The sequence below is a fragment of the Maniola hyperantus genome, chromosome 27 (assembly GCF_902806685.2).
Source record: "Maniola hyperantus chromosome 27, iAphHyp1.2, whole genome shotgun sequence".
In the NCBI taxonomy this organism is placed as follows: Eukaryota; Metazoa; Arthropoda; class Insecta; order Lepidoptera; family Nymphalidae; genus Maniola; species Maniola hyperantus.
Genome location: NC_048562.1, coordinates 2,105,143 through 2,207,590, shown reverse-complemented (window position 1 = coordinate 2,207,590; position 102,448 = coordinate 2,105,143). Strand labels below are relative to the sequence as shown.

General features: G+C 38.1%; 14 protein-coding genes and 6 long non-coding RNA genes across 22 annotated transcripts in view; 12 read left to right on the top strand and 8 right to left on the bottom strand.

The window, feature by feature from the left end:
- The first annotated feature begins 11,078 nt into the window (after positions 1–11,078).
- Positions 11,079–13,102, top strand: LOC138404286 (uncharacterized). Its single transcript, XM_069507975.1, has 2 exons — positions 11,079–11,161; positions 11,743–13,102. The coding sequence occupies exons 1-2, from the start codon at positions 11,111–11,113 to the stop codon at positions 12,982–12,984; spliced, it is 1,293 nt and encodes a 430-aa protein (XP_069364076.1). The 5' UTR covers positions 11,079–11,110; the 3' UTR covers positions 12,985–13,102.
- Positions 13,103–14,345: 1,243 nt separating this feature from the next.
- Positions 14,346–16,694, top strand: LOC117994579 (uncharacterized). The gene is made up of 2 exons (XM_069507984.1): positions 14,346–14,480; positions 15,505–16,694. Exons 1-2 carry the CDS (start codon positions 14,430–14,432, stop codon positions 16,585–16,587), a joined length of 1,134 nt encoding a protein of 377 aa, XP_069364085.1. The 5' UTR covers positions 14,346–14,429; the 3' UTR covers positions 16,588–16,694.
- A 1,145-nt stretch (positions 16,695–17,839) lies between these two features.
- LOC138404309 (uncharacterized) lies at positions 17,840–19,074 on the bottom strand. Its single transcript, XR_011238310.1, has 2 exons — positions 18,936–19,074; positions 17,840–17,885 (listed from the first exon to the last, which is right to left on the bottom strand). It is a non-coding gene; the product is annotated as an uncharacterized lncRNA (long non-coding RNA).
- Positions 19,075–19,932: 858 nt separating this feature from the next.
- LOC117994740 (protein FAM136A) lies at positions 19,933–27,676 on the top strand. Its single transcript, XM_034982693.2, has 4 exons — positions 19,933–20,118; positions 24,082–24,201; positions 25,266–25,364; positions 26,761–27,676. Exons 1-4 carry the CDS (start codon positions 20,032–20,034, stop codon positions 26,893–26,895), a joined length of 441 nt encoding a protein of 146 aa, XP_034838584.1. The 5' UTR covers positions 19,933–20,031; the 3' UTR covers positions 26,896–27,676.
- Positions 27,677–32,922: 5,246 nt separating this feature from the next.
- LOC117994734 (uncharacterized) lies at positions 32,923–35,187 on the top strand. Its single transcript, XR_011238344.1, has 2 exons — positions 32,923–33,124; positions 34,436–35,187. It is a non-coding gene; the product is annotated as an uncharacterized lncRNA (long non-coding RNA).
- Positions 35,188–37,002: 1,815 nt separating this feature from the next.
- Positions 37,003–41,747, top strand: LOC138404359 (uncharacterized). Its single transcript, XR_011238343.1, has 3 exons — positions 37,003–37,103; positions 37,844–40,408; positions 41,256–41,747. It is a non-coding gene; the product is annotated as an uncharacterized lncRNA (long non-coding RNA).
- Positions 41,748–45,044: 3,297 nt separating this feature from the next.
- Positions 45,045–46,803, top strand: LOC138404364 (uncharacterized). The gene is made up of 2 exons (XR_011238348.1): positions 45,045–45,121; positions 45,610–46,803. It is a non-coding gene; the product is annotated as an uncharacterized lncRNA (long non-coding RNA).
- Positions 46,804–47,581: 778 nt separating this feature from the next.
- Positions 47,582–50,585, top strand: LOC138404298 (ribonuclease E-like). Of its 3 annotated transcripts, XM_069508001.1 has the most exons (4): positions 47,582–47,740; positions 48,832–48,996; positions 49,845–49,968; positions 50,110–50,585. In XM_069508001.1, the coding sequence occupies exons 1-4, from the start codon at positions 47,696–47,698 to the stop codon at positions 50,316–50,318; spliced, it is 543 nt and encodes a 180-aa protein (XP_069364102.1). In that variant the 5' UTR covers positions 47,582–47,695; the 3' UTR covers positions 50,319–50,585. The 3 variants fall into 3 exon arrangements, with proteins under 3 accessions (XP_069364102.1, XP_069364101.1, XP_069364103.1); XM_069508000.1 differs by having other exon boundaries at positions 49,845–50,585; XM_069508002.1 differs by lacking the exons at positions 47,582–47,740; positions 48,832–48,996 and adding an exon at positions 49,492–49,496 and having other exon boundaries at positions 49,845–50,585.
- An 8,123-nt stretch (positions 50,586–58,708) lies between these two features.
- Positions 58,709–59,326, bottom strand: LOC138404358 (uncharacterized). The gene is made up of 2 exons (XR_011238342.1): positions 59,076–59,326; positions 58,709–58,835 (listed from the first exon to the last, which is right to left on the bottom strand). It is a non-coding gene; the product is annotated as an uncharacterized lncRNA (long non-coding RNA).
- A 3,763-nt stretch (positions 59,327–63,089) lies between these two features.
- LOC117994657 (uncharacterized) lies at positions 63,090–63,993 on the bottom strand. The gene is made up of 2 exons (XR_011238341.1): positions 63,711–63,993; positions 63,090–63,190 (listed from the first exon to the last, which is right to left on the bottom strand). It is a non-coding gene; the product is annotated as an uncharacterized lncRNA (long non-coding RNA).
- A 2,300-nt stretch (positions 63,994–66,293) lies between these two features.
- On the bottom strand, positions 66,294–68,459 carry LOC117994654 (chorion class B protein PC10-like). The gene is made up of 2 exons (XM_034982609.2): positions 68,312–68,459; positions 66,294–66,888 (listed from the first exon to the last, which is right to left on the bottom strand). Exons 1-2 carry the CDS (start codon positions 68,360–68,362, stop codon positions 66,364–66,366), a joined length of 576 nt encoding a protein of 191 aa, XP_034838500.1. The 5' UTR covers positions 68,363–68,459; the 3' UTR covers positions 66,294–66,363.
- A 232-nt stretch (positions 68,460–68,691) lies between these two features.
- On the top strand, positions 68,692–70,490 carry LOC117994661 (chorion class CA protein ERA.1-like). Its single transcript, XM_034982616.2, has 2 exons — positions 68,692–68,852; positions 69,973–70,490. The coding sequence occupies exons 1-2, from the start codon at positions 68,802–68,804 to the stop codon at positions 70,348–70,350; spliced, it is 429 nt and encodes a 142-aa protein (XP_034838507.1). The 5' UTR covers positions 68,692–68,801; the 3' UTR covers positions 70,351–70,490.
- Positions 70,491–72,870: 2,380 nt separating this feature from the next.
- LOC117994662 (chorion class B protein Ld34-like) lies at positions 72,871–74,938 on the bottom strand. The gene is made up of 2 exons (XM_069508007.1): positions 74,797–74,938; positions 72,871–74,133 (listed from the first exon to the last, which is right to left on the bottom strand). Exons 1-2 carry the CDS (start codon positions 74,845–74,847, stop codon positions 73,591–73,593), a joined length of 594 nt encoding a protein of 197 aa, XP_069364108.1. The 5' UTR covers positions 74,848–74,938; the 3' UTR covers positions 72,871–73,590.
- Positions 74,939–75,062: 124 nt separating this feature from the next.
- On the top strand, positions 75,063–76,068 carry LOC117994577 (chorion class CA protein ERA.1-like). The gene is made up of 2 exons (XM_069508010.1): positions 75,063–75,199; positions 75,586–76,068. Exons 1-2 carry the CDS (start codon positions 75,107–75,109, stop codon positions 76,009–76,011), a joined length of 519 nt encoding a protein of 172 aa, XP_069364111.1. The 5' UTR covers positions 75,063–75,106; the 3' UTR covers positions 76,012–76,068.
- A 2,089-nt stretch (positions 76,069–78,157) lies between these two features.
- Positions 78,158–79,371, bottom strand: LOC117994660 (chorion class CA protein ERA.1-like). Its single transcript, XM_034982615.2, has 2 exons — positions 79,213–79,371; positions 78,158–78,590 (listed from the first exon to the last, which is right to left on the bottom strand). The coding sequence occupies exons 1-2, from the start codon at positions 79,261–79,263 to the stop codon at positions 78,213–78,215; spliced, it is 429 nt and encodes a 142-aa protein (XP_034838506.1). The 5' UTR covers positions 79,264–79,371; the 3' UTR covers positions 78,158–78,212.
- A 143-nt stretch (positions 79,372–79,514) lies between these two features.
- On the top strand, positions 79,515–80,879 carry LOC117994575 (chorion class B protein PC10-like). The gene is made up of 2 exons (XM_034982509.2): positions 79,515–79,657; positions 80,260–80,879. The coding sequence occupies exons 1-2, from the start codon at positions 79,607–79,609 to the stop codon at positions 80,782–80,784; spliced, it is 576 nt and encodes a 191-aa protein (XP_034838400.1). The 5' UTR covers positions 79,515–79,606; the 3' UTR covers positions 80,785–80,879.
- Positions 80,880–82,556: 1,677 nt separating this feature from the next.
- Positions 82,557–83,731, bottom strand: LOC117994658 (chorion class CA protein ERA.1-like). The gene is made up of 2 exons (XM_034982612.2): positions 83,572–83,731; positions 82,557–83,058 (listed from the first exon to the last, which is right to left on the bottom strand). The coding sequence occupies exons 1-2, from the start codon at positions 83,662–83,664 to the stop codon at positions 82,669–82,671; spliced, it is 483 nt and encodes a 160-aa protein (XP_034838503.1). The 5' UTR covers positions 83,665–83,731; the 3' UTR covers positions 82,557–82,668.
- A 330-nt stretch (positions 83,732–84,061) lies between these two features.
- LOC117994656 (chorion class B protein PC10-like) lies at positions 84,062–85,765 on the top strand. Its single transcript, XM_034982610.2, has 2 exons — positions 84,062–84,222; positions 85,167–85,765. Exons 1-2 carry the CDS (start codon positions 84,172–84,174, stop codon positions 85,689–85,691), a joined length of 576 nt encoding a protein of 191 aa, XP_034838501.1. The 5' UTR covers positions 84,062–84,171; the 3' UTR covers positions 85,692–85,765.
- Positions 85,766–89,236: 3,471 nt separating this feature from the next.
- On the bottom strand, positions 89,237–93,591 carry LOC117994574 (chorion class B protein PC10-like). The gene is made up of 2 exons (XM_034982508.2): positions 93,488–93,591; positions 89,237–93,114 (listed from the first exon to the last, which is right to left on the bottom strand). The coding sequence occupies exons 1-2, from the start codon at positions 93,530–93,532 to the stop codon at positions 92,599–92,601; spliced, it is 561 nt and encodes a 186-aa protein (XP_034838399.1). The 5' UTR covers positions 93,533–93,591; the 3' UTR covers positions 89,237–92,598.
- Positions 93,592–95,624: 2,033 nt separating this feature from the next.
- Positions 95,625–102,448, top strand: part of LOC117994573 (uncharacterized) — a 6,840-nt gene continuing 16 nt past the window's right edge. Inside the window, exons 1-5 of the mRNA XM_069508039.1 lie at positions 95,625–95,696; positions 97,135–97,512; positions 98,949–99,091; positions 100,673–100,835; positions 101,894–102,448. The exon at positions 101,894–102,448 is cut by the window's right edge and continues 16 nt beyond it. Coding sequence (XP_069364140.1) covers positions 95,646–95,696; positions 97,135–97,512; positions 98,949–99,091; positions 100,673–100,835; positions 101,894–102,418 — 1,260 coding nt within the window. The 5' untranslated portion in view covers positions 95,625–95,645 and the 3' untranslated portion in view covers positions 102,419–102,448. The remainder of the gene's footprint in view (positions 95,697–97,134; positions 97,513–98,948; positions 99,092–100,672; positions 100,836–101,893) is intronic.

Sequence of the window (102,448 nt, the reverse complement as noted above, 5' to 3'; positions counted from 1 at the left end):
GGCGAACAGTTTGGCTAATGCCTTACAGTTGCTAGTAGTTAGTAACTTGTTGTGTTCTACCCTCCCGCCCCTCCCGTGCGAGATGCCTGTTTACCCGTACGAGATTATGGGCATGCCTGCATATAACTATATCTACTAAAAATGCCTTTTGTTAGTGACTTGTGATATTTATTGACAAAATATTGTTGTTTTTTACTTTGTTTACTGTTTGTTATCGTTTATAATTTATAAATTTTAATTTACAATCGAAAGTAGTTGTTTTAACTTACTTCCACCTTTTACACACTTAACTCAAGGACAGAGACATTTTGGAACTGAAAAACATATTTCGCTTTTTATTGACGATTCAAAAGTAGGCCTCCTACTTGTAAAAGTTTATTTAGTAAGTAAATACCTAAAGAAAGCTAATCACACAGGATGACGACTAAAAATCCTTACAATTTCACCAATATCCTTTATCAAAATAATTATACACATACATACATAAATAATAACAACTTGGACATGACGTAGCGTAGTGAGAGTAAATTTACGAATCCGGGAATCCGTTAACATATTTAGCCAATCGCGTGCACTCGCGCCGACTGATGAACCAATCACGTGCACCCGCCATTCGCCGGCCAACCACGTAAATGCAGTTGTTTGCCGGGCACTGTACCCAACGGTTATCCCAGACAGTATAGTGTGGCTAATAGTTTAGTTTTAGCGTATATCTTATAGTTGCGACTTGTCCTTGGCCCGTGCGAAATGCCTGTTCACCCGTACGAGGTTATGGGAATGCCTGCTTAAATAACAATATCTACTCCTAAAATTAGAGTGACAAACACTGGGGCCGATTCTCTTGTACACAATCTCTAGTCTAAACTAAATTAACAGGTCTAAATCTAGTGCTATCCTTTTCCGCAAGCAACATTATAAAAGGGATAGCAATAGATTTAGATGTGTTATTTTAGTTTAGTTTAGAGATTGTGTACAACGGAATTAGGCACACTGATTCTGAGCACAACCTAATTTTAGAGTATTCGCATGCTCTTCTTACTAATGTTATATGAACAGGACAAACACAGTTTGACAGTTCTAAATTTAATTTTTAGATGGTAAAACCCGTGATTTTAGCGCGCAGTCGCGAACCTACTGTTTAAATTTCTATTGTACACTAAAATTTAGTCTTTAAATGTGAAGGTCATATTCCGTTCCTTTTTTAGCATTAGTAAAAAGAAAAGGATACAGATACTCTAAATTTAGTTTAGAGAGAGACTAGAGAATCGGGGCCAATTGGCTTAATAAAAAAAATTACATCACTACGAAAATCGCTAGTTGATAATTAAAATAATAATTGTAAAACGAGCAATGATTTATTTTACCCACCCCACCTTCTTTTTACCCTTAACCTTTAGGAAAATCAAATATATGTATCTACCTACGTGTTTTATTCAACTTCATGTTGAAACTCAATTATTATTCCCAGTTCAAAACTATGATCAAGTTGGTTCAGAAAATTATTATTTCAAGATATCTAACTTCCAAGTTAAATATTGTTTTAATCAAAATTTCTTAGAAGTAAGAAATGATATTAAACTAGTCTAGAACATTGATATTCGAAAAACTAAGATTTCGTGTGACGCCTACGCTACGTAAGATTGAGAAAAGACGAAAAAATATTTATACTAGGTATCCATATTGTGTACCTAGGTAGGTACTTACTAATTACAAGCTAATGCCCGCGGCTTCCTCCGTGTGGGTTAAGGTTTTTGAAAATCCCGTGGGTTTTGATTTTCCAGGACAAAAAGTAGGTAGCCTATAATAAATTTAATCACACTATCACACTTATCTACACTAATATTATAAAGAGGAAAACTTTGTTTGTTTGTTTGTTTGTTTGTTTGTTTGTTTGTTTGTTTGTTTGTACTGAATAGGCTCAAAAACTACTGGACCGATTTTAAAAATTCTTTCACCATTCGAAAGCTACATTATCCACGAGTAACATAGGCTATATTTAATTTTGGAAAAATATAGGGTTCCGTAAGATATTTGGGTTTTTCGGACACAAGGTGTAAAAAATCAACCAGAAAAGTTACTTATTTTGCGTACGCTGCCTAAACTATAAAAGATGGAACCATAAAATGTTCTAATTAATTGTAGATCTTATAAATATCTACAAAAAAGTCCGCGACACACTATACCCATCTCTACACTAATATTATAAAGAGGAAAACTTTGTTTGTTTGTTTGTTTGTTTGTTTGTTTGTTTGTTTGTACTGAATAGGCTCAAAAACTACTGGACCGATTTTAAAAATTCTTTCACCATTCGAAAGCTACATTATCCACGAGTAACATAGGCTATATTTAATTTTGGAAAAATATAGGGTTCCGTAAGATATTTGGGTTTTTCGGACACAAGGTGTAAAAAATCAACCAGAAAAGTTACTTATTTTGCGTACGCTGCCTAAACTATAAAAGATGGAACCATAAAATGTTCTAATTAATTGTAGATCTTATAAATATCTACAAAAAAGTCCGCGACACACTATACCCATCTATGTCGAGTGACGCACAGCAACCATTTTTTTATTTAAAAATCTTGAATTTTTTTTGGACTACATTTAAACGCGTTTATTTTACTCATGCTATTAATTCTTATCATAATAAATGATTTCATCACTAAGAACAGTTTATGGAGATAATATTTGGTCTTTGAATGATTAAAATTGGACGTTTGGTTTTGAAGTTATGGCGAAATTAAAATATTACGATTTCTGCTGCACGGCCCGTTGTATTATCTACACTATATAATATAATATAATAATATTATAAAGAGGAAAACTTTGTTTGTTTGTTTGTTTGTTTGTTTGTTTGTTTGTTTGTTTGTACTGAATAGGCTCAAAAACTACTGGACCGATTTTAAAAATTCTTTCACCATTCGAAAGCTACATTATCCACGAGTAACATAGGCTATATTTTATTTTGGAAAAAAATAGGGTTCCGTAAGATATTTGGGTTTTTCGGACACAAGGTGTAAAAAATCAACCAGAAAAGTTACTTATTTTGCGTACGCTGCCTAAACTATAAAAGATAGAACCATAAAATGTTCTAATTAATTGTAGATCTTATAAATATCTACAAAAAAGTCCGCGACACACTATACCCATCTATGTCGAGTGAGGCACAGCAACCATTTTTTTATTTAAAAATCTTGAATTTTTTTTGGACTACATTTAAACGCGTTTATTTTACTCATGCTATTAATCCTTATCAAAATAAATGATTTTTCATCACTAAGAACAGTTTATGGAGATAATATTTGGTCTTTGAATGATTAAAATTGGACGTTTGGTTTTGAAGTTATGGCGAAATTAAAATATTACGATTTCTGCTGCACGGCCCGTTGTCTACACTAATCTACACTAATATTATAAAGAGGAAAACTTTGTTTGTTTGTTTGTTTGTTTGTTTGTTTGTTTGTTTGTTTGTACTGAATAGGCTCAAAAACTACTGGACCGATTTTAAAAATTCTTTCACCATTCGAAAGCTACATTATCCACGAGTAACATAGGCTATATTTTATTTTGGAAAAAAATAGGGTTCCGTAAGATATTTGGGTTTTTCGGACACAAGGTGTAAAAAATCAACCAGAAAAGTTACTTATTTTGCGTACGCTGCCTAAACTATAAAAGATGGAACCATAAAATGTTCTAATTAATTGTAGATCTTATAAATATCTACAAAAAAGTCCGCGACACACTATACCCATCTATGTCGAGTGAGGCACAGCAACCATTTTTTATTTAAAAATCTTGAATTTTTTTTGGACTACATTTAAACGCGTTTATTTTACTCATGCTATTAATCCTTATCAAAATAAATGATTTTTCATCACTAAGAACAGTTTATGGAGATAATATTTGGTCTTTGAATGATTAAAATTGGACGTTTGGTTTTGAAGTTATGGCGAAATTAAAATATTACGATTTCTGCTGCACGGCCCGTTGTCTACACTAATATTATAAAGAGGAAAACTTTGTTTGTTTGTTTGTACTGAATAGGCTCAAAAACTACTGGACCGATTTTAAAAATTCTTTCACCATTCGAAAGCTACATTATCCACGAGTAACATAGGCTATATTTTATTTTGGAAAAAAATAGGGTTCCGTAAGATATTTGGGTTTTTCGGACACAAGGTGTAAAAAATCAACCAGAAAAGTTACTTATTTTGCGTACGCTGCCTAAACTATAAAAGATGGAACCATAAAATGTTCTAATTAATTGTAGATCTTATAAATATCTACAAAAAAGTCCGCGACACACTATACCCATCTATGTCGAGTGAGGCACAGCAACCATTTTTTTATTTAAAAATCTTGAATTTTTTTTGGACTACATTTAAACGCGTTTATTTTACTCATGCTATTAATTCTTATCAAAATAAATGATTTCATCACTAAGAACAGTTTATGGAGATAATATTTGGTCTTTGAATGATTAAAATTGGACGTTTGGTTTTGAAGTTATGGCGAAATTAAAATATTACGATTTCTGCTGCACGGCCCGTTGTATTATCTACACTATATAATATAATATAATCTACACTAATATTATAAAGAGGAAAACTTTGTTTGTTTGTTTGTTTGTTTGTTTGTTTGTTTGTTTGTACTGAATAGGCTCACAAACTACTGGACCGATTTTAAAAATTCTTTCACCATTCGAAAGCTACATTATCCACGAGTAACATAGGCTATATTTTATTTTGGAAAAAATAGGGTTCCGTAAGATATTTGGGTTTTTCGGACACAAGGTGTAAAAAATCAACCAGAAAAGTTACTTATTTTGCGTACGCTGCCTAAACTATAAAAGATAGAACCATAAAATGTTCTAATTAATTGTAGATCTTATAAATATCTACAAAAAAGTCCGCGACACACTATACCCATCTATGTCGAGTGAGGCACAGCAACCATTTTTTTATTTAAAAATCTTGAATTTTTTTTGGACTACATTTAAACGCGTTTATTTTACTCATGCTATTAATCCTTATCAAAATAAATGATTTCATCACTAAGAACAGTTTATGGAGATAAGATTTGGTCTTTGAATGATTAAAATTGGACGTTTGGTTTTGAAGTTATGGCGAAATTAAAATATTACGATTTCTGCTGCACGGCCCGTTGTCTACACTAATATTATAAAGAGGAAAACTTTGTTTGTTTGTTTGTACTGAATAGGCTCAAAAACTACTGGACCGATTTTAAAAATTCTTTCACCATTCGAAAGCTACATTATCCACGAGTAACATAGGCTATATTTTATTTTGGAAAAAAATAGGGTTCCGTAAGATATTTGGGTTTTTCGGACACAAGGTGTAAAAAATCAACCAGAAAAGTTACTTATTTTGCGTACGCTGCCTAAACTATAAAAGATAGAACCATCTACACTAATATTATAAAGAGGAAAACTTTGTTTGTTTGTTTGTACTGAATAGGCTCAAAAACTACTGGACCGATTTTAAAAATTCTTTCACCATTCGAAAGCTACATTATCCACGAGTAACATAGGCTATATTTTATTTTGGAAAAAAATAGGGTTCCGTAAGATATTTGGGTTTTTCGGACACAAGGTGTAAAAAATCAACCAGAAAAGTTACTTATTTTGCGTACGCTGCCTAAACTATAAAAGATAGAACCATAAAATGTTCTAATTAATTGTAGATCTTATAAATATCTACAAAAAAGTCCGCGACACACTATACCCATCTATGTCGAGTGAGGCACAGCAACCATTTTTTTATTTAAAAATCTTGAATTTTTTTTGGACTACATTTAAACGCGTTTATTTTACTCATGCTATTAATCCTTATCAAAATAAATGATTTCATCACTAAGAACAGTTTATGGAGATAATATTTGGTCTTTGAATGATTAAAATTGGACGTTTGGTTTTGAAGTTATGGCGAAATTAAAATATTACGATTTCTGCTGCACGGCCCGTTTAATCTACACTTATATTATAAATAGGAAAACTTTGTTTGTTTGTTTGTTTGTTTGTTTGTTTGTTTGTTTGTTTGTTTGTTTGTACTGAATAGGCTCAAAAACTACTGGACCGATTTTAAAAATTCTTTCACCATTCGAAAGCTACATTATCCACGAGTAACATAGGCTATATTTTATTTTGGAAAAAAATAGGGTTCCGTAAGATATTTGGGTTTTTCGGACACAAGGTGTAAAAAATCAACCAGAAAAGTTACTTATTTTGCGTACGCTGCCTAAACTATAAAAGATGGAACCATAAAATGTTCTAATTAATTGTAGATCTTATAAATATCTACAAAAAAGTCCGCGACACACTATACCCATCTATGTCGAGTGAGGCACAGCAACCATTTTTTTATTTAAAAATCTTGAATTTTTTTTGGACTACATTTAAACGCGTTTATTTTACTCATGCTATTAATCCTTATCAAAATAAATGATTTTTCATCACTAAGAACAGTTTATGGAGATAATATTTGGTCTTTGAATGATTAAAATTGGACGTTTGGTTTTGAAGTTATGGCGAAATTAAAATATTACGATTTCTGCTGCACGGCCCGTTGTCTACACTAATCTACACTAATATTATAAAGAGGAAAACTTTGTTTGTTTGTTTGTTTGTTTGTTTGTTTGTTTGTTTGTTTGTTTGTTTGTACTGAATAGGCTCAAAAACTACTGGACCGATTTTAAAAATTCTTTCACCATTCGAAAGCTACATTATCCACGAGTAACATAGGCTATATTTTATTTTGGAAAAAAATAGGGTTCCGTAAGATATTTGGGTTTTTCGGACACAAGGTGTAAAAAATCAACCAGAAAAGTTACTTATTTTGCGTACGCTGCCTAAACTATAAAAGATAGAACCATAAAATGTTCTAATTAATTGTAGATCTTATAAATATCTACAAAAAAGTCCGCGACACACTATACCCATCTATGTCGAGTGAGGCACAGCAACCATTTTTTTATTTAAAAATCTTGAATTTTTTTTGGACTACATTTAAACGCGTTTATTTTACTCATGCTATTAATCCTTATCAAAATAAATGATTTCATCACTAAGAACAGTTTATGGAGATAATATTTGGTCTTTGAATGATTAAAATTGGACGTTTGGTTTTGAAGTTATGGCGAAATTAAAATATTACGATTTCTGCTGCACGGCCCGTTTAATAATATTATATAAAGAGATAATGTCGTTAAGTTTGTTTGTAGGGGGTAATCTTTAGAACTACTGAACCGATTTTAAAAATTCTTTCACCAGTAGAAAGCTACATTATTCCTGAGTGACATAGGCTATACGGGATCTTTAAAAACCTAAATCTACGCGGGCGAAGCCGCGGGGATCAGCTATAATATTATAAAGGCGAAAGTTTGTATGTGTATGTGTGTACGTTTGTTACTCTTTCACACAAAAACTACTGCACGGATTTGGCTGAAATTTGGAATGGAGATAGATTATACCCTGGATTAATATATATGCTACTTTTTATCCCGGAAAACCAAAGAGTTCCCGCGGGATTTTGAAAAATGTAAATCCACGCGGACGAAGTCGCGGGCATCAGCTAGTAAACTAATAAATAAAATTGAAGTGTCTGTCTGTAATATCGAAATAACTACCTCATATTAAGCTCATAATATAATATTATGGTTATTTGAACTGTACCATAACTGAATCACACGTTTATCGTTAAATTTGAGGGCCCAACTCCTCAACCCTGATGCTGTATGGAATTGCATTCCTAAATCGTGGTGATTTAGAAACTGGCCTACTAAGTCAGTTAGAAAATGGATCGACTAAACTGACGCGATGCCGCTTGCTTAAAACCTGCTAACATTCCTTTAATAATATCACAAATATAATATAAATTGATGTATTTATTGTTATAATATTGGATTGACATGACAATTTCAAAAACGTTCTATTTTTATTAAGTATGTCGAATTTAATAAAAATAGAACATTTTTGAAATTGTCATGTCAATCCAATATTATAACAATAAATACATCAATTTATATTATATTAGATTCATACCGATCTCAAATCCCAATGCAAATAGGAATTGTAGTAAAACCTCTAACTTCGTTATTAGTCTAAATTCGACATACTTTCCATCCAATAATAATAACACAAATATAATATAAATTCATGTATTTATTGTTATAATATTGGATTGACATGACAATTTCAAAAACGTTCTATTTTTATTAAGTATGTCGAATTTAGACTAATAACGAAGTTAGAGGTTTTACTACAATTCCTATTTGCATTGGGATTTGAGATCGGTATGAATCTAACTTGCCAGCGGGACCGGAGTGGAGAAGGCGAGTAGAGAGGCGCGAGGGGTGCAACAGATCAACGTGATTTTTGCATGAATATTATCAAATACCTGGAGAGTGAGATAAGCTACTTTTATCCCGGAAAGTCAAAGAGTGCCGACGGGATTTTTAACAACCGAAGTTGCGGGTATCAGCTAGTCTTTTTATAATATAACTAGCGATCCGCCCCGGCTTCGCAGGGGTCCAATGTAGACTAATGTGGTGTCAGTGAGGAGTGATTCTTCCGACATTTTGTTCAAATATCGTCATATTTCAACAAATTAACCCTTACTAATATTAAACTATACCTATAAACCTCCCTCTTGAATCACTCTATCTATTGGTGAAAACCGCATTAAAATCCGTTGCGTAGTTTAAAAGATCTACGCGTTCATACACACAGATAGCGGGAAGCGACTTTATTTTATACTAAGTAGAGAAGCCTGCATTGGATATACGGATAGAGGCTACTTTTTATGCTGGAATACCCGTTAATAGTTGGGATTTTTTAAAACCTAAGTCTACGCGAACCATCTCATTAAATGTCTTGCCCATTGCCACTTCAGCGTCGCAACCCTTTGAGCTATGTCGGTTACTCTAGTTCTCCTACGGATCCCAACATTTCTGATTCGATCACGTAGAGAAACTCCAAGTATAGCTCATTACATTAGGTACGTGAAATGGCTGAAAATAAATATAAATGGAAAATTGTCGTTTCAGTTTCCACATCACGTCCATCCTGCGAGATGGAGTTTCGCGTTAGGTAGGTTACATTATGATCCGTACCTACTGATGTGTTCCCATTTCGTATTGTAATAAATATTTGATTATTTGGTACTAGAATCCTAAAGGGCTTATTCCACCTTTCTAAATCCTACGTCATAAATGGTACCTATAGTTACCGTCAAACTAGCCAATTTTGCCATTCAATGATATTTTGTCCGAAAAGCAATAATTTATAAGCAAATTCGCTACGTAATCTATATGTATAAAAGGAAAAGGTGACTGACTGACTGACTGATCTATCAACGCACAGCTCAAACCACTGGACGGATCGAGCTGAAATTTGGCATGCAGATAGCCATTATGACGTAGGCATCCGCTAAGAAAGGATTTTTGAAAATTCAACCCCTAAGGGGGTGAAATAGGGGTTTGAAATTTGTGTAGTCCACGCGGACGAAGTTGCGAGCATAAGCTAGTCTATATATATAAAGGAAAAGGTGACTGACTGACTGATCTATCAACGCACAGCTCAAACTATTGGACGGATCGCGCTTAAATTCGTCATGCAGATAACGTTGGCGTCCGCTAAGAAAGGATTCTTCAAAATGCAACCCCTGAAGGGGTAAAATAGGGGTTTGAAGTTTGTATGAAAGTCTATCTAGTTTTGAAGTGTCTATAAATATTTTGCAATTAGCAGTACCTATGACATATTTTATTAAGCTCATCAATCATCAATACTTATAATAAAACTGTAACAGGTCAAATTCTGTACATTGAAGATATTTTGAAAATTTTTTTTCGAGGGCACTCTATAATCGATACTGAACCCAAAACTGTAATTTTTTCATTTTTGTCTGTCTGTCTGTCTATCTGTCTGTCTGTCTGTCTGTCTGTCTGTCTGTCTGTATCACGGCCGCGCATCACGCTGAAACTACTGAATGGATTCCAATGAAACTTGGTACGATTTGAGGTCATTCTATGAGGAAGAATATAGGATACTTTTTATTCCGAAATTCAGCATGGTTCCCGTAGGAGAGGGGATGAAAGTTAAAATGTTTACTGAGTTGTAATTCATTAACGCGTAGTCCGATTTCATTCATTCTTTTTTGTTAGAAAGGGGATATTTTAAAGATTGTTCCGTAAATATTTCAAGGTCATCGGTTTTTAACCGACTGCCAAAAAGGAGGTGGTTCTTTTTTCTACATCGATTTTTTCGAGGTTTCTGGACCGATTTGCAAATTTTTTTTAAAATCAACAAAAAAAGTTTTCGTGGTGGTCACATAAAAAATTCTGGATTCAACTCCTTAATCCTGATGCTGCAGGGTTACTGCCCGCCTGAGTTATCAAGATTCAGGAAGTGTTCATAGTGAATTCATATTGTAGGTACCAAGCAAGGACTTTATTCTCAGACTTCAAGTCCCAACTCCTCAACCTTGATGATGTAGGGTACAGCACTCCTAAACTATAATGTTTCAGGAACTGCGGATGATGCAAAATTAATTTAGGTACCAAGCATAGGCTACATCATTGAACTTCGGATCCTAACTCCTCAATCCTGATGCTGCAAAGTACTGAAGTCCAAAATCGTGGGGATTTTAGAATTTCTGATAGTGAATTGATATTTAAAATAAAAAAAATTTGAATCGACTGTTAGGCGGAACGAAGTTCGCCGGGTCAGCTAGTGTATGTTAAAATCTCATAGTTAAAGATCAACCCTAAGGATGTAAAATAGGGGTTTAAAATTTGTGTAGTCCACGCGGATGAAGTCCCGGGCATAAGCTAGTTTTTTTGATAAATTAATATTTAAACCAAAATTTGTTCGATTTTGATGGCGGGCAAAGCAATCCGGACTTGTAGCCACTTGATTTTAGTCCAAAAATTACGTAATAACAATTCATTAATTACCTAATCAATTTGCTCTTTCAACTGATAACAATAACAGTTTACCTAAGACGTGCTCGATAAAAGATGATAGATAACACGAGAATGTATATGAACTAAAGTGTAGATAAAAACAACAGTTAGTTTGCTCCCCCTGGACCAATATGGCTCGGAGATTACTTTTAGTTATTCTCACGGAATTTCTAATTTTAAAGGTAAAGATAAAGATAAGTGCTATTGTGTTCTTGACAAAGGAACTTCCTTCTGAAAAAGACTGAACGGATTTTAATCTTGAAATTTTGAAACTGCAATGTTAACCGAATTCAAAAAACCGGCCAAGTGCCAGTCAGGCTCGCGCAACGAGTGTTCCGTACTACAGTCGTATTTTTAGACATTTTGCATGATAATTATTCAAAAACTATGATGCATAAAAACAAATAAAAATCCGTTTTAGAATGCACAGTTGAAGACCTTTCATATGATACCCCGATTGATATAGTTATCTTACTTCGAAAATTGAAATTACTAGATAATTATTAGCTCAAGACCATAATTTTTTTTTGTGTGATGTTACCACAAATTCACGGTTTTCAGATTTTTCCCCGAATGTCTGCTATGATATCTACCTACCTGCCAAATTTCGTGATTCTAGATCAACGGGAAGTACCCTATAGGTTTCTTGACAGACAGACAGACAACAAAGTGATCCCATTAGCGTTCCGTTTTTACTTTTGAGGTACGGAAGCCTAAAAATATGTGTAGATATAATATGTAATTACTAATTATATATTTTCAGATAACATCGTCTTATATGCAGCGCTATTCACCAAGTCCTTACGCCATTCGAGATCCAAGGTCCTCAAATCCTTATCAACCTTACTACGCGAGATATGCCCCCAAAGCAGCTCAACCAGCATATCAGAAGCCTCCTGAAGCCTTGACACAAGCACCGAGACCTGTAAAATATCGACAACCAAATTATCCAAAAACCCAAGCGTCTTTACCACCACAAAAAATAGAATTCCGGCCACCTTATCCAGTACAAATAGCTACACCAACTATTCAATCAACTATGGAATATCAATCTCCAAGTTATCAGAAAACAGCTCTTCAAAGCCAAAGGCCTGTAGAATACCGAATATCTCCGTACCAGAAACCTGGAGGACATATCACTCCAGCAATTCAAACTATGGAATACATACAACCATACCAGCAAAAGGCTGAATATCTCACTCCACCAATCCAACCAATGGAATTCCCCTACCAAAAAGCAACAGAATTATTCACACCAATAATTCAGTCAGCTATTGAATTTCAATCCCCAACGTATCAAAAAACACCAGAGCTAATATCACCGACAATTCAGATACCTTTAGATTATGAGCCAGCCTACCAGAAAATTGTAGAATTCATAGCGAATCAGAAACCTGTAGAAACCCAAAAATCCACATGCCGTACATCTGATTTGACTTCTGAGTTACAACCATCAGAGATTCCTACATTAACTTCACCACTAGAATCTTTACAAGCATTAGCTCTATCTAAATCTGATTGTTTAACACCAAAGGCTAGTTCAAGAGCATTAGACACGGATGTACTTAATAATTTAGCTATAGCGTTACAATTATTGATAGTTAATAACATTATTAATCATCCTAGATCAGAATCGATTGATCCTAACTTATCGGATTCTATTCTTGAATTAGTTTATCCTACAGAATTAACAGTATCTAATCCTTATAATGCTCAAAGTCCTAGTGAAATGTATAATGCTAAATTCTTAGGCAGTTCAAATTTCGGTGATGATAGTATCTCTAAATGTATGTTAGGACTGGGATCATATGGCTCAGTATTACCTTTATCAAGACCTGGTTTCAATTTAATGTCTCCATATGACGCTATTGCAGTTTCTTCACCACCTTCTGAATCTTCACCATCTTTGTTCACGTTGAAGAATAATTTTCAAAGTCCATACCAGTCTATTATGGCAGCTGATAATAATAATAATGATTGGTTTTCAATGTCTGATTTATTTTAATGTGTTGATCTGGTATGATTAAATTGTACTCTAGTCGTGATATTAATAGTTTTTATTAATATTATTTGTACATATTTTGTTAGTAAGGAAACGTAAAATAAATATTATGTAAATCTTATTTTTGTATTTGACTAATTAAACACCACATTTAACGGTTCCGAGGGACATTATTTTCGCAGGTATTTTCTACGAGTGAACTGATCATTCATAACCATGGTCTTCTTGCGATAATCGCTTCTCTAGATTATAGCGTTTCTTTTTAAATTTATCAAATACTAAGTAGCTTAGCGACTTTGGCCTACACAAATTTAAAACCCCTATTTTACCTTCTTAGGGGATGAATTTTCAAACATCCTTTCTTGGTTATCTATCTACATGCCAAATTTCAGCCCGGTCCGTCCAGTAGTTTGAGCTGTGCGTTGATAGATCAATCAGTCAGCTTTTCCTTTTATAAATATAGACTAGTTACCCGCCACGGCTTCCCACGGGTAGTTATTACAAATTTTCGTAAGATCTCTAATATTTTCGAAAATAACTCTAATAGCCTATGGAATAATGTAGCTTCCTTACTGGTGAAAGAATTTTCAAAATCGGTTCAGTAGTTCCAGAGTTTACTCCCCACAAGCATACTTACAAACTTTACTTATATTTAATATTAAGTTTCGATATGTTATATGCAAATTGCTATGATATAATATTATTTATTATTACTTCATAAATTACAACATTTAAAATTGTGTAATAAAAAAATATTATAGGTACAATTGGAATTTTAGTGCCATAATCGTTCGTGCTTTATCAATTTATATCTCTATTAAGTAGGTACCTAAGTTTAGATTTTTAAAAACAACTAAGTAATCTTCATCATCATCATGATGAAGATTACTAAGTTCAAATGAGCACGGGTCTCCTCTCAGTATGAGCAGGGTACGGTCATAGTCCTGATTTTCCGGGATAAAAAGTAGCCTGTGTCACTCTCCAGGTCTTAAACTATACCCATGCAAAAAATCACGTCGATCCGTTGCCCCGTTGCGACGTGATTGAAGGACAAACCAACAAACCAACGAACAAACACACTTTCGCATTTATAATAGGGGTAGTGACAATACATTGGACCAGTTGTACCACGCCAAGTTGGCATGCAAATACATTTCGCCGTAAACATAACACAAAATATATTCTAATATCTAGTTATCTACATTAATAATAATTATCTACTGTATTTAAAAGTAAAGATTAAAAAAATTATAAGTAAAATTTTCGGTTGAAAAAAATTCTTACAATTCTATGAATTAGTTGACAAATGAAACGCAACGATATTTTATCATATTTCTTTTTAAATAATTACTAGTTCTTGCAACGCAATAAGTGTACAATATGATAGGTTATTATTATGTAAGTAACCTATATAAAAGCTTACTATGTCACTACAGTGACTTCATTTCATGATGGAGTATAGGGTTATAATATTTGCATTCGCAGCCTTGTTTTGTCAGGTATGTAAAATTTTATGTGATTTTTACTGACTAAAAGTGTTAAGCATCCGTCTATAATTTGAGTTATATATAATAACTTAGCACCTTTGAAAAATGCATTTTTTTGCATGATTTTGTTGGTGGTTCAATCTTCTCTAGAACCGGAAGTGCGAATCAGACTCGCGCACTGAGGGTTCCGTACTACAATCGTATTTTAGCGACATTTTGCACGATAAATCAAAAACTACTTACTAGATCTCGTTCAAACTAATTTTCGGTCGAAGTTTGCATGGTAATGTACATCATAATTGTTTTTTTTTAGTTTTATCATTCTGTTATTTTTGATTTTACGGGGGGGGGGGGGGGGGGGGCACATTATACATCTTTGGAAGTGTCTCTTGCGCAAACTATTCAGTTTAGAAAAAATTATGTAAGAAACCTCAATATCATTTATGAAGACCTAAGAGTTTGATGAAAAAAAATTTTAGTTTCAGTTCTAAGTATGAAGAACACCAAAATTTATTGTTTTTTTTTTCTATTTTTGTGTAAAAATCTTGCGGTTCACAGAATACATCTACTTACCAAGTTTCAACAGTATAGCTCTTATAGTTTCGGAAAAAAGTGGCTGTGACATACGGACGGACAGACAGACAGACATGACGAATCTATAAGGGTTCCGTTTTTTGCCATTCGGCTACGGAACCCTAATAATAGTGTCAGTAAAGTTCTAACAGTGCGTAAATAAAAAAGTCTACTTCGAGAGTAATAAAACTGTATAAAATATTCGTTAGGTTGAAATCAGTTGAAATAATGTTATACCTTAGACGAAATAAAATACTGATTTTGAAAGATTTTGCTACGTGACGTCTGTCAAAGTCACGATGATCCAAATTTCGTAGTCGCTAATCGTTCCTCCCTGTTGTCCCTGTGTTGGGGACAATGCGCGTAGAAACTGTCAGCTTTTATAAAATATCGAAGGTCTGGCCCTCGCGGGAAATCTATAAATCATGTTCTAAAATCTAACGCTATTTTTTATTGTTTCCAGGTCCAATCGCGATGCTTCGCTCCAGATGTAGAAGTTATTACCTGCCCACCAATAGTCCCAACTACACCTATAGTAGTAGACAACTCAGTTTCAATCGCTCTAGCTAACGCCTTACAACTACTTATAGTTAAAGACATTATTGAATCGAATTTAGGCGCGTCTTGCCTACCAAATTTACTTCCTATAGAAACTCTATGTGGATGCACAGAAATTTGCTATCCAAATATTGGATGTGCTCCTAACTGTTATCCGTATGGAGCAGAAATTCTTCCTACGTGTGGATGTAGTCCTGTAGTCACAATACCACCTTATAACAATGGTTGTTATAAATGTTGTAACGATTTAGTTACTCCAATTCCTTACAATTCGAATTTATGTGCACCTTGCTTACCAAATTTGCTTCCTATAGACACGTGTGGATGCACAGAAATTTGTTATCCAAATTGTTACCCTATTTTTAACCAATGCCTTCCTACTTGTGGGTGTCCAGTTACAATACCACCTTGTAACAATGGCTGTTATAGAGGTTACAATGAGTTAGTTACCCCAATTCCTTACAATTCCTGCGGGGATATCTGGCCGTGTAATACCTGTGGGACACCAGAAACCATTTGTGTATGCGGACAGTATTGTACAGGTCCTGAAATTATAACACCGAATTGTAATTGCGGCTGTTATGCCAATCCTTGTAACACTTATAGTGTCACAGAGTTCATCCCACCATGCTATCCAGGTTGCGGAGTACCAGAGGTTATCCAGCCTTGTTTACCATACTATAATGGGTGTCCTGAAGTAATATCACCTATTTATAAGCCAGGGTGTGTTGAGCCTGTACCTTGGGGCTGGCCAGGTTGTCGTGATATTGTTCCACCTTGCAACCCATGGTGTTCAGGATGTGATTTTTGTGGGCCATCACCTGGTTGCATACCAAACTGCTGCGATACTCCTGTAGCAGCAGAGGTACTCATCCCACCATGCATTCCTGCGCAACTGAACTGCAATTTTGGTTGTACGCCAACCTTAGGTCCTTGTATTAATTTTAATGTAGAACCTCTACCATGCGGATGCGGTTACTGTTATTAGATGTCATCCAAAATATTGATCTAGTACGTAATACTTATTAGATGTCATCGAAATTAATAGTAAACGATAGTAGGTACGTAATAAATAAAGTTTTTTTTCAATAATCACTTGTCTGTTTTATTTATAATTTTGCTTTTTAAAATTTATAATTTTAACAATTTTTGTAAGTATATTTATGTTAGTTTGTACTCGTAGTTTAATTAGTGTAATTGGCTTTATGGCCGTTCTAATTAAATAATAAATAAATAATAATAATAATAATAATTTATGATTGTGACCATTTACAGCTATCTCTTTTTTGTGTGTAACAATAAAAAATACGGGGATAGTCCAATGGTTACGTGCAGTCAGCCTTCTGTTCGGAAGGTCCCTAGGTTCGATTCCGGGCACGCACTTCTAACTTTTCAAGATCATGCGTATTTTAAGCAACTAATAGTATCACTAGCTTTAACAGTGAATGAAAACGTCTTGAGGAAACCTGCATGCCTGACAGTTCCCCCATAATGTTCTCAATGCGTGAAGTCTGCCAATCAACAATGGGTCAGCGTAGCAGACTACGGCCTTCTCATTTTGAGGGGAGACCCGTGCTTGCGATGGGTTAATCATGATCATGACGAATCACAACCACAATAAAAGTAACAAATTAAGAAATAGGTAATTACACGTAATTTTATTTCATCAATATTTAATTGTTACAAGAATAAATTACTTAATAAAACTAAAAATTGTACAATTCTTTAGTTACCTAGCATACTAAGTAAATTACCAACTATAGCATTCGTGTTCACATTAGAAGCACCTCTAGTAGACGAAACAGGTAAACTAGAAATAACATTAGGGGGACCAACGAAATTGGGATACAAAGACGCAATAGGGGAAATAAAATTAGGCGAAACTGAATTTGAACAAGCAGAAATAAGACTGGGATTTAACGGAGAAATAGGTCTAGTTAAAAATGAATTTGATTGTAATAACATTAGTTCTTTCAAAAATGGTTCAGCTAATTGCAATGCGACATCTGAACCAGCTTTTTTGTCTTTTATTAAATTAGCTACAGACATAAGTTGTATAATATCTATTAATGTTTTGCATACAGTTGGAGTGCAATCTGATATTATAGTTGTAGGGTTACGAAACGGTTGGATTTCTCTTAACTGTGAAGTTGGTAATGATTGAACTTCTCTGATTGGTGGATATATTGGTGCGAACTGTTGAGGGTAGATTAATGGTGTGTCTACCATTTGTTCTGGTATGTTGTAGATAAGGTTGGGTTGTCGCGGACATTGTGATGTGGCGACCTGCAACAATGACTTACATTAAGGGCTAAAGGAAAATAACAGAATCAAAAAAGTTCAGATAGCTAAAAGCTACTTTTTAAAACCGCTTTTTTAGAGTTCCGTACCCGAAGGGTGCAAACGTGACCTTATTACTAAGCCTCCACTGTCCGTCCGTCCGTCCGTCAGCGTGCTGTATCTCGTACACTGTAATAGGTAGGTAGAGAGTTGAAATTTTCACAGAATGTGTATATTTTTATTGCCGTTAGGTATAGGTATAACAACAAAATATAATATAAAGTTCAAAATGGCCGCCATGAAATGAAAAAAACATTAAAAACTGTTATCTTCTTTTTTATACATAAAATTCAAAGTCTTGACAGACTGACTTATATATCAACGCACAGCCTAAGCCGCTGGTCCTAGAGACATGTGGGAGGGTGTGTTTGTTGTATAGAGTAGGTATCCACTAGGAAAGCATTTTTCTAAATTCCACCCCTAAGTGGGTTAAATGTGAGTTGCAAAGTATGAAAGTCAGTCATTTTTAGGGTTCCGTACCTCAAAAGGAAAAACGGAACCCTTATAGGATCACTTTGTTGTCTGTCTGTCTGTCAAGAAACCTACAGGGTACTTCCCGTTGACCTAGAATCATGAAATTTGGCAGGTAGGTAGATCTTATAGCTGACATTTGGGGAAAAATCTGAAAACCGTGAATTTGTGGTTACATCACACAAAAAAAATTAAATTGTGGTCATGAAATTTACGTGATCAATAAAAAAAAAAATGAAAGTGAAGTATCATATGAAAGGTCTTCACCTGTGCATTCTAAAACAGATTTTTATTTATTTTTATGTATCACAGTTTTTGAATTATCCTGCAAAATGTCGAAAAAATACGACTGTAGTACGGAACCCTCATTGCGCGAGCCGGACTCGCACTTGGCCGGCTTTTCAAGTTATTTCCATGAAAATTGCTATTTGGGTTTTCGATCACAAAACGAAGAAAATATACGCGTTTCAGGATTTTTGGAAATTCAATCCCCACGTTGATTTACCATTAAAAAAATACACTTACTTGAATGCCAATACAAGTGAAACAAACTACAGTTATAATTTGTTTCATTTTGGTACAACTTGATACCTTCTCCGCTAATACTTCGATTTTTATAATTAAGAAAATTCGAAACCATTTCATATTTATTGATATTTTATCTGTGGATCGTGTCTTATCGTAGATTTTTTGTTGAGAAGAAACAATTTTAAAAGAGATAACGGAAGTATTATTACGTAAAAAATTATATAATAAGTATAGCTAGGTATACTAAAAATATCGATAGGTATTTATAAAAGCTTATGAAAAAATCTTTTACCTACTTACTAATAAAATTTAATGATGAAAAATTATATGTTTGGTACGTACGCCACCTACGCATTCTCCATAATGTTCTCGAAAGTGTGAAATCTACCAATCCGCACTTGGCCAGCGTGGCGTACTATGGCCTTAAGCCCCTCTCATTCTGAGAGGAGACCAGCTGTGTATACAGACCTCCTTGTCTGGAAGTAGTGAATTAAAGAGAGAGGATAAATAAGGTAGAAGGTATATAGAGAACTGCGCTTAAAGAGCGCGCCACCCGTGCTATCTCGCATCGGGTTAGCGCGGGGGCTGTGCAGGTGTGCAGGGCGTTCCCTCCCCGATTGCCATCTCGACCTGTCGTGAACTAAACCTACCTACATCGTCGGGTAAACGCAAACGGGCTGATCGATTGATACCCTATATCTGTATTTCATTTCAATAGGCATTATATACTGATTCAGGGTTCCTTAATTCCTTCATTATTGCTACAACGAAAAGTCGTTTTTCAGATCTAGGCTTCCGACTAGGCTTTATAGATAACCCATAACCATTGCCTCGTTATGCAAAATTAAAAAAAAATTGCCGCCATTCAAATGCTACACAGCATCTGTGCAGCATCTTCACAGCAAACTCTTTGGTGCTAGGTTCAAAATGTCAATGCGAGTTGTCAAACTTCTGCCAATGTCAATTTCACGTGATATTTGACACTGACAGTTGACAGTAGTTGCTGAACTTGCTTGCTGCGCTGCAATCTGCAATTTCGTCAAAAAAATACGTACCTAATTTTTAATAAACAGTGCAAATATAGTTTACAAAAATGGTGGAAGCGCAAAAGTATAGGATCGAGCAAGAGATGACTAACCTAGTCAATGAGCTAGACAGGAGTTATTTGAGAAAAATGCAGGTCAGTTTGATTTTGAAGGTTAGGCCTTCGTCTTATCGGCATAGCTAAAGCTTACGCAACTTTTATAATAAAATCCCACAAACAATTTTGACTTGCCTTTACACAAGTTTAAAAAATCTATTAAAAGTATGCTCTTAAAAAAAGCATATTAGATTATGTAAATAAGAAAGCTTGGATTTGACTCGCTCCAGCAATGCACGGGGCTGCAATTGCTTGTGCAGTATGGTATAATAATAATATATTTGTATTTATTTGTATTTGTAAATTGATGACTTGAAAAGAGCAACCGCCGAGTTTCTTGCTGGGTCTTCTCGGTAGGAACGGCATTCCGAACCAGTGGTAAATTAAACTAGTTAACGATTCAAAAGTGTTGAACTGTATTATGGCAACTCAGAATTTCTAAGTCAGTCGTTGTCTGTGGTCTGCACTAAGTGCAACCATGCTTTTGTCGTGTATCCTAATTATTAATAGAAATAGAAATTAAAGTGTCTTTAATATAGAAGGCTGAAGTTTTACTGGCTACAAGAATCCTCCAAGTACACCTATCATGGTTATGGACCCAGGTCACGCCAGAAGAAATTAAAAAAAGAAAAGAAAAGAACGCCACGCCGCGAAATGGAGGAACACGACAAAAAGAACAAGTATGGCGTCACGCCATTTGCCGGCTCAAATTATAGTAACTGGTTGTTTAGAATAAAGATTGTATTGCAAGCGCAAAATCTATACAGTTACGTATTTTCGTCAGAATCAGAAGAAAAGCCGGATTCTACGAAGGAAGGAAAATGCATGGACATTCTGGTCCAATGCATTAGTGATACTCATTTGGAAATAATCAAGGAGCACAGAAATGGAAAGTTTGATGTGAAATCAAAGAAGTATTACATGGTTGGCTACTGTGATAATGGATATAGACTCTGGGATTCCGCGCTGAAGAAAATTATTAGAAGTAGAGATGTAATATTTAATGAAAAACCAAGAAGTAACATGGAAACTTTTACATACATAGAAGAAGATGACTTACCATCAAACTTGCCATTGCCTTGTAGAGAAAAGAGCCAGCAAGATCAATCAATAAGTAGTACTGAGGAAAAAAGTACAGGAAAGACATCTACCGAACCTTATCAAGAAATAAATGATACAGAAAGGGAACAGAGACAAAGAAAAAGACCAGTATGGTTAGAAGACTATGAGACATTCCATGCTGCATACATTTCTCAAGAATTTATAAATGATGAACCAAGGACATTACAAGAAGCAGTGGAAAGCGTAGAAAGTGACAGATGGAAAGAAGCAATGGATAGCGAATTGCAGTCACATGAGAAACATCAAACATGGACTATGGTAGAAAGACCAAAGGATAAGGAAGTCATAGAAAGTCGATGGGTATTTCGAAAGAAATCAGATAATAACTACAAAGCCAGGTTAGTGGCAAAAGGTTTCCAGACTTCACAATATGAAGAAACATATGCTCCTGTTGGAAGACTCACAACGTTAAGGTCATTGCTTGTAATTGCAAATCATGACAATCTAAAGATAGAACAGTTGGATGTGAAAACTGCTTTTCTCCATGGCATACTTAAGGAGGAGATATACATGAGTCTACCAGGTCAGCATAATAGTGAAAAAGTGTGCAAACTTAACAAGTCAATTTATGGCTTGAAGCAAAGCCCAAGGTGTTGGAATAAAGTATTCCACGAGTTTATGTGTGCAAACAACTTCAAGTGCTCAGATTATGATAGTTGTTTATACTTATTACAAAACGAAAATGGTGAGATAAGTGTGTATGTGTTTCTGTACGTGGATGACATTTTAATTATGAGTGCATGTGAAGAGAAAATTAAAGACCTTAAGTTTAAACTAGAAAAACAATTTGAAATGGTTAGTTTGGGTCAAGTTCATAAGTTTTTAGGGATAGAAATAGAAAGAGAGTTTTCTAAAGGTATGATTAAAATTCATCAGAAAAGTTATATAGAAAAAGTTCTTACAAAGTTTAACATGAAGGACTGTAAAAGTGTAGCTACTCCTTGTGAAGTTGGACTGAAACTAGAAAAACCAGAAAGTTATACTTGTACCCAGCCTTACCGTGAGTTAATTGGGTGTTTGATATATTTAGTTATTTGTACTAGGCCTGATTTGTCTTTTGCGGTGAGCTATTTTAGTAGGTATCAGAACAATGCATCCGATAAACATTTTACCTACCTGAAAAGAGTTCTGAGATACTTAAAGCAGACGGCAAATTATGGATTAGTGTATAAGAATAAACCATGTAAGAATGTAGCCGAGGGATATTGTGATTCTGACTGGGCAGCTGATGTTGATAGAAAATCAGTGTCAGGTTACTGTTTACTGTTATATGGAAATATTGTACAATGGTCTACTCAAAAACAGAAAACGGTCTCTCTTTCAACTGCCGAATCAGAATATATGGCTCTAAGTATGATAGCACGGGAATCAGTGTGGTTTAAAGGACTTTTGAATAATCTTGAAATTCAATGTGAAAGTATAATTATTTTTGAAGATAACCAGTCTTGTATCCACATAGCTAAAAATAGAGAAAATAGCAAAAGAGTAAAACACATTGATATAAAGCATCATTTTATTAGAAACTTAATAGAACAGAATGTTATTGTATTGGTGTATATTAACACTTCAGAACAAGTTGCAGATGTGTTGACTAAACCGCTGCACAAAAATCTTTTTAATTATTTTAGAACCTGTATGGGAATAGAAGAGTGTTAGTAAATATTAATAGTTATTAGTATTACTCAATTTAAAGAATAAATATCGTTTTATTTGTTTACATTATTGGTTGTTTTTTAGATTAAATTGTCAAAACTTAATTGTCAAAGAATATTTTTGTCAAAGATTAAAAAGTATAGAATAACAGAAGGATATAAAAAGTCAGAATATGAAAGTTGTAAAAGTAAAGTTAGGTAAAAATGTCAGAAAACTAAGATAGTGTGTAGAAGTAAGAGATTGAAGAAATTCAGGGTTGAGGAGGAGTGTTGAACTGTATTATGGCAACTCAGAATTTCTAAGTCAGTCGTTGTCTGTGGTCTGCACTAAGTGCAACCATGCTTTTGTCGTGTATCCTAATTATTAATAGAAATAGAAATTAAAGTGTCTTTAATATAGAAGGCTGAAGTTTTACTGGCTACAAGAATCCTCCAAGTACACCTATCAAAAAGCACTTGTAATAAGTCTACTTGAATAAAATAAATTCTATTCTATTCTATTTTATTGAAATTTGTATCCTAGAGGACAGGCTACCACACGGACAAAGTCATTAGGGTCCGCTAGCTAGCTATTTTGAAAAAATTTGAGAAGAAAACTAAGTTTTTGTTTATTAAACCTAAAAAAGACGCTCGATAGCGGCGTGGTGGACAAACAAGCACACTTGCATTTATAACACGGTTGTGATTTTGGATTGTCATATATTAAGTACTAGATGATGCCCGTGACTCGCGTGGGTTTTGATTTTCAAAAATTCCTTAGGAACTCTTTGATTTTGTGGGATAAAAAGTAGCCTATGTCCTTCCCTGAGCTGCAAGCTATCTCTTTACCAAATTTCGTCAAAATCGGTTGAACAGATGGGCGGTGAAAAGCTAGCAAAGACAAACAGACACACATTCACATATTTATAATATTAGTATGGGTATCAGTCAGTTTCTTCTTTTATTAGTGTAGTTAAAGGGATGAGTTTCCACCCCTATGTTGTCTGCATTCCTTCTAGATGCATGAAATGCTTTACATCATGATTCCTTACACCCACGCATGGCTAGATTTTGGAATACTCTTCTGAAATCAGTGTTTCCTACCAATTGTTATAATCTGGGTATCTTTAAAACAAGAGTGAATAGGCACCTTCTAGGCAAACACATCCCATCTTAGGCCACATCATCACTTCCCATCAGATGCTATTGTTGTCTATAGTGAATAGAAAAAAAATATCATTTGTTTCAGGGTGACATGCACAGATGTGCAGCTAAATGCTGTGACGACCAGCAGTCCTCGTTGGAAAGGGTTCACGGATGTATAGAGAACTGCACCACATCTTTAAACCATGCTAATAACTATGTACAAGTAAGTTTTCCCTTTTTAGGGTTCCGAACCTCAAAAGGAAAAACGGAACCCTTATAGGATCACTTTGTTGTCTGTCTGTCTGTCAAGAAACCTACAGGGTACTTCCCGTTGACCTAGAATCATGAAATTTGGCAGGTAGGTACGTCTTATAGGTCATAAGGGGAAAAATCTGAAAACCGGGAATTTGTGGTTACATCACACACAAAAAATTAAAAATTAAATTGTGGTCATGAACTAAGTATTTTCAATTTTCAAAGTAAGATAACTATATCAAGTGGGGTATCATATGAAAAGTCTTCACCTGTGCATTCTAAAACAGATTTTTATTTATTTTTATGCATCATAGTTTATGATTTATCAAGCAAAATGTCGATAAAATATGATTGTAGTACGTAACCCTCAGTGCGCGACTCGCATTTGGCCGGTTTTTTTTAAAGGATATAATTTTTTTCAAAATATATAAGCTATTGAGCATTTAAATAATCTGGAACGTAAAGTACTTATTAAAGTGTATTTTTTAGCATTTGAATTTGAACATTATGGAGTAAAAATTTTCTTTGATTAATAAAAATGTCACTGTTTCTGTCTGTGTGGTGTTAAACCACCACCTCTTATTGTGGCCCAGGATTAACCCCCGAAGGGTTTGTTCCTGGGCATGCACCTCCAACAATTTTGATGTTATGTGCGTTTTAAGCAATTATAATTTAATATCACTGGGTGATATTAAATTATAATTCGCAAAATTTCGTGAGGAAACCTGCATGCCTGAGAGTTCTCCATAATGTTCTCAAAGATGTGTGAAGTGTTTAGTGTGGCAGCCAGCATGGTACATTATGATCTAAATTTTTCTCATGCTGAGAGGAGACCCATGCTCAATAGTGGGCCGGCAATGAGTTGATGAATCCCACATCTGACACCATGTTTTATATCGTTTATTGCAAGAGAGAGCACATAGACAATAGACAATACATATGACATTTAACTTAAGCGACTTCACACAACAATAATGATGACTTTATACAACAATGATGAGACATTAAATTATGGAAAATATTGTTTTACAGAAAGAAATGAATCACCTACAGAACAGACTGCAGCGTTGTGTTATGGACTGTAATGATTCGGCTAGAGACAGGTTAGGGCCAGACCCTAGTCAAGAAAATGTGAGTATTTTTTTATTTTTTTTCTAGGCCATCTGCAATCATTTATTGGTATGGACTATAATCAAGCTGTGATAACCTAGTGGCTAGGACGTCCGCCTCCTAATCAGAGGTCGGGGGTTCGATCCCGGGCATGCACCTCTAATTTTTCGGAGTTATGTGCGTTTTAAGTAATTTAATATCACTTGCTTTAATGGGGAAGGAAAATATCGTGAGGAAACCTGCATGCCTGACAGTTCTCCATAATGTTCTCAAAGGTGTGTGAAGTCTACCAATCCGCACATGGCCAGCGTGGTAGACTATGGCCAAAACCCTTCCCACTCTGAGAAGAGACCCGTACTCTGCAGTGAGCCGGCGATGGGTTGATCATGATGATGATGATGACTGACACCATATTAGTATCTATAGTCGGCGACAGGTCGGGGCGGGAACTCCCCGCACAGCCCCTGCGCTAACCCGGTGCGGGCAACTGTGGGTGGCAATCTCTTGCCTCATACCCTGATTTCCATCTCAACCCGTCGCGTACTAGACATTGCACCCGTGTGAAGCCGGAGCAGGTCGCTAGTCCATACTAATATTATAAATGCGAAAGTGTGTCTGTCTGTCTGCTAGCTTTTCACGGCCCAACAGTTTAACCGATTTTGATGAAATTTAGTACAAAGTTAGCAACATCCCGGTAAAGGACATAGGCTACTTTTTATCCCTAAATATCAATGAATTCTACGGGATTTTTAAAAAACCTAAATCCACGCGGACGAAGTTGCGGGCATCTTCTAGCAGGTAATAAACAGACAGACAGGCAATTAAAAAGACAGTTAACTTTTAGGGTTCCGAATGGCTAAAAACGGAACCCTTATAGATTCGTCATGTCTGTCTGTCTGTCTGGATGTATGTCACAGTCACTTTTTTCGAAACTATAAGGGCTATACTGTTGAAACTTGGTAAGTAGATGCATCCTGTGAACCGCATTAAGATTTTTACACAAAAATAGAAAAAAAAAAACAATAAATTTTGGGGTTCCCCATTCTTAGAACTGAAACTCAAAAAATTTTTTTTCATCAAACCCATACGTGTGGGGTATCATTTTTTTCTAAACTGAATAGATTGCGCGAGAACAAAAATAGTAAAATGTGTGTGTGTGTGTGTTTGTGTGTGTGTGTGTGTGTCCCTTGTAACTTCTAAAATAAGAGAATGATAATGAATGAAAAAATATATGACATACATTACCATGCAAACTTCCACCGAAAATTGGTTTGAACGAGATCTAGTCAGTAATTTTTGGTTTATCGTGCAAAATGTCGATAAAATACGATTGTACTACGGAACCCTCAGTGCGCGAGTCTGATTCGCACTTGGCCGGTTTTTATAAATATGTATAGCTTTTCTTCTTCTTTCACAGATCGACAAATGTACGATAGAATTTGAGAAATGTGCCATCAAATGTGTGGACAAACACATAGCCTTGATACCCAGCATGATGAAGTCTATGAAGCTGGTGCTGGCCAGTGGGAAACCTCCTCCAATGAGCGAATGATAGAACAAAGCTAGGTCCAAGATCCCAGTGCCGCCAGACGTTCCTTATTTTCTCAGAAACAAAACGTATGGGACAGAGTACTGCTAGCTTGTGCCGTGGGCCAACTTATAAGGAAGGTCTGGTGGCAGTGGGATCTTGCTCTATTATTCTAAGGGTGAAATCTATAGAGCACACTCTAACTTTGCTTAGACTTAAGACATAGTTAAAACGAGACAGAGCTATATCTCTCCCACAAGTCTGTCTCGTTTTAACTCAATCTTACGTCTGAGCAAAGTCAAAGTGCGCTCTATAGATTTTCAGCCTTAGATACTTTAAAACACTTATAAGTCCCGCAAATTGCTATTGCGCTGGAACCATGTCTCATTATAAAAATAGACCATCAGCTCGAAACTTCAGTCTAGTGCTGACGTCACTGAAATGGCGGCCACGCGCATTAGCAATTTGCGGGACATTTAACACTAATAATCATGGTGATAGGTGGCCTGCCCACATAAATCAGAACTCTACAAATAACCGGACAAGTACGAGTCAAACTCTCCCATCGAGAGACAGATGCCCCGCACACCCGCACTCTCCCGCAACGGGCTAGGGCGGGGGCTGTGCGGGGAACTCCCTGATTGCCATTTCGACCTGTCGCGTACCATAAATGTACTTTGTTGTAAAGTTTCTGATGCATTTATAAAGGTACTATTTTATGTGTATAATGTAAACTATAGTATAATAATATTATATTGTTAAGAAAAAGTAAATTGTAGTTTCGAATAAAATATTTGTTGATTAATGTATTTTTTATTTTCTTAACATCTGCCTTAGCAGAGCTTGCTTAAGACCAAAGAATCAATACATTTGTATACATTGAATCAATACATTTGTATACATTGAATCAATACACCGTGCGGGTGATTACGTATCTCGCGATCATTGCTGTCAAACGTCATACGTAACAGCGGCTAGAGAGAGACAGCAATAGTCACAAAGCAAAATAAGAAGAAGAGAGACAGCAAATGAACTGTCGCATTCCTACTGCTGTCGCGTTGCTGTCGCTACTGCAACGTTTTACGTAATCACCTCACCAGTCTCCAAAAGCTGTGATATGAGAATCAGGGTATGGAGCGGACGGACGCCCCGCACTTGCCGGGGCGTTCCCTCTCAGATTGCCATTTCGGCCTGTCGCATTCCTACTGCTGTCGCGTTGCTGTCGCTACTGCAACGTTTTACGTAATCACCTCACCAGTCTCCAAAAGCTGTGATATGACAATCAGGATATGGAGCGGACGGACGCCCCGCACTTGCCCGCAACGGGTTTGTGCGGGGCGTTGCCTCCCAGATTGCCATTTCGGCCTGTCGCATTCCTACTGCTGTCGCGTTGCTGTCGCTACTGCAACGTTTTACGTAATCACCTCACCAGTCTCCAAAAGCTGTGATATGAGAATCAGGGTATGGAGCGGACGGACGCCCCGCACTTGCCGGGGCGTTCCCTCTCAGATTGCCATTTCGGCCTGTCGCATTCCTACTGCTGTCGCGTTGCTGTCGCTACTGCAACGTTTTACGTAATCACCTCACCAGTCTCCAAAAGCTGTGATATGACAATCAGGGTATGGAGCGGACGGACGCCCCGCACTTGCCGGGGCGTTCCCTCCCAGATTGCCATTTCGGCCTGTCGCATTCCTACTGCTGTCGCGTTGCTGTCGCTACTGCAACGTTTTACGTAATCACCTCACCAGTCTCCAAAAGCTGTGATATGACAATCAGGGTATGGAGCGGACGGACGCCCCGCACTTGCCGGGGCGTTCCCTCCCAGATTGCCATTTCGGCCTGTCGCATTCCTACTGCTGTCGCGTTGCTGTCGCTACTGCAACGTTTTACGTAATCACCTCACCAGTCTCCAAAAGCTGTGATATGACAATCAGGGTATGGAGCGGACGGACGCCCCGCACTTGCCGGGGCGTTCCCTCCCAGATTGCCATTTCGGCCTGTCGCATTCCTACTGCTGTCGCTACTGCAACGTTTTACGTAATCACCTCACCAGTCTCCAAAAGCTGTGATATGACAATCAGGGTATGGAGCGGACGGACGCCCCGCACTTGCCCGCAACGGGTTTGTGCGGGGCGTTCCCTCCCAGATTGCCATTTCGGCCTGTCGCATTCCTACTGCTGTCGCTACTGCAACGTTTTACGTAATCACCTCACCAGTCTCCAAAAGCTGTGATATGACAATCAGGGTATGGAGCGGACGGACGCCCCGCACTTGCCCGCAACGGGTTTGTGCGGGGCGTTCCCTCCCAGATTGCCATTTCGGCCTGTCGCATTCCTACTGCTGTCGCTACTGCAACGTTTTACGTAATCACCTCACCAGTCTCCAAAAGCTGTGATATGACAATCAGGGTATGGAGCGGACGGACGCCCCGCACTTGCCCGCAATGGGTTTGTGCGGGGCGTTCCCTCCCAGATTGCCATTTCGGCCTGTCGCATTCCTACTGCTGTCGCGTTGCTGTCGCTACTGCAACGTTTTACGTAATCACCTCACCAGTCTCCAAAAGATGTGATATGACAATCAGGATATGGAGCGGACGGACGCCCCGCACTTGCCCGCAACGGGTTTGTGCGGGGCGTTGCCTCCCAGATTGCCATTTCGGCCTGTCGCATTCCTACTGCTGTCGCGTTGCTGTCGCTACTGCAACGTTTTACGTAATCACCTCACCAGTCTCCAAAAGCTGTGATATGAGAATCAGGGTATGGAGCGGACGGACGCCCCGCACTTGCCGCGGGGCGTTCCCTCCCAGATTGCCATTTCGGCCTGTCGCATTCCTACTGCTGTCGCGTTGCTGTCGCTACTGCAACGTTTTACGTAATCACCTCACCAGTCTCTAAAAGCTGTGATATGACAATCAGGGTATGGAGCGGACGGACGCCCCGCACTTGCCCGCAACGGGTTTGTGCGGGGCGTTCCCTCCCAGATTGCCATTTCGGCCTGTCGCATTCCTACTGCTGTCGCTACTGCAACGTTTTACGTAATCACCTCACCAGTCTCCAAAAGCTGTGATATGACAATCAGGGTATGGAGCGGACGGACGCCCCGCACTTGCCCGCAACGGGTTTGTGGGGGGCGTTCCCTCCCAGATTGCCATTTCGGCCTGTCGCATACTGTAGGTAGGTATGTGGTAAGGATTCATATAGGTACTTATCTAAGTAGACCTATACATATATACCAGCTATAAGACCTACCTACCTGCCAAATTTCATGATTCTAGGTCAACGGGAAGTACCCTGTAGGTTTCTTGACTGACAGACAGACAACAAAGTGATCCTATAAGGGTTCCGTTTTTCCTTTTGAGGTACGGAACCCTTAAAATGGTTGATGTGATTGGCTGAATTTATGGTATTCTAGTTGCAACAATGAATTGTAGCCAATAGTGAGCGAGCGTCAACCATCAGAGGTGATTGCGATCATGACATTGTAGTTGTCATTCTACCGCAATCGAGGGGTTATTCCCGTTGAGTCACGCCCCCGTGTGTAACACTGTTACTCAACGAGAATTTTTAAAAATTGTTGTCCCGTTGAGTCACACTGTTACACAATGGGACGCTCGTCGTGTGCTACTACTCCGCTGTGATATTTAATAATGAACGTTTTTTACCTACCTACATTATATAAATGATTGTGTTTTTTTGTTTTTTTTATGTACCGTAGTGGCACCAATAATCGACAAGGACCAATAATCGACAATTTTTTCTTTAACCGTCGAAAATAAGGACAGACAACGAGTTTTTTAATTTGGCAACACTGTATCATAGGCAAAGTACTTCCTACTGTCATCCAGTAAAATGTCACGGAAATCCGCCATTTTATTTAAAAATGTCGAATTAAAAACTAAGTGGAGACCGCTCGTCTGTAAAAAATCAAGATTTGTTAAAGAAATGGTTAAGAGGGTGAGTCCAAACTTTTGACAATTGTTTTAATACTATGAAAGTTATTTGAATGAAACTTTATTTTATGGATTTCTATAAATATCCTTTTAATGATTGTGTAGATAAACTATTTGAGGTCATAATAATTTTGTCAAAACAGCCGGTGTCGAACACTAGTTCCTGTAAACTACCTTTCTCCAATAATCGACATATGTCGATAATAATTATTTTTGACGTTTATTTAATTGTTAATGCAATCTAGCTCTTTTTTCTTTCCTTGTTGATTTAATATTTGAAAGCAATTGATCAGTGTTTAACTACCAGTAATCGACAAAGTGTCGATGACTGGATATAAATGTGTCGATAGTTGGTTTCACAGATGGTCCCGAGAAAAGATTACACCTGCTGATAGAATTTCGAATTGAGAAGAAGCAATTGAGGCCGTAAAAAAGGAAGAAAAGCTGCAGTTAAAAAAGTGGGCTCGAATTATGCTACACGATAAAGTCAGAGGGAATACTCCAATTTGTTGCACAGTGGAACCGAGCACAGACCTATCAAAAACAGAAGAGGATATATTAATGAGATGGCTATTAGCATTATCTGAAAGACATTCCAATGACAAAAGACAATTAATTGGACAGTGTGCAGAAAGCAAAGCGTGGAAACAATATTATGAAAAAAAAGAGAAAGAATGGATAAAAGTAAATCCAGGAAGAAAAAAAGAGAGATCTAAGCAGAGAATAGCTAAATAGGAAAATATAAGACTAAATTATTGAAGATAAAAGAAACAAGTCTAAATTTAAATCCCAAGGAAAAAAAGAACTCGAGAAGAATTGACGTCTGAACTCTGAAGACACTAATTTGGCAGATGATGAAGGACCAGAAATAGAGAATGTAACAAAAGAAATACGTCTAGAGAAATCCAGCTACAAACCACAATTACCGCTATTCGACTATAAAACGGATAATTTACCTAAAAACAAACTGTTTTCTTTGCAAGCCAGGAGATTGAAGAAAAGTAAGAATTTACTTCCAGGAAAGATCGTAATAGTAAAGTACGAAGGTGAATATTTTCCAAGGAAAGTGGAAGATGTGCAAAAAGATAAATATGAAATAAGTACAATAATTCCGACAAAAGGAAATACATTTCGATGGCCTAATTAACACCCCAAATAAAATATTGTACAGTCGTGAAGAGATCATTGAAATATTAAGCCTGTATGTCTCAACAAAAGAGGTTTTTACAGAATATTGAAAATGGATAAATATTTGCCCGATATGTATACTTAATACGATCTTTAAAATATTATAATAAATAAATACACTTACCCAAATATATTTTAATTTTTTATTTGTTTGTCAAGATAACTTCGGGATACGTAAAATTATAAAATAAATAAATTAAAAAGTAAGTAGTTAATCGAAGTACCTAACATTAATCCAATGATCCGATAGAAGAAGCCGATGTCGATTATTAGGTGTCTTTTACTGGTGACTGTCGATTACTGGGTGTCGACTACTGGAACTTCGATGTCGATAACTGGAGATTTTTAATATTTTTGATTATTTGGCTTTTTCTTTTAATCTATAGCTTTTCAGTTAATAAAAAGCTAATATATATTTTCTTAAAGATATATTTTATTATTTGCACTCCTAGTTATTGCTCTAAGTGTTAAACATTTATTTTTAAATTGTGATGAAAATACACAACCTCCTTAAAGTGTCGATTATTGGTGCCACTACGGTATATTAAGTTTAAAATAACCCACATTTAGCTCAATGTTGTTAGTTTATATTATTAAGTAATTGTTAGTTAGCTGTTAAGTATTAAGTATACCAATAAATTAATGTGTTACGTGTAGGTACCTATCAACTGTCGACGGTACTGGTGTACGGAAAAACTTATTTAAAGTTTATGAATGCACCAAACTTATTGTAAACTGTAATTATTCTTCTTTAATAAAATAAATAAATACAAAATACAACTATTTTTAAAAATTCCCGTTGAGTCACACCTACGTATTGCGTGTGTAACACTGCAGAGGTGATGTCGCAATCAAGTGAAACCTGTCGTCGATAAAAAATCTTCATCTAAAACTATAAATATTGCACGTAACTCTATGTCAATTACTGATAACAATCTAATTAATGATAACAGTTACATAACATCGATCTTAATAATGTTTTTACAATAATTTAAGATAATAATTAATATTGCGTTATTCCTTTTTATAAAAGGTTAATTGGTTTAGGAAGTGATCATTAGTGATCGTTGATTGGTTAAGGGGAGTCCAAATAATTGTTTACTTCTTCTAAAATAGGTAAGACTGTAGAAACTTCCAGAGTAAAAATTGTTTAATTTAATTTAATTTAAAACAACTGTATTGTTACTAAAATTACAGAGAGTAAGAATACAGGATACACTTAAAAGTCCGAATTGAATTGTTATAGGTATAAGTCCCGCAAATTGCTATTGAGCTGGAACCATGTCTCATTAACATCGAAATGACGTCATTTTGACGTCAGCCGAAATAAACGGCATTCCGAACCAGTGGTAAATTAAAACTACCCGACGATTCGAAAGCGCTTGTAAAAAAGTCTACTTGAATAAAAACATATTCTATTTTATTCTATTCTAAAAAATACTATCAGCTTGAAACTTCAGTCTAGTGCTGACGTCACTAAAATGGCGGCCACGCGCGATAGAAATTTGCGGGACTTATATCATCATCATGATCAACCCATCGCCGGCTTACTACAGAGCACGGGTCTCCTCTCAGAGTGAGAATGGTTTTGGCCATAGTCTACCACGCTGGCCACGTGCGGATTAGTAGACTTTACACTCCTTTCAGAACATTATGGAGAACTCTCGTGCATGAAGGTTTCCGCACGATGTTTTCCTTCACCGTTAAAGCAAGTGATATTTAATTATTTAAAACGCACATAACTCTGAAAAGTAAGAGGTGCGTGCCCGGGATCGAACCCCCGACCTCCGATTAGACGTCCGAAATGAATTACCCATTCAGTTATAATATGTACTGACTGACTGTTACACTAGTTAACTACTTAGTTACTGACTATTAAGTATAACACTGACGCCACATCTTCCATAGTAAATATTATAGAACTAGCGACCCGCCCCGGCTTCGCATGGGTAGCTTATTACAATTTTAGTAGGGATCTCTAATTTTTAAAAATAAAATATATAGCCTACTAGATAATGCCCGTGGATTTTGATTTTTAAAAATCCCGTTAGAACTCTTTGACTTTCCGATGGGGAAACTCGTGCAGAGGACTAAATCCCTTTTAGTTATTAAGTACTAACATAGTGATTAAGTATTTTGTTTCTAACTCCTTAGTGTTTAAGTATTAACATAGTTATTAAGTATTTATTGTTACTAACACATAATGGATCAATTGTTGTCCGATTTAATAAATAAATTGAAATTGAAATTGAAAAGTTTTGTAGAGTGCTGTCTCTGTCGTTGAGACCGGAAAAACGTCACATTTCTCAGCGTTGTCTCTGTCATTCATAACTATGAATGACAGAGACAACGCTCTACAAAGCCGAAATCTCATTCTAATTGTTGATATTTCTTGCCGGCTAGTATACCTTCTTAATTTTTTTTCAGTTAAGATGAGATATCAACTGTTAGTTTTGCTGACAGCTCTAATCTCCCAAACAGCATTTGCAAGATGTCGACGCATGAGCCGACGGAACCCTGTAATGGCAGCATTGGAAAACATCTTAACATCTGGCCATAGCATGCCAGCACAAATGCGAAACCGAAGATTACCAGTAGAAACAGGCATGCCAGTCAATATACCTTTGCCGTACATGAGAAACGTACAACAGAAATGCCCGTGCCAATGGGAGCAGCCATGCCAGACAGTATTACCAGAAATGAGAGTGCCAGATATATTGACAATTCAGGAAATAAGGAGGCAAGAAGACGCGAGGATTCCGGAAATGAGAATGCCAACAATGATTACCGAAATGCCAAAGCAATATATTCCGGATATGCCAGTGGCTTCTGTTATGATATCACCTACTAGGTTGCTGTCTGAAGTTATTGATATGCCATTGGTTATACGCAATAATCCTGAAATTACTAATATGCCAGTAATACAAGAAAGGTATGAATGTCCATGCCTTTCCCCTAAAGCTTTAGTGAGCCCGTTCTTACCCGCGGCTTCACCTGTCTCTGCATATGCACCGCCAACATCTAATTTATTACCACCTGCGACCCCGAATCTAGGGAGGAATCAGTTTTTAAGAAAAATTCCTATTCCGCCACCTACATTGTAATAATTTTAATTTTGATATAGTAAAGTATTTAAATTGTTTATTTATTATGTTGAAGTAATAAAAATCTGATGGTAATGATGTGTTTCAGTAAACTTTTTAAGAACCTTTTTTTTCGCGGGTTCAAACCCCACCCGTTGCACTATTATTGTCATACCTACTCCTAGCACAAGCTTTACGCTTAATTGAAGGTGAAAGGGGAATTTTAGTCAGCATGAAATCATCATCAGCCTGTGGAAGTCCACTGTTGGACATAGGCCTTCCCTAAAGAGCGATATTGTAATGTTTTCCGGGTGCATGTATGTGAGTTTCGTTATTCCACTATAACTTCTAAATTCCTGAACAGACTTGGATAGGATTATAAGAGTATCGTTACAATCATGCCGAACTATTAACGCCACGCTGTACGGAAGGCGATCAATGACGTTACAAGGCGATAAACGACAAATATTTTTCATTTTTTAGGTTTCCGTAGCTTAATGGCAAAAACCGCAATGGATTCGTCATGTCTGTCCGTCCATATGTCAGCCACTTTTTCCGAAACTATAAGAGCTATACTGTTGAAACTTAGTAAGCAGAATATGTATTCTGTGAACCGCATTAAGATTTTCACACAAAAATAGAAAAAAAACAATAAATTTTGGGGGTTCTCCATACTTAGAACAGAGTGAAACTCAAAAATATTTTTTTCTCAAACCCATACGTGTGGGGGTATCTATGTCTTCAAAAATGATATTGAGGTTTCTAGAATATCATTTTTTTCTAAACGGAATAGTTTGCGCGAGAGACACTTCCAAAGTGGTAAAATGTGTGTCCCTCCGTGTAACTTCTAAAATAAGAGAATGATATAAACTAAAAAAAATATATGATGTACCATTACCATGTAAACTTCCACCGAAAATTGGTTTGAACGAGATCTAGTAAGTAGTTTGAAAATGTTGATAAAATACGATTGTAGTACGGAAACCTCAGTGCGCGAGTCGGATTCGCACTTGGCCAGTTTTTTTAATACAAAAAAAGAGAAATTCCTGTGGGAAAATTTTAGCAGCATTTTAGGTATGTAAAACAATAGGCTTGAGATACTTTTCATAAAACAGTCCGAGACCCTATACTTCTCTCTTAAGAAACCGGATGCTATACCTAGTATCAATGCAATCCCAAAATTACTTTGTTGAACTATGCCAGAGAGTCAACAAATGAACCGATATAAAAAAGATGGTTACCTAAGTTTACGAATTGATATTATATATCACCCGGCTGTACTCACGTTTTTAGTCGACGTTAGCCCGACTAGTTTCGAACCCATCCGGGGTCCTTTTTCAAGGAGTCAGTTCGCGCACGCGTCACGGTTGTTGACTAAACACGTGAGTATAGCCGGGTGTAAGATATGTATAATATGTAAATCACTCACGATAGTTTAAACGCTAAAATATCCATATTATTTCAAAATACTATAGATTATTTAAAAATGTGGGATTGTATTGAATAAACTTAAATCTAAATTAAAAGTACTTAAAAAATATTGAATTAAAACATACAAACTTAAATAAACCTTACCAACTTAAAATTAAACTTCGTCAAAAAGTCCGCCCCTGGTTGCCCCTTTTTTTTTAACGCATGCATTTACGCATCCCCCCCTCCTGGAAGCCAGCCAGCTAATGGTTGCCCCTGAGCTAAAGGTGCCCTTTAAGCTGGCACCATTGCCACGCTGAATTAATATTTTTTTTTAAATATTAAACAAACATTTGTGATGTCACAAAGGATGATATCAATTTTGTAACAGCGAATGTAATATTATTTGGTTATTATTTGAAATATTCATTAATCCATTTCTATGGAAATAGTAATAATATATTGTGAAAAATTTGATAAAATTCGTGCTATAGATAAAAATGTAGTACATAAAGGCTGTCACGATATTTGAATTGTTATTTGCCACGTAATTGAAAAAAATGTTAGTTTTAATTTTAACTTTAGCTGCATCTAATATTGGCGTGAGTATAACTTTCTTAATAATTACCATTTAGATTTAAATATGGTGAGAAACTTTGATGATTTTCAACATATAATATATACTACGTTTTTTTGTATACAACAAAATTGCATCCTTAATTACTAAAATTACTCAGTTTTATGTAAGTAATAAAATCGAAATTCAATTATAAATTTAGGTTTTACGTTAACAGAAATTTATGAATGGCCTATCTAGTAGTAAGCAATTTTATTTTTTTCCAAAAAAGTAGCCACGCATATAACCTGTATTAATCAATTGCTGGCATCAATACAAACTAACCAAAGTGACACGTTTCCGAGATATAAGCTATCAAAGTTGGACTGGTGTAGTCATCAGTACGAAAGTCTAGCCACCAGTACAACTTTGATAGTTTATATCTCGGAAACCAAATTTTCCGAAATAGTGGCCACGCATAAAACTTGTAGTAATCAATAGCTGGCATCAATACTTAACGAACCAAAGTGTTACGTTTCCGAGATATAAGCTATCAAAGGTGTACTGGTGGAGTCATCAGTACAATAGTATAGCAACTTTGATAGTTTATATCTCGGAAACGTGACACTTTGGAAGATTTTGTCTCATACAATACTTGTTTGTATTGACGCTAGCTGTTGATTAATGTAGATTTTATGCGTGGCCACTATTAAAAAAAAAGAAAATCGTTGTAGGTAGGCCAGACTCGATACTAAAATATTCAAACTCCTTTTCATTTTTTTATAGGTCTATTCTCTTCGATGTATAACGACAAACCAACCTTGTTCCGGATCATACAATCAAATTGTTTGCTGCAAAGATCCATATGAATCACCACCAATTCTACCCTGTGAAACAATTTACTTACCACAAAAAGCCATGCCAAAGCCAGTAGCTGTCATACCAGAGCCAACCATGTATTTACAACAAACAATGCCAGTGATGCAATTTATTACCGAATTGCCAAACTGTCCTGACTTAACGCCAAACCAACCTTGTTCCGGATCATACAATCAAATGATTTGCTGCAGAGATCCATATGAATCACCACCAATTCTACCCTGTCCACAAAAAACCATGCCAGTAGATGTCATACCAGAAACAACCGTGTGCTTACAGCAAACAACCATGCCAGTGATGCCTTTTATTACCGAATTGCCAAACTGTCCGGATTTATGTTTTAATGATATATTAATGTCACCATTGGGTTGTTTGGATCCTATATTATCTATTTATGGTACTAAGAACGTGTGTCCCTTGCCAGAGTTGCCAGTAGGCCCTCTTTTGTCGCCTGGTTCTTCACTGGCAGCGTCATTTTCGAAGCTTTTGCCACCTGTGTGTGATTGCGAATGTTACACCCGCCCTATACCTCCGCCATTTATATAATTTAAAGCATAGGTAGGTACTAAATCAGTGCCAAGTGTGTCTATTTATTGGTTTGTTGGTTTGTTGGTTTTTCCTTCAATCACGTCGCAACGGTGTAACGGATTGACGTGATTTTTTGCATGGGTATAGATAAAGACCTGGAGAGTGACATAGGCTACTTTTTATCCCGGAAAATCAAAGAGTTCCCACGGGATTTAAAAAAACCTAATTCCACGCGGACGAAGTCGTGGGCATCAGCTAGTAGATTATAAATAAAATATTGATTCGATTTTAGAGTTTTATTTTCCTTAAATGCCATGTTTTTAAAGGTATGTGAAACTGCTATTCCGTACTGGGCCAGTGTGGCAGACTAAACCCTTCTCAATTTTAGAGAGATACGTATTTCGTACTCAGTAGTATAGTGGGCTGAAGATGGATTGATCATGATGATGATGATGATGATGATGAATATAATCTAAACTCTTACTATGTATAGTACGTGACAGGTCGAGATGGCAATAGGGGTGGGGACGCCCCGCACAACCACACAGCCCCCGCGCTAGCCCGGACGGGATGCTGGTGTGCCCCATACCCCGATTACCATGTCGGTCTCGGTCGTTGAGACCGACAAAGCATCATATGGGTATGAGTGACAGAGACAACGCTCTACAAACATGAAATTTCATTCTAAATTTGTTCTAAATACTGGAGGGAGGTACTCTACCCATTGTTCGCTGCATACAAAATGACTGGTTTCGGTAAAGTTCGACCGAATCTCACTTTATTATAATACTAGCTTATGCTCGCGACTTCGTCTGCGTGGACTACACAAATTTCCCCCCTTAGGGATTGAATTTTCAAAAATCCTTTCTTAGCGGATGCCTACGTCATAATAGCTATCTGCATGCCAAATTTCAGCCGGATCCGTCCAGTAGTTTGAGCTGTGCGTTGATAGATCAGTCAGTCAGTCAGTCATTTAGTCACCCTTTCCTTTTAGATATTTAGATTATGTTAAAAACGTATTACTGTCTCTTTCTTACTTATGAAAATTTAGCTAAGCTAGACCGTATTTCCAATCATCCATTTTATTTAGGACATTAGGCATTAGGGCAACAAACTCTCCTTTACTCTATGATAAAAGTACAGATCTCTAACCTGAAACCGGTGTTATTAATTTTTGACTTTATTTCAAGGACTTTAAATTCATTTTAATCTGGCGTTATTGACGATGTACGACACCCCACAGAAATGAGAAGATCCGTAGAATTAGTAACCGACATCGTAGCCCGTAGCTAGCTCGTAGATTCGTAGCTAAGCGTGTATTGCACTCGTAGCAATGCAATGGGCGGAGTATGGTAATTATAGGGATATCTACTCGTGTGTTATAATTTTCAATTTAAAAACTTTTTAGGGTTCCGTACCCGGAGAAACTAAACCTTCGCTGTCCGTTCGTCCGTCTGTCTGACAGCGAGCGAGTGTATTTCTTTTGACGCTATAACAACAAATAATAAAAATATCAAACGCTACCCTGAGAATTAAAAATAAAGTGTTATTTAGTACGTTGGTACGGAACCCTACTTGTGCGAGTCTGACTCGCACTTGGCCGATTTTTTCCTTCCACATGAATAAAGCATTGGATGCAATTCTGATACGTAATTATGATAAAAATAAAGATAATAGGTGTATTTTATGTAATAGTTATCTTTTACGTAATAGGTAATATGTAAGAACATTTATCTATTTTAAGATAAAATATTTTAAAATCATAATAATTACATAATTTATCTATTGCATAATTTAATAGATATCGTAAGATAAGCAGCGTAGTTAATTATAATGATATAGTATTTAAAGAATGGTTTTTTCGTTCAATACATTATCATTATTGAGATTAACTCAAAAATGTACAAATTACTTGCACTTCTCTCAGTCATTTTATTTATTAATGTAAGTAAAATAATTATTTAATTTTATTAACAAATATGTTTTTTCAATCTTATACTTTACCTGTGTTTTTTTCTAATTGATAGTTTTTGTTTATTCTTTGTGAATTTTGTGATATGCAAAGTTATATGATTCACTATAATATTATGAAGCTCGCGACTTCATTCGTGTGGATTTAAGTAGGTTTTTAAAGGCCCGTGGGAACTCTTTGATTTTCCCGGATACAAATACAGAATGTAAGCTATCTCTGTACCAAATTTTATCAAAATCGATTAAGTAGAAGCGCCGTGAAAAAGTAACAGGCACAGAGACACACTTTCGCATTTATAATATTAGTATCAATACAGCATTGCCATATACGGAATGATCTGGGAAGCGAACGCATTATTATCAAAAGAAAACTCTATACCATTATAAGCTTAACTAGCTTATGCCCGCGACTTCGTCCGCGTGGACTATACAATTTTAAACCCCTATTTTACCCCCTTTAGGGGTTGAGTTTTCAAGAATCCTTTCTAAGCGGATGTCCACGTTATAATCTGCATGCCAAATTTCAGCCCGATCCGTCCAGTAGTTTGAGCTGTGCGTTGATAGATCAGTCAGTCAGTCAGCTTTTCCTCTATATAATATATTTAGATGAATAGGAGTCACGACCCTCAGCGATCAGGAAGAGACGCGTAGAGAGACAAAGTTTTTCGACACTAAATTATTTTTCACATAGCATCCCAAAAACCCACTTTTATACCAATGTTACCCACCTCCAGTACGTCCAATCAACTTATTTTTATTGCTAACCTACCTCCAGAACTTTATCAAACTACCCACACTAAAAAACAACTTTTTTTTTCAGAACACCAACGCTCAATACAAAATCACAGATGGCGTTATACCACAGACAACAAAACTAACACCACAGAGTCCAACCTACAAAATAATAAGGAACGCTCCACCCGTAGGCCTTGTCAACTCACAAACCCAGTCCTTCATGAAGCCGAAAAGGTATACCTTCAGAAGGGTAACAGGAACAACTTCAAAACCTATACGAAGGCTCACAAAAAGACAGCAAGCCGCTGAAACTTTGAAACAGCAAGCTATAAAAAACCTAATAGCGGCAAAAACTGTCCTTAATAAAGAACCTTCATCAGTCAATCCACAGATGAAAAAATTACATCTTTCCTACCAATAATGTAGCCATATCACTAGTACCACTGGTACGCTCGATAGGGCGCGCAGCGCTTCTAGTTGGAAAATAACTTAGCTTCTATGTATGGCACAGCCCCTTCCAGCGTACTCTTATAATATATTATCCGTTTCAGTGTAAGTTCAGTCAGATGTTTAATTGGTGCTATTTATTTATTAATTTATTTTAGTAATAAGTATTGAAAAATAATAAAGTTATTGAAAAAATTATGCCATTTTTATATTTTTTTAATATGAATTATCTACCTAATTTATTTAGCTACTACTGAACACTTATTGTTCAAAAATCAATAGGTACAGATACTAACTGATGCCCGCGACTGATTCCTCGCGTGGATTTAGGTTTTTAACAATCCCGTGGGAACTCTTTGATTTTCCGGGATAAAAAGTAGCCTATGTCACTCTCCAGGTCTTAAACTATACCCATGCAAAAACTATATCAGTACCCTTATTATAAAATAAAATAATAATTTCATTAAAAAAACAAAAAAAATGCGAAAGTGTTTAGCGGTTTGTTGGTTTGTCCTTTAATCACGTCGCAACGGTGCAACGGATTCACGTGATTTTTTGCATGGGTATAAATAAAGACCTGGAGAGTGGCATAGGCTACATTTTATCCCGGAAAATCATAGAGTTCCCTTGGGATTTTTAATAAACCTAATTCCACGCGGACGAAGTGGTTTTTGGTATTGGATTGTGTTTAGGTAGTATAAATAATTTATTGTTTCACCAGAATTAGAACCAAAATTAGGTTAAGCCACCGATGCCTAAAATAAGTTGTACACTCGTGTTATAGGCATCAGTGCTCTCCCCTTACAGACTAGAATTGCTCCAAAACGCATGGCTCCAAAACGCAACCGAATTTCTGATTATTTTTTACACAGTTTGTATGTGTAAAGATAGTACTTACTATCTATACCATCAACAGCCATATTCCTCATCATTTTTATTTTAATAATATGTTTGAACAGACAGCTCCAAAACGCAACCAAATCTTAGATCACCCTTTACGGGGCTTATAGAGACATAACTAGAGCTTACTTGTTACACCATCAACAGCCATATCCATTCAAGTCTGTTTTTGAGCTCCATATAAGCAGATTTTTTGAATCAGCATTACTCCATAACGCAACCAAATTTTTGGTAAGTTTTTACATAATTTGCATGTGTAAGGCTAGCACTTACTCTATACATGAGCAACAGCCATTTTTCTCGTCGTTTTTATTTTTGCATGTACTTTGGAAGGGCATAGCTCGAAAACGCAACCGAATTGTGATCAGTCCTTATACGGTTTGCATGCAGCATGAGGACAACTATTACTTACTTTCTATACCATCATCAGCCATATCCATATTATCATGTAATTTTTGCTAACGATGGTGCGTACCTTCCAGGATCGACCACTCAGGGCCGGCACAGTAGTATATTAATTGTCTTCAGAGAGTTGGCCTCTATTCTATGAACCCAACAAAATCTATATCGGTGATGGTTACCAAATTTGTTGTGACCCGCCGGACTATTAGTTAGGCCGCTCTAGTGGTTAAGTTCGTAAGTTTACATCATAATACAGGTTGTACCCAGAACGCTGGCAAAAACGAAGACAGGTGATAGTACTGATGATCAGTGATATGATACCACAAAAAAAAAAACGCGAAAAAAAACATCCTATATTTTGTAAAATATGATAGATTATACCATGGACACATAGGCTACTTTTTATTTACACATAGGATTTTGAAAAACATAAATCCACGCGGACTAAGCCTCGGGCATCAGCTAGTTTCAAATAAAACATCTGACTGACGCTAGAGGTCAACGAACGTTCCGGAAGTAGGTCACTCGGAGTCAATGCCGCGTCGTAGGCGGGGCATTGACCCGAGTTTTGCACGCTATACATTGCGGATTTGAAAAATACTAAATCATTAAAACTACAATATGTGGCAATGGTTATTGGTATTGGATTGTATTTAGGTAGTAGGTATAACAATAACACTAAGTTTTCGCTAGCGGCCTGGTTACACCTGTATATTAGTTTTTAGGGTTCCGTACCTCAAAAAGAAAAAGGAACCCTTATAGGATCATTTTGTTGACTGTCTGTCTGTCAATCAACCTATAGGGCACTTCCCGTTGACCTAGAATTATGAAATAAGACCCCATGCAAATAATATAGGTACATGTACCATATTCGAGCAAAATAAATGATTATGGATTAGGACCTTCAGCTTACGTTTGGCAGGGGAAACTAACTGACTGACACATCAACATACTTATACACCAAAACGCTGGGTATAGAAACTTAAGTGTAATTTCTCGATGCCCCACTAAGAAAGATTTTGAGAAATTTCTACGGGATCTTTAGAAAACCTAATCCAATGCATTTGAAGTCGCGGTAAAAAGGGTAGGTTAGTAAATGATAATATTTCTCTTTTTAGGGTTCCGTACCTCAAAAGGAAAAACGGAACCCTTATAGGATCACTTTGTTGTCTGTCTGTCTGTCTGTCTGTCTGTCTGTCAAGAAACCTATAGGGTACTTCCCGTTGACCTAGAATCATGAAATTTGGTAGGAAGGTAGGTGTTATACTCGTAATTACATCACAAGAAAAAAATTAAAATGTGTTCATGAACAAATATTGCTATTTTTAACTTTCAAAGTAAGATAATAATGTAATTAGTAATTAATAAACTATGTCTAATGTTAAATACTAACTAAAAGATACTAATCTAAAAGTGAACATCTTAAAAATTTAAACTAAAACTAAAACCTTAAAAAATATAATATTATAACTAAAATATATTATTAAAAGGAGTTTAGGCAAGGTTCCGAAGATACTGGCAGCGTTCCCCCTTTGAATAGCTAGGCTCATTCTTTGTCCGAGGTATCTGCCAGCTCTTCGGTCTCCTGTGATGTCGACTAACCTTTTTGCTATTTCCTTAAAAAGTCTTATAGCGCTAGGACCCCACGGACCAAGGGTCTCGACACCGAATGGGACAAATTCATATTCGGAGCCTAGACCCCTGTATTTGCATGTTTTGGCTTTTAAGTAAGATTACTATACCAAGTGGGGTATCATATGAAAGGGCTTTACTTGTACATTATAAAACAGATTTTTATTTATTTTCAGGCATAGTATTTTTTGATTTATCGTGAAAATTTTGATAAAATACGATTGTAGTATGAAACCCTCAATGCGCGAGTCCGACTCGCACTTGGCCGGCTTTTTTTATGGATAGTAGATTAAAAAAAAATTCGCGTAAAAATGATATTTCTGCTCGGTAGGTATACGTAATCACATTAATTTCCAAACTTCCGTAATATTATAATCACAACATGTAATATTCCTTGTTAATTTTATCTCTATTATGCAAACTATAAAATTACATTTTCGAAGATAATGATAAATTATTTGATAAGAATTTATTATATAAAACTTTTTTTCCGCAGTTAGCTATTCATTCATATTTTGATTTCCAATAATGTTCTTAACATTTTTCGTTATAACAATCACTTATTTCCAGGTATTTTTTTAATATTTAAAACACCTTGTACTTATACAAAAATTTGTATTGTTCTATCTGTCTATCTGTTTGTTATATATACGCGCATATTTCATCTGCTTGAGTTGAAACTTTGTACAGTTCTTGTTGACATGTCGTCATCACCACCCATCGCCTAAAATGTGTTACTGGTTAGGACGTCCGCCTTCTAATCGGAGGTCGGGGGTTCGATCCCGGGGACGCACCTCTAACTTTTCGGAGTTATGTGCGTTTTAATTAATTATATATCACTTGCTTCAACGGTGAAGGAAAACATCGTGAGACAACCTGCATGCCTGAGAGTTCTCCGTAATGTTCTCAATGGTGTGTGAAGTCTGCCAATTCACACTTGGGCAGCGTGGTAGACTATGACCAAAACCTTTTCAGTAGTGAGCTAGCGATGATCATGAATCCATGATGATTTTGAATAATAACTTTATATTATTATACCTATTTCTCTTTATTTTCAGCCAATTTTCAGTCAAGAATTGCAAATAATTCCAAAACGTGACTTCAACTTACAAATATTACCAAGTAATAATATTGCGAGAAGATATGAAAATAATTTATTACCACCAAATAAATTAGGATGCAAATGCCAATCATGCAAAGGACAAAATAATTTATTACCGGTAAATCCATGTGGATGCAGAAAAGGACAATATGTAGAAAGAACAAATAAAATTGAATGCGAATGTCAAGGGCAACTAAAATTGCGTAGAAATATTTTAGGATGTGGTTGCCAGGCACAGAACAATTTAATACCACAAAACTATGGGATATGTACATGCAATAAACAAAATATGATACCAAAAAATAATATTAGATGCAGCTGCCAAGGAAAAAATAATTTACTGCCCATTAATAGTATTGGGTGCCATTGCCAGTCACAAAACTCTTTAATACCGCCAAAAACTTGTGGATGTAAAAAGCAACAAGATGTCCTCGTGCCATTAACTAGTATTTGGTATGAAAGTCAAAGACCAAATAATTTGATATTTGTAAATGACATTGCATTTCCAAGAAGATTACCGTCAAATATATGTGAATGCCAACAGCAAAATATAATACCGATTCAATCATGTGGATGCAAACGACTACAAGTACCAAGAAATATCGGCTATGAAAGTCAAGGATTAAATAATTTAATACCATCTAACTATAATGGATGTAAATGCAAAAGACAAAATATACCACCAAAAAATGATGTATGCGTTTGCCAGAGACAACCCAATATAATAATTCCAATACAAGAAAGATTGATTCCCGGTCAAATTCCGAGACTGCCAATCGAAAAAGAAATAACTTTAGGCAATTCATTTTCTATTACCGATTTGCCAAACGAATTGTCAGAAAGAATAAGTAGAGGAAAAAATATTCTGCGTCATGATAATTGGTTAAACTTAAAAGATCGTTTGGCAGAAATGACAGATTTGGTGTCAGCTACTGCCAATTTGCTGTCAAAATTGACAAAAACAAATGATGTCATTCCTTTAACAATTTATAAATATGAAAATGTTTCAATTACCGATATGCCAGCGACTGGCAATGACGAATCTCAGCCCGTGACGAGTCTCAGTATGTAAAACATAGTTAAATTATTGTGTAAATTAATTTATTCATTTATTTTTTAAGTTTTAAAATAAAATATTTATTTATTTCAATTTGGAATACTTATTTATTTTTCTTTCTCTTATTGTCAACTGATTTATCCTGTTTCGCTCGGGTGATTTTTTGATAGTTAATATTTAGTTAAAATAATTATAACACAATATACTATCCGTAGAGTGGACATTATTTTTAACCGACTTCCAAAAAAGGAAGTGGTTCAGAATTATTAGGCCCGTTTTTTCGACTTTTTTTAATGTGTTAATTTAGGTCTTAGAATTCACATCACTCATCACTATCCATATCATACATGCAAAAGTGTGTTTTTTGTAGGTTTGTCCTTCAATCACATCGCAACGGAGCAACGGATTGACGTGATTTTGCATGGGTAGGTATAGTAATTAAAAACCTGGAGAGTGACATAGGCTACTTTTTATCCCGGAAAATCAAAGAGTTCCCACGGGATTTTTTATAAACCCAAATCCACTTGCTGTGAGCAGTAAGGCCGCCTTTGCAAACAATTATTTTTTAGTTTTAGGTTCTTTGTTTTTGTCATGTTTAGTAATATTTTTTGTGTGCAATAAAGTATTTCTATCTATCTATCTATCCACGCGGACGAAGTCGCTGGCGTCAGCTAGTTGAACATAACCATTTTCTGAATACCATTTGATTTGGTTTGAATACCATTTTCATACGTTTCACTTTTATCTGGGGTGTTTTAAGGGGGGTTTTTAAACATCGGAGGCTTAGGAATAGGATCCCGGTTCGTGTACGGAACCCTAAAAAGGAAATAATGGTCACGTCTAAATGTTATAAATAATGTAGTTAAAACACGTACTAAGAAAATGGATAAAGGAAACAAAATGAGTCATCCTAACGATAATAAATATAATATAAAGGATAATGTGAACAACTTAGAGTTTTTTATAAAACTAATTGACAAGTAAAATGGGACGGACGTCTGTGTTGATATTTTGGATTGCTTCATTAGCTGTAAGTGAATATTTTTTGGACACACTTTTTGTCTAAGTTTTTATGAAGTTTAATCTATATTAGGTAATATTAAACACTCCTAGTATGCTCCTGAAAAAAGCATATTATTACATTATTGAAGACACGCTCTTTTATCTAAATGACAAAAGCGTGAATTTGACCTGCAGCTCGTTCCAGCAACGCGCAGGACTGCAAATACTTTTCTTATACATGGCATAATATTGTATATCAAATATTTAAAAAGAGCAACCGCCGAGTTTCTTGCTGGTTCTTCTTGGTAGGAAAGGCATTCCGAACCAGTGGTAGATGCATCTGACGATTCAAAAATACTAGTAAAAGTTTTTTTTTCAATAGATACTTATTAGCCCCTATAGGTTAGATAGCATTAGGAATAAAGCTACCACTGTATAATGGTGCTTGGAATAAAGCTACCACTGTATAATGGTGCTTGGAATAAAGCTACCACTGTATAATGGTGCTTTATGGTAGGAACTAGCTTATTCCCGCGACTGCATCTGCGTGGTCTACACAAATTTCAAACGCCTATTTTACCCCCTTAGGTGATGATTTTTTTTTTAATCCTTTCTTAGCGGATGCTATCGTCACACAGCTATCTGTATGCCAAATTTCAGCCCGACCCGTCCAGTAGTTTGAGTTGTACGTTGATAGATCAGTCAGTCAGTCAGCTTTTCCTTTTATATATTTGGACTAGCTTATCCCCGCGACTTCGTCCGCATGGACTACACAAATTTCAAACCTTATTTTACCGCCTGAGGGGTTGCATTTTCAAAAATCCTTTTTTAGCGGATGTCTACGTCATAATAGCTATCTGCATGCCAAATTTCAGCCCGATCCGTCCAGAAGTTTTAGCTGTGCGTTGCTAGATCAGTCACTTAGTCAGTCAGTCACCTGTTCCTTTTATATATTTAGATTTAAAAAATACGATACATAAATGATTTTAAAAAATCGATGAATAAAACATGGATGTCTGATGACAGACAGTCAACTGGGGCGACAGACGGAAGGTCGGGCAGCGCAAGGTATGAACCACTATAAAATAACCCCCTATAAACTTCTGGGATTATTTACAGGTCATATCCCATTCCAAAGCCGGGATACCCTTAAGCCTCCGTTGCTCATCAAGACCAACCCTATCCACCATCAGCAAGAGTCCAGCAGCACCGTTCCTGGCTGCCGAGCCCCACCTATCGTTACTTCCAAGCTTCATTCCTTCGGAGTCAACGCCTGATCATTATGTAAGGAACCATTCATATCTTCATCACCACCCAGCAGGAGTTCAGCACCACCGTTCCTGTCTGCCGAGCCCCACCTATCGTTACTTCCAAGCTTCATTCCTTCGGAGTCAACGCCTGATCATTATGTAAGGAACCATTCATATCTTCATCACCACCCAGCAGGAGTTCAGCACCACCGTTCTTGTCTGCCGAGCCCCACCTATCGTTACTTCCAAGCTTCATTCCTTCGGAGTCAACGCCTGATCATTATGTAAGGAACCATTCATATCTTCATCACCACCCAGCAGGAGTTCAGCACCACCGTTCCTGTCTGCCGAGCCCCACCTATCGTTACTTCCAAGCTTCATTTCTTCGGAGTCAACGCCTGATCATTATGTAAGGAACCATTCATATCTTCATCACCACCCAGCAGGAGTTCAGCACCACCGTTCCTGTCTGCCTAACCCCACCTATCGTTACTTCCAAGCTTAGTTCTTCCGAAACCAACATCTGATCATTATGTAAGGAACCTTTCATATCTTCATCATACTAACCCATCGCCGGCTCTGAACATGGGTCTCCTCTCAGAATGAGAAGGGTTTAGTCTACCATCTACTGGCTAAGTACGGATTAACAGATTTCACACACCTTTGAGAACATTATGGAGAACTCTCAGGCATGTAGGTTTAATCACGATGTTTTCCTTCACCGTTAAAGCAAGTGATATTTCATTGCTTAAGGCGCACGTAACTCCGTAAAGTTAGAAGAGCGAATCCGGAATCAAGCCCCTGACCCCACGATTAGGAGACCAACCTCTTAACCAATCACCGCTCGGCTGGATAAAACTTACAATTTTAATTAATTTACAGGCTGAGGAAATACCAGTACCTGCTGAAATGCCAACGAAGACAATTGTTATACTTCACAAAGTGCACAGAAACGATGATGAAAACCTAAAAATAGTTATAACAAAGGAAAGAAAACAACCAACAGGTAAACAATCAAATGATTGTAACGAAAATAAATCAAATGAATGTGATGAAAATAATAACAGTGATAGAAATGATACGATTGATGAAACTTTAATGAATCAAGAGGAAATGGTGAATTCAAACAGTGATGCATTACCAACAGATGTAGGAGATGATGAAGCAGCAGCAGATTATGAAGTACCATCAGATGCAGAAGATGATGAAACAGCGGCAGATGATGGAGTACCAGCAGATGTAAAAGATGATAAAGCAGCAGCAGATGATGGAGTACCAGCAGATGTAAAAGATGATGAAGCAGCAGCAGGTAATGAAGTACCGGACGATGCAGAAGAATTACCAGTACAGAAATAAATAAACATAGAAGGAAAGGACACTTCAAAAATCGAAAATGCATTTAGTGCTCCTGAACCAGAAAATAATAAGGCAGTCTTAGACGATAGTTTAAATAACGAAAATAATTTATAAATGTAAAATAATAGTTACGAAAATTTGCATTTTCAGATTAGAAATAAATAAATGCCATTATAAAACGTACAGCAAAAAATAAGATAAAACGAATGCAGAAGTTGGTAAAAAGGCAAATGACTTTTAGAATAAAAATTATTGAAGTAAAGTGAATTGTAGTTTTTATTAATCAAACTCTTTTTTGTGAAATATTACAAAATTAAATTTAAACGTTGATATTAGGTAAAATTAGTAGTAGGCAGAGTATGATTTATTTCCGTTTTTGCAAGAAATTAAATCACCCATATTATAAAACCCTTAATAATACTATAAATGCAAAAGTGTGTTTGTTTGTCGGTTTATTCTTCAACTAGCTTATGCTCGCATATATGCTTCGTCCGCGTGGACTACACAAATTTCAAACCCCTATTTCACCCCCTTAGGGGTTGAATTTTTAAAAATCCTTTCTTAACGGATACGTATGTCATAATTGCTATCTGCATGCCCCATTTCAACCCGATCCGTCCAGTAGTTTGAGCTTTACGTTGACAGATCAGTCTGTCAGTCAGTAACCTTTTCCTTTTATATATTTAGATAGTAAAAATTTCAAAATGGCCACCATGAAAATTAAAAAAAAATTAAAAAGTGTTATTTCATGTATGATGGTACGGAACTCTCCGTGTGCGAGCCCAACTCGCACTTGGCCGGTTTTTATCTTTCTCCTTTAACCTTGTACCTATTGCAAGCGTTTCCGTCTCTACTTGTCACAGTACAATTTCAAAATGGTGATAAGTTCACAATAGTTTTGTCACGTCCTCTCGTACATTGCGACAAGGCTATATTGGCGCGTGGCGAAAAACGGAACTAACGTTGCCGTCAAGTGTCCCCTTTGTTAAGGTTCCGTAGTAAACAAGGAACCCTTATAGTTTCGCCATGTCCGTCCGTCTGTCCGTCCGTCCTCGGTTAATCTCAGAGATTATTACTGCTACAAATCTATGATTTGGCATGGGTATAAATATTAATCACGCCGACAAAGCGGTGAAATAAAATTTTGATAAATATTTTTTTTAGGGTAGCTCCCCTACATGTAAAGTGGGGATGATTTTTTTTTCTCGTCTACCCAATAGTGTGGGGTATCGTTGAATAGGTCTTTTAAAAATACTGTGGGTGTGGGAACATCATTTTTCGATTTCTAGATCCGTTTGTAAAATATGTTTTAAAGTGCTAATTTTTATTAGAGTCAAACTATCATGGCTAAGTAGGGTTTATAGGATTGTGACTACGGAACCCTACACTGCGCATGGCCCGCCACGCACTTGGCCGGTTTGTTCTTTTTTGAGTAGTCTAAGCCTTTGTTCTCCAACTGTGCCCCCTGTCAATGTCATTCAAGTGCCGAGAGAGCCATGTCGCACTGTATTAATAAATAATAAATAAAATAAAATGTTTTTATTTCGACCAACAAGGATCATATTGGTGTTAGTAATTACACGAAACTTAAACCTAATTGTTAGTAATTATTAATATTAGTGTTAGTAATTACACGAAACTTAAACCTATTTGTTAGTAAAAAATCTATAACTATTTAAATTAGGACAGGATCGATTTGCCAGCACGTGAATCATACAACAGTGATTCAAGTACTGGCAGTCGATCCTGTCAGAAAATACCTTCAGGAGGCCGTTTGGGCTGGACCGGACTCTACGCAACAAGGATGTGCATCTCTTTCGCATAGTAGTATAAAAACAGTCTACATGCGCATTAATGTAATTAAAAAGTTTTAATTTAAGTAAGTATTATTGGTTGTAGAAAATCTAAAATAAGACACCTAAGTGTTGTATAGAAGCGGGCGTTATTTTTGCGGAAGTTCATGATATACAATGAACTAAAAGCTTAATTTGCTATAATCCGCTGAAACAGGTCGAATCTGTATGATAAATAAATAAATAAATAAAAATCTTTTTTATTCGTATAAACTTTTACAAGCACTTACGAATAGTCGGATGCATCTACCACTGGTTCGGAATGCCTTTCCTACCGAGAAAAACCAGCAAGAAACTCGGCGGTTGCTCTTTTCAAATATTTGATATAGGTACAAGATTATGCCATGTATAAAATAGTATTTGCAGTCTTGTGCGTTGCTGGAACGAGCTGCAGGTCAAATCCACGCTCTTTTATCATTTAGATAATCTTCAATTGTGTAATATGCTTTTTTGAGGAGCATATTTTTAATAGATTTTTTAAACTTGTGCAAAGGTAAGCATGCAGCATGCGAAATGCACGGCCCGCCCTCCCACTGCTAAACATGCAGGAAAAAGCAGCCACTAGGCAAGAAATACGCACCACCACCACGCAGCACCACACAAATCCCAAAACACATTCGATTCGACGCACGTTTCGCCCCGACACCGGAGCATTCTCAGGAGATGTTGACCTTACAATGGACAATTGCAAAGTGACGATCGCGACAAGGTCTACATCTCCTACGTGCATAGAGTGTGTTTTGGGATTTGTGTGGTGCTGCGCAGGAGTGCCGCTGGGTTTTAGTGGGTATTCCGGTCGCCTCTCGGCCGGCGAGTCCCACATATCTTCCCTCCAGTTGGTTGGTTGGCTGGTTAGCTGGCTGGCTTCCAGGAGGGAGGGATGCGTAAATGCATTTCCCAGCGTTAAAAAAAAAAGATAGCTATTATGACGTAGGCTTCCGCTAAGAAAGTATTTTTGAAAATTCAACCCTTAAGGGGGTGAAATAGGGGTTTTAAAATTGTGTAGTCCACGCGGACAAAGTCGCGAGCATAAGCTAGTCTAAATATATAAAAGGAAAAGGTAGACTGACTGACTAACTGACTGACTGATCTATCAACGCACAGCTCAAACTACTGGACGGATCGGGCTGAAATTTGGCATGCAGATAGCTATTATGACGTAGGCATCCGCTAAGAAAGTATTTTTGAAAATTCAACCCTTAAGGGGGTGAAATAGGGGTTTAAAAATTGTGTAGTCCACGCGGACGAAGTCGCGAGCATAAGCTAGTCTAAATATATAAAAGGAAAAGGTGGACTGACTGACTAACTGACTGACTGATCTATCAACGCACAGCTCAAACTACTGGACGGATCGGGCTGAAATTTGGCATGCAGACAGCTATTATGACGTAGGCATCCGCTAAGAAAGTATTTTTGAAAATTCAACCCTTAAGGGGGTGAAATAGGGGTTTTAAAATTGTGTTGTCCACGCGGACAAAGTCACGAGCATAAGCTAGTCTAAATATATAAAAGGAAAAGGTAGACTGACTGAGTAACTGACTGACTGATCTATCAACGCACAGCTCAAACTACTGGACGGATCGGGCTGAAATTTGGCATGCAGATAAGAAGGGTTTTTTGAAAATTCAACCCTCAGGGAACAGACCCAAGTGATTGATGCACTTTCCTATACAATTAAATCAAAATGGAAATGGGCCGGCCATGTTGCTAGACTCACGGATAACCGGTGGACAGTGAGAATAACCAGCTGGCCAGGACCAAAAGGCACACGTGGTATAGGAAGGCCGCATTACCGTTGGGACGACGATATCAAAAAAGTGGCGGGACCAAACCAAACTGGATGCTCAAAGCCAAAGACAGGGTAAAGTGGGTTTCTCTGGAGGAGGCCTTCACCTGAAAAGGGTTCTTCATAAAAATAAGTAATCGTACTAAATTTAAATTATTATTTTATTTTATTTTAATGTCTAGTATTTTAAGTTTTATTTAATAATCCCATAACTATTGTAAAATAAGTGAAGAAATAAAAGGCTTTTTTATTTTAATTTATTTATTAAGGGGGTGAAATAGGGGTTTAAAATTTGTGTAGTCCACACGGACGAAGTCGCGAGCATAAGCTAGTATTAGTATGGATAATCGGTGCTTTCTCAATCCAATGCTTAAAATAACACGCATGATCACAATCAAAGATAAAGGGTTAGAGATAACGAATATGAGAAATATATAAAAGAAGATATATAATGAAGACATCACATAGTAATCTGTTCCATCAATTAGACATAATGAAGATACTTAGGTGTATATTTTGTGCCGTTTTTCTTCAGGTAAAATATTATAATTTTATTTAATATATATAATATAATAATATATATATAATATTAGATATATTTCTTACTAGCTTATGCTCGCGACTTCGTCCGCGTTGACTACATAAATTTCAAATCTATAGTTCACCCCTATATGGGTTGAATTTTCAGAAATCCTTAGCGGATGCCTACGTAATATAATAATAGCTATTTGCATGCCAAATTTCAGACCGATCCCTCCAATAGTTTGAGCTGTGCGTTGATAGATCAGTCAGTCAGTCAGTTAGTCACCTCTTCCTTTTATATAATATTTAGATTAGCATATTATATAAGTATAGCAATATTAGTATTACGCGTAAAATTTAACTCCTCACTCGCCATTTTAACTTTATATCAAATGTATGTGTTTTGTCTGATGGGAGTCTTCGGCCGTGGCTAGTTACCACCCTACCGGCAACGCCGTGCCGCCAAGCGATTTAGCGTTACGGTACGATGCCGTGTAGAAACCAAAGGGGTATGGGTTTAATAAAAACTGTCATACCCCTCCCAGGTTAGCCCGCTATCATCTTAGACTGCATCATCACTTACCACCAGGTGAGATTGCAGTCAAGGGCTAACTTGTATCTGAATAAAAAAAAATCATGTCAAAAGTACGATTTTAGTCCTTATTTTAAAGATGAACCGTACTTTTGACATGCCAATGGACCCGTAGACTTAAAATGGCGCGTGAGGGGTTATTTTTTACGGACTATACCTATGGATTTATTTCGTAAAACTGAGTAAATATTTTTTTTCTAGATTGCAACAGCCCAAGTCCTATCAAACATACCAAGACATGCTACACCCGGCCAAATTATGACGAACCAGCCAATGCCAACGCAACAAATGACCAATGCCAAAATGAACCCAACACCCAACGGTATTCCAAGAACTGGAAACCTCAATGTTGTAAACGGCATACCATACTTCGCCAATAATTTGCCCAATACACCAATAGCCAACGCTATAAACGAACAAGCGATCATTACTAACCCAAGCATTGGTGGTGTCATCACCAATGAATTTACCAATGCCAATATGGGTGGTATCAATCCAAATATAGCAGAATTATCCAAAATGGCGGATATAAATGGCAATATGGCAACTTTTAATCTTGGAAATGGAGGATTCACTGTCACTAGCGGATCTCCAGGGATTCCAGGATTTGGAATCCAGGTATTTTCCGACGCATTAGAAGTTGGTGGTAAGGTAGCAGTCAACGGTCAAATACCAATATTCGGATCGGTTTCCGTGAACGGATATTTGCCCACTGATGGAACTGCGTCAGTTAGTTATGCCTGTGGAGGACCAACTGCTTCTGATGGAGAGTTAATTAATTAATTAATTTATTTATTTATGTTAAACTAACTTATTTATTTAAGCTAAATAAACTGTGAAAATGAAACATTTTGTTTTCTATTTATCCTTTCTACCACACAGAACTCTAGTGTAAGTAGGTACGTTGAATTAAAAAAAAACCGGCCAAGTGCGTGGCGGGCCACGCGCAGTGTAGGGTTCCGTAGTTACAATCCTCGAAAAACAGATGTAACTCCTTAACCTGCGAACCCTATTTAGCCATGATAAACATGATTTCCTTTCAAATTGATTATATATACCACTGCGGTGAATTTTTTCACGTTTGGCTGATAGAGGGGGGGGGGGGGCCACTTGACTCTAATAAAAATTAACACTTTAAAACATCATATTTTATAAACGGATCTAGTAGGTAATCAAAAAATGATGTTCCCAGACCCACAGTATCTTTAAAAGACCTATTTAACGATACCCCACACTATGGGGTAGACGAGAAAAAAAAGTTCATCCCCACTTTACATGTAGGGGAGCTACCCTAAAAAAATATTTATCAAAATTTTATTTCACCAGTTTGTTGGCGTAATTAATATTTATACCCATGCCAAATTACAGATTTCTAGCACTTATAGTCTCTGAAATTAACCGAGGACGGACGGACAGACAGACGGACGGACACGGCGAAACTATAAGGGTTCCTTGTTTACTACGGAACCCTAAAAACTGTATACTAAAATTTGTCTAAAAGCACCCAACGTAATGTTTCTCGCGACTGAATTTCGGCCAATTAGACGCACTTGTTTTCTAACTATAACTAAACTAACAGTCTCTATATATTTTTTTCTCTTTTTTAAATGAAAATCTAAATATATAAAAGGAAAAGGTGACTGACTGACAGACTGACTGACTGACTGATCTATCAACGCACAGCTCAAACTACTGGACGGATCGGACTGAAAGGCATGCAGATAGAGATTATGACGCAGGCATCCGCTTAGAAAGGATTTTTGAAAATTCAAACCCTAAGGGGGTGAAATAGGGGTTTTAAATTTGTGTAGTCCACGCAGACGAAGTCGAGAACACAAGCTAGTATTACAATAAAACTTAAAGCTAGCCTTATCTAATTACTATACAAATCATGCCCGCGTGGAATGGTGCCAAGAATACTGGCTGCATTTCCGCGCTGCACAGCCAGGCTGATCCGTTGCGCAAAGAATGAGCCAGCAGCCAGGTTCTGTCACCAGATGATGCTATTAACCGCCGTGAAATGTCTCGTTTTTTTTTTTGCACTAAGACTCCATGGCCCCAGGGTCTCCACGGCAAACGGAACAAAATGTAACTCTCGAGAAGAGAGGCATACTTGCGCCGCTTGCCATTTTCAACTGTTTCTGCTGCGGCTCCTGGTATTGATGATATAAACTAACAGCAACAGTCATGAACTAATAATTAGTATTTTCAACTTTCGAAGTGAGATAACTATATCAAGTGGGGTATCATATGAAAGGTCTTCCCCTGTACATTCTAAAACAGTTTTTTATTTATTTTTATCCATCATAGTTTTTGAATTATCGTGCAAAATGTCGAAAAAATACGACTGTAGTACGGAACCCTCATTGCGCGAGCCTGACTCGCACTTGGCCGGTTTTCTTTTTTTTTTAATTTATAGACTAGCGCTTGGCTGCAATCAGACCTGGGTGGCAAGTGATGATGCAGCGTAAGATGGAGCGCGCTTGCCTAGAAGATGCCTATTCACTCTTGTCTTGAAGGTACCCATATTATAATTGGAGGGGAAAACTGATGCTGGTGTTCCAAATCTCAGCGGTTTGAATTAGAAATGAGGAGGCAAATCGCTTCGTACGTACCCGGGGAATTTCCACTACGCAGACCTTGGCGATGCCTTGCGGTACGATAGTAGAAATGTGAAGGAGGAACCATCTTTAAAAATCCCGTGAGATCACCACGATTTAGGAATGCAATTCCTTACATTAATTATCAGGGCTGTAGAGTTGGATTCTCGAGTAAAAAAAATCTTTACTTGGTAAGTACCTCCAATATCAATTCATAACCGACAGTTTCTAAAACCCATCAGTCTTGGTGGTCAGGACTCCTGCAGCATCAGGGTTGAGGAGTTGGAATCTAATTTTTTTATGATCCAATGCAATGATATTAGAAGAAAAAGAGGTAGATAGGTTACTTATATCAAATTCGATGTTTATTAATGGCACGCTGCGTCAGCGCCGAAAGACTCAACACACATAAACGCATAGATAGTATTTTAACCTCACACAACAGAGAGTAAAGGACGGTGAACTAATAACCTCAGCTTCAGTTGCGCACGAAAAAGAGACGGTTATATTTTGCACTACCTCGTCCTGCACAGAAGAGTGGAAGAAGGACGGATATATGCCTAATAATGCGAGCGTAAAAGAGACGGGACGAGACGGTAAACTAGAAACTCCAAAGAAAAAAAAAACAGTAAAGTCTTTTCGGCTAATGCCGATTTATGCCTACACTGTAGTTGTATAGTAAAATAAAAACCTTATACTGTGGTATTTAATATATTACGAACTAGCTTTTTCCCGCGGTTCCGCTCGTTTTTAGGGTTCCGTGCCCAAGGGGTGCCAACGGGACCCTATTACTAAGCCTCCGCTGTCTGTACGTCCATCTGTCAGCGGGCTGTATCTCGTAAGCCGTAATAGGTAGACAGTTGAAATTTTCACAGAATGTATTTCTATTGCCGCTATAATAAAAATAATAAAAATTAAATTAAATTAAATAAAGGGGGCTCCCATACATGGAAAAGAAGTCGAAATAAAATTACTAAATTTTAGGCGGACGAAGCCGCGGGAAGGTAGGTAAAGGAATAAAATGTGAAATGAAAATATTTTTTATTTTTGAAAATATTTACTATTACACAATCTACATACCCATAGCCAAAATTCCCTCATTGTATGAAGAGACCCAGCAGTGGACCGTAAAAAGATGTTAGACCATAGTTAATTTATCCTTCCCTAAAACAGGAAATATGCACACTATTTGAATTGACAATACTCAGAAGAGACCTATCTGTTTATTTTATATTCTTTGATCGGAAACTTTAAAATACGTACAACGATAACTTGATACGTACTTATGGCATGTGACATAAGGTACAAATTGCAATGAGTTGCATTTTACACGAACGTGCACGAGTTTGTTATTGTTAAATAAGTGAAAAATACGAATTATATAAAAGAAATAGTTTTACTTACGAATGAAATGTGATTCCTTGACTTTTGGAAACCTTGCTTGTGTAGTTTGTGCAGAATCTCATCACACACGACGGCATTTTCGGTTGTTTTGGGAGACGAAAACAAAATACACATTACTATCAACGACGTCATCGATAGCGCGACGACAGCGGGCGACTGAGCTCAGGTTTGCTAATTAGCTTAGTTTTAACGTGCCACTTGCGGTCCGCGTATAACGTATCTACCTATTTTCTTCTAATATCATTGATCCAATGTCACAAAGTTTCTCTATCGATTAAAAAAAATAACGCAAATCGGTTCAGAAAACTCGGAGAATTCGGTGTACATAGGTAGAAAAACATAACTCTTCCTTTTTTGAAAGTCAGCTAAAAAAGTAGCCTATGTTACTCCTTGGTTAATCCTCTACTAGTCTGTCAAAGTCCCATTAAAATAAGTTCAGCCGTTCCGAAGATTAGCCCGTTCAAACATACTTACTGACACTTAATTAATTAATAAAACCAAACATAATATTATTATAACAACAACATTTATTATAAAAAAATCAGACAAAAATAAATTATTACAATAATGTAGGTTATGAAACGGTTTTATATTACCCAATTATGTAGAGTTTCATGCATTACTTTATCTAAATTGGTATTGTTATTTAGCTTTTAAGTATTATAGGTACCTACCAATAAATTAATGTTCTACCTATACCTATCTATATTTATACCATCGACACAATATTATATAGGTACGTATCTAATCTATTAGCTTTATGAAAAATTTACCTACTTTGTCAAAACATTTGTACGTAAGGGTTTCTTGACTGGATAATATGATGGCTTAACTCTCAATTGTAATCACTTGTCTTCCCATATTCATACAAATAAATTATTTCATTTCATTTCAATTCATCATATTATTATCTACTGTCGACTTCATTGAATTATTAATTAATTATTAAATATGATTACACCTAAACTTGTTGCAAACTGTAAATATTCTTCTTTCCTTCAAGCTACTTGAGACTGGCAAAGTGCATTGTGCTGACATGGCACTGGAAAAAGCCATATATTAAGAGAAGAAGAAGAAGAAGAAGAAGAATATTCTTCTTAAAAAATTATTATTATTAAACTCGTATCTTAAAATCGAAACCCAAAAAATCGTGGTAGGTTTAGATAGGTTAGGTAGCTTTTGTTGATAATAATAATTATTGTAAGGAAAAAACATTGTAGTTTTTATTATTATTGTATTAAAAACAAGTAAAATTCTTCACAGTATTTAGTTCCTACTGAATATACATTTTCCGCCACAATAAAAATTTTATCAACAAAAATACAGTAGGTGCTTAATTAATTTATTATTTTGCGCCAAAATTCAGCATTCCGCCGCGCGTGCGCGTGTCATGCTAGGCGATGTGAATCATAGACAATAGCCACAGATAATAGCATACGTCTTAACATAAATGAACGGTCAACGCGCATTATTCGCCATAGCTCTACTCAGAAGCCGGAGTCGCACTTTAATGGAAAAATATTTTAAGCTTTATTTTTCTTTTTTGCCAACAAAACAGTAGGTATATGTTTTCATATCGTAGGTTACCGTACGCGGCAGAAAATATTGTACCTACATAGACCTTTAAAATGAGATTTCAGCTTTGTAGAGCATTTTAAAATAGGAACGCAGATAATTACAAAATCGGAATAGGCGTTTCACCAATGCCAGCGCAATTACTGGCAACGGAGACCATACCACCTGCTGGCAGATACCCTTCGAAGGTAACGAAGCCTATAACCGGCACGTTGCCAGACACAGCGGTAGAACCCCCCACAGGCATTTCTCCAGCCACTGCGACGTCACCATAACCTAAAAAGGTACGATATATTGTGTCATAGAAATTCCTAAAATGTTATTCACAATTTATTTATTTAATACTAATACCTATTATAAATGCGAAAGTGTGTCTGTCTGTCTGCTAGCTTTTCACTGCCTATCCTTTTAACCGATTTCGATGAAAGGTACAGAGATAGATTGCATCCCTCAGAAGGACATAGTACTTTTAGTCGCGGAAAATCAAAGAGTTCCCACTGGATTTTAAATAACCTAAAACCACGCGGACGAAGTCGCGGCATCATCTAGTCTTTTATAGATTCACTAGCTTATGCTTGCGATTTCGTCCGCGTGGAGTATATAAAATTCAAACCCCCATTTAACCCATTAGGGGTGGAATTTGGAAAAATCTTAAAAAAAAAAAAAAGAATACACCCTCCAAATTTAATGTCTCTAGGACCAGCGGTTTAGGCTGTGCGTTGATATCTACATCTACATCTACACTAATATTATAATCTACACTAATATTATAATCTTCTACACTGATATTATAAAGAGGAAAACTTTGTTTGTTTGTTTGTTTGTACTGAATAGGCTCAAAAACTACTGGACCGATTTTAAAATTTCTTTCACCATTCGAAAGCTACATTATCCACGAGTAACATAGGCTATATTTTATTTTGGAAAAAAATAGGGTTCCGTAAGATATTTGGGTTTTTCGGACACAAGGTGTAAAAAATCAACCAGAAAAGTTACTTATTTTGCGTACGCTGCCTAAACTATAAAAGATAGAACCATAAAATGTTCTAATTAATTGTAGATCTTATAAATATCTACAAAAAAGTCCGCGACACACTATACCCATCTATGTCGAGTGAGGCACAGCAACCATTTTTTTATTTAAAAATCTTGAATTTTTTTTGGACTACATTTAAACGCGTTTATTTTACTCATGCTATTAATCCTTATCAAAATAAATGATTTCATCACTAAGAACAGTTTATGGAGATAATATTTGGTCTTGAATGATTAAAATTGGACGTTTGGTTTTGAAGTTATGGCGAAATTAAAATATTACGATTTCTGCTGCACGGCCCCTTTGTATTATATAAAGAGGTAATGTCGTTAAGTTTGTTTGTAGGGGGTAATCTTTAGAACTACTGAACCGATTTTAAAAATTCTTTCACCAGTAGAAAGCTACATTATTCCTGAGTGACATAGGCTATACGGGATCTTTAAAAACCTAAATCTACGTGGGCGAAGCCGCGGGGATCAGCTAGTCATAATATAAGTCAGTCAGTCATTTCACCGCGATTAATAGCCTCATCTGGTGACAGACGGGCTGGCATCAAGACTCAAGGCCCTGGCTGTCCAGCGCGGAAATGCAGCCAGTATTCTTGGCACCATACCACGCGGGCATAATTTGTACAGTAATTAGCTAAGGCTAGCTTTAAGTTATCACTGGGGCCGATTCTCTTGTACACAATCTCTAAACTAAACTAAAATGACACGTCTAAATCTATTGCTATCCCTGTCATAATGTTGCTTGCCGAAAAGGATAGCACTAGATTTAGACGTCTTAATTTAGTTTAGTTTAGAGATTGTGCACAAGAGAATCGGCCCCAACTACCCCTATTAATTTCACTACCTCTATTATAAATGCAAAAGCGTGTTTGTTTGTCCTTCAATCACGTCGTAACGGAGCAATAGATAAACGTGATTTTTTGCATGGGTATAGTAATTTAAGACCTAGAGAGTGACATAGGCTACTCTTTATCCCGGGAATTTAAGGATTCTCACGGGATTTTCAAAACTCTAAGGCTGAGATCTATAGAACGCACCTGACTTTGCTTAGACCTATATCTCTCACATAAATCTGTCTTGTTTTAACTTAATCTTAAGTCTGAGCAAAGTCAAAGTGCGCTCTATAGATCTCAGCCTGAGTCCACGCGGACGAAATCGCGGGCATCCAGCTGTATTGAATTAAATGTTTTACCTATTGGTGACACCCCAGACAATGGTAGGGCAGTGGATATTGGAACACCACTTTCCAGAGCCAGGTTGGCGTTTTGCGCTGCAATGTTACCCACAGCTGCATTGACCATGGCTGCATTTGTTGTTGCAGCTATAGCATTGCCATTAAGAGGGTATCCGCCAATTGCATTGCCAGAGTATGCGACATTTGCCAAATTGTTGGCGATAGCATTTGTGGCAAGGTTATTTGTGAAACCATTTGCTGCGTATCCGTTGAAGCCATTGTTGTATACGTTATTGTGAACAATCGCTTGACTGAACGCGCCCTGAAAAAATTTACAAAATTTTAGTGCCGGCAAAGCAGTGCCAACAACAAACAAACACACTTTTGCATTTATAATAAGGGTACTGATACAACATTGAAAAATATATTGATTTTAATGTTACGAGCCTCGAAATATTCCTATTTTTAACACTAAATTCATTAATTTAGTTGTGCGTAAATAAATAAGATTAGGAGTGGGAAAATTCTAAAACAATTTAACTTCAGACATAGGTAGTTTATTTATTAGTTGTAAAATATCTTTACTGCATCATATATTTAGTATTTTTTTCTCAAATCCCCTTTTTTCTAAAACCCTTTCGCGCGCTTGATTTCGGTGAAAATCATCGTGCCTCTCATCTTTCTCATATAATGTCAGGTGAAAAGCAAATCCCACGTGCACTACCAATTTTGGTTGAGCTTACTGCGTCACCTTAAGCTAAGAAACGAAATTTGTTGGTAGGTGCGCGCGATAGTTCTACAAAAATAAAAAATAAAAAAAATATTTTAATATCAAAAATTACCTGAACGACGCAAGCAAAAAAAGTGACAAAACAAATTCTAGACATCTTGATATAAAATACACAATAAGAATACATACAAAAATCACATATCAGAGACTTTTAAATACATTTTTATCTTAAAAATCTGTAGTTTCACAAGGTTTAAGTAACATACGTGATCTTCATGATATTATTAAATAGTTTTAAATATTTAGAATCAGTGATAAGACAAATGATCGTGTTATCTCTAGTAAATGAATACTGAAACACGTATTACGTACATAGTAAATGGCGATCGGGGTATGAGGCGACATCACACGCACAGGGTTAGCGTGGGGGCTGTTTGGGTGTGAGGGGTGTTCCCTTCCCCGATTGCCATGTCGACCTGTCGCGGACTTTAGGTGTTTTCCACACCTATACCAGGCCTATCCAAATCATTCATAAGTTACAGACGAGTCGCAGGGATCCGCAGGATCGTGGCGTGTGGAAGTCCCTGCAAGAGACCCATGTCCAGCAGACGTCTATCGGTTGATGATGATGATGGTGATGATGATGGTGATGATGATGGTGATGATGATGATGAAGAAGAATATATTATCTTATATAATATAAAAATCTCTATATTATATAAAAATGAATCGCTGAATGTGTTGCTGATCGCAAATCTCTAGAACAGCTGAAGCGATTTCGCTAGTTCTTTTTTTATAATATTCCTTGAAGTAGGTACGAGGATGGTTCTTACGGAGAGAAAAATTTAAAGTATCAAAAAAAATTAAAGAATCGACTGTTAGGTGGTACGAAGTTCGCCGAGTCAGCTAGTTTTCTATAAAAAAACCGTTCAAGTGCGAGTCAGGCTCGCGCAATGAGGGTTCCGTACTACAGTCGTATTTTTTCTACATTTTGCACGATAATTCAAAAAGTATGATGCATAAAAATAAATAAAAATCTGTTTTAGAATGCACAGATGAAGACCTTTCATATGATACCCCACTTGATATAGTCACTCACTTCGAAAGTTGAAAATACTAATTATTAGTTCATGACCACAATTTAATTTTTTTTGTGTTATCTAACCCTAAATTCACGGTTTTCAGATTTTTCCCCAAATGTCAGCTATAACATCTACCTACCTTCCAAATTTCATGATTCTAGGTCAACGGGAAGTACCCTGTAGGTTTCTTCACAGACAGACAGTCAGAGAGACAGACAACAAAGTGATCCTATAAGGGTTCCGTTTTTCCTTTTGAGGTACGGAACCCTAAAAATTAAAGAATCGACTGTTAGGGCGGTAGGTACGAAGTTCGCCGGGTCAGCTAGTTTTCTATAAAAAAATAATATACGTATTTACTCACCGGGCTAAATAAAGCGACATCTTTTGATCGCGACACGATGTTTAATAAAACTTTTAATCGAATAAGTTTCACGGATAGGTATTATCCCATTTTCTTCTTGTGACTTCTTTTATACTGTTACTAGCTTTTGCCCGCGACTTCACCCGCGTGGCCTACAGCAAACAAATGGCATTTTTTTCAGAAACAAACATCAGGACGCGCACCCTGAACAGCACCGAATAACACATATAACCTTCCAACCCCCATTTCATCCCTTTAGGAGGGGATTTTCTCATAGTCGTTTCTTAGCTGACAGCTAACCTCAAGAAAAAACTTTAACAATATCAATAATTATAACTTTCCCATACAAACTTTCATCCCCTATTTCCACCCTTATGGGCGAATTTTCCAAAAATCCTGAAACACGTATTTCTTCATTTGTGACCGAAAACCCAAATACCAATTTTCATGCAAATAACTTGAAAAATGACGGACTTTGATACAAACTTCCATCCCCCATTTAACCCACTTAGGGGTGGAATTTCGAAAAATCCTTTCTTAGTGGACACTTACTCTTTGCAAAGAATAGACCCTCCAAATTTCATGTCTTTAGGACCAGCGGTTTAGGCTGGATATATATGTCAGTCAGTCAGGACTTTGAATTTTATATATATAGATTAGATATTATTGGCAACTGTTATTATTGGCCAGACGCGTATTTGTGTACTTTGCTAATAAAAGTTTGTCAACTAAGTCACTAGCTGATGCCCGCGACTTCGTTCTGTTTATCGTTCGCGTGGATTTAGGTTTTTAAAAACCCCCTGGGGGCAATTTTTTGATTTTCCGGGGTAAAAACCGGCCAAGTGCGAGTCAGACTCGCGCACCGAGGGTTCCGTACTACAGTCATAATTTTTTGACATTTTCGATAATGATAAATTAAAAGTTATAATGCATAAAAATAAACAAAAATCTATTCTAGAATGTACAGGTAAAGCTCTTTCACGTGATATCACACTTGGTATAGTAATCTTACTTTGAAAGTCGAAAATACTAATTAAGTATTTGTTCATGAACACATTTTGATTTTATTTTTGTGATTTAACCACGAATTCACGAACGCAGATTACGTAAATGTCTGTGGTCTTGCCTCATACCCCGATTGCCATCTCGACCTGTCGCGTACGTGCCTACGTATCTTGACCAAATCTTTATTTAAAGTAACCATGCTTAGGAAATAAGAATTATACATATTATCCCAAATAAATAGAAAGAATTTTGTCAACACCGTGCTTTATTTTGTGACAAACATAATTATTATACAATTTAGTAACATAACAAATTACTTAGTACAAAGCACCACAGCCATATCCCCTGTTGTACCCGTACCCGTACCCAGGTCCGGCAATACCGGCTTCAAGCGGCAGCGGGTACCCGCAGCCCAGCCCCCCCGCGACTCCAGCGCCGTACCCGTAAGGCCCGGCGTACGCGTTGATGCCGTCGATACCCTCAGTCAGCATGGCCACGTTTCCGTTCCCGCAGCCGTAAGACACCGCACCAGCACCGATAGTGGGTAAACCGCCTTCCAAAGCAACAGCCCCTAAGAACGGCATAGCACCAGTGACAGCCAAGGGGCCTTCGTACACGTTCTCAGATGTCATGGACACACCGGTGACTGCGATGGGGGAAGCGCTCCTGATTGGGAAGCCTCCTCCGTAAGAAGTAGCGGGCGCGAGGCCACCACAGGGGGTGGCTAGAGCAGCTTCAGCGTAAGGCAGACCGTTCCATGGAGCGGCGAAGGGACCAGGACCCCAAGCCAAGCCATCAGCGAAACCATTGTAAGCAGCTCCGATGCATTGAGCGGAGATGTACTAGAAATAAAAGGTTGGGTCAATTTAAGATTTTGTATTGAAACTTGTATTGACCGTTCACTATAACTTGACGCCTGACGTTATGTTGGCACCATTGCAAATCACACAATAGTGAACCCTAATTGCTAAGGAATAAAGCAAACGAAGCAATGGTGCCAACATAACGTCAGGAATCAAGTTAAAGTGAACGGTAGTTTCTAATTGTGTCATCATCGTCAAACCATTGCCAGCTCACTACTGAGTACGAGCCCTATCTCAGAAAGGAAAGGGGTTGGGTTTGGCCATAGTCTACCACGCTGGCCAAGTACGGATTGAGAATATTAAATTAAAAATTGTCTAGCATGTAGATGTCCTCACAATATTATTATCCTGCACTGTGATATTAATTATTTCAAACGCAAATAACTCCGAAAAGTTAAAATGTGCGTGCCCGGGATCGAAACTCCGGCGCCCCGAATATGTTTTAACCGACCGAAGTTTTAACCACTAGGCTATGACCGGTGCCCGAGCGGTGCACCCTGGTCGGCTGCATAGGGAGAGACTTGTCACCACCGGCTGTCATAGCGGCAATGCTGCAGGACAATGAAGCATGGCGGGCAGTGGTCTCCTGTGAAACAGTAATGTTCAAGAAGGAGGCCGCCGAGCGGGTTCGTGAGCGCGCTGATCCTGCTCGAAGGCGGAGATATCAGGGCGGCGTTGATCAACGTCCTGATCAGTTAAACCACTAGTCCCTGGCGCTAGGACTTCGAAGTCGCGAGTGGCTGCACTTTCTCCAGGATGTGTCCAACGGGCGTCGCGCGAGAGAGGCACCGGCGTACGTTCTTTAGAGTTCCCGGAGCCTCTCAATAACGCACTGAGGAGGGCCACCGAGGGGGTTTTAGTGGGTAGAAATCCCACATAACCCGATTGGGTATCTTAAGAAGATTTCCCCCTCGAAAAAAAAAAAAAAAAGGCTATGACCGCTTCCAAATATCGGAAACAAAATGTTATTACTGGGGTAGTAGACTGGGTTGAAATAGAGTTTTTTTGTTGATTTACTACTTAGTTTGAAGATTCATAACTCTAGACTCATTTGACGACCTCCCTGGCGCAGTTGCGTGCGCTGTGTTTCTATTAGCGGGAGGTCCCGGGTTTGATTCCTGGCAGGGGCAATTGAGAATTTAGCTATAATTTCTAAATTGTTTCTGGTTTAGACTGTTGGGAGGCTTCTTCCGTGGCTAGTTACAACTTACCAACCTACGGGCAAAGGCTTTCCGCCAAGCTATTCAGTGTTCCGGTGCGATGCCGGTAAAAGGTATCGTTTTAATAAAACTGCCATACCCCTTCCAAGTTAACCCGCTTCCATCAGACTACATCATAACTTACCACCAGGTGATATCACAGTCAAGAGCTAGCTTTTAATGGAATATAAATAGAGCCTTACCTGAACAAAAAGTGCTTGAACACAGAAAACAAGAACTGCCTTGGCTACCATTGTTAAAAAATAGTCTTGTTAACTGTTTGTTACTTGTAACTTGAAGCAGTAAGTGAATGTGTTTTCGAAAACATTTCAGTACATTTTATACCTTAATTATTACCAAAGTTAACTGATAAAAAAATCCGAAATAATAAAAAATACATCAAGAATTACTTCATAAAATATTTGTTACATAAATCATACCGTAAAAGTAAGTCAATACACAAAGCAATTATGTCATTATTCAGTGATAAAAATTACTTAACCTATTATTTAAACAATTGATAAAATTAAAATCTAAAATTATAATATTAGGATTAAAATTTTACAATGGAGTTCGTTAGGTCATCTTTTCAATGATAACATTTGCATAACTTAGTAATATAAACTTTTTATATAAAAGCTAACAGTAAAATAGGAATCAATATTCTACCCTTGCCTTCAATCAAACACAAACATGTCCTCCTTTGCTTTCCTTTTACTTTGCGTCCAAGCTTGCTTGGTACAGGTGAGAAAGAAATTCATTAATTTATTTTGATTTAAAAGCCACCCTTTCTGCTTATTTACAACTCGATGATGTCTGAACTTCGTCCGCGTGTATTAAGGTTTATTAAATATCCCGTCGGAATTTATTTTCCGGGATAAAAAGCATCATAATGTCCATCCTCGGAATGCAAGCTTTCCTAGTACCAAAGGACGATGACAGAATTTCTATAGAACCGTGACCCGTGATAACTAAATATAGGATTTAACACCTCTAGAACTTTTCATTAAATCTAAGTTTAAGTCACAATGATTCTAGGTTATATGCAATTTACCTATAATATTATGAAACTAAATGTTAACTTCGGAGTTATGTGCGTTTTAAGTAATTAAATATCACTTGCTTTAACGGTGAAGGAAAACATCGTGAGGAAACCTGCATGCCTGAGAGTTCTCCATAATGTTCTCAAAGGTGTGTGAAGTCTTCCAATCCGCACATGGCCAGCGTGGTAGACTATGACCAAACCCTTCTCACTCTGAGAGGAGACCCGTGCTCTGCAGTGAGCCGGCGATGGGTTGATCATGATGATGAAATGGAAACTAATAAAAACATCCGCAAGTTCAAAATCACAATTTTTAATTTTTAAATGGTTATTTAATACTAGGATAATTATCATTAATTTATATTGTGTGTAAATTGGTGGGTCAGGATCTGTCATTCTCCTTTCGTCAAAATCGATTCAACGGTGGACTGTGAAAAGCTAGCAGATAGACAGAAATACACCTTTCTGGATTACGTACTAAATAAATTGATAAGGATTTTACTGTAAAGTTCTATTAAAAATGCTTTGTAGGAATTAATTGTTATTAGATAGATACCTACTATTATCCCAAACCTACTTACTTTTCACTCTGAAAGGAGTTGGCAATGATAATAATAATAATAAATACACTTTATTTGCACAACCACAAGAAGGATTAAAGAATAAAAACACAGACAGAAGGAAGATACAAAAGGCGGCCTTATCGCTAATTAGCGATAATGATGATGTTTAGGGCTAACTTTCTACGGAACATAGTTAGATTTTATATTTATCATCTTATTGTAGCGCTAACCTGATAATTATTTCAAAATTCCTATTCAGAATGTATTCAGCCAATGCCTCGGCGCAGGCCCGCTCGGCTACGGCCCAGGCATCGCCCCCGGTGTCGCTCTGGCGCCTGGCTTAGCGCCTTACGGCCTGGCCGCTGCACCTTTCGGCGTGACACCAATGGCTGTGGAGCTTGGCGGGCTGGGAGTAGGCCTAGCCCCGGCAGCTATAGAACTTGGCGCGTACGGCGGAGCCGGCATTGGTGACGTGGCTGTCGTTGGAGAGATGCCAGTCGCTGGCACCACTCTCGTCGCTGGCCAGGTGCCGATCCTTGGAGCTGTGCGCTTCGCAGGCGATCTGCCAGCCGCTGGCACTGTCACCATCACTGGCAGCTGCGGGTGCGGATGCAACCGTGGACCCTACTACTACTAATTAAAATATCACAAGAATTTTAATTGAACTTTAAAGAAATTACAAGACAAGTGTTTAGTTTTTTTCTGTTAATTTTGAGGCTAAATGTTAGTTAAAATTATTTTACTTCAAGAATTAAAAAAAATGTGTGGAAAACTAAATTTATTACTTAACATATCCCTAATAAGCGTCTGAAAAGCACAATGAATGACTGAATGAAATATACTATGTAACTATATTTTACACCAAAACAAAAGAAAAATCTAAATATATAAAAGGCAAAGGTGACTGACTGACTGATCTATCAACGCACAGCTCAAACTACTGGACGGATCGCGCGTAAATTCGGCATGCAGATAGCTATTATGACCTAGGCATCCGCTAAGAAAGGATTATTGAAAATTCAACCCCTAAGAGGTTAAAATAGGGGTTTGAAATTTCTGAAATTCTGTCAGTTTTGAGGTTAGAATTGAAGTATAAATTAAGCTTGGTGGTTTTGGCACCTAATAGAATAGTGAAGAATATTTTATACAGGAAGATTTTTTTGGTTTTGCACAAATTTTTTTTGGTGGTTCTATATCGTTAATAGACCACATTTCCATTCATAATTTTGTACCTTTTTTGAAAAAAAATTTTAACCTTAAAATGAGCAAATCATGGTCATACTATTTGTAAACAAAGCACGCTAGCTGACTCTGACGTTTTCCCTTAAAAAAAATTCCCGATTTCGCATCTTAGACGATATTAAAGCGCGCAGAGGTCAACGGTCAATTTTGCTCTCTAGGGCGCAAAGTACGAGTTGAAATTCGAACGTGACGAACTGCCGTCTATGGTTGCGTACCTACTTACTTTTTTCTTTCTATTAAAAATACTACGTGATAATGAAACGTTCAGAAACGTGGTTCGTCCTTACTGGATTTACTATTTATTATTATTATTATTATTAAGTGACAAGTAGGAACATTTATTTTTATTTAATTAAATTAAACATAATACCTACCTACTCCGTTTCAGCTTTATTGAGTAAACAATAAATAATGAAGTCCGTTGAATTACGAACAGATTTTTATTTATTTTTATGCATCATAGTTTTTGAATTATCGTGCAAAATGCCGAAAAATAACTTAAGATTTATTGACATAGCAGTTTACACACGTGTTTTCTAAGGCCAGCAATCATTAGGTTTGATCATTTTTAAGATTCCGTACCTCAAAAGGAAAAAAGGAACACTTATGGGATCATTTCGTTATCCCATACGGTGTCGTGTCTCTCAAGAAACCTATAGGGTACTTAACGTTGACCTAGAATCATGAATTCAATTCAATTCAATTCAATTCTCTTTATTGTGAAATTTGGCAGGTAGGTCTTATAGCGCACGTAAGGAGGAAATTCGAAAACCGTGAATTTGTGGTTACAGTACAAAAAAGATGTGTTCTTGAACAAATAATTATTATTTCCAACTCTCAAAGTAAGATATACCAAGTAGGTACTTAGGTATCCTATGAAAGGACTTTACATGTACATTCTAAAACAGATTTTTATTTATTTTTATGCATATAGTTTTTGATTTATCATGCAAAATGTCGAAAAAACAGTCTTTCAAGACTTTAGTTTTTTCAGTCTTTAGTCAAACAGGCAAACTCGCGCACCGCTGACTCGCACTTGGCTGGTTTTATATCGTTACATCCTGTCTCAAAGATCTAGAATCTGTTAAAAAGATTTTATCGGGTGATTCTTATATCGGGGAATCAATTATTATTTTATTTTTTTTACTTATAATAAAACTGTAACAGGTCAAATTCTGTACATTGAAGATATTTTGAAAATTTTTTTTCGAGGGCACTCTATAATCGATACTGAACCCAAAACTGTAATTTTTTTCATTTTTGTCTGTCTGTCTGTCTGTCTGTGTGTCTGTATCACGGCCGCGCATCACGCTGAAACTACTGAATGGATTCCAATGAAACTTGGTACGATTTGAGGTCATACTATGAGGAAGAATATAGGATACTTTTTATCCCGAAATTCAGCATGGTTCCCGTAGGAGAGGGGACGAAAGTTAAAATGTATACTGAGTTGTAATTCATTAACGCGTAGTCCGATTTCATTCATTATTTTTTTGTTAGAAAGGGGATATTTTAAAGATTGTTCCGTAAATATTTCAACGTCATCGGTTTTTAACCGACTGTCAAAAAGGAGGTGGTTCTTTTTTCTACATCGATTTTTTCAAGGTTTCCGGACCGATTTGCAAAATTTTTTTTTAAATCAACAAAAAAAGTTTACGTCGTTGTCACATAAAAAACTCTGGATTCAACTCCTTAATCCTGATGCTGCAGGGTTACTGCCCGCCTGGGTTATCAAGATTCAGGAAGTGTTCGTGAAGGAAGGAAGGAAGTGACGTAAATCCATGCGGACGAAGTCGCAGGAATCAGCTAGTACTTACTATAGTCTATAATACATCAGTATTAGAGAATAGTCCGACAAAATCAAATGCTGCTATTTAGGTTGTTATAATAAATACCAAAAATGACGAAACAAAACTAATATTTAAGTCATTTAATTCAATATAACAATAAAATAAATCAAAGATCATATTTCTTATTATTAAAAAACAATAAATGGTTACAAGAAAATTAATCCTGCATAAGAAGGTTAAGAAAATTCTATTATGTACACTACCACAAAACTTTATACAACTAATACTAAACAATGAACCAAAAGCTTAATTTGCTATAATCCGCTGAAACAGAAAAAGGTCAAATCTGTATGGTGCAACATGTAGCATGCGAAATGCACCGCCCGCCCTCCCACTGCTAAACATGCAGGAAGAAGCAGGGCGGATACACATTCGACCTGTTTCAGCGGATTATAGCAAATTAAGCTTTTGGTTCATTGTATATCATGGACTTCCGCAAAGTAACGCCTGCTTTTATACAACAACTAAGTAATACTGTTTAGAACACAGCACCACCGCATCCCCTGTTGTATCCGTATCCATAACCACGTCCGGCAATAGCGGATACAGGCGCCAGGGGAGCATATCCATTGCCCAACCCCCTCCACGACACCGTCGCGTCGCCTTAGCCGTAAGACCCAAAATTTTATACAATTAACTAACTTATATCCGCAACCTCGTCCGCTTGAACTACACAAATTTCGAACCCATATTGTACCCCGTTAAGGGTTTTAGTTTAAAAAACCTTTCTAAGTGGTGTCCTTTCGTAGTCAATCATCTTTTCTGTTTATACATTTAGATATTGTTTAGAACAAAGCACCACCGCATCCCCTGTTGTATCCGTATCCATAACCACGTCCGGCAATAGCGGCTTCAGGCACCAGGGGAGCATATCCATAGCCCAACTCTCCCATGACACCGGCGCCATAGCCATAAGGTCCAGTAAAGGGTGCGATATCTTCGCTCACCATGGCAACATTTCCGTTCCCGCAGCCGTAAGAAACCGCACCAGCACCAACAGTGGGTAAACCACCTTCCAAAGCCACGGCTCCTAAGAAAGGCACAACACCAGTGACGCCTAAGGGACCTTCGTACACGTTTTCGGATTTCATGGTTATGCCGGTGACGGCCATAGGCGATACACTGGTTATTGAGAAGCCTCCTCCATTGGATGGTCTGAAGCCAATGCATTCTGCAGCCAAAGGAGCAGCACCACATGGACCAGGAGCCCATACGGCAGCTAAAGGAGCCTCAGTGATGTATGGAACATTCCAAGGTGTGGCAAAAGGTCCAGCCAAACCATCACCAACAATACCGTTGTATCCGCGGAGATATTGGCTGGAGATGCACTAGAAGACAAAAATTAAAAAAAGTGTTAAAAAAATGAAAATCGATAATTTATATGAATCTCACCTGGTGGTAAGAGTGATGAAATTAACGGCATCGTACCGGAACGCGAAATTGCTTTGCGGCATAGCTTTGCCAGAAGTGTGGTAACTAGCCGCCGCTGAAGCCTCCCACCAGACCAGCCCAGAGGAAATTTAGAAATTACAATATTTCCCCTGCCGGGAAGCGAATCCGGGACCTCCCACTGACAATACACAGCGCTCACCACTACACCAGGGAGGTTGCCAAGGAAGGATTAGGGTCGCATAGGATATTTTGGAATAATGAGAGGGATTTAGGGCAACGAAAAACCCTATGCTAGGCAATTTAAATTTGTTGACAAAAGTACAGGTAAGCATAAGTCCCGCAAATTGCTCATGCGCGTGGCACTAGACTGAAGTTTCGAGCTGATGGTATATTTTTATTTCGGCTGACGTCAAAATGACGTCATTTTAATGTTAATGAGACATGGTTCCAGCGCAATAGAAATTTGCGGGACTTATACTAAGTATAATAAACAAAACGTAGAAAACAGATAATTAAAACTACCTGACTATTCATAAGTACTTGTAAAAAGTTTACATGAATAAAAAAACATTCTTTTCTATTCTATTCTATAAAAATACCTGGGCAAACAGTGCCTGAGCACAGAACAGAAGAACTGATTTTGCGACCATTTTTTTAATGTGGTACAAGTAAATGTTATTAGATAAAAGCAAAATTATTAAATGTGTATCTAAAAATATTTTAGCACATTTTATATTCCAAAGGTTACAAAATCGATAAGGATTACCACAGATACCTAGTTATATTTTTTGAAACAACGATGCACAATGATAAAGTTAGGTCATTTTTATTAAACCGAAATTATGTCAGTGTTGAATGATAACAATTACATAACAGATATGGGGTTTTTGTATAAATTCTTAACGAAAAATGGAAATTAACATTCTACGCTTGAACTTGTCAAACACAAACATGTCCCCCTTTGCTTTCCTTCTACTTTGCGTCCAAGCTTGCTTGGTACAGGTGAGGAAGAAATTCATAATTAATTTAATTCTAAACTCTAACTAAAAAAATTAACGATATCTATGGCAAGATGATTGTTGGGGTTGCGTACCCGAAGAGTGCCAACGGGACCCTATTACTAGGCATCCGCTGCCTGTCTGTCTGTCTGTTAGCGGGCTGTATTTCATGAACCGTAATAGGTAGAGAGATGTCATAGACTCATAGAGTGTGTATATTGCCGCTATAACAACAAATAACAAAAATTTCAAAATATCCGCTTTTCAAATTTAAAAAATATTATTTCGGATAGGTATGGATCGTACGTTTTTAGTAAATACTAAATAGAAAAGCATCGTCTGGTAATTTTAAAAATATTTTTATCGATCCATAATAATTATCTTTTTCAGAATGTATTCAGCCAGTATCTCGGTGCAGGCCCACTCGGTTACGGTCCAGGCATCGGCCCCGGCATCTCTCTAGCGCCTGGCTTAGCACCTGGCTTAGTGCCTGGCTTAGCACCTGGCCTAGCACCTTGCGGCTTAGGAGCCGGCCTGGCTGCTGCGCCATTTGGCGTGACGCCAATGGCTGTGGAACTCGGGGGGCTGGGAGTAGGCTTGGCCCCGGCAGCTATAGAACTTGGCGCGTATGGTGGAGCCGGCATTGGTGACGTGGCTGTCGTTGGAGAGATGCCAGTCGCTGGCACCACCCTCGTCGCTGGCCAGGTGCCGATTCTTGGCGCTGTGCGCTTTGCGGGTGATCTGCCAGCCGCTGGCACTGTCACCATCACTGGCAGCTGCGGATGCGGATGCAACCGTGGACCCTATTATTACTAAACATAGAAAAATATACTTATTTTGTTAAATCACAATAAAACATTGTTATCATATTCAGTTTCTCTGTCTCATTGTTCCTCTATTTTATGCGAATAGTTTTAAGATTTCGTTTTATATTGACTGGATCTTTGTCAAAGACTTAAAAAAAATTTGATAAACCCCCGACAAAAAACCATCTAAAAAGTAAAACAATAATAATATGCATAGGCCCTTTAAGTACTTACTTAGTAATTTATTCTAGTCCAAACGTGTCGTCGATTCGGGGGACCCCTAAAGTTATTCGTTAACAATAGCTAAGCACTACGTAGCTAATAGCTATTCTTCTGAGGGGCCGTCCTATTGACATCGCCCGTGCGATGATGCGTGCGTCCGACGAAAATGATTGCGCGTCCCGTGCGTTCAAACATGTTCTGTGGTTTTACTGAATGTCCTATTGAAGATCGCGCGATCATGCGATGCGTCTGGTTCATATTGTCTATTCATCGCACGATGAAATCACATCGCATCATCGCGCGAGCGATGACAATAGGACGGCGCCTGACGGTCCTCCGACATGACGACACAACTTGGATTAAAACATTACTACTTAAGGTAGCCGCTCCTACGCGCTTCTCCATACAAACCTCAAGCCTATTAGAGCCTCAATAGCTCAACAGGTAAAGGAGTGGACTGAAAACCGAAAGGTCGACGGTTCAAAATTGTTGCACTATTGTCGTACCTACTCTACTACTAGCACAAGTTTGACGCTTAGTTGGAGAGGAAAGGGGAATATAAGTCATTTAACATGGCTAATATTCTTTATTAAAAAAAAACATTATTACGCCTATTATTCTATTTTTTGTTGTTCTAGATCTATAACTAAGCCTATCTATGTCTCTCGCCATTATATTATATGCCCTGAAACAATAAATATAAAATTGTATTGATTTCAAAAGTTATAGTACCCCATGAAATCTTAGGGCAAATTTCGGGCATACCCCGAGTACCATCTTGAACTGTCGCGAACTATACGAGTTTAGGTTCAATTATAGTTTCTGACGTGACGTAGACGTCCGCTAAGAAGGGGTTTTTGAAAATTGAAGCCATTAAGGGGATAAATCAATAGGAGTTCGTCCGCGTGGATACGCTAGTAAAATTATATAATGAGTTTTATAATTTATTTTAAAGATTTCTCTTTTTTATATTATGTTCTACAAATATCCTAAACGCATGATACCGTAGCCGCCATGTTCATTTTGACTGTGACGACACATGGATTGAAATTGTTACGTATTTCACTAAGAAAACACCCTTGTTTACCAATCCGTGTGACGTCATGACAGCTCATGAACCTAAAAAGATGGCGGCTACCGTTTTCGCTGTGAAGTTCAAAATGCAAAATTAAAATGTATTTTTATTGCACTTATTGATCGGATAAAAGTTTTGTAATTTATTTGGTAGTTTATTATCACTTTAGGGTCACATTAAGACACTTTTCAAAAGAAAGTAAAATACCCTAGTAACATTAAAATCTCGAAACAAATTATCAAACAAAGTTAATATTCTGGCACGAACAATAGCTACTCTAAGAAAATAAGATCTCTAAAATTAGGAATTTAAAATATCTACTTCTTTATAATATTATTATTCATTCTTATAAATTGAGTAAACTAACTATCAGTACCCTCATTATAAATGCAAAAGTGTGTTTGTTTGTTGGTTAGTCCTTAATGCGTGTAAATTAGGCTTTAAAGTAAGGACTAAAATTGCACTTTAACATGACAGTTGACACATAGAGTTAAGTTGTACATTTTAAAACAGATTTTTATTTATTTTTATGCATCATAGTTTTTGAATTATCGTGCAAAATGTCGAAAAAATACGAATGTAGTACGAAACCCTCGTTGCACGAGTCTGACTCACACTTGGCCGGTTTTTTTCTATTTTTGATCCCATTCATATACTTATTTCTAGTTTTTAAAAGTTAGTAAGAAGCTCTTATTATCTGATGAAGTAGGTATATCATTTAAAACTCGCAACGCTAAGAATAAATAAATAAATAAAATACAGCCCCACAAAGTTTTTGACCGTCCGAACTGGTGCCCCCACATTGAATTATTTTTGCATATCAATAGGGTGGATACATAATTGCAATAAAATAATAGAAAATGTTTTAAAAGTTTAATAATATTTTTTAAAAGTTATATCGTATAATAAAGTTATTAATAGTAGTATGGTCCACGGTTGCATCCGCAACCGCAGCTGCCAGTGATGGTGACAGTGCCAGCGGCTGGCAGATCACCCGCGAAGCGCACAGCGCCGAGGATCGGCACCTGGCCAGCGACGAGGGTGGTGCCAGCGACTGGCATCTCACCAACGACAGCCACGTCCCCGATGCCGGCTCCGCCATACGCGCCAAGTTCTATAGCTGCTGGGGCCAGGCCTACTCCCAGTCCGCCAAGCTCCACAGCCATTGGTGCCACGCCGAAAGGTGCAGCGGCCAGGCCGTAAGGCGCTAAGCCAGGTGCCAGACCGACGCCGGGCGCGATGCCTGGACCGTAACCGAGCGGGCCTGCGCCGAGGCATTGGCTGAATACATTCTGGAAGAGATATTATGAATATTTTAAGGTTTTTGTAAATCTATATATATAAATGCAAAAACTGGCTGACTGGCTGACTGACTTACTGACTAACTGACCGACTGACTAATCTATCAACACACAGCTCAAACTACTGGACGGATTGGGCTGAAATTTGGCATGCAGATAGCTATTATGACGTAGACATTCACTAAGAAAGGATTTTCGGAAATTCAACTTTTAAGGGGGTAAAATAGGGGTGTGAAATTTGTGTAGTCCGCGCGGACGAAGTCGCGGGAATAAGCTAATCTAAATATATAAAACGAAAAGGTGGCTGACTGACTGATCTATCAACGCACAGCTCAAATTACTGGACGGATCGGACTGAAATTTGGCACGCAGATAGCTATTATGACGTAGGCATTCGCTAAGAAAGGATTTTCGGAAATTCAGCCCCTAAGGGGGTAAAATAGGGGTGTGATATTTGCGTAGTCCACGCGGACAAAGTCGCGGGAATAAGCTAGTAAGGCAATATACCTTTTGAAAATTAACAAATTACCAGACAAAAATCACCATTTGAAAGATAAGCTTATGTAAAAAAAAACTTTAAGACTTAAATAAAACCGAAGAATTTCTTCCTCACCTGTACCAAGCAAACTTGGACGCAAAGCAAAAGGAAAGCAAAGGAGGACATGTTTGTGTTTGATCAAGTCAAATGAGGTCAACAGTGAGTCTTGAATATTGATTTCTACTCCACATTCAGATTTTATACTAAAATACCATATCAGTTATGTAACTAAGTATTTATTATCATTATCATTTAATACTGACATAATTACTATGAAAGAAACAATGACCTAACTTCAGTGTTACTCAAATTATTATCACAAAAAATTCTAAGTTTGTAATAAGTGAGTAATCCTTATCAGTTTGTTTAAGTAATCTTTCAAGTATAAAATCTACTAAAATATTTTGGGGAACACATTCAATAACTTTACTTTCAACAAATACTAAGTAACTAACACATCTTGTTCAAAATGGTAGCAAAAGCTGTTCTTCTATTCTGCACTCAGGCACTTTTAGCACAAGTAATTTATTTATTATATTATGACTAGTGAAATTCTATTAAAAAACCAATATTATTTTGTCCTAGTAAAATCCCGCGACTTAACCCGCATAGAGTTAAAAATCCCGAGGGAACTTTTTGAATTTTCGGGATAAACGGCGGTCTAAGTCCATTTCTAGGATGCAAGCTATCCCTGAACCAAGTAGATGAGGCCCGCAACTTCGTTATTGTGGATCTAGGTTTTAAAGGTTTTAAAAATCCCGTGGTGGATTTTCCGTGACCAAAAAGTATTCTTTCGCAGAATTCAAGCTACATTTCATCAAAATCGGTTAAACAAATGGGCCGTGAAAAGCTAGCAAACAGACAGACACTCCTATGCATTTATAATATTAAGTATGGAAGTACGGATATAGATTTTTATAAGAGAATAATTTGTTTTCGTAAACCAATCTAAAATTAGTGACCATTGACGCAAACTCAAAAATATCATTTCGTGACTTACTTATATTATGTTTCAGATTGAATAATAATTTAAAGAGATTTTCAAATCTTACTTGGTAAAGATGTAAAGATAAGATACATATCTCTAAAAAGATTAATTGACGTATTTTGCTTATCCTTTAGTGCATCTCAAGCCAGTGTATCGGCGCTGGATACGGAATCGCTGAAGGCCTGGCCAGGGGTCCGTGGAATGCTCCGTACCTTGCTGAAGTTCCATTCACCGCTTCCTGGGCTCCTGGTCCTTGTGCTGCCACTCCATTTGCCACAGCTGAATGGGCAACTGGCTTCGCACCAGCTACTTCTTACGGAGGAGGCTTCCCAATCAGGAGCGCTTCCCCCATCTCAGTGACCGGTGTGTCCATGACATCTGAGAACGTGTACGAAGGCCCCTTAGCCGTCACTGGTGCTGTGCCGTTCTTAGGGGCTATTGCTTTGGAAGGTGCCTTACCCACTGTTGGTGCTGGTACGATCACTTACGGTTGCGGGAATGGTAACGTAGCCATGTTAAGTGAGGATTTCGCTGGACCTTACGGCTTTGGCGCTGGAGCCGCGGGGCTGGGCTACGGGTACCCGCTGCCCCTTGAAGCCGGTATTGCTGGACCTGGATACGGTTACAACAGGGGATGCGGCTGTGGCGCAATTTACTAAACGCTGTTTAGTATTGTTCTAGTTTAATGTTTGTTGAGTTATCCGATACTTTTTACAATTCTTTAAAAAATAAAAAAATAATTGGTGACAATAGATGTTCGTATTTCATTTATTTCTGACCTAACTTAAGCTCGCGACTTCGTCCGCGTGGACTGCACAAATTTCAAACCCCTATTCAAAAATCCCTTCTTAGTGGATGCCTAGGTTATAATAGCTATCTGCATCAGCCCAATCTGTCCAGTAGTTTCAGCTGTGCGTTCATAGATCAATCAGTCAGTCAGTCACCTTTTCCTTTCATATATCTTCTATATATATAAAGTTCTAAGTCCTAACTGACTAGTCAGTCAGTTAGGACTGACTGACTTATATATCAACGCACAGCCTAAACCACTGATCCTACAGACTTGTAATTTGGAGGGTGTGTTTTTTGTAAAGAGTAGGTATCCACTGAGAAAGGATTTTCCGAAATTCCACCCCTAAGGGGGGGTAAATGGGGATGGAAGTTTGTATGAAAATCTATCACTTTTTAATATACATCGATGAAAATGGGTGTACAGGCTTTTGGTTAATAATAAAAAATACATACTTCACGATTTATGAAAATTCTACTACCAAGAGGGTTAAATAAGGGATGAAAGTTTGTATGAAAGTACGTTATTTTTCAAGTTATTTCCATGAAAATTGAAATTTAGGTGTTCGGTTAAAAAGAAAAAAAATACGTAGGTACCTATTTAAGGAGTTTTGAAAATTCTACCCCCACGCCGATTTTCTAAATTCCACCCCAACGAAGCAGGGGCGGGTCAGCTAGTTTAGAATAATGCAAGAGCGACTCTGAAAAAAGCTTCGGGTGGAGAAGCTCACTTTGATCTTTATTTGTGTCACAAATAAGTGACATTTTGTATGAAAAAAAACTTCGAGCGCAGAAGCGTACATACTTTGATCTTTATGTCACTCATTTTCAAAGAAATAAACAAAATCAGTTTCTTGTACTGGTTCCCTACTTATATGTAGGTATACCGTTATGATGCCTTTAACTAAAATTGATGGTCAAACTCATTCGATATATTTGTGAATATATGTTAGGTCCATAACTCTAGTATTCTACAGGTTTTCTCATTCCTGATATGATCACGATGATACTCTCTTATCAAGTCTATAATAAAGTTAGCGATCATTTTCACGAGACGTACCTGGGCATACAAAAATGCCATGAAATTCCTCAGTGCTTGAAGATCTAAGCCCGATGGCTAACCAGTGCGTATTGCCAGTGATGACATATGGATTCAAAAAATCGTAGCTAACTCCTAGAGTCATACAGCGGGTGATGGGGAGGGTTAAGTCGTTCTTAGCCGTAAGAAAAGTAAAAGAAAACTTCCCAATCCTTAAATCCTGCAGATTCTGTAAGTAAAAAATCTATAAGTACTAATTATTTTGAATGCGAATGTGTGTTTGTTTGTCCTTCCTTCACGCCCTAACTAAGCAACCAATCCATTCGATTTTGGCATAGAGATAGTTCAAAGGATGGAGAGTAAGTAACATAGACTAATTTTTTATCCCGGAAAATCGAAGAGTTCCCACGAGATTTTTAAAAACCTACATCCACGCGGACGAAGTCACGGGCATCTGCTAGTATATTAATAAATAAAACTAGTTTTAAAACCAAGTGAGGTTATAAAAACAACAAGTGACATTTTCTTGTGTTTCAGGTGTCTAAAAATTTACTACCAGCTTTCGTTAGACAGATGCTAGTAGGAGTAATAAGACAAAAGTACTTATATTATTTTAAGGGTATTTTATTGGTAAAAAGCTTTACAACATTAATCTGGCAACAGGACTTTCTTTATAAACATAACTCTATCTGCAATGGCACTGATGAAAAGTTGACTAGTAGTAGTAGGGTCCGCGGTTGCACCCGCACCCGCAGCTGCCAGTGATGGTGACAGTGCCAGCGGCTGGCAGATCTCCCGCGAAGCGCACAGCGCCGAGGATCGGCACCTGGCCAGCGACGAGGGTGGTGCCAGCGACTGGCATCTCGCCAACAACCGACACGTCCCCGATACCAGCTCCGCCGTAAGCGCCAAGTTCTATAGCTGCTGGGGCCAAGCCTACTCCCAGCCCACCGAGCTCCACAGCCATTGGTGCCACTCCGAATGGCGCAGCGGCCAGGCCGGCTCCCAAGCCGTAAGGCGCTAAGCCAGGCGCCAGAGCGACACCGGGGGCGATGCCTGGCCCGTAGCCGAGCGGGCCTGCGCCGAGGCATTGGCTGAATACATTCTGATAAAAAAAAACATTTTAAAATAAATATTATTTGCGTGTCATAATATTTGATCAATGCACCATCATCATCAATTTAAAGACGTCCACAGCTGGGCGTAGGTCTCTTATGAGGACTTCCACATGCCACGGCCTTCTTCCGCCTGAATCAAACGGCTCCCTGCGACTCGTTTGACATTGTCTGTCCACTTAATGGGTGGTCTTCCAATGCCGTCTTTCGGTCTACCATCTATCGGTTTTTCGAAGCTCGAGTAGATGCTCTGCCCATTGCCACTTCAGCTTTGCAACCCACTTATAGCTTTGTCGGTACTCTGGTTGCCCTACGAATCTCCTCATTTCTGATTTGATCACGTAGAAAAACTCCAAGCATAATTCCCTATATTCTATTATATATTTAGTATTCAGATGGATGCTCTAATTAATTCCTTTATTTTTATTTATTTACTCTCTAATTTATAAATATATTCGAATAAGTGTCTAAAATTAAAATTCATCAAGGAATTTCTTTCTCACCTGTACCAAGCAAGCTTGGACGCAAAGCAGAAGGAAAGCGAAGGAGGACATGTTTGTGTTTGATTGAAGGCAAGGGTAGAATATTGATTTCATATTTGTTATTAGTTTTTATACAAAAAAGTTGATATAAGTTATGCAAATGTTGACATAATTAACATTCAATATTGACATAATTAACTATTGACAAAAAAACAATCTATATTTTTAATAAAAATTGGTACCTAATTGGTAAACATTTCAAATTTTTTTGTTATTGAAATTGTTACATTAAAACGTATTACGTATTAAAATGTAGATATAACCTAATCTATTACATATATTAATATTTATCAGTTTAAGTAATTATTAATTGTTATCATTGAATAATGACAATATGCCTAGTTAAAATATTGACCTAACTTTTACAATATGATTAGTGTTACAAAACTTTCTTGTAAGCAAATAAATTTGATAATACTTAGTTTCGGTTATTTTATCTGTGAACTTAGGTAATAATTTTGGTATAAAACGTAGTAAAATATTTTCAAAAACATTCACTTACTACTTCAATCTACGAGTACAACCAGTTGAACCAGTTAACTACAAAACTCCTTTTTAACAATGGTAGCCAAGGCAGTTCTTATTCTCTGCGCTCAAGCACTTTTTGTCCAGGTAAATAGTTCTATTGAATTTTCAAATAAGCAAACTAATCATCATCGTCAACCCATCACCGGCTCACTACTGAGCACGCGTCTCCTCTCAGAATGAGAAGGGTTTGGCCATAGTCCACCACGCCTCATGATCAACCCATCGCCGGCTCACTACAGAGCACGGGTCTCCTCTCAGAGTGAGAAGGGTTTTGGCCATAGTCTACCACGCTGGCCAAGTGCGGATTGGCAGACTTCACACAGCAGAACTCTCAGGCATGCAGGTTTCCTCACGATGTTTTCCTTCACCGTTAAAGCAAGTGATATTTTAATTACTTAAAAACGCACATAACTCCGAGAGTTGGTCAATGCATCGGGCGCGAACCCAGAAGATGCAGGTTCGATTCCTGCCGGTTACGCAATTTTTGATATGTATTTAGAATTATAAACCACCTTATTCCCGCGACTTCATCCGCGTGGACTAAACAAATTTCAAACCCCTATTTTACCCCCTTAAGGGTTAAATCACGGTTAAATTTTCAAAAATCCCTTCTTAACGGATGCCTGCGTCATAATAGCTCTCTGCATGCCAAATTTCAGCCCGATCCGCCCTGTAGTTTGAGGTGTGCGTTGATAGATCAGTCACCTTTTCCTTTTATATATATAGATATTATAGATATAGAAGACTAGTAGCGTATGCTCGCGACTTCGTCCGCATGGACTACATAAATTTCAAACCCCTATTTCACCCCCTTAGGGGTTAAATTTTCAAAATTCCTTTTTTAGTGAATGCCTACTCATAATAGCTATCTGCATGCCAAATTTCAGCCCGATCCGTCCAGTAGTTTGAGGTGTGCGTTGATAGATTAGTCAGTCAGTCAGTCACCTTTTTTATATGTATATTATATTATCTAGATAATATAGTGTGATACAAACTGTTATCTATATAACCAACCTTTTTCTTTCTAGTACATCTCCGCTCAATGCATCGGAGCTGCTTACAATGGTTTTGCTGATGGCTTGGCATGGGGTCCTGGTCCCTTCGCCGCTCCATGGAACGGTCTGCCTTACGCTGAAGCTGCTCTAGCCACCCCCTGTGGTGGCCTCGCGCCCGCTACTTCTTACGGAGGAGGCTTCCCAATCAGGAGCGCTTCCCCCATCGCAGTCACCGGTGTGTCCATGACATCTGAGAACGTGTACGAAGGCCCCTTGGCTGTCACTGGTGCTATGCCGTTCTTAGGGGCTGTTGCTTTGGAAGGCGGTTTACCCACTATCGGTGCTGGTGCGGTGTCTTACGGCTGCGGGAACGGAAACGTGGCCATGCTGACTGAGGGTATCGACGGCATCAACGCGTACGCCGGGCCTTACGGGTACGGCGCTGGAGTCGCGGGGGGGCTGGGCTGCGGGTACCCGCTGCCGCTTGAAGCCGGTATTGCCGGACCTGGGTACGGGTACGGGTACAACAGGGGATGCGGCTGTGGTGCTTTCTACTAAGTAATTTGCTTTGTTACTAAATTGTATATATTATAATAATACATTGTTTGTCACAAAATAAAGCATTGACAAAATTCTCTCTATTTATTTTAGACTAGCTTATGCTCGCGACTTCGTCCGCATTGACTACACAAATTTCAAACCCCTATTTCACCCCCTTAGGGGTTGAATTTTCAAAAATCCTTTCTTAGCGGATGCCTACGTCATAACAGCTATCTGCATGCCAAATTTCAGCCCGATAAGTCCAGTAGTAGGTATGGGCTGTGCGTTGATAGATCAGTCAGTCAGTCACCTTTTCCTTTTATATATTTAGATTTATACTTAACTAACTGATGCCCGCGACGCGACTTCGTACGCGTAGATTTAGGTTTTTAAAAATCCCGGAGGAACTCTTTGATTTTCCGGGATAAAAAGTGGCCTTTGTCACTCTTCAGGTCTTAAACTATAGCCATGCAAAAAACGTGATTGAACGACAAACCAACAAACCAATAAAGCAACTAACAAACACACTTTCGCATTTAAAATAAGGATGCTGATTCCTTTTGTCAAGAAATACCTATTTCATACGTCTTTGTCACCTGTTATCTCCCAAAGCCACCATGATCTAAACTTCATAGTCACTGATCGTGTTGTGTTGGCGACAACGCGCAGGGAAACTTTCAGCTTTTATTAACTAACGAAGGTCTGGCACGCGCTGGCTCTTTCTCTATTTAGTCAATACATGAAAAAATTCAGGATTCTAGACCCAAGGGCTTGAGCTGCATGTAAGTTAATATATCAATCAAATCTAAGAAAAAAAACGCCTTCTTTCCACGCACGTGCAAACTGTGGAACCAACTCCCATCGGCGGTGTTCTTACTAGATTACAACATGGGGTTATTCAAGGGGCGGACCAACAAATTCCTAAAAGGCCGACAAACGCATCGGCGGTTCCTCTGGTGCTGCAAATGTTCATGGGCGGTGGTAATCACTTAACATCAGGTGACCCGCCTGCTTGTTTGCTCGCTATCACTATTAAAAAAAAAACATGTAGTTGCCGGCCTGTCGGTGTTTTACAGGATATATTTCGGAGAGTGTGCTCAGGAGCTGTTCGATCTTGTCCCTCCCTCTGCTTTCTACCACCGTACCGCAAGACACCGGGCGAGTTTTCACCCCTGTGTCGTCAACATTTCATCTTCGCGTACGAAACGCTTTGCGTCATCATTCCTTATACGCATGGCTATGGTCTGGAATACTCTTCCTAGATCAGTGTTTCCTGTCAATTATGATCCGGGTATCTTTAAAAGAAGAGTGAATAGGCACCTTCTAGGCAAACGCGTCCCATCTTAGGCCACATCATCACTTCCCATCAGGTGTGATCGTGGTCAAGCGTGCGCCTATAACGAATAAAAAAATAAAAAAAGACAGTGTATTTTATGCTTTAAATAATTTAAAATGCATATCAAAAATTGCATAACCGGCAGGATTCGAACCAGCGGCGTTTTCCGCTTGAGTGTCACGCCTAGAACGCCTTTGGCCACTAGGCCATGGCTCACTTAGTAATCTCCTTGTAGAGATGTAAAACACTATCAAAAATCATGAATGTCACGAAAGAGGTAATATCGGAACCGAATTCGGAACCGGAGTTTTTTATTTGGTTACTAGCTGATGCCCGCGACTTCGTTTGCGTGGATTTAGGTTTTTAAAAATCCCGTGAGAACTATTTGATTTCCCGGAATAAAAAATAGCCTATGTCACTCTCCAGGTCTTTATCTACACCCATGCAAAAAATCACGTTGATCCGTTGCTCCGTTGCGACGTGATTGAAGGACAAACCAACAAACCAACAAACAAACACATTTTTATAGTAAGGGTAGTGATTATATTCTTATTATATAATCTATTAGTTCAAAAAATAATACAGGTATATGTAGTATGCGACAGGTCGAGATGGCAATCGGGGTATAAAGCAGGGGGAAAACCCGCACATCTGCACGTCATTAGCGCTTGCCCGCACTGGGTTAGCGGGGGCTGTGCGGGTGTGCGATGCGCTTTCTCCCGGATTGCCATCGCAATCTGTCGCGTACGTATATAATATGTGTACTACACCTAGGCGTTGAAAATAAAAAAAATCGAATCTAAAATGTTAAACAGTAGGTACCTACCTACCTACTGGTAGTTAAATAAAGCATCGTTAATTAGCATTCAGCATATTCGATCTCCTTATAACTTCCGATTAAAATTTATCGGATCCAAAATCGGAACCGAAAGTGCAAAATCAATCGGAATCCTACCTTTCGGAATCGGAATCGGACCTCCGCGCCGTAACATCCCTATACTTATCAAAAATTATAAATACGCCCGTGAGTCTACCCCCAGTTCGGAATGCAGATTCTATTAAGAAGAGCCAGCAAAAACTCAACAGTTGCTCTTTTTGACCGACTTTCAAAAAGGAGGTGGTTCTCAATTTATTCTGCTCGTTTTTTTATGTATGCACAGTGATTTTTTCGAGGGTTTAGGACCTATTTGCAAAAATTTTTTTAGTCAACAGATGATGTTTTTGTGGTGTTACCATAAAAATTTCTGGATCCAATTCCTTAATCCTGATGCTGCAAGGGTTATTGCCCGCCTAAGTTATCAAGATTCAGGAAGTTTTCAAAGTGAATTAATGTTGTAAGTACCAAGCAACGACTTCATGCTTGGACTCCAATTCCTACTCCTCAACCCTGATGATGTAGGGTATAGCACTCCTAAACTATAGTGATTCAGGAATTGCGGATGATGCAGTATTATTTTTAGTGCCAAGCATAGCAACTTCAGATCCCAACTCCTCAATCCTGATGCTGCAAGGTACTGAACTCCTAAGCCGTGGGGATTTGGGAATTTCTGATGGTGAACTGATATTTTAGGTATCAAGCAACGGCTTCATGATTACACTCCAAGTCCGAACTCCTCAGACCTGATGATGCATGGTACAGCACTCCTAAACCATAGAGTTTTAAGAGTTGAAATTAATTAACTGTATACCTACTTTTTCGATGTTGAAAAACCGGTCAAATGCGAGTCAGGCTCGTGCAACGAGAGTTCCGTACTACTAACTACAGTCGTATTGTTTCGACATTTTGCACGATAATTCAAAAACTATGACGCATAACAATAAATTAAAATCTGTGTTAGAATGCACTGGTGAAGCCCTTTCATATGATACCCCATTTGATATAGTTAACTTACTTCAAAAATTGAAAATAATTTATAATTTAATTTTTTTTGCGTGATGTTTTCTAATTTTTCACCTTATGTCTGCTATAAGATCTACCTACCTACCCATGTCATTGCCATGCCATGCCATTCTAAGTCAATGGGAAGTACCCTGTAGATTTCTTGACAAACCGGCAGACAGATGACAACAAAGTAAAACCCTCGGACTGTGTGGAACCCTAAAAATGACCCTTTGTGCAGTTGTCGGTATTTTGAGATATATATCATGAATCATGATTCATGATTCATGATTCATCGGGTAATATTTTGCTTGTAGCTTTATGTATGCGCAAAATAAAATACAGAAATCCAAGAATTAAAAATTTATTTATTAAAATCATTAAAACCAAAATTACACTTTATTGAAATGGTCCGGCAAATCCGTCGCCATTGTTTTTTTTTAATTTTTTTTTTAATTTATAGACTAGCGCTTGGTTGCAATCAGACTTGCTGGCAAGTGATGATGCAGCCTTGGAGCGCGCTTGCCTGGAACATGCCTATTCACTCTTGATTTGAAGGTACCCATATTAAAATTGGAAAGGAAAACTGATGTTGGAAGGGCGTTCTATATCCTAGCGGTTCGAATTAGAAATGAGGAGGCAAATCGCTTCATACGTATCCGTGGAATTTCGACTAAGTACGGGTGCAGACCTTGGCAATGCCTTGCGGTAGGACAGTAGAAAGGTGAAGGAGGAACCAGGTCAACAAGTTCTTGGGGACAATCTCTGAAATATATGCAGTAGAATACCGATAAACAGGCAACTTTGCGTTGATTTTCCAAATTGTAACGGTAAGACCAGCCAAGCCGGTTAGTAAAGCAATAAAGTCCGAAGCCGTAGGACCCCACGAAGGGCTCAAAACTTGGGATATCCTTGCTAATGAACTAAAAGCCTGTGAGGGCCAGACCTTTCGTTATTTTATAAAGGCACAAAATTTTCTATGCACATTGTCCCCAACACAGGTAGGAAAATCAACGACTATAAAGTTTTGATCATCGTGGCTTTGGCAGATTTGTAACAAAGGTAAAAAAATTATTTCACTTTGACGAAAGATTTTATACACCGTTGTTACCTGTTATCTGCCAAAGTCACCATGATCCAAACTTCTTTGCTGATCGTTCATACCTGTGTTGGGGAGAATGCGCAGAGGAACTTGCAACTTCTGTAATATAACGAAGGTCTGACTGACTCTCGCAGGCTCTTTCTCTATAAGGATGTTCTCGTTCCCGCAGCCACGCTTATGTCATGAACACTCCTGTTGAGCTGTAATACGTCGGGGTTGTATAGAAGCAGGCGTTACTTTGCGGCAGTCCATGATATACAATGAACCAAACGCTTAATTTGCTGTAATCCGCTGAAACAGGTCGAATCTGTATGATGCAACATGCAGCATGCGAAATGCACCACCCGCCCTCCCACTGCTAACCATGCAGGAACAGCAGCCACTCGGCAAGCAATACGCACCACCACCACGCAGCACCACACAAATCCCAAAACACTCTCGACGCACGTTTCGCCCCGACACCGGAGCATTCTCAGGAGATACATATCCTGAGGATTCGACCTGTTTCAGCGGATTACAGCAAATTAAGCTTTTGGTTCATTGTATACGTCGGGGTCACCAATATACGGGAGCTTGCAGGTTCGACCGTGCCAAAGGGAGATTTCCCAACGAGAGCTTGGTTGTGCTCGGTAGCGCCAGCTGGGCCGAATATAGTCCAGTGTGCAGAAATCTCCGTTAGTGCGAGTACTGTCGGCGGTACATTTGTTCAGGACTACGTCATGAAATGTTATCGATTGAATAGCGCCATCTAGTTGCAATTGCAACCGGCCACACCCTGGTACCATGCATATTGTGGAAAATTATGTAGAGAGTTTAAGACATCAGTCAATCGCGCTCGTTGCCAACTTTGAAGAGATCTCTCCGTCACCCACTTCATACAAACGTACATTTGAATAAACAATCAAACTCAATGGAATTTTGTAGATACGTTCTAGGAACTAATATCTATGTCCATGACTTTCCAGATTTCCGTTAAAATATTCTGTTTCAAAGTTACATGCTCTCAATAATTTACATACAAATGAAACCCATGTCACTTTAAAACTAAATACAGTACGCGGCAGAAATTAATGTACATCGGCCTTTAGAATAACATTTCGGCTTTGTAGAGCGTTGTCTCTATCAATCATACCAATATGACGTTTTGTCGGTCTCAACGACAAAGACAACGCTCTACAAATCTGCTATCTCCTTCTAAAGGTCGATGTACAATACTTTCTGCTGTGTACTGTAATTATTTTTACGGAAATCTGGCAAACCACGGACAAAGATATTTATTTCTAGAACGTGTCTACAAAATTATATGGAGTTTGATTGGTTAATATTGAAATAAGAACTTAACTACGTTTGTATGGAGCGAGAGACGGAGAGTCTCCTGTGAATAGGTGACCGAACGATGGAGGTTCTAGAATACAGCCAGGTTGCTTCTTTCTATAACAGTGTCTCGTGCGTCTCGTGCGTCAAGAATTGGAATTACACCAGTCTCTGTCAGTGGAGACCACGTATCGGTAAGCGTAAAGTAGGACAACCTCCAGCTCACTGGACTGATGACCTGAAGAAGGTGGCTGGAAGCTGGTGGATGAGGAAGGTGGAACACCATGTTTGCTCTTCAAAGTGCTTGTATCCAATAGGTACCAGGCTAATATAATGAAAAACTGTCAGTAGAAGTTTGTAGTACCTCTCTGAAACTCTGAAGTGTTTAAATCCTCCTGTCGACCTATGCTGCCCTGGTACCATAAGTCTAATAAATAGACTAATTAGCGAGTTTATAGGCATTTTGAAGTCTGATCTAGGCTAATTTAGGGAATTTGACTTTTAGATAGGTTTAGATAATCATAGAAGATGAAAGAACAAAAAGAGACGAAGCAAAGAAAGAAAGAACAGAAAAAGAAAGAGGGTACCAAAAGAGTACTTAATTGAGCCAAGATTACATTTTAGTACAACCGTGTACCGCAGCCGAAGCCGTAAGGTCCATGAACAGCGAGATCGTTAAGATGCTGCGATGAAGAAGGTGGTGGGAAGCCTGTTGATGAGGAAATACAATGTTTGGTGGCACGCTCTTGAAAAGGCCTATGTCCAATTAAAGTGGATGCATACAGGACGAAGCAAAGAAAGAAGAAAGAAAGAACAGAAAAAGAAAGAGGGTACCAAAAGAGTGCTTAATTGAGCCAAGATTACATTTTAGTACAACCGTCCACCGCAGCCAAAGCTGTAATGTCCACGACCAGCGATGCTATAGTCAAGATCGTCAAGATGCTGCGATGACCCGAAGAAGGTGGCGGGAAGCAGGTGGATGAGGAAAGACAATTTTTGGTGGCACGTTCTTGAAAAGGCCTATGTCCAATAGTGGACGCATACAGGATGATGAAATGGAAAAATTGTCAGTGAACATTTGTAAACTCTCTGAAACTCTGAAGTGTTAAAATGCTCCTGTTGACCTATGTTGGTACCATACGTCTAGTAAATAGGCTAATTAGAGAGTTTATAGGCACTTTGAAATGGGTCTAGGCTAAATAAATCAGGGAACTTGACTTTTAGGTTAGGTTTTGAAAAATGAAAGAACGGAAAAGACAGAAGAAAGAAAGAGGGTACTAAAAGAATAATTGAACTACCACCGTCCGTAAGGTCCGTAGCCATACCCAAAACCGTCACAGCCGCAACGTCCATCATAACCGTAAGGTCCGTAGCCGTAAGGTCCGTAGCCGTAAGGCCCCGCGAACTCTAGAGGTGCGATATCCTCGTTGAGGATGGCAACTTCGCCATTTCCGCAGCCGTAGGTGACTGCACCACCGCCCACAGTCGGAAGCGCGCCTTCCAGAGCCACCGCACCCAGGAACGGGATAGCACCAGTCACAGCCAGTGGACCTTCGTAGCAGTTCTCTGATGTCATGGACACTCCAGTAGGGGCGATCGGAGAGCGACTGCTGACAGCCAAGCCTGCTCCGTTGGACGCGGCGAGCGCAGCAGGTCCCAGACCACCGCACAAGCCAATTGGACCAATGGTGTCGTATGGACCGGCCCATGGACCGCAGGTTTCGTATGGACCAGCCCATAGACCGGGTCCAGCCCATCCGCAGCCGGCATCCCATCCATTATACGCTCCGATGTATTGAGCAGAAATTGTCTGAAAACGAAATTAAATTAGTGATTTAGTTACGAGGGGTTTATTGTAGTTAGTTAACTTACAGCTGTACTCAGAGTCGCTTAAAGGTGTGATTCCAAACCACGCTGAACGCAGCAGCGCTGCCGTAGCAGTGCTGTCACCAGCTGTCACAGTCCTGTCGCGGCACTACTGGTTCCCATACAATCTCTATCGTCATGATAGCTATCTGCATGCCAAATTTCAGCCCGATCCGTCCAGTAGTTTGAGCTGTGCGTTGATAGATCAGTCAGTCAGTCACCTTTTCCTTTTATATATTTAAGATTTGGACATTAGTCTGATTAATGAAAGGGGTCACGACTCTGAGTAATGAGCAATTAACTTGTTTATCACTTACCTGGATAAGTGCCTGGGCACACACCAAAACTGCGAGCTTGAACATTTTTTTTTATGATTTTCCGTATGCAAAGGAATACTTTGAATGATTTTCAGAACATCTTTCTAGGCTTATATACCAACTTGGGCTTATCGTTTGACTTATTTTCTTAGTAAATTAGGAAATAGTTTATTGTTTAACAAAATTATGAAAACATGCCTTAGCAACAACTATGTGATATGTCCTATGTAGTAAAAAAACCGGCCAAGTGCGAATCAGACTCGCGCACTGAGGGTTCCGTAGCACAATCGTATTTTATCGACATTTTGCACGATAAATCAAAAACTACTTACTAGATCTCGTTCAAACCAATTTTCGGTGGAAGTTTGCATTGCAAAATGTACATCATATATTTTCTTTAGTTTTATCATTCTCTTATATTTAAGAAGTTAAGGGGGGGGAGGTGGGGGGGACACACATTTTACCACTTTGGAAGTGTCTCACGCGCAAACTATTCAGTTTAGAAAAAAATGATCTTTGAAACTTCAATATCATTTTTATTGTATTTTTGAAGACCTATCCATAAATACCCCACACATATGCGATTGATGAAAAAAAATTGAGTTTCAGTTCTAACTATGGGGAACCCCAAAATTCTAGTTTTTTTTCTATTTTTGTGTAAAAATCTTAATGCGGTTCACAGAATACATCTACTTGCTAGGTTTCAACAGTATAGCTCTTATAGTTTCGGCAAAAAGTGGCTGTGACATACGGACTGACAGACGGACAGACAGACATGACGAATCTATAAGGGTTCCATTTTTTGCCATTCGGCTACGGAACCCTAAAAATGTATAGTACACGACAGGTCGAGTTGGCAATCGGGGAGGGAACGCCCCGTATACCCGCACAGCGCCCGTGCTAACCCGGTGCGGGCGAGCGAAGGTGACGTGCGGGTGTGCGGGGCGTCCCCCCGCCTCATACCCTGATTGCCATCTCGTTTTGTCGTTACTTATTTCCATCGATATAGAAAGGTATTTTCACATACTTACCTAGTAACTTGTAATGATTATCATCATCATTATCATCACGATCAACCCATTGCCAGTCCAATACTGAGCACGGGTCTCCTCTCAGAATGAGAAGGAGTTAGGCCGTAGTCTGCCAAGCTGGTCTAGTGCGAGTTGGCAGACTTCACACACCTTTGAGAACATTATGGAGAACTCTCAGGCATGCAGGTTTCCTCACGATGTTTTCCTTCACCGTTAAAGCAAGTGATTTTTAAATACTCAAAATTCACATGATATTTCTCTAAAAAGATAGAGGTGTGATTGAACCCCCGATCCCCCGAAAAGAAGGCGGACCTCTTAACCATATCATCATCATGATCAACCCATCACCGGCTCACTACAGAGCGCGGGTCTCCTGTCAGAGTGAGAAGGGTTTTTGGCCATAGTCTACCACGATAGCCACGTGCGGATTGGTAGACTTCACACACCTTTGAGAACATTATGGAGAACTCTCAGGCATGCAGGTTTCCTCACGATGTTTTCCTTCACCGCCACTAGCCTATATCTAGGCATAATTATTTATTAGTATTATCCATACCTACTTCCAGACTAATATTATAAATGCGAAAGCGTGTCTGTCTGTCAGCTAGCTTTTCACGGCCCATCCGTTCAATAGATTTTAATGAAATTTGGTACAGAGATAGCTTGCATCCCGGGGAAGGACATATATGCTACTTTTTATCCCGTAAAATCAAAGAGTCCTCACGGGATTTTTAAAAACCTAAATCCAGGCGAATGAAGTCGCAGGCATCATCTAGTTTTAAAATATGCAAAAGTGTGTCTCTCTGTCCATTTATGTGACCTTACGTGATTGTAATGCAATCATATTCTACTTATGTATTACCTAAAATAATAATCATACATAGCAACCAACCAGGTCCTCATGACAACAACAAAATGTGTAACTGAATACTTTTATTGATAAAAAATTATCACACGTTTTACCTATTTCAAAATTTATAAAAAAAAATACAATAGCATAGAATTACAAAATTCAATTAAAACTAGTGTGTTCTATAAAAGGCAGTATTCGTTTTGAAGAATCACCATTCCACTTCGCGTTGTTGTTAACGACAATTAACTTAAAAAGACATAAACAAACCACCAAAATGAAAAGCTACGCTCTTCTTCTGGTTTGCTTCCAAGCTTGCTTGGTAGAGGTCAGTATTCTTGGCACCATTGCACGTGGGCATGATTTGTATTCTAGTAATTAGATAAGAAAGAAAGAAATAAACGCACGTGCAAAGTGGAACCAACTCCCATCGGCGGTGTTCCCACTAGATTATAACATGGGGTTATTCAAGGGGCGGACCAACAAATTCCTAAAAGGCCGGCAACGCATCGGCGGCTCCTCTGGTGCTGCAAATGTTTATGGGCGGCGGTAATCACTTCACATCAGGTGACCCGCCTGCTCGTTTGCTCGCTATATCTATTTTTTTTTTAAAAAAAGACGTTTATTTACCAACACTGTGCCACACATTACATCTTAAAACTCTCTCTCTCCGGTCGTTCCTTCATTGCTGAAGATCGTGGTCCTGGCAAACTGCCCTCGAATGGCTTATCTGTTTCCATCGGCTTCTGTCGGTGGCCATTTTTTAACCGACTTCAAAAAAAGGAGGAGGTTCTCAATTCGTCGGAATCTTTTTTTTTTTTTTTTTTTTTTTTTAATGTATGTTCCCCGATTACTCGAAGACGCCTGGACCGATTTTGAAAATTCTTTTTTTGTTTGAAAGGGTATACTTCAAAGTTGGTCCCATTTAAATTTGGTGAAGATCTGATGAACATCTTCGAAGATAGATACTGGAACTCCTCAACGGATAAGAGTAAATTGCTCGCGATCAATGTAATAGCTTAGTAAACAGTAGATTTTTAACCAGTCATAGCATAATTCCATGGGGCCACTAAAAATTGTGAAATAAAATTTTTTTACAAAAAAAATAAAAACCGACTTCGATACACAAACACTAAAAATTGAAAAATAATTTAATTTATTACCGAATATATTATGTATACAAGAGTTAATATAGTTCCATAATAATATTTTTTGGGGTCGGGTCGAATGGCTTATCTGTTTCCATCGGCTTCTGTCGGTGGCCATTTTTACAATGTGATGAAATCCACACCTGCTGGACTCCTTTAGCTGGTCCACCTAGGACCACCTACTTGGTGAGCGGCCTCTCGGTCTTTTGCCCTCAGTGTTGCCCGTCACTATGAGCTTTTCTAAGCTGTCGTCCCCCAGCCGTATCTTAAGCCTAAGGGCTAGTTATTCTGGCGGTTCTTCCACCTAGATAATATCAATACCCATATACCCATATTATATACCATATGTTTGTTTGTTGGTTTGTTCGTTTGTCCTTCAATCAAGTCGCAACGGAGCAACGGATCGAAGTGATTTTTTGCATGGGTATAGTTAAAGATCTTGAGGGTGAAATAGGCTACTTTTTATCCCGGGAAATCAAAAAGTTCCTACAGGATTTTTAAAAACCTAAATCCACGCGTACAAAGGGATATTGCGGGCATCAGCTAGTTTTCAATAAAAATAAGTGAAAAAAAAAACATTAAATTTATTCCTACTTACAAATATTATTCCTTTCACAGAATGTCTTCAGCCAATGTCTAGGTGCAGGTCCATACGCTTACGGCCCAGGACTTCTGGCTAATGGACCTTACGGAGCGTACGGACCTGAGCTCATCGCACCTGGCTTCGCAGGTCCAGGTCTCATGGGCCCTGGACCTTACGCTGGCTGTGGATTGGGCGCTGAGTTAATCGCTCCAGGAATCACTGCGGCGTACGGCGGAGCTGGCATCGGTGACGTGGCAGTCGCTGGCGAGATGCCAGTCGCTGGCACCACCCTCGTCGCTGGCCAGGTGCCAATCCTCGGTGCTGTGCGCTTCGCGGGCGATCTGCCAGCCGCTGGCACTGTCACCATCACTGGCAGCTGCGGGTGCGGGTGCAACCGCGGCCCTTACTATTACTGAAGATTACAAATGTAGCTTCAAAAATTCGATTAATAAAGTATATTTGTTCTAAATTTTGTTTTTTTTTATTGACCAGTTATTATTCATAAGCTGTGATAGCCTAGTGGTTAGCACGTCCGCCTTCTAATCGGAGGTTGGAGGTTCGATCCCGGGAACGCACCTCTAACTTTTCGGAGATATGTGCGTTTTAAGTAATTAAATATCACTTGCTTTCACGGTGAAGGAAAACATCGTGAGGAAACCTGCATACCTGAGAGTTCTCCATAATGTTCCCTAAGGTGTGTGCCTACCAATCCGCACATGGTCAGCGTGGTAGACTATGACCAAACCCTTCTCACTCTGAAAGGAGACTCATGCTCTGTAGTGAGCCAGCGATGGGTTGATCATGATGATGATGAATTATTGTTATCATAGCTAAACTATGATTTTTTGTGCTTAGGACCAGCCTGGCTGTGTATTTTGGCACTTTTCCACGCAGGCATAATTTGTACAGTAATTTAGATAAGATTTATTGGAAAATTTTCAAAAAAATAGCAGCACTTTTTAGGTGAATTCAAACTTTGGATATGTCGCAGGTATATTGTCAAATCAGTGAAATTACAATTTGCCTAGTGATATAATAATTAAACGGTAGATTGTCAATCGACTTCATTTCTTACAATTTAACGGCCTGGTTTTAGTGTCATTGTAATGTCACGGGGTCATTATAGTGACATTATAATAAATCTAGGTATAATATTATAAGTGAAATTGGTAGTGGAAGACGTCGAGCGTTCCGATTGGTCAAAAAGTCCTCTGTCTGAAAAGTGTCATACTACGTGACTTATTAGTTTGTATGATATTATTACAATAGTTTGTGATTTTTTACTTATAACTCTATGATTGCAAAATTGACATTGGAAACGGACCAATCAGAGACGGCCTCATAATCTAACGACAAGTGAAATTGCCATTGCCTTACAATATATAGTGTCCCCGTGACATTACAATGACACTAAAACCAGACCGTTAGATTGTGAGAAAAAAAGTTCATTGACAATCTACCTACCGTTTATTTATATCACTAGTGAAATTGTAATTTCACTGATTTGACAATATACCTGCGACAGATACATTTCAAAGTTGGCCAGTGCCGTAGATACAGCCTCATACGCTTACAGACCAGCCCCCCAATTGTGTAAGAATTACCATTTCATGGCTATCGCAATCGTCAAGAAATTCTGCCATTTGATTGGTTGATTCGCTGTTTACATTTTTTCACAGCCAATCAAAGGGCAGAATTCTTGACGATTGCGATAGCCATGAAATGGTTATTCTTAGACAATTGGGGGGCTGGTCCTGTAGCCCGTTGACCTTTTGCTGGACTATAAGGACCAGAGGTCATCGCTACAGGCATAGGACCCCTCGCAGGTCTCATGGGTTGATCGCCCCAGGAATCACTGCGTACGGCGGAGCTGGCATCGGTGACGTGGCGGTCGCTGGCGAGATGCCAGTCGCTGGCATTGCCCCCGTCGCTGGCCAGGTGCCGATCCTCGGTGCTGTGCACTTTGTCGGCGATCTGCCAGCCGCTGGCACTGTCACCATCACTGGCAACTATGAGTGCGGGTGCAACCGCAGACCTTACTACAACTGAAGACTGCAATAATTTAATATAGTTTAAAAAAACGATTAATAAAGTTTATTTGTTCTAAATTTAGATTTCATTTATCATTGGTGCTGATTCTGAGCACAACCTAATTTTAGAGTATTCGCATCCTCTTCTTAAAGTTTTAAATTTAATTTTTAGATGGTAAAACCCGTGATTTTAGATTTTAGTGATTTAGTCGCGAGCCCACTGTTTAAAGTAGCGTGCACTAAAATTTAGAATCTTTAAATGTAAAGTTCATGTTCTGTCCCCATTTTAGCAGTGTTAAATGAATGCAGATACTCTAAATTTAGTTTAGAAAGAGACAACGGAATCGGTGCTATTGCTAATCTATGAAATTTTATCCGCAAAGAATCAGCCGAGCTGTTCAGCGTAGTTACGCTGATTTGTATTAAATAATATATTCCTAAGATTTGGAACACCCTTCCAGCATCAGTTTTCCCCTCCAATTATAATAATATGGGTACCTTGAAGTCAAGAAAGTTCATAAGGGCCACAACGCTTTTGTTAAGTTTTAAATAAAGTAGGGTTATTTAAGTTTAAGTCAGTTAGTTGTAAATAGTAAAAAGTATGTAATAGGTAATAAGTAGATATAAATAATTTAAGTTAACTTAGCTATCGCATTAGGTTAGCCTGTAATGATAGTTTTAAGTTGTCAAATAAATAAATTAAAAAAAAAAATTAAAAGAGTAAATAGGTATCTTCTAGGCAAGCGCGCTCCATCTTACGCTGCATCACAGAGTACTTTTTACATAAGGAAACGCTGCATCATCACTTGCCGCCAGGTCTGATTGCAGACAAGCACTGGTCTATAATCCATACTTAATATTATAAATGCGAAAGTGTGTCTGTCTGTCTGCTAGCTTTTCACGGCCCATCCATATAACGGATTTCGATGAAAGTTACTTAAGGTACAGAGATAGCTTGCATCACGGGGAAGGATAGATTACTTTTGATCCCGGAAGCTCAAAGAGTTCCCACGGGATTTAAAAAAACCTAAATACACACGGGTAAGTAACATATTTTTTTAGAATATTAATGCCAATGACGACTAATATTCCCCTTTCCCCTCCAACTAAGCGTAAAGCTTGTGCTAGGAGAGCACCCCTAAGGGGGTGAAATAGGGGTTTGAAATTTGTGTAGTCCACGCGGACGAAGTCGCGAGCATAAGCTAGTCTCAATATATAAAAGGAAAAGGTGACTGACTGACTGACTGATCTATCAATGCACAGCGTGACGTCATAATAGCTATCTGCATGCCAAATTTCAGCCCGGTCCGTCCAGTAGTTTCAGCTGTGCGTTGATAGATCAGTCAGTCAGTCAGTCACCTTTTCCTTTTATATATTTAAAAGAAGAAGAAGAAGATGATGAATGACACGCGCTGGCTCGTCCATGATAGGTGAAACTTGAAAGTGGAAAGTTTAATAAACACGAAAGATGATAAAACTGAATCTAGCAACAATTTCAAAAGTATTGTAGCTAATAATTACATTAACTACATTTTCGCAACAGTACCATTGTTACAATATTGAAAGAAATGTATGTAACAAACGATAAACTATTCCTATATAAAGGTAAACAACAGAAGTCTAAAATCATAAGAACTCGAAAATCTAAAAAAAACAGCAAAATGTACAAGGTCGTAGCCGTCTTGTGTGCGTCTGCCCTTATCCAGGTAATCTAATTCTATTCTTTTTATAAAATACTAGCTGATTCCCGCGGCTTCGCCCGCATGGATTCAGGTTTTTTAAAGACCCCGTACAGCCTATGTCACTCAGGAATAATGTAGCTTTCTACTGGTGAAAGAATTTTTAAAATCAGTTCAGTAGTTCCAAAGATTACCCCCTACAAACAAACTTAACGACATTACCTCTTTATAATATTAGTATAGACTAGCGACCCGCCCCGGCTTCGCATGGGTGCAATGTAGAAACTATTGTGTACTGTAGATGTGGTGTCATTGAGGTGTACTTGCCTCGGAAACTCTCAAATGAGAAGATTTTTTCCGACCTAATTCACATTACTTCAATTTCTCTAGGGATCTCTAATTTTTCGAGAATTAAACTATACCTATAAACCTTTCTCTTAAATCACTCTATCTATTGGTGAAAACCGCATTAAAATCCGTCGCGTAGTTTAAAAGATCTACGCGTTCATACATACATACAGACGCGGGAAGCGACTTTATTTTATACTATGTAGAGATACCTATCTCAGATTCGATTCCCGGTTTAAATCAATTTGGAAAAGACTTACTTGCATTTATAGCAGGTTAGCCCGCGACTTGTTCCGCGTGGAATTAGGTTTTTAAAAATCCCGTGGGAAACCTTTGATTTTCCGGGATAAAAACTAGCCTATGTCACTCTCCAGGTCTTAATCTATATGCAAATAACCGGCCAAGTGCGAATAGTGGTAGTGTACATGACATTTTACCGCTTTGGAAGTGTCTCTCGCGCAAACTATTCAGTTTAGAAAAAAATTATCTTAGAAAACTCAATATCATTTTTGAATACCTATCCATAAATACCCCACACGTATGGGTTTGATGAAAAAAAAATTTACCTACCAAGTTTCAACATAACAGTTCTTATAGTTTCGGAAAAAAGTGGCTGTGACATACGGACGGACAGACAGACATGACGAATCTATGAGTGTTCAGTTTTTCGCCATTTGGCTACGGAACCCTAAAAATCGCATCATCTAGTTTCGAAATATAAAAACACTTTTTTACAGACCATCTCTGCGCAATGCATTGGTGCAGGATACGGCTTGGCTGGCGCATGGTCTGCTGCCCCATTGGTTACTCCATGTGAGACCATCGCTCCTATTGGCTTATACGAATCAGCATGGAACGTTCCATGCGGTATTGGTTTCGGACCTGCTAGCCTCTCCGCATCCAACGGAGCGGGCTTAGCTGTTACCAGCCGCTCTCCAATCGCCCCTACCGGAGTGTTCATGACGTCAGAGAACTGCTACGAAGGTCCTCTAGCTGTGACTGGTGCTATCCCGTTCCTGGGCGCGGTAGCTGTGGAAGGAGCTCTGCCAACTCTGGGTGGTGGTGCAGTCAACTATGGTTGCGGGAATGGGGAGGTGGCCATCCTGAACGAGGACATCGCACCTGTAGGCCCCTACGGCCTTGGACCTTACGGCTATGATGGACTCCCTGGACCCTACGGCTTCGCTGGACCCTACGGCTGTGACGGTCTTGCTCACGGCTACGCTGGTCGTGGCTACGGCTGTGGTGGACCTTTCTTCTAAAAATTACCTTCTTTTGTTTTTCAAAAAAAT

What these genes read in the sequence shown, in the direction of transcription:
- LOC138404286 (XM_069507975.1), top strand. Translation starts at nt 11,111, where the DNA reads ATGGCTCGGAGATTACTTTTAGTTATTCTCACGGAATTTCTAATTTTA. An exon ending in CGGAATTTCTAATTTTAAAG is followed by an intron (nt 11,162 to 11,742) that starts GTAAAGATAAAG and finishes ATATATTTTCAG; the next exon opens with ATAACATCGTCTTATATGCA.
- LOC117994579 (XM_069507984.1), top strand. Translation starts at nt 14,430, where the DNA reads ATGATGGAGTATAGGGTTATAATATTTGCATTCGCAGCCTTGTTTTGT. An exon ending in TCGCAGCCTTGTTTTGTCAG is followed by an intron (nt 14,481 to 15,504) that starts GTATGTAAAATT and finishes TATTGTTTCCAG; the next exon opens with GTCCAATCGCGATGCTTCGC.
- LOC117994740 (XM_034982693.2), top strand. Translation starts at nt 20,032, where the DNA reads ATGGTGGAAGCGCAAAAGTATAGGATCGAGCAAGAGATGACTAACCTA. An exon ending in GTTATTTGAGAAAAATGCAG is followed by an intron (nt 20,119 to 24,081) that starts GTCAGTTTGATT and finishes CATTTGTTTCAG; the next exon opens with GGTGACATGCACAGATGTGC. An exon ending in ATGCTAATAACTATGTACAA is followed by an intron (nt 24,202 to 25,265) that starts GTAAGTTTTCCC and finishes ATTGTTTTACAG; the next exon opens with AAAGAAATGAATCACCTACA.
- LOC138404298 (XM_069508000.1), top strand. Translation starts at nt 47,696, where the DNA reads ATGGGACGGACGTCTGTGTTGATATTTTGGATTGCTTCATTAGCT. An exon ending in TTTGGATTGCTTCATTAGCT is followed by an intron (nt 47,741 to 48,831) that starts GTAAGTGAATAT and finishes GATTATTTACAG; the next exon opens with GTCATATCCCATTCCAAAGC. An exon ending in AGTCAACGCCTGATCATTAT is followed by an intron (nt 48,997 to 49,844) that starts GTAAGGAACCAT and finishes ATTAATTTACAG; the next exon opens with GCTGAGGAAATACCAGTACC.
- LOC117994654 (XM_034982609.2), bottom strand. Translation starts at nt 68,362, where the DNA reads ATGGTAGCCAAGGCAGTTCTTGTTTTCTGTGTTCAAGCACTTTTTGTT. An exon ending in TTCAAGCACTTTTTGTTCAG is followed by an intron (nt 66,889 to 68,311) that starts GTAAGGCTCTAT and finishes TTTTATTTCTAG; the next exon opens with TACATCTCCGCTCAATGCAT.
- LOC117994661 (XM_034982616.2), top strand. Translation starts at nt 68,802, where the DNA reads ATGTCCTCCTTTGCTTTCCTTTTACTTTGCGTCCAAGCTTGCTTGGTA. An exon ending in TCCAAGCTTGCTTGGTACAG is followed by an intron (nt 68,853 to 69,972) that starts GTGAGAAAGAAA and finishes ATTCCTATTCAG; the next exon opens with AATGTATTCAGCCAATGCCT.
- LOC117994662 (XM_069508007.1), bottom strand. Translation starts at nt 74,847, where the DNA reads ATGGTCGCAAAATCAGTTCTTCTGTTCTGTGCTCAGGCACTGTTTGCC. An exon ending in CTCAGGCACTGTTTGCCCAG is followed by an intron (nt 74,134 to 74,796) that starts GTATTTTTATAG and finishes TTTGTCTTCTAG; the next exon opens with TGCATCTCCAGCCAATATCT.
- LOC117994577 (XM_069508010.1), top strand. Translation starts at nt 75,107, where the DNA reads ATGGAAATTAACATTCTACGCTTGAACTTGTCAAACACAAACATGTCC. An exon ending in TCCAAGCTTGCTTGGTACAG is followed by an intron (nt 75,200 to 75,585) that starts GTGAGGAAGAAA and finishes TATCTTTTTCAG; the next exon opens with AATGTATTCAGCCAGTATCT.
- LOC117994660 (XM_034982615.2), bottom strand. Translation starts at nt 79,263, where the DNA reads ATGTCCTCCTTTGCTTTCCTTTTGCTTTGCGTCCAAGTTTGCTTGGTA. An exon ending in TCCAAGTTTGCTTGGTACAG is followed by an intron (nt 78,591 to 79,212) that starts GTGAGGAAGAAA and finishes TATCTCTTCCAG; the next exon opens with AATGTATTCAGCCAATGCCT.
- LOC117994575 (XM_034982509.2), top strand. Translation starts at nt 79,607, where the DNA reads ATGGTAGCAAAAGCTGTTCTTCTATTCTGCACTCAGGCACTTTTAGCA. An exon ending in CTCAGGCACTTTTAGCACAA is followed by an intron (nt 79,658 to 80,259) that starts GTAATTTATTTA and finishes CTTATCCTTTAG; the next exon opens with TGCATCTCAAGCCAGTGTAT.
- LOC117994658 (XM_034982612.2), bottom strand. Translation starts at nt 83,664, where the DNA reads ATGAAATCAATATTCTACCCTTGCCTTCAATCAAACACAAACATGTCC. An exon ending in TCCAAGCTTGCTTGGTACAG is followed by an intron (nt 83,059 to 83,571) that starts GTGAGAAAGAAA and finishes TTTTTTTATCAG; the next exon opens with AATGTATTCAGCCAATGCCT.
- LOC117994656 (XM_034982610.2), top strand. Translation starts at nt 84,172, where the DNA reads ATGGTAGCCAAGGCAGTTCTTATTCTCTGCGCTCAAGCACTTTTTGTC. An exon ending in CTCAAGCACTTTTTGTCCAG is followed by an intron (nt 84,223 to 85,166) that starts GTAAATAGTTCT and finishes TTTTCTTTCTAG; the next exon opens with TACATCTCCGCTCAATGCAT.
- LOC117994574 (XM_034982508.2), bottom strand. Translation starts at nt 93,532, where the DNA reads ATGTTCAAGCTCGCAGTTTTGGTGTGTGCCCAGGCACTTATCCAG. An exon ending in GTGCCCAGGCACTTATCCAG is followed by an intron (nt 93,115 to 93,487) that starts GTAAGTGATAAA and finishes TTTCGTTTTCAG; the next exon opens with ACAATTTCTGCTCAATACAT.